This window comes from Molothrus aeneus, chromosome 14 (assembly GCF_037042795.1).
Source record: "Molothrus aeneus isolate 106 chromosome 14, BPBGC_Maene_1.0, whole genome shotgun sequence".
Lineage (NCBI taxonomy): Eukaryota > Metazoa > Chordata > Aves > Passeriformes > Icteridae > Molothrus > Molothrus aeneus.
In genome coordinates, this window is record NC_089659.1 from 8,330,831 (window position 1) to 8,475,009 (window position 144,179).

Sequence of the window (144,179 nt, forward strand, 5' to 3'; positions counted from 1 at the left end):
CCCTTAACTAGCATGTTTCTCCTCACTTTATTGTTGGTACAGAGCCAGTGGAAACAGGCCATGATAGATACAAATATTGTTGCCTTGGTGTAAACGTCCAGTTTTAGTTAATAAAAAAGAGACTTTTTTATTTTTTAGTTATAAAGAAATTTTGCTTCTGGATTCAGTTACTCTTGCAAATTCTGCACTATTTTACAAACAAGCAAGCAGTTGACTCCTGGAGTGTTGCTGCTGTCCCGTGCCTACCGCAGGCTGCACTCCTGCCCAGATTATTGACTCATGAACTCTGCCCACTGTTATTGCTACAAAGCCTTGTTCTTGCATGTGACACACAAGTTCACAAACAATACATTTCTACACTCTCTATCTTGGTTGTCATCTTATCACCTGTGAACTCCCTACAAATATTTAAAAAACAAGCCAGGACAGTTGTGTTGACTCAACGGTGTCAGCAAATGCTCAGAAGGGGAGTCTCTCTCATTCAAGATCCTGCCAAAGGGTCAAAATCTTGCCTTTTCTGGCAAGCCAGAAGAATAGCTCTGCTAGATGCTTTAGAATTTAGAGAAATTTATAAATTCTTGGCACTGTTACTTGCTTCTGCTTGCAGGAAGGCTCTAACACCCTTAACCCCTTCAAATTAAACCCTCAATGGATGGGATCACAGACAAAATAAAGCCACTTACCAAAACCTCTATCTTTCCTTTTTACAATTCTAAATATCTAAGTCTAACATCTAAATGCAATTTCATCTTAATATTTTCAGGCATCAATTGTTACATATGCACAAACATTCCAATTTGTACAGACAGACCATAACCAATTATTTTAGCATTCTATAGGTTCAACATCAAGCCCAAAAACATTTCCATCCAGCTATGGAAATACTGAGTGCACCAATTTTTGCATAAGACTTTAGACAAACAAGTTCAGACTTCATATAAGCAAACATCCATAGGTGTAAGAAGTTTTAGAAGATACTTGTGAAAAATACAGTTCTTATCTGAGATTTTACAGGGAAGGTTTTCCTACTGTATTGGAATCAAAAGTTAGTCTTTGTCACCTATTTTTCAGTTTTGAATGAATTTATATCTGACTTTCAGCAAAGCAGGTTTAGACATCACCAGCTTTCAGTGCTTTGAGATCCTAACCAGTTGGAGCTTGTCAAACTTTTGGAAATATTTCCTGTAACATCAATCAAGAAATAATTTCACAAATATCATCCCACAAAAAGCACACGCTATCATATTTCTGTGAAGGCACCAAAGCTCAGAGATAAGGCAGGTGACAAACTGACAGAAACATCCCGTTTTAAGATACAAAACTTTTAATGCAACATAAATATAAATTTCTAAGTAATTCCTGTCTCTGTCAAGTGATCTTACTTTCCACAAAGCTGCTCTAGATTTACTGTGCAGCTAAGATTGAGTCTCACAAGGAAGTTAGTCATCCTGTAAGTAACTTCTTTGCAATGAAAGTACAACTTTCCCTCCCTTTTTGCTCTAAAAGTGTAAGACAGAAATCTGTTTGCAATGCTTGCAGATAGAAAACAAGCATACAGGAGCACAGGACTCCACCCTGGCTTCCCAGTTCAGGCTGCACCCACTCCCAGCAGCTCTAGTGGAGGACTGTAGACACAAGCAGAAAACTTAAATAACTCTGTGAGTAGTATTTATATTTATAATTAGATTAAAAAGTATCAAGCATGTTTACCTAAGAAATGTAATAGTTGTTTACAAGAACTTTGAGAATTATTGCAATTAAACGCATCTTTTAGCTCGCCCATGCAAATACGAGCAGCCTTACGCAGTTGTCTTTGTTTTCTGTACTTACTCATTACTCCAGCCACCAATTATTTTAAAAATATCATAACATGATGTTGTTGCAGAATATTATCTGATATTCATTTGAAAACTAATCTCTGTCAGCTCTCTCATGAAATAGAGTAAGACTTTCTATGAAAAATCCCACCCAAAGTAACATTTCTTCTACTCTATAGCAAGTTCCTTTACCCCCAAAATTTGGAAACGCATCAAAACCCCTCTAAAAATACCTCGTTTCTTTTTCCACACAAGAGGCAAAGATAGTTTAAGTGATTTAAGTGTGAATATAATCCAACAACTCATTATCAACATTACACAATCTTTCCAGAAAACACCAAAGTCGTCAGGAAATGATCCCTAATTGCAGATCTATTTGTCAGACTATTCCCCAAAGATATTATGAAACACTGTTCTGTTTTTTCAGTCTTCAGATTCATGATAGATAATGATAATGATATTAATATAATAAGATAATGATAATGATAATAATAACACTAACTTCATTAATGACATTTAAATATTATTCCCAAAGCAGGCAAACTACTTTGCAGACCTTGTAGCCATTATAGTATTTTTGGCTTCCAATCTAAAGAGAAGTGCAACAGTGGTTCATAAATGGGGTAATTTCCAGGGCCAGCAGCTTTCTGGATCCCAGAGTTGAGAGTCTCCTGTAACTAAAAGCCAAATTCCTGCCCAGCGAGTGCTTTTCAGCCCCAGACCCCCAGCAGGGCCAGGGGTCTCATGGCCCCAGCAACAGGGAATTCACTCTGACAAGGACTGAAAAGGTGATTTCAAGACAGAAACTGTAATGAAACAGCAGAGGATGTGTTTCTCAGCTGAGTAGAAACACAAGATTTCTGGATAAAGATAAAAGGGTTTTGAATTAATCGATAGCAGCAAAATAAACAGGAATGGAGCAAAGGATTTTATAGTGAGAATTTCCATGTATATTTTATTTTCCCAAGTTTCAAAAATTAACTTTCCCTTTTATCTTCAGCAATGTCAATGTTAAATTAATCTATTTTTTTTGCGTGTGAAAGGTTGATAGCTACATCAATGACAGAGTGAACAATCAACAGAAATTAAATCTTATGGATTCCAAAGCAGCTTTGGAAAAACAAGAAAAAACTCAAATTCAACCTCATAAAAACAACTATAATTTTGGGACCACAATGTGGTTCTAAAAGTGTGTATCCACAAAGGTGAATTTTACATAATACCCTAACTGTCAGATTTGGAGGAAATTTTGATTCAGAAAGAATGCAATTTCAAAAATGCAATAATTATACTCTCCTTGCAAAGGTCTGTATTTGTTGTATTTTATGATCTTATGGACTAACAGGCTTTAAATAATTTTTTTATTTATTCTGTACAAATGCCAGCAGATTTTTATCAGTGCTACCGTTACTGTCCTTTTATCTTCCCATCTCAGTTTTCTACAGTTCCTTATTTTCAGCTCATTTGAAGCGCCCTTTATGAGGTTTATATTTGTATTGTAGATGTGATACAATTAACATTTACTTATTTTAAAAATTTTTATCAATTTTCCTCTATTTTTTTTACAAGTAAAAAGTCTATGAGCAACAAAGAGATCAGCAGACAGAGAAACTGTAACGAGGACCATGTTGTGCTACTTATGCTGAAGACAAAATGGAAGGTATCAATCATTAATAACACTTTATGTATATTTACATTATTTTAATATGGCATCCCATTATTGTATTTTATTTTATTATTTTATACTGTATTACATTATTTTAATACTGTCAAACTTTGCACATTTCCTATTGTTGTTATGGGAATACAGCTGAAAATTCAAGAAAAAAGCTTTCCTAACTGTAATGCCACACAGTGTGGATCCTAATTTAACCTAACCAGTGAATGACTCTGGGATGCAATTCCAGCTCAGAAATGTTTCCTTCCCACCAGAGCAGGGACTGACTCAGCAATAACCACCAAACCCAAGCACAGACATCCTTTCTCATAATATGATGAATTTTTATTACACATCTTCCATTCAAGTACAGACTGGGCCCAAATCTGCTTCATTTCTGAGATAATACATGATCCTTCCTCAAGCAAAAAAGCATTTAAACAAACATCCTTTCTTAACATTAATGAACATGTTACCTCTTGCTAATTTTGTGACTCAAAACAAGACATTGCTCATATCTGAAGGTTTGTTAGATTTATGTGCCTTTCCCACTATTGCAGCAATTGCAGCCTGTATGAAATGAGACAATAAATGAGACTATTATTATAAAAATCTTTTTCAATACCTATATATAAATTAATTACAGAGATGTGGCAGTATATGTGGAAGAAATCAAATTATTACCTCAAGCCCTATATAATATAGTCAGTGCTACCACTGATTATCTATTGATGAAATCTGTTAATTTAGATATCTATAATTTATAAGTTGTATATGAATGCTCTTTTCTGTTCTGAAATACTTGCTCCCCAGTGAAGGTGCCTTGTGCATGGGTATTGGGCATTACTACACAGACCCACTGGCAAAACTGAACTCCTGTTACACTGAGGCAAAGCAGCTCAGGAAAACAAAGTCACACAGCACTTACCCATTTCAGAAGAGATTCTGGCTCCACTTGTACTAATATTTACCCTTAAGATAGCAGCATAAAGATAAGAGGGCCAGTAATTTGTAACACAAAGAGAATTGCCAAATAACATGGGATTAATGTTGCTGTTTAGTTTAGTTATTTATTTATTTGATCTTAGAATGTGAAGGAATAATTAAGAGTGGCTAAAATATGTTTGGAACAGGCAACCTTTAAATATCTCCCTTGCCTCTTCCTACATACTCTAATGCCACCAATTCCCATGTTATTCTTTCAGTTCCATTCTTTCTATTAGGCAAATGACTGCTCCCACTCTCTTTGTGTGGCACTCCTAATTGGTAAGAAAGTATTTTTGCCTTCCTTCTTTCATCCATATTTTCCCTTAACTTCTTGGGCTCCACTTTGATATTCTTCTGGAGATTTAGAATTACCCTGTGTATCAGTGACCCTTTGCTGTAAAATGGGGTTAACAAAGTCACTTTGACAGGACCAGAAGTAATGTTTGTTTTGAAACTGAGTGCTCTGTTTAAATCTATTTATTTCTGAACTAAGTCAAGGCACTTTGAGCTGTTATGATGACTCAGAGCAACGTTGCAAAGCCTCAGTTCTACAAAGAGATTAGTCACTTTGTTTTTTTGCACTGAGCTGCTCTGAGTCAGCTGTAAATTGTTGCACATCGAGTACCTGGGTACAGCTTCAAATGGTGCAGGTAACTTCAGTGCAAATTCCTGAAAGAAAAACAGTCTCTGTATCTGAGCAAATGATTGACTAGGTCACCCTTCTCCAGTATATGACTGGGTTTGACAATGAAAGAAATTAGAACTGTGTGAACATTGATTTACATTTTTTCATTACAAGGAGAAATTTCAGGGTTAGCAGGCTGAGTTTATTAAGCTCTGAGTATAGTGAACAATCAGTCGAGCTGTGCTCTTAATTCATTATGTCAGAGATAAAAAATCTAGACATCAAAAGGTTTACTTTGTTTTTTGTCTTGATCTATAAATGTAAACTTTAAACTTAATAAATACACTAACTGAAACTGTCTCTCTAGACAGCAATACTAATGCTTTTTGGAGAAAAAACCCACAAGAGACAGCATAGAAGAAACTGTGACATTTCTCTGAACCACTCACCTCTATTAATGCTTTCACATGGGTCCAAAGAGAAGAATGTAAAAACAAGCTAAACTGAGCAATTGGTATTTCCTTATGCATTGACAAGGGCATAATTTGTCCCTTTAGTAAATGGTTCAGGTAAAGTCCTCGGAAAATTTTACTAGAAAAGTATCGATTCTTAACACTGAAATAACCTATTTCAATACACACTATCCTATTTATTATAGATTCTCCTTCTTCATCAACCAAGAAATTAAAAAAATGCTATTTACTGCCAGGCTTCACAAAGAATGACTGTTGTTCCCAAAGTAGGAATTCTCAGTGTTTGATTCCCAGTTGGCTACAAGAATCATTAACCTCTTTAGACATCAAGAACAACAGACCTTTGCATTGCTAGCTGATCTGATATTAACAAATGAGCACTTTAATCTCAATTTTATTTACAGATAAATCACTTCTCATCTGCTAAATCTGCTGCCTGAATCTGTTAGAAGTCATTGCAGAGCTTAATTAGCTGATTGGCTGATTATTTGATTGTGCTAACCTTAATTCTTAAATTTAACTGACAAAAAGTGTATTTTTGTTGGTTTCCATGTGAGTGCAACTTGTTTGCTTAAAAAAATGCATAAGAACTCAGATTTGTCTAATCATATTGGTGATTATTGCCAAGTCTGCTGGGAATCAAACTTGAATGGTCCTTTGCAAGTCATGTATGCATTGCTGATATCTTCTCTCACTGTGACAGATTTGCTTCCTATAGAATGAAAAGTGAGTGCCCAAGGAACAAGCACTAGTTTCAGAGCTGACAAGTGAGCAAAATATCCCACCTGCCTACACATGAGCAGATAAAATATACTCTGGGCATCTGATGGTCACAGAGTTCTGCATGGAAGTAGAAAGGCATTCCTGCATTCTGTGCCACCCTTCCTCAAAGCTTTGCTAAGGGCACTAAATTAATGAGCCAACCTCGAAGAGAAATTATTTCCTTCCATGAGCAAGTGGAGAAGTGGGGAGAATTTGGGTCAGAAGCAAACACAATCGTCATTCTGCTCCCTTCTGTGTCAGCGCAGGGAACTGGCTGGACATGAAGGAAGGAACGTGCTCCATCTGGCAGGGTCTGATGGCACACTCCCCACTTGTGCAATGCTACATACAGCTCAGGGGAAATATGATTCAGAGGATGCCTCTGAGTCACAACTTCTCACTGAGCTGCTCCGAACGGGCATGGCCACGTTTTGTCCCATCCTGGAACAGATCCGCCTCACCCTGTGTTCCCAAGTGTGTCAGGCAAGCACTGACTTCGTGAGGGGCACCAAAGCACTGAGCACTAATTCCCTTTGCAATAATTAAACCAGACTCATATATACTAACGAAAAGGCAACCACTCTCTGCTAATGATGTCAAACAGCAAAGCAGTGCATTTGGTATGTGTTGTCCGAGATGTCTGTGGTTTCATGCTGCACATGTAAAATCATTCCTTACAGAAAGATGAAGGTATTTTCACCGCTCCTCTGGGAAGCGGAAATTACGGGTTCTCTGGAGCTCACGGCATTCCCACAGTCAGGGGCACTCCCTGAAGCTCGCTCCGGGAGCGCCAGGAGGGGCGCGCCGTCCGTCCGTCTGTCCGTCCCCCCGCGGGTCCGGAGGCGCTCCCGGCCGCCGCCCGGCACCCTCCAAAGGACGGGTACAAAGCCACATCCTCGGCACCTTCCAGAAGGGCAAACATGGGGGCATTTCCTGGCAGCTGCTCACAGAAGCCACCCGTGTAGCCCCTAGGCCCAGCTACCCAAGCCTACCAAAGTATACAACCCATTGCATGTCACCAACACCACACTGCCTCTGCCAGAAACCAAACCCATTCCATCCCCCACCGCTGGGTACCATATGTTTAAGAATTATCATTAAAATACACATTCATCACAAACTTCGCTTCCATCAACCAAAAGAATTCCCTGCACCAAAATCAAAATAACATCAACACCAACAAAAGTTACAGACAATACTTTCCTCATTCCTTCACCACAATTACAACTACCAAAATGCTCCACAATCATTCTGCTCTTCCCTTTCTATCATTGTTCATCCGTGTTTTGTCTGTTACCTTTTCCTCTGTCCTTATCTCAAATTCCTCATGTCCCTGTTTGGGCACCAAAAGGCCTTTCTTTTTTTGGTGGGGGAAGATGAAATTAATCCTGGTGCTGCTACAGATTGCTACTAGTACTATAAACCCTGGTGCCACAGTCTATCAGGCCAGGCTTTAGTGGCAGTGAGCAGCACAGTGCCCTCCCTGGCAGTCACGTCTCCAGAACTGGCTCAGTTCCAGTCAGAGCAGCGATCCTCACCTTTGCCTATGGCACCTGCAGAGGCATTGCCTGGAATTCTGACTCCATCACCAACCAGCAAACAGTGGGCAATCAGCACCTAGCAACAGACTCACTTCTCCAAGTCATGTCAGTCTTTCTCTGCACACAGTCCCAGATTTTCTTACTCAAGCAACGAGGATAGATTCTAGGATTCATCAAACTTGTGCAAAAAGCTGAAAGTTCTCATTTATAAACTATCTAGAGGGCATTTACTTCTGCTAATAATTTTTCAAAATCAAAGAATTAAAGACATACTAGCTAATTGATACAAAACACCTTTTGTTAGATAGGATGTACTGCAAAGAAGGTAATAGGAAAGGTTCGTTCATTTGCACTCAGTCTGGAAACAAAAGATTTTGATTTACAATAACAGAATACCATGAATAGCTGAAAACTGATATTAATGATACCATTTTCATTTCCAGTTATATAAATGGGTATCTTTAGTTTCTGTTCCACTCTGCTATTCTTCAAAGACAATCTGGGAAATTAGTGAGTAAGAGTCTGGTTGCTTTAGTAGTTTCCCTGTCTCAATGACCTGGACATATGGCCAAACTGTGTATAGCAAAAGGGCACATTTATGTTTCTTTCACTAGCAGAGTTGCATAATATCCCACATAATCCTAAACCTGTACATCCCAAACAGCAACTATCCATCAATAGGAAAACAAACAGGCAGAATAATCTTACTATTCATTCATGACCCAGTGAGAAAACGTTGTGCAAATGTGAGTGTATGCCTTTGAAAAACAGCATTCTGTGGCTCTTTTCACTGCGTGGTGACACCATCCCCAATTATACAAAACAGTAAAGAAACCAAGGGTCTGAGTATTTCTGTAGACAATGATGTGATAGGATTAGATAGATGGTGAAAGGAGTATAATGGAACAAATAAACAACCAAATCCTCATTATCAGAGAGCTGCTGAGCACCCACAGCTCCCTCTAACTTAAACTGGGAACTCTTTAATAGGTCTGCCTTTAATCTTTGTGCCTGAAAACCTTAAATTCAAATCTGTACATTTTCATAAGTGAGCATCATCACAATTGCTGTGAAGGTTCCAGAATCTTATTTCAGCACAGCAAAAAAGACCTGGATGAGAGAAATAAGACCCCATGTAGCTCATGCTGGGCAATGCACGTGTAGAGGACTCTTAGAGCACTTAGAATCCACTCTGTGTAGAGTGGATTCTACACAGCTGTAGGGATGAAGGAAGCCCTCAGGCTGGCTTTAGAATAATTTTATAAAACCCTTGATACCAAAATGTGTAAGGTTCTTTGTCATGAACAGATTTTATCTTTAAAACACTCTTTTGAGAAAGAGAGGAATTCTTATTTCCATTAAATGACCAAGGGATTGAAACAAGGTAGAAGGAGAGATTTGCTCATGGAAGTAGGGCAAGCCTGCTGCAAACTGAAGTGACAACTTAGAACTCCCTAGCTGTACCTTAAACACAGGGTGTTACTCTCCTCTGGATCTTGGTTAAGAAATGGTACAATAGTTTCATTTTCTTATTCCACTGACATACAGGGGAGAGGGACACTTCCCCATCTGCAGAATGACCCATGCTAACTGGTAATTTAAAACCACTGTTCTCTTTGATTTTGTGAGCTAACTTTGCCTTTTGTAAAAATCCCTGTATGACCTGCTGTGAGAGCAGAACTGCTAAGAACTTAATGAGAGCAGGCTACTCTGGAGATGGAAGGTTAAAATGAGGGAAGAATTTGGGCCATAAATACACATTATGAACAATTACATTAATTTATTTTGCACAAATGCATAGAAATATATGATTAATGAAAATGTAACACATACAATTAAAAACTGTGAATCTTACCTTTCACTTAACATCCTTTGGTTGCTAAATACTTCTGGGATATTTTTATTCTAAATTTCTACAGAGGTAATTTCTCCAGTTCCTTTTCTTTTATGAACATGTCATAAGCATGACTGAGCCAGGATTGTGTTTTACTACTCAACAAATCTGATTTCCTTTCTGTTTTTTATTGGGTAATTACTCCTGTAGATGTAACTGAGGATGGGCATAAGACAGGCTGTTGTAACTAGAATATATGAGCAATAAATCATGCAACATCACATCCAAACCCATTTACTTCTTATATCTTAACTAAATTAATAATATCACTCTTTGTGGAATTTCAGAGATCCCTGCAGGAACCCATTTCTTGTTCCTCAGTACTTCAGCCACAGATGACATATTTGGCCCTCCATTTGGGTCAACAATATGACTACCAGTAGCTTAATTGCTTTCTATTACACACATTATAGCCACTTACACTGGAAACTGTAATGAAAGAAATGGTTTCAAATTTCTGGCCTTTGACAGTGCCTGCTTCATGCAGACAGTTGGTAGGGTAGAAAGAGCAAATACATGAAACACAAAGCAAACATACCTGCAGCTCTAAGAACTACAGGTTCTTCGTGTCTGGTGAAGATCAAGAGACGAGTGGAGGGGATCTTGATTTCTCTTCCTCTGAAAGACAATGCACCCACAGCTAAGGAAACATTTCATACACAGGCTATGTTGGTTTCTGTAAACAAAAGTGAAGACTATAAAGGTGATTCTATATAAAAAGTGGCGCACTGACTTTACAAAGTGAACTATGGCCATGTGCCAGACAAGTAGCCAGAGAAACGGTAAGAAAGAAACCTACAGAAGTTTGTGAAAGTTACAATCATTTGTGACAAAAAAGATAGTAAAATTAGATCCAATCCCATAGACAATTATCTCAGTAATGGAAGGGTATAATACACTAACAGGTATACTTAAATGTTTTATATAAGCTGCAAAAACAAAAAAATCATTACTACAGGAAACCAGTAATTTTGATTCCACAACTGCACAAAAGACTCTAAACAATATTTATTCAAAGAGAGAGAAAACAAATAGTTGTTCTTTCTACTAATGAAAGTTGAGAAGGAGTATGCAAATTATAGATTAGCTTGTACTTTCAGTAAGTATTTTCTAGTAGTCACATAGGAAAACATGAACAAATTAAGTTTTCAGGAATGCTAAGCACTCCTTTAAAGCCAGAGAGAACCTTGTGGAAGAATCCATTTTAAATAATTCTGTTTCTGCAGGTCCCTCCGGGTCTGATCACAAGTGTCCACCACCCCAAAATTCTGCATGACTTAATTATGCATAGGTGGCTTTCTCAACTCCCTAGCAAAAGCACTGGAAGTGCAATGTAAGAACAAAGGACTTTAAAAGAGACCAGAAAACAGTGATATGTTTCTTCTTACAGGGACAGATTATTCATAGTTACTGTCAAGCAAGCCCAGAGGTTGATGACTAAAAAAAAAATAAACAAAAAAAAAGAACCCAAGCCCTTTCTTTCAAAAGTTTTCCTTTCTTCTTCCCATGTATATCCTTCAGCAACCAGCCCAACTAAGCACGCAATGAACAAAGTTCACCTTGATCTATACATTTAAAACCACTTTAAATTTTAATGTAAAAGTACAGAATGAAACTCAAACAATTAAGGAAATCTCAGCCTCACCCAACTGATGGACCAGGTAGAAAAGAATGAAAAATAAAAGGAATTAATCTTCAGAAACCAGTTCAATTCTACCAAGGGCTATTAACAATATAATGCAATATAATTGTACAGTTAATTCATGACACCATTAACTAATGGAGAGTTTAGTTGTGTATTTTTGTGCCAACATGTCTGAATGGCTTTAAAAACTATATTTAATCTCAGTATTCTAGTTAATTATTCTTGTTTTGGGAATAAATATATTTCTGCAGTTACAATCTATTTACTGCACTGCCATAACACTTAGGACTGCTAATCATGTACAGGAATATGCTATGTTAGATGATGTAAAAACATAAACCAAAAGAGTGCAGCTTCAACACTGTGAGCAGCCAGTGAATAGAGAATTATGAAAAAAAATGAGACATAAGCAATCAATGTGGCAAGTACAAGGCTTGGCATGTCAGCTTTCAAATTGAGTTACTGGACTTCAAAAAATATCTTTTCCCACACCTGAGAGGCAGAATGAAAGAAAACATAGGGCTATTTATCCCAAAACAAAACAAGTTGGTGATGGAAGCTGGTGTCAGGAATTGTTGAGAGTTGTCATCTCATAATGAATCATAGGGGAGGGAGTCCAAGAATGACCTTGAAAGCAAATCAAGACCGAAAGTAAAGAGATGTGTGGTCAAAATTACTGGCTAGGGAAATTATCTTTGCTGTTGTATTACAGGAAAAGGATTATTTTTACACTTGACATGACTGGTAGACAAATACCAGTCTCCTAACTCAAATAAAACGTACCTTTGGCAGGGAGTGAGAAGGCACCAGGAACAGCATCCGTGGCCAACACCCTGCCCTGCCCTGCAGTTTACGCACCCCACACCACAGCACAGGAACATGGCTCGGGTTCAGGGCTGTCACTGACCCGCCGTGTGCTCTGCCCACAACCTGGACAGTGTCCCCTGTGAGGACATCGGCGAGCGGGCAAAAGGAGGAATGAAGTACCAGGGGAAGAAAGTGTTGGGGAAGTGGGGAGAGAACTGGAAATGAGAGAGAACTCCCCGCCCTCCAACATTGACTCTGAAACGGTGGGGCAGGTGTACGTGTAATAACATCCAGCGCTGTATTTAATAAATGCAATTCACGTAAAGGGAGCGGAGATTTTGACACAGAAATGCCCATTAACCGTGAAACAGAATGATTTTGCTCTTCACTCTTCGTATTTTGACCTAAACCCTAGGAATTATGTCAGTGGCCTGCTCGGATCCCACAGGCAATGATTGCCCAGCGGTCACAGGAGTAACGCGGATTGTCACCACACTGCGACTGGCGGCGGGCAATCCCGCACCCGAGACAAGGGTGACACAGCACAGAAGGGATTCGAAAATAAACAACCCACTGCACGTCACCAACACCTCGCTGCCTCTGCCAGCGCAGGAAGCGGGGCATGAGGGGGCTGTGAGGGTTCTGAGGGTGCTGTGGGGGCTTGTGAGGATCCTGAGGAGGCTATGAGAGAATCTGTGAGGGCTTTGAGGGGGGCTATGAGAGTCTGTGAGGGTTTTGAGGGGCTGTGTGGGGGCTATAACAGAGTCTGTGGGTATTGTGAGTGGCTTTTAGAGGCTGAGAAGATCTGTGGGGTCCGTGAGGGCGAGTGAGGCAGAACCCCGGGGTCGGACATGGCGCCCTGAGGGGGAGTCACGCGCAGACCCTCACGCCCCCCGCCTTCGCACCGGCCGCTCGCGCTGGCGAGTTGTTTACTTCCTCTGCGGCGCGCGCTCCGTCCCCACCCCCCCCGCGCGCCCTCCCCCCCGGCCAATGGCAGCCGCCGCCAGCTCCGCGCGCTAGGGGCGGGCCCCGCCCCGAAGGAACCGGGCGAACGCAACGTCAGCCGGTAGTGTTCGTCAGCCGGGGCTTTGCGCTGATTAGGCAAACTGCCTGCCCATCTTCTCAGTGCCCCTCCTCCCCCCTTACTCTGGCCGCCGAATACACAGCTCCCCCGCCTTGCCTCCCCCGTCTGTGTGTGTGAGGCGCGGATTGGCTGTCGGACCGACCGCTCAACACTACTGCCAATCACGGTCGGCCCCGCCTCCTTCCCCAGCACAGGAAACACCCCTGCAGATCGCGGCCAGCCCGGGGCGGCCGCCGCCTCCCATTGGTCCGCCGTGTTGTCCGTCTTTCGTAGCCCCGCCTCTCCGGACAGGGCGCAGCGAAGCCCGCCTCTCCTCCTTGCGCCGCCCGCTGATTGGCTCGCTGCCGAAGGACTGCAGTTTCCTATTGGCTCGCCCACTGCCACTCTGGCGCGCGGCCCGGTCGGCTCGCCGCTGCCCCCTCGCCCCGCGCGCCGGGCGCCCCGCCCGCCGCCGCCCCGCCCTCCGCGGAGTCACGTGATGTTTTCGCCGCGGTGCCGCCGCCGCCGCCCGTGAGTGCGAGTGGCCGGAGCGACCGGGGGGAGCGCGGACCGGGCTGGGGGCGCAGGAGGCACCGCCCGCTTCCCATGCACGGGGCGCTTCTCCGGTGAGCGCGGATTCCCGCTGCCCGCCCTGTGCCGCGTCCCCGGCGGCACCGGACCCTGCGTGGCCCCTAAGATGGCGAGCGGGATGAATGGCCCGGCCGGCGGCGGCGGCGGCAGCAGCGAGGAGGAGCCGGGCGCCCGGCACACGGGAGGCGGAGCCGCGCCCCAGCAGGAGCCCGGCGTGCTCGGCGCGGCGGCGGGCGAGGGGGAGCCGGCGGCGGGCGAGGGCGGGCGCTGCCCGTCCCCTCAGCCGCACCACCTGCTGCTGCTGCTGCGGCGCTCGCCCAGCGCTTCGCTGTGCCCGGCGCCCGAGGCCGCCCCCGCGCCCGGCCGGGCCGTTCCCTCGGCGGGCCGCGGCGGGCAGCCCCCCCCGGCGGGCCGCGGCGCCGGTGAGGACGTGAGGAAATGCGGGTACCTGCGGAAGCAGAAGCACGGGCACAAGCGTTACTTCGTCCTGCGGGCCGAGAGCCACCTGGCCCCCGCCCGGCTGGAGTACTATGACAGCGAGAAGAAGTTCAAGAGCAGCCTCCGGGCGGCGGGGGCCGGCGGGGCGGCCGCGCTGTGCTGCCCCCCGCCCAAGCGGGTCATCCCCCTGTACCAGTGCTTCACCGTGAGCCGCCGCGCCGACGCTAAGCACAAGCACATCATCGCCCTGTACACCAAGGACGAGTACTTCGCCATGCTGGCCGAGAACGAAGCCGAGCAGGAGGCCTGGTACCAAGCCATCAGCGAGCTCATGAATCAGAGCAAGAGGGGCTTCCTGGAGCAGGAGGACCATGCCGATCAGCAGGTGGATGAGGATGATGAGCACTACGGGGCCACCCTGAGGCCTGGCACCGTGTTCAAGGAGGTGTGGCAGGTCAACGTGAAGCCCAAAGGCTTGGGACAAACGAAAAACCTCACTGGAGTGTACAGGTTGTGCCTCTCCAGCAAGGCCATCCACCTTGTCAAGCTGAACTCGGAGGTGCCCTCTGTTCACTTGCAGCTTATGAACATTCGCCGCTGCGGACACTCAGAGAATTTCTTCTTCATTGAAGTGGGCAGATCTGCCTCTATTGGGCCTGGAGAGCTCTGGATGCAAGTGGATGATTCGGTTGTTGCCCAAAATATGCACGAGACTTTTCTGGATACCATGAAAGCTCTAAAGGCCTTTGCAGAGTTTAGGCCCCGAAGCAAGAGCCAGTCTTCTGGTGGTGGCAGCGGTACCAATCCCATATCCTTCATCACCACCAGAAGGCACTTGGGCAACCTACCCCCCAGCCAGACAGGCTTGCAGAGAAGATCTAGAACTGAGAGCGTTGCTGGAGGCACTCCTCCTACCACCAAAAGCAACAACTCCTATCGCTTCAGAACCTCCAGTGAAGGAGAGGGAACCATGACTAGACCTTTTAGGTCAGTGACTGGGAGTCTGATACACCTGAATACTGCAAGGATGAATTTGGGCCGGCAAGAAGGGAGTGGAAGGTACGTGAGAGCCGCTTTCAGCTCATCTTACCACACCAGGTCTGCTTCGCTGCCTGTTTCTCATTTTCCCTCTACCACAAGTCCCATCAGTGTTTCTTCCAGCAGTGGCCATGGTTCTGCTTCGGACATGCTGACCAGGCCTTCTAGCTCATCTGTTTGTGGTTCCCCAAGTGATGGGGGATTCATCTCTTCCGATGAGTATGGCTCCAGCCCTGGAGATTTCAGGTACTTTAGGGTGAGGAGTAATACACCAGATTCCCTGGGAAACACACCACCTATCAGAGAGGAGAACTGTCTGAGTGAGTACATGTCCATGAATAAGCAACAGGGAGATGATGGCTCAAGAGATGATTATATGGAGGCTGAAAAATGCTTCAGGAAAAGAGCTTACTCTCTAACAAAGCCAACTTCTGTGGCAGTGCAGCAGAAGACAACGCAAACTACAGCTTTGTTGGATGAAGATTCTGCAGGAAATCATGGACGTTTACTTTACTCTGAAACACCAAAATTCAAAGATAACCATGAATTGGAGTACAGTGACACTAACCTTGATTCCATGTGTAACCAAAGCAGGAGTAAAGCCAGGGATGATGGGTACATGCCAATGATGCCAGGAGTCGCATCTTCTCTATCCAGCACCAGCGATTATTTGCCAATGACTCCTAAAAGCATGTCTGTTCCAAAACAGATTAACAATTCCTGGTCACCATCTCAGGTCGACTCCCGAGGCTATATGATGATGTTTCCAAAGGGCAGCTCTTCACCTGTACGGAGTCCTTTAACTGGATTTGCTTCTAAAGGAAGTAATGAGAAGATTGTAAACAACGAGTATATGGATATGTCACCTGGCAATTCAGTTCCAAAGCACCCCGGTGATTCAAATTATATTCATACCACTTCTGTTTCCAAAGGTTTTAGTTCATATTTTTCTTTGCCCCGAAGCTTTAAGGCATTATCAGGACAAAATGGTGACCACAGTGAATATGTTCCAATGTCTTCACCTGGAAAACTCTTGTACGGTGCACCAGAAAACGTAAAGGGGGTCAGCAGTGAGACTCTGGCTAATGGCATCTCTAAATTGCCGACGTTGAAGGGTTCGGATGAAGGGCTTGGGCAGAGCAGGGCTGCCAGGCCCACACGACTGCCCCTCGGTACGAGAGGGAGTAACACCATCCCCAGGATGTACGATCGCACAGTTCCACCCGAGCCAGCCAGTCCGGGTGAATACATCAATATTGATTTTAATGAGAAGGCGAGTAACACGCCCTATTCCTTATCTGCAGAAGGATCTCCATCATCTCTAGGCTCCAGCAGTGACCACAGGCAGTCACCGCTCTCTGATTACATGAGTGTTGACTTGGATGTGCAGTCACCAAAAGCAGCGAAGGAGCTGTCGAACTCTCTAACAGATATTTCAATTTATGCAAGTTCCAGTATTCCTAGAAACCAACCAAACCCTGACTATGCCAGGCTTTCATTTGGTGCTGCATGTGTTAGCACGGCAAGTAACAGGACTGATGACTACACTGAGATGACGTTCAACATGGCAGCCACACCACCAAGGCCATTTGCCACTGAATCTGATAGTGCTGGAAAGATGGACAGTCCTTCTTCCATCGTTAATAGACTCTGCATTGTGGATCGATATGCTGGTAGCAGTAGCTTCTCTGTCCCTAGCTCTGACCCTCCTATAGGACCGAAAGTGATTCGAGCTGACCCTCAAGGCAGGAGGAGACACAGTTCTGAAACATTCTCTTCTGCTGGGACTGTGACCACCTCATCCTCTTTCTTTACTGACAGTAGCAAAAGACACAGCTCTGCCTCATTTGACAACGTTTGGTTGAAACCGGATGAAAACATTTCTGATGGTCAGGAAAACAAAATGTCCAGGGATACCTCAACTGGATTTCAGAATGGCTTAAACTACATTGCTCTGAATTTACGTGATGACCCTCTAAGCTGTGAGGCGAATACTACAGCGCCAGCCTGCCATCTCCAAAATGGTACTTCAGGTTTGGACAGTGGAGCTTATGTAAGCATAGATTTCAGCAGATCAGATGGGCTGAAGTGTAATGCGAGAAAAGGTTTGTAACTTCAAAAGCACTTCCCTTTCATGCTTGCTTAACCATAGGAATTAGATTGTCTGCTTAGTGCTGTCTTCAGAGTGGGGTAAATGCTTTTTATAATCTCCCGTGTTATTCTAGTACAACCAGTTTTGTTGTAGTGCAGCATCTGAACCGCTGAACAGCAGTGAAAGGGGATGTGGCCTAAAGCATTTATGTGCCTCTTCCAGGCAGTCAGAGGTGCTATCAAACTGTCGTCTGCCTTTTTTTTCCCTTTAATTAATTTTGCTAGCATAAGCATTAATGGTATTTCATGTTGTGAATTCTTGTCCTGAGGTTAGACTAGCTCTTTTCTTCACTTCTGTTTTGCTATTTCCCTTCTTAGAACTAGATGACTCTTCATTTTTTTTCCTGAACTGAAATTTTTGTTATTTAAAAGCTCAATATGGCTAATTTTGGTTTAGACCCCTAAATTTGAGGCTTAAATATATTTCTTAATGTAGTTGAAATCTATATTACAGCTTTTTTTTATGTTCAAATCTGCTCAGATTTATTTAGCTGAATCTTATGTAAACAGAACTCAGTTTTTTTTCCTTGAAGGTTTGATGGCTGCTTGTGAGCTTTGGTCCCCACAGCATCTTTGTGTCCTCTGGAGAAGCCTGAGGACTTGGCTGACCAGTGTGGAGGGGGGCTCAGGCAGCTCATGGCCTTCCCATTCACCACCTAGGGCTCAGCTGAGCTGTCACCTTTCCCTGGGATGTGCCTCTTGTGTAGCAGGTGAGGGATGCCTGTGGTTGAGGAAGAGCAGGCTCTGAGCAGTCTTCCAGCTCTGAGACCTGCTCGGGGAGGCTGCTGCCTTTCAGGTTGCCAGTGTCTGACCCAGCGGTAAGGTAATGCAGTTTGAAGCGTGCATAAACATAAAGGCGTTGCAGGTGGGGAGGAAGAGTATGGGGAAGAGGAGGGACACTCCTGTTGATGTGATAAGCTCTCCTGGCGGGAGCAAAGCCAGTAATGAGTGGTGTCAGTGCATGTCCCCCGGCTGAGGGCCGTGTGTGTGTGAGTGCTGTGCTGGAAGCCTGGAGGAACAGTCATTGCTTTGGTGCCAGTGACCCACTGAACTCCTTACAGTCATTCACTCTCTGGTAGAAAACCATTTTTGTTGGAAATGATGTTTTCCTCTCTTTGCAAATGTACATATAGTCAGTAGTTGTTGGATACCAAGAGGAAATATTTAATCATGGTTGGACATTGATACTTGTCTACTCTGTCCACAGATAAAGCAGTAAGGGGGCAGGCTGCTGCTGACTTTTATATTTTCAATATTTTTAGTTACAATCTTGAACACTGGAAGGATTTTTTTTTCTAGTTTTGCTTTAAAATTAAGTTTCTAAAGGTAGAAGGTGTTGCAGGAGCTTAAAATTGTGTAGCTTTTACTAGTGGAAAGTAGAAGCCTGACTCAGCTCGCATGCCATTCAGAGTCTGGCAGCACTGCTTGGGGCTGCTCAGAAATGTGTGGTTTGCCTTAGTGGTTTTTTTTCCTCTGCTTTGTTTTGTTGGTTGGAATCAAATTTAGAAGACGTTGAAAGTTGCCAATCCAAGAAGTGCTTTCTTCCAAAGTCAGTCTTTGAGCACTTCAAAGATTTGTCTGCTAAATCTGCAGTCAGAAGCACACTGATTGCTGCAGCTAATTTGTTTGTTTTTTCATGTTTTTTTTTTAAAGTACCTCCAAAACCAGCAGAATTTTAAACTTGTTCTTATTCCCCTTATATGACTGAAATCTGTGTTATAAAGTAAATTTTTTTTACATAATTAGGATGAAAAAAGAACAAATATATTTTCCTTTCAGCTGTATTGTAAATATTACATTGAAAAATATTTTACAAGAGATACTGTGTTTAGAAATTGTGTTTATGATAAGCATTTTGCTTACCATTGCTGCAGCAAAGTATCTACAACCCTGTGCTTGGGGTTTTTTCCTTCCCTATTACAAGTTGCAGAGGAGTGAGAGGCATAACAGCTGCTGGCTTTTGTTGGGAATTGAAGTTTTCTGGAAATGAAATGCATTAAAAGGAAGCAGAAACAGCTCTGTGCAAAAAACCATGGGCTTTGCCAGGAAATCAAGCATCTTTATAGTCCTAATGAGAAACACAAAATTATACAAGGCCTAATAGTTTTCTGTGAAAGCAGTATAAAGTATTTCTGGTATATAGCAGGAGGGTAGATGGGGTGTGGACACTTATCACTTGTAGGGGCTCATGAAGGGGTGAACAGATTTTGGAATAGTCCAGGCTAAAAGCAGCTTGTCAGACTTGAATTTAGCGCTGTAAATTGGTGGTATGTCTGTTTCTCAGGAATGACTTAAAACTCTTGATTATAAGGATAGCTGTTTATTTTCACATATGAAATCATGTCTGAGCTATAGCAAGCACAATTTTAGAACTCTGTATTCTTTAAACAGCTTATTGGTTTCTATGGTAATAAAGCTTTTATTTTAATATTTAAGAAGTTTTCTGTAATCCAGAAAAAACATTTTCACATTCCAATAAGTAGTGAAAATAAAGCTTCAGTCTTAAACCTTTTGTCTCCTGAAGAGGTGTAGTGTGCCTTTAGGTAATTTATATTTTTAATACTTTTGGAGACTTAGCAGAACTGCGTGCTGTCTTTCTTACTGCATCTCATTTTTTCAGTCTCTCTGCCTGAAAAAGTGCTCTGTGGCTAAATCCATTCTTAAGGAAAATATTTAGCAGATGTATTTACCCTTAACTTCCTAGAAAGGAGCTATCCCCTCGGTATTCCATTCTGACAGGTAGAGAACTTCATCTCTTCTCCCTGAACCACAGTTTTATCGGAAGGAAAACACTTCCCAGCTTTGGATTGTTTGCTTTTTGTTTTTGTTTGCTTAAGTGGCATATTGTGTTCTGTGACTCAGCTGTGTTCTCCAAACTGCCGAGGGTGGTGGAGTGATTTCCAATGCATCGCTGCTCCCTCATTGTAATTCCCAAACTACTTATGGTTCAGGTTCACTGATGTGAATCAAACATTTTGTTTTCCCCTTCTCCATTCATGACATGTATGGAGGAGGGGGAGAGCACAAATGTGGAATGGTAACTAGGCCTGACTTGTTATTAAACTTTTTTTTAGGGGTTTAGGCAAAGCTGAGCTCAGGTTTTATGTTGATAACGATAATAAGAATATAAGATACTGATTTTCAATGCTTGCAGTTTAAGGAGGTCATTAGCAAAACAATTTCATCATGAAATTGTTACACAATATTGAAGCAAGTGGTTTGCAGTTTTGATTACATGAATCTGAGTCATGACATTTTGTGCTAGGAGTACAGAACACTAAAGCTACTTCAAACAGGGCTTAGCTAATGTATACCTTGTTATTGAACCTTGTAGAAACTAAGCAGGATAATGAGAATGGGCAGTAATAAAATGCATAATGAGTCCTGTATAATTCAAGTTTCTTCAGTCTTAATTAGAAATATTATACCTTCAAAGATACCCTGGACTCAAAAACCAGCTGTTTAGAGTAAATGTAATGTTCAGCTTAATAGCAGCTCAGCTATTTTACACCCACTCTTCAATCTTATCTGCTACTCTGTGGTACTTACCTGATATTCTAGCACTATACTATTATATAAGATGTTCTGTGAAGTGCAGGATTATAACATAATTGTTCCTCACCTTTTTAATCTCTCCTGTTCCAGACTGGGTGAGAGTGCTGTGTATACTTGGGAAGCTGAGAGGAAGGAAAACTACAACAGCTGTAAAGCAAAACTTAGGTTTTAAATTGTCCAAATCCTTTCTGGTAACTTGCATATTTCAAATGCAAAATCTTGAAGAATATAAGGAACAGTATATACTTTAAGAAATTCAGAAGCTGAAAGTTTTAGCTATTACTAATATAGTAAATTACAGTTTATGGGATATGAAGCAAATAACCACTCCTTTTGGGTTTCTAAGTAGTGGTTTTAAAGTTTGTTTCAAACTGAGGCTCTTCTCTATTGGCAGAATACTTAAGGCAGGGGCCCATTTAAAAATAATTTGAAGAACTCTACTGCAGCACATCCAAATGCTGCTGTGTATCCTACATCTTTGAAGTAGTGCTGGGATAATAATTCTTAAAAAAACCCAAACAGCTCAAACCATTTTAATCTTGCTGTAACAGATGCCACTTTAATAATATTGGGTAACTTGCAGCTATGCTTAAAAATACCCAGGGTAATTTCTTCTTGAGTAGTATGTGAGCTGCTGAAGGCAGAACAGATTTTTGCCATGTGGCGTGGGAGTGAGTTAATTATGACATATTTGACCAAGAATCAGTTCAGTTTTACTGTACTTTGGTGAGAAAGTCTGAGACAAGAATGTTCCCCTGCCATTGAAAGAGAACGCTTACTTGGAGTTAGTGTTGAAATACTTCTGAAAATACTTCAGCTTTCCAGACTTCAAATCCAGCAGCTGATTTGGAAATCTAAAACCTTTCCCTTGTAGCTGTGTAGTAGGTGAAAGCATTGGCTGCAGGATGCAGGGAGGTCTGGGAGTGTAATCCACCATGGGTTTAGCATGCTTTTTGTGGCTGTTTTTGGGTTTGTTTTGTTTTTTATTTTAAAGTCTTCTGTTGAAATCTTAAATGCATTATTTCCCTTTTACTCTTCCCTCTACAGCTTCACATTTTCCCCTCCTCCCTTGATGTCTGAGGGCCCCTTGTTCCCCTGTTGCTGGGGCAGCAGGTTGGAGCTGCAGAGGGTGGGCAGCGCTGTTTGGTCTTTCCAGAGGCTGTATTCCAGCATGTGATTACTGGGCTGGTTTGTCACTAGGTATTTCTTTGGGGTTTTTGTATGTCCAGTGGTATGTTAGCAGTAGGTAGAGTTTGGGTTTGCTTTTCTCTGCATATGGTCTTTTTTTAATGAAAGGATCTTTAATACATTTTCGTCATTTTGATTGCTCGGGGGAGGATTTATACCTTGAGGTTTTGGGTGGTACTAAAAAGAGCTTATAGTGCTGTGTTGTACCTTGGTGTGTGTGTGCTCTGTTTGTGGGTCTGTGGTGCTCCCAAAACCATGCTGAATTCTGTTGATTGCGCTAACAAGTTTGTTTTTCTGAGCTGAAGAAGGAAACAAACTCCAGAGTTCTATTTTAGGTACTGTTGTGATCAAATGTGGCATTCTTCAGCTCTAAGGAAAATGGAGTGATAAAACTGGAAGGCAGGTGTGAGAGAGTCAAACTCTTTGGAGCCTGAGGATGTACTGTTACTGCTGTTTTCTCTTAAAAATGGCCTATTGTTTTACAACACTACCTTAAATGGTGTGCAATGACTAGGCTGGAGAACTGTTTGATGGTCCACCCTGAAAATTTGCTCTTTAACTTTTTTCAGTTCATGTTCTAAATATTCTCAACAATCCTATGAGAATACAAGTTGCACTGTTGTCTTGCAGGTTTAGGCAGTGACAAGGGAAAAATGGAGAAGTGTGTTCCACTTTTAATCAAGCTCTGCAACTCTGTGAAGGTCACTCAAGCTTAGGGATGGGTTATGATTTACTTGAGAGGCAGAGCTGTGATCAGGAAGGGATTTCTGACATACTTGAGGGCAGTGGGAAGACAAAGGTAAATGAGCCTGACTCATCAAAGGCATTTCAGAGATCTTGCTGAGTATCTTATCTAAATGATCTTGAACATATATAAGTGTTAGGATTTGTGGAGATTTTGCTTCAGGTGTAGCATTACCCCAGGAGCAACAGGGTTAGTAGACTTAGCAAGAATTTTCTGCCCTCTTCAAGTCATGAGCTGTATCTTAAGGGCCAGAGGTTGCTTATTTCCAGACATTATTTTTCTGTTGATTTAGATCTATGGTTGGATGCAAACCATTGAGACTGCACCTGTGTGTATACATGTGTTTTCTGTGCCAGTAACTCGTGAGTTGTGTGAGGTCTAATCTTTTTTATTCTTCCAAGAAGAGTGGGTTTTTGAAAGCAGTGGCTTATACTGAAATTATTATAGTTAAGATTTGGCTGTAATTCCAAGGTAAAGATACAACTTATTGTGACTCAAGAAAACTGAAAGCTTTAATAAATTACTACTAAAGGTAAATAGGGGTTGTATTCACTGCATGGCATATGTATGTTATGAACTTCTATAAATACCAAACTGGATTATTATTTAGGGCATAAATAGATAAGAATAGTACTTCGTTTTTGCTAGGGTATGAAAGGCTGATAAATATGCTGCCTACTTGGAGGAAGGTTCCCCTTTTGGTAGAAAAGAATTTTGCAGAAAGACTGAGAATATCAAAACGCCTTTTTTTTCCTTCTGAAAATTGTAGGAAGTAATATCAAAAGGGCTGCAAAAAACCCTATTGAAATTGGTTTCTGAATTTATTGAGGCACTGTTGAGGGATACTCTCCTTCCACAGGGAATAGTGTGATTCTGTTCCTGTACTCATGCTGACCCAGTTGGGTTTATTGTTTAGGTTCTTGCTGACCAGATGAATTAACCATGTAACTTTTTTTCCTGCTGGATAGCCTGAACCTGAATTATTTTTGGGAACTATTGCAACTAGTGCTTTTTGTTAGCCAGATCTCTCAGGCTAGCGGGAGCTTGGGAAGTTCTTAGTGCCAGTGAAGCAGATGTTGTATCATTGATAAGTATGTCCTGATTGCATACTAGCCCAGGCAGAGCTTTTCCTGTGAGCTGTGGATAGGTAATTTGTATGAAACCCCTGTTGAAGCTATTGACAGGCACTGGCATTTCTGTTTGCTCTATGGAATTATTTTGAATCTTAAGTTAAACTGTTAGAACAATTTGTAAGCTCTTTGCTTTTCCGGTGGTACATTGCTCCGTAACAACATTTGGTTTTTGTTTGAAATTTCGTGTGAAATGCTTTGGGAGGCTTTTTTTGTCTATATTTCACTGTGTGATGTTTTTTTGGGGTGGGTGGGATTTGTATTTAAGTGTTTGTAGAACAAGATGTTTTTAAATTGCAGATTGTGGTGAACAGGAAATCAGTTAGAAATGAGCTGAAAAAATGAACAGATTTGATCTTGAGGTCATTCAGACATTATTACAACAGTCTGTTAATGAAAGCATGTAGCTCCAGACAGGATCTCTCCAGACAGGATCTCTACTTGTGGAACCTGAACAGGTAGACAGGAGAGAGGTCCCCATATGGTGCCACAAATGTAAATGTGTTGGTCCCTCTCCTAAGGAGCTTACAATTTAAAGATGAAACTAAAGAGATGGATGAAACCTAATGTGCTGGGGTGGAGAGGAAGATAGAGATCAAGGCTGCTGCCATTGGCAGAGTCCAGATAAGAGTGTGGAGCGATAAAAGGCTGCTGAGAGTGGTTGTAGGAGAGGAAGCTGGTGTAGGCACTTGGAAGGGTATGCACATGGCAGGGAGCAAGGGAAGGTAGTGTTGTAATGGTTTAAATGACTTGAAAAGGATGAGGTGAATGTCAGAACACTGGCCAGGATATTAATCTTGGTAAGAGGAATGTGGGCCAACATGTATCTCTGAGTTAGGAACACGTCCCAGGAACTTCTCCCTTTTAGATGTGGAATGTGATTTTTTTCCCCCCCCTGTTTTTATTTATTTTTCCTTTCTGTAAGTTTTCCTGCAGACCTGTGGCTGGTAGATTTGGTGTGAGCAGGTATGCATACCAGAACTCAGGATCACCCAGTGCAGCATCCCTTGGCAGTTCATGTGGTGTCTGGGGGGGGAATGGGGCCTCTGTTCTTGGTGAGACTTTGCTCCAGAAGCAGCCAGGCTGGTGGAACTGCCTTGCCATTACTACTGGCTTGTTCTTGGGGTGTTTTTAGGTGGCATCTCTGAGTTTCAGGCAGTCTTCTAGCATTGGAGGGAAGGCACAGTGGGGCTTGGAAGATAGTCACCTTTAGGATTTATAACCAATGTCCCAGAGCCCATCTCTAGGTGGGGAGGTCTGCATGGGACCTGCTCATTGCTGCTGGGTGCTGTCAGCTGCAGGAATGATTCCTGTGGAGGCTGGAGTGCAGCACATCACTTTCACTGGAGAAAGTGACTTTATTTCTGTATCTGTAGATCAGGTTGAACCAACACTGCAGTGGTTTTGGGTAAATCTGGAAGTGGTGGCAGCATCGAGGCTTGATTCACTGTTGAGGGTATGAGTGATTGAAATATTAATATTGACATGTTCCATAAGGCAGACCCTAAACAAGAATTGGACACTGTTGATTAAACGTTGTCTGTGTTTAGAGTCAGTTTAACTGTGTCCTTGTCAGCTCCCAAACTGCTCCTGGAAGCTGGAAGTGCAATCCTTGGCTCTTGGGCATGTCCTGAGGTTTGAGAAGATGTTGCTTCACATATGCAGTCCAATCTGAACCTTTCTTTTCCTCTCCTGTGTGAGCCAGGCTTTGGGGTGTCCTAATATTAATGGAGAGTCAATGATGTAAAAATTAGGAAATGTAAAAAATTGATGCATGCCACTGCTATGTGTGATAGCAGAGAGTGACTGATAGCAAAGATCTATTTATTTTTCTATGCAGGCACACGTGAGCCTGCACAGGTGTGTAACTGTGTAGGTATTTGGCTGTGTAGTAACTTTGCCTTTGACAATCATTTATGGCACTAGAGGTGAAAGAAAAAGGTGGTGCTGAATGCTTGCAGGTGTTGAGGTCTAAAGTGGTTGAGAAGAGGGAAGGAATGAATTACAACAGGTGAAACTCATGTAGAAAGGAAGTTTTGGGAAAGGTGGTTTGGAAGGTGGGGAGCTGTTCCATTAGTCATGAGTGACCCTGCCCTTTCTCTTGGTTGTGTTCCTAAGAACAGTTTGGCTCACTCAAGCCCCAGACCTGTGCCTGCAAGCAGACACTACCCAGCAGAGGAAGAGCAGGGCAGGTGTGTATAATACCTCCCACAAACACACACCCAAGCCTCTGATTTTTTTTTCTTTCTTTTTTTTTTTTTTTTCCCCAGCTTGGGGGATTTCTTGAGCCCAATGTAGTTTGTCTGTTTTATAATTCAAGTCTGTTTTATAATTCTTTAATCCAAGTACTTTTCCAATCTCTCTCTGATCCTGTGTAAACTCCTTTTATCCAATCCCCCAATCCATCAGGACATGCTGCCTGCAGTCCTCTGTGCATTTTGGACCCTGCTCTAAACCAGCTTAGTTTGGCAGCCCCTGGTTTGTGCAGAGGAAGAGATAACAAATCTTATCTTTTTTCTCCAGGCCACTTAGGATTGTGTAGATGCTGTGCCCTCCTGTGCCTTAGGCTTGTTCAGAGTGTTGTACCACATGCACTGTGGACCTGTGCTGTAATCTGAGTTTTTAAAATTTCCTGTTATGTTCTTTGCAGGCTGAAGGGTCTTGTTACCAGTCTATGCCTCACTGGGAAGTTGTGTCACACCTTGCAGGAGTTTTCTCTGCACTACTGAAAGTTCCCAAGTATTCCAAGTCCTTTCTGGATGCAGGAGGCAGGGCTGTATGCACAGAGGTGTTTGCTGTGGCTGGTTTCTCTCCTGTTTGTTTCCAGACAGTTCATAATGCCCACTTTGCAGCAAGAGCACAGACAGGAAATATTCCTCTCTATTGGCACTCAGGGCTCCTGACCTTTGTCATGGGAGCAGAGGGAATTGCAGCAGGTGGTATTCTCAGAAGCCACACAAACAACTTTGTTTTTTTTGGCTAAAATTTACCCATATTTTCTGTGGTTCAGGTCAGGTGCAGTAACTCACACACTTGCTAGCAATTTGAGTTGGTATTAGACCTCTGCCAAAACTGCAGGCAAGTTGACTAATTCTAGGAATAGTATCAGCAGCAGAGATGACATTAGAGAGTGTGCATACAGCCTTCCTAGAAACAACCCTGCTGTTTATTCCAACAGGAAAAGAAGCCACTGTTGCAAGAGATAAGACATTTCTGCTAAGTGAGTAGAAATTATCTGAAAGCATGGGAGAGGTTTTTAGCTTGTAAAATTGCTGAGCACTAATAGTAGCAAACCTGTGTTTTGAATGAACAGTTCTGGGATATTGGTACCAATTGCTGTGTTTAAATATTTTACCCAGTGAAAAGTGGGTCATGCAATAAAGTGGTTTTCTTTAACCAAATTTTGCACTTTTTTTTGCTTGTGGAAAGTCAGTAAAATTATAGGTTCAACATAAATTAGTTAGCTGATTTTGAGCATCATTAGTCTGTTGTTGGCTGAAGAAAGTACATGGAATATGTGCTTGGTGGTCAGCAGGTAGTTGAAGACCTTGCCAGATCAGGCTGTCTCTGTGTCAGGGCCTTGTTTGGGTCACACAGGCACCATAACTCACGTGTGAGGGATGCAGCAAGTGGGTCAGGTTTTGATTTGTATTTGTAGACTTGGTGTCTGCCAGGTGCAAATTAAGACATCTGGCTTTTCTCAAGTAACTCTGCTTGCCTCTAGCAAGGTATAAAACTATGCCATTCAAATAAGAATTCCAAGAAATAGGACAATGGCATGGGATAGTATCTGTGTATTTGGTGAAATTCGGAGCAAAAGAAAAATTTTCACTGATTTGGGAAGAAAGTATTTGGGCAAATGAGCCCTCCCTGGCCTGCCTGCCATGGGGAAGGCTCCATGTGGAACTCGCTGCTGTGCTCCTGCCCCAGCCTGGCTGCTGAACAAAATGCTTTTGGATGCCACGTTGTGTCCTGAGGTTGTGCTGGGTTTAGTGCTTTCCTGAACAACAGGCATATTGTGTGGCTGTGTGCACAAAAAGTCTAGGGCTGCTCTGCTGCTTTTGATCTGCATAAATCAGATTAATTCTGATTTCCCCCTAACCTGAAGTTCAGGAAATGGAGAACTTCAGCAGTGTTCTCCAGAAAGCATTAAGCTGTCTTAGTCTTTGATATGGAGATTTTAATAATTTAATTATCTTAAATTAATATCTTCTGTAAGCAAAGCTTTTATCCTTTTAGGAATCAATTGCAGAATTATGTCTGTAAAAGCCTTTCCTGTAAAAACAGGTATTATTTAGGATGGATTTCTTTGAGAGAATTAGGGTATGTCTCCTGTGTTCTCAGAACCTCTCAGTATGTTTCAAAGTGTCCTGACTTGTATGGCCTTGATAATTCAGACAGAGGAAATGAAGTGTAAATTCCTTATATTCTCATCTCATACATTTTCAAGTGGAACACACTGGGTTTGCATCTAATGAATTACAGCTGATTTATATCTCTGCCCCATATTTTTATAAAACTATGTGATTTTTGCATAGAAAACTTGCAGAATGCTTTCTCAGTGTGTTCCTTAATTTTAAATAAAATGTCTTTCAGCAATGCTGCCATCCTACTTTAAATATTTGCCCCTTAGTTCTCTTCTGCCTTGTGATCTTTTTCCTCTGATTGTTCATCAGCAAAATTCAGACAGCTGCTTGATCCCATCTTAAACTGATGAATTGAAATGGAATTGTGTGGAATTTTCCAAACTTTGCTTCTGTATTTCGGGAGATGAACTTTGAAAATGTTTGGATGCTGTCTAGACTCGTTTTCCATATTAAACATTGATAAGAAGTTGAATTTGTAGTATTGTCAATAGTCTGAAGCAGTAGAGGTCAATTTTGAATAAAGGCTGAAGCTTTTGTGCAAAATCTATTAATAGAGCTGAAGTTTGGATCGGAAAGCCCAGTGTAGGGTGCAATGCAATGAGAACTACTTAGAGTAGTATATTTCTGGGCTGCTTTGAAAGGTTTTTGCAGAGGTTTTTTTGCTGCTTGTTTGTTGTCATGATCAGTTATCAGATTTTCTTTTTTTTTTTTTTTAGAGTGTGTAGATTTTCTTAGAAGAGCTTGTGACAGTCCAGGAACAGCTGTGTGTTTACACTGCAAGTGAAAGTTCTGTCTGATCTGGCCACCGAGCTTTACTTGGTGCATTTGTGTTTGAGAACTTCAGGGGAATGCTGGGTTACTCTGTGAGAATGTACCTCTTGTCTCTGCAAGTTCACATCTCATAATTTGTTTATCTTATAGAAGAGTTTCTTCATCCCTTTTCCTGTCAGCTTCCTTTACTGTTCAGTCAGTGCTGAGTTAAATCCATTCGTATGGGATCTGGTATGAAGTGTTAATCTGGTTTTTATTGTTGATCAGCAATTCTCATAGCTGTACTATTAACATAGGAAATTGATGTCTAAGGAATCTTAGATTATGAGACTGAAATAAGATTATTCAGCTTCACAGAAGCACTGCTGTTTTCTTCAAGCACTGCATGGCCTCATTAGGTTTCCTTCACCAACTGGTTAATGAAAAAATGGAAGCAGTTCAGGTGTGGGAGAGAAGAACCATCAAGAAGCTTCATGTGCAAGTTCTTTTGCAAACTCTGAAAATAAGGCCACTTGACCCAGCCCAGCTCCAGGGATGGGGGTCTGGGAATCCTGCCAGGGCTCTGCTCTGTGACTGCACAGCTGCCTTGGGCTGCAGACCCCACTCACCCCTGGCTGCAGCCTCCACTGCTGTGACAGGGGATTTCTGGGATGCTGGAGGTTCCTGCTGGGTGACCTGTGGGCCTTTGGCTGCAGCACAAATGGACTCCTGAGGTGGCCCTTGGGAATGGTGGTGACTGCAGCACTTTGTGGGAGGGATCTTGCAAGACTTTGGTCTCCTCTTAGATTTCAGATGAAATACTTTTCTTTTATGTGGTCAAGTTTCACAAGTTGCTCTTAGCCTTTTCTGTCCGAGAAAAGATGTATGATAAATGTGATATATATGATATGTGTCCATATATACATATACAAATATATGTGTGTGTGTATATATATATATATCTGCTTGATACTTTCATACTGAAAAAGTGCTGATGACTCAGGACACCAGCTAGCTGTACTGCTCCAACTGCAATATTGCAATTTCCAGCTTTAATAAGGGGATTAGAGAAGTGGTGACAACCAATAGCTCCATGTATGGAAGACTCAAGGGTTTATGGAATGACATCAGCTTGTAAGTGATTATGTGAAACTCACTTATGTTTATTTACAGTTCACACAATTCTGTTTTACCTTAAAAATGGAGAAGAAACATGTTGAAGTGTAGTTTATAAATCATGGAGGCAGGAAATTAATGAGCTCTTGTTTAGGATGTGCAGAGTTTTGGGAAGGGGAGATGCTGCAGGGAGGTCTGAGGCTTTCTTCTGGTTTCTGATAAATGAATCTGTGCTGTTTGAGGTCCTGCCCAGAGTTACCTGATGCTCTTGCTTTGGTTGCCATGCTGCTGCAGTATATCAGGCTGCTTCAGAGAATTAAACTTAGGACTTAAGCAGGCTTGGGGTTTTTTTTTGCTCTTAAGCCCTTCCCCTCCTTAAATGTAATTTGGCATTAGTTTATGAAAATTTTCAAAACATTTTATGTGTAAATACTGAGTTCTGCCATATGGGATTGTCTGAATCAAGCAACTGGGCCTTTGCTCTTCAAAATGTTTTGGGGATGTGTTTGGAGAGATTAGAATAACTTGTCAAACAGCTTTCAGGTGCGTCTTGTGTGTAAGGCGTGGAGGAAAAATGTCCTGACAAAAGCAGAGACAGTTTTTGAAGTTCCTTTTATGTGAGCTTACAGGTCCACAGCAAGGAAAGGGTGGGGGGTAGCTGGTAAAGTTAATTTTTATTGAGTATAAGTTTAATATAGAAGCTTTAACTGTTTTAATGTTTGACTTGCATGCATCACTGAGGTGTGATTCATTGCAAGCTGTGGTGCATATTTTCATTCTTTGGTCTTACAACAAAACAATATTTTTCTGAAGAGGAAAATTATTTCAGAAATAATAGCTTCAGTTGGCTTTTGTGAAAACAAAGCCATTGCTGACCACATCATACTCTGTGAGTACCAAGCAATAGCTTTTTGTAGTGAACTTATGATGTCTGTGAAATAACACAAATAGAGATTCTCAAGTTGTGGGTCTATCTTGGCTGTTTCTTCCTTTAATTGAGAAAAACTAAGTTGCTGTATTTTTGAAATCACTGAAATATTGGAAAAATGAAACACAGCAGCCTGGACCTTGGTGAGGGTTGTGTGGGATTAAAAGGGATTTCTCCTGAAGTGGAAGGACCCCTCTTTACTTCCACACTGCTGCCAGCCCTGCCATTGCCTTTGCCCCTCTGTCTCTGAAGCCACAGGCAGCTCTTGCTGAGTGCTGGGATGGGGCAGGGCTGCTCAGCTGAGCTTTGGTCTTTTTTTCTATTTTTTAGCTTTCTTATTTGTTTTAGCTGGACAGAAGTCAGAATTTCTTTAGCACAGGGTGGAGTTTGCGTGTGCATACCTCATGATTGGTTTGTAAGTAACCATACAGGTTTGCAGTATTACACATAATGCTTGTTCTTTACATGGTCATCTTTTCTTTGGCATATCCCTGGAGTAGAGGCAAGGAAGACCTATGAGATCTTCAGCAGTGAGATGTAGCTGATATCCTTGTGACCACCAGAAGAGCATGGGCAGGATTAAGCCCCGAAACCTCCTCCTCTGTTCTAAGGGTCTGTGCTGCCATTGCTGTGCTGTGTAATGAAGTGTTCCCATATTGCAGCTCAGGCTCCCAGAACCAGGAGAGAGCTGGCACTGTGTGGCTTTGAGGGAAAAAGTAGCTGACATTTTCTGTATGTGTTGTTTTCTTGAGCCTAAACCTCTTGCACTCATTGTTTCTCAATGACGGCAACTAGCTGTTTCCTTCTTCACTGTATTGCAAGGAAACATCCTGCAGGTATGTACCTCAAACCCTGCAGAGAAGGTGGGCACAGACACCTGCCTGGCAGAGGACAGTGCCCTCAGTCTTGGCTGAGAGGACAGAAATGGTGGAAGAGGACAGTCTGTTTCAGCTGGGAGAGTGTGATTCACTGGCTGGCTTGGCAGTAGCCCTCCAGACTGAAAATTGGTGCTCACGTTGGCTCGGCTGGGGGCGAAAGGGGTTTTGTAGAGAGCTGGAAAGTGACTTTTTATATGTTCCTCCTTTGTGTTCATGCAACTGCAGAAGGCATTTGCATGCCCTTCATCACTTTGTCTTCCATGTCAGGAAACTCCTGAGTTGCTCTCACCTTGGCATGTGCATGGTTAATTGCAGGGCTGATGTTCTGCTTTGAGGGCAGGCTCCCTCCTGTTTTCATTTGTGCCTCGTGGCCCATCTGTACCTTCCTGCAATACAAGAGTATATTTTCTGCCCCTCATTTTAGCAAGTGCTTGGATTTCTGCCTTTTCCAGTCAGTTTGGAGCCCCTGAAGAAGGGAGCTGGCTGTAGCTGTGTGCTTTTGTACTCGGGTGTGTTGCCTTTCAGTGAGACTTCCTTCAAAAAGGGACGAGTGTGCTGTGAGGTGTTTCTAATGAGAACTAAATAAAGCTTTTTCCTGAAAAGCTGAGGACAGGGCACGCAGCTGTCAGGACTTGCTGCTCCTTGCTTGGAGCAGGCAGTGCAGGAGTGTTGGTGTTGCAGCTGTGCCCTGCTGGCAGTGTTGGCTGCAGGGTCGCTCACACCTGGTGAGCTCTGCTGGGGCTCTCTGTGCTGCACCTCGGCAGGGCAGCAGGGACAGTGCAGGGGGAGCTCTGAGCCTTGGGCTGTCCCAGCACGGGCTGGCTGCTGCCCCAGTTCCTGTCCCATGTACACGTGTCACTGTGGCTGCAGTGGCTCTTCAGTGCTTGTTTCAGGCTCCATCGTTCTGCCTTCCCTCAGGATCTCTGGGGGGTTGGCAGCTGGGAGTGTCCCCTCCCTCTGCGAAGGAGCTCTCACTCCTGCAGTGGATAAGCTCCATGTGTTCTCCTCCCTAGAAAACATTCTTTTCTGATATAACTTACATCTGAAATGTCACTGACTTTTTTTTTCCCCCCCTCCTTTCTAGACTGATTGCATTGCCATGGAAACCATTGTTGGAAGAGAAGACTTTTCTGCTGGTAACTCCAGAAACTGTGTGGTGCTTTTGGAAGCAAAGCTCAGCTCCAGCCGGCTACTTTCATTTCCACCAGCACGGACATAGACACACATCCTTCTCATTAGTTTTTTTCATAGACATCGGCTCTCTACAATTGAATTAATTTGAATTGACGTTTTTTCATAGCTGTGCTTTGGTGATGGAATTTGGTCTTTCATGTCATATCTATTTGGGAGGCAGTGTGAATGCTAATAGGAGATCCCTGTATGTCCCTTTCTTCTTCCTGCCTCTGTTGTTAATTTTTAAAAAAAATTTATATTCTGAGAAGTCAAAGCTGGTTTCTGATTGTCTGTTTAACATGGGTTTTACTTCTCTGGTACATTAACAAGTGGTTAGCTTAAAACATGTATTGCTTAGAAATACTTTGGCAGTTCAGGATTTTTCCAGGTGACTGGGCAGAAGGAGGGAGGGAGAGGTGCACATTAGCTTGAGGGGTGAACCCATGGGACTGGATGGGTCTGAGAAAATGAGACCTCTTCTGCCTTTTTTTTCTTTTTTTTTAAGGTTTTGCTTTTATGGTACAAGAGGTATTTCTTGAGCATAGGCTAGAGGCTTTTCAGTCAAGTGTCTGTCAGAGCTTAAACGGAAATTTTTTTTTGCTCAGAATTTTGGTATGTACAAAGTAGGATTAATGGGCTGGTTGTCTTGTAGATTGTTTTTGTTCTTGTTTATAAATATGAATTGTGTAAAATGAGGTTTTTGTTCATGGATTCGAATGGAGAACTGCGGAGTCGTATCCAATGTTTGTGACTTCTGCATTAGACTTATCAGCTGTAGCTTTTTAAAGGGAAACCACCCTAATTGATCTTACTTTCAACCAAAGTCCCACTTTTAATTTGGGACTATTTTTGTTCTTTTTTTCTGGCATAATAGGGAAATAAAGTAAAATGTTGGCTCATCGATTGTCTTTATCCCACTGACAGAAATGTGAACAATGACTATTTGACATTTTTTAAAATAAGCCCTGATTTTTCTACAATTTAAGTGCTTCACTCTTGTACTGAATTTTTTTTGGTTGAAATGAGTTTAGCTTTTTAACACTGCTACGAACTTAAAAGAGCATGACACTCGTCATTGGTACATGCAATGGATTATAAAAGGCACTGACGATTGCTAAAGGGTTTCAAAGTGGTACACAAATCCTCATGCTGTACTGCACCACACAGCTGAGAATCCTCCACATGTATATTGTACAACGGATGGGCCAGGCTGCCTCACCTCCAACAGACAACCTTCACATTGCTGGTACAGTTTGTGTAACAAATCAGACACTGTCAGCTTGGATTGTTCAGTGACGTGTACCAGATCTACTTCTGAGTAGTAATGAAATGTACATGTCACTAAAATATGAGGTGATTGTTTTGGGGTTTTTTTAGGAAACATGGTACCAATCAGTTTACACAGTGTCTAGTGACAGGAAAAACTGTTGCTACAGGGTTTAAAAGCACAGACCTGTTTTTGATTCTGGAAGAGAAGTTTCAGTTGGTACAATTACTTGCTGCTAAACATACAGGAATTAAAAACACGACCACTTTTACAGACCATGATACTGTCTTGCCATATAGCTGTTGGTTGGTCTCATAAATGAATAATGCAATACGTACACAGCTTTTTATAAAGCTTTACATCTTTTCTAAGAAATCAAAATTTGGTGAAGATAGTTCTAAACATTTAATGTGAAAGGAAAAGGTTGTTTTGAAGAAATTTGTTACATACTTATTTCATATTAGAGTCCCTGAGGCTGCCATTGTACAATATACAGCACTGATTTAATACATGCTGAATAAATAAGTAAATGGGTAACCTCAAGTATAGTGGTACAAATACTAATAGGTACGGCATAATAAATATGCAATCTTTTTGAATCTCTTAGTTTACAGCAACTAATTTATTCAGTATTGTGCTGGAAGAACATTTTCAGATGATGTAAAACATATCACTATATATACTACCTTCCAGCTACCCGTTTATGCTGCTGTATAGTATGAAAATACCAATGATAGAACAATGTTTGTCCTGTAAATTTAATTTGATATTGGACAGTTATTGTCTGTACAAACTAAAACATATATGGTTGAAACTGTTCATTATATTTGCTATTTCTGCTCCACAGATCTGTTTTAAAGTTGGGCTGATTGATCTGGCTTTGTCTTCCATTGTAAATATTGTTCTGTTGTTTTCTTTGTAAAACACATCGCGTTTGCGGTTTTGGGAGACTGGCTTGAAGCTCTGTATAGTGTTTATATTTATCTGACTTGGCTTTCCATAGAGCTACTTGCAGTAAATACGTGTTCATGTAGCTCCGTGTCTGTGTTTTATTTTTAAACAAACTTCTGGGTTTTTCTGTCAGACCTCGTGCTGCAGCTGCTTCTCCTGAAAGTGGTTTTGTCACTCTGGATCCCTGAGGATTTGGAGAGGTTTTAGCACTGGTTCAAGGTAGTGATTCCCTATCTCTCCAGTTTTCTTTGCCTTTTCACTCTAGTTTAGAATTTAAGATACAGAAAAACACCCAGAATTTTCTTTGCCATGGATTCATATTGCCTGTAAACAGTTATGCTTTGGAGTGAAAACAACAACAACAAAATATATATATAAAATCAGTGACCAATACATTTTCTGCTTTAAATGTAGAAGGCATGAACAAAAAATTGCCACAAACTTTGTCCATGATTGGATAGGGAAATCTCATGATCAAAAAGTACTAGTCCTCAAAGAAATTTTCAGCAATTCATTATCAAATAGGGGGCCTGACTTCGGGGCAGGAGGCAACAGGTGTGTTTTGGTATTGTATCTTTTGCAATGACATTTTGGTTTTAAAGATACGCTAAATAGGTCTCAGTATGCGAAACCCAAACACAAACAGATAATCTCATCACTTCAAGTAGTGCACCTACCTGTAAAAACAACTGAAGTCAGAAAATACCAACAAAAGGTAGTGCCTTCAGATTCCTTACTGACATGAAGGATCTGGCAAATAATGTTCTATAGCAAGAGGCTTTTATCCATAGATGGGAATGTATATCATCTCCATAGATGTGGGTGATTACTGTGAAATATGTTGGATGAGACCTTTCTTTAAAATTCCCCAAATTCTTGCCCTGTTAATCAGAATAGTACATTGAAACAACTCCCTGGAAGGGTCAGCTTTGCTGTAAGAATAGGGTTTTCCTCAAATAAACCAGTCTTTTCCTTTGGGCCCCTTTGCATAGTGTGGAGCCTGTATTGGGAAGGAAAAGGGAATAGTGCTGCTCAACTACAGCAAAAAGATCCCTACCAGCAGTGCGAACAGTGACAGTTGTCCAAACTCTGTCCAGACTGTTGTGACAGTGTCACAGTAAGTGCTGCAAACTACCTCTGACTGATTGGAGTTGAAATGGGCCAACTGCCTGAGTGTTGTGGTGGTTTTTTATGTGGGGAGACACAATTTTACACTGATTTTTCAAGCCCTTTTGCGTGCCTGAGCTCTCTTGCATCTGAAGGGACCTTGTTAGAGGTACCAGGTATCAATACAATCTGTATTGCATTGTTTTTTATCCCTGCATCCTCTTTTGGCTATAATAATAGTGATTCCTCAAATACATATATATTTATATATATAACTTAGAAGTTTCTCCCCTCCTTTGTCCATGCAGAGCATGTCTTGGGGAGAGCAGGGGCTCTGAGCTTGTTTTGCATGTCTGGAAGATAGAAACTTCTCCCTCTCATCCCCTTTTGCTAAAGAAACACACCAAGCTTTGGTTACTTTGGTTTCCTTCTGAATTAATTTCCAACTTTTTAAAGCAGCATTAAGTTTACAGCCTGAGTGAGTGTGAGGCAAGAGCTCAGCAGGCTCCAAAGCTGCTGTTGGCAGAGCAGCCTCAGCCCCCATCCCATCCTACAGGCAGGGCAGAGCCCTTTGTAGGGACAGCAGGTGTCTGCTACTGCCCAGTTACTGCCACCTTGGCTGAGGCTATCCTCAGGCACTGCTCACCTGTCTGCTGCAAAGGGGTAGAGTTAATAATCTTTTTTCCCAAAGCTTGGGAGTTCTAGATCCTTACCCTACATTTTAAATGTAGAACACTTACTGCTCCCCTGAGCTAATCACTGCCTCTGTGTCCCATTAGCAAGTGTCCTGCTTTTTTTCCACTGGACTAACCTGGAAAGACAAAATTATTCCACTCTCTTGTGGTGCAGTTTTCAGCTTGTGCTTCTAGTGGAAGTAGCCATGGCAGCAGAAGTATTGTGTGTCAGCAGAGCTGGGTAAAACTTTTCTGGGAAGGACCTGCTGAAAACACATAATGCTGCTACAGTCCTGAATCTGGCACAACAGCCCTCCCTCAGGTGTGTCCCAAGGATGGCACAGCAGCACAGTTCAGGCAGCAGGCTGACTACAGAAGTACTGCAGCTGGGTATCAAAGGATAGAGAAAATATTTGCAGACGATCAGATTTTAGAACTTGAGCATTTGTTGGTTGCAAAACCACTATGTTGTTTTTTTCAAGTTGTAGAATTACTTTTTAAAACAGATCCTTCCTGCACCCTCTGTTGGAAATGGTCACTAGAGAGGAACTGATTTACACAGCAGAGGACAAAATGCTGCAGAGCTTCTGCAGCACAACACTTGTGTGTGACATCTAGTTCAGGGTACAGAAGTGCTGCTGCACTGCCCTGTGTGCCCATTGAGGTTGAGGTAGTCCTCAGACTGCAAAAGTGTTGAAGAAGTTTAAATCCCACCCTAGAAATGAATATGATGTTGAAGGAAGCTTTTTCCTCTTTGTAATAGGATTTCTAGAGGGACAGAAAAGTCTCTGCCTTAAGCAGGAGGTGTATTTTTTTTAACACTGGAACAGTGTAAATCCAGCCTAGGCACAAGATTACTAAATCCTGGTTTTAGGATTAAAACCAGTATTCCTTTAGAAAAATTTTTCACTCATCATTCTGGTTGCAATTTACAGTTCCCCACCTGCAGTACAAGAACTGGGCCTGTGTAGTGGGCAAGGAAAGGTGAGGACCCCCACCCCCCTCCTGCCGAGCTTTCCTGCAGTGCTCCCTCCTCCAGGCAGGGCCAGCCCCAGCAGTGCTGCTGTCACAGCTGCTGCCAAAGCCACACGGTGCCCTCGAGTGGCTGCAGCATGTCCCCAACAGCTCAGACCTGCCAGCTGCCTGCTGAGATTAACTAAAATAGCCCAAATCTATGGGATTAGTTATGAGAATAAAAACTTGCAAAAACATACCAGATATCAGGAAAAGAGCCTTAACTGGAGCTGAAGTGGTGTCCAGAGCTGTGCTGTGTTTAGGTGGTGTTGAAAACTGTTTTAAGGATCCAATGGCCAAAGCACTGATTTCCTTTTTTAATAATGAAGCTGCAAACACAAACTTTTACCTGTAGTTTAATGTTTATATAGTGATGGATAGCACCTAGAGGCCCCAACCAACATTTGAGCCCCCTCAATGTCTCTGCCCCAAGGAGCTTACAGTCTAAGCATCGAGAAGCAGAAGAGAATAATAACTGTGTTCTCTTTTATAGATCAGTAACTCCCATCCAACACAGGGCAAGTGATTTACCTGCTCTAAGGCACAGAAGGTGTGCTGAGGATTAACCCAACATCTCTTGAATCTCTGCTGCAGATCTCAAAATAAAAGATGTTCCTTCATGTCTAGACCACTTACTTTGGTCACCCCTTTGGAATTCTGTGCCTGAAGCTCTTTAAGGTTCAGGATTCCTGTCCAGGTCAAGGTCAGAGCTGCAGGGACAGAAGAGAAAACAGAGCTGTCACAAGCACAGCTGCTTTACATACTTTACTTTTCTCTGGTCATCGCACAGCTTTGGGCCCTGAAGCTGCCACAAAACCAGCAGGTCTGGGTGCTCTGTACCTTAGTCTGGAATAGGATCTCCTCTCTTGGTTTTACCTGCTGCAAGAGAAGCCCAGATCTTACAAAGAAGCACCAGTTATGCACTGCTTTACTAAACATGGTCCACTCTATTCCATGTCCCCACATCTGAACACTTTGTATTGGTAAACACTAGATGTGGTGTTGGTAGGGAGGGCTGGAAAAGCCCTTTCCTTTGAGAGCTCCTTGGCCTTAGCAACCACTTTTCTGCTGTTTTAGGACTAGGGACTGGCTGCTATGTTCATTTTAGACTTCTGCAGAGCCAGCAAGATAAGGGCTTGTGTTTACATGAAGAGACTTACTATTTTATTTCAGCTTTGGTAACAAGTTCCTGACTTGGAGGTAGCAGCAGGTTCAGTTTATTACTACGTGCATCAGCAAACCAAACTAAACTGAGCTGAAAGATACACATTGCTGAATTCCCACTCTCTACCAAGAGATATAACTGCAGCTAATGGAAAAAAGACAAAGCTATTATTATTTTGCACTTTAAACTAAAGAACTTCAGTTTCATACTCAGTTGAAAGCTTTAGAAATCAGCACCAATCTCATTGTATATCACTGCCACCTGCTTAGTCACCAGTCCTATGTCTTTTGTCAAATGTGTCAAACAAGGAGATGTCAGATGCTCCAGGGACAACTGGAAGGTAAGAACAGCCATTAGCAGATAAATTACTTAACAGCATTCAATAAACAAATACACATCACCTGTAGAGAGCTGTATGTTAATTCACAAGTTAGGTTGTATTGATAGTCGAGGTGGCAATATACAATGAAAATCTGAAGGTATTGTCACTTGACAGAGTCCTGCATTGTCAGGGAGCTGTTTATACGTACGGGTAAATGAAACGCTCTGACCATAGAAGCTGAACAGTCATGCATACAAAAGTGATCACTTTTCAGCTATTGCACAAGTAGTGACACTCTTTAGACATACATAGGAGGATTCTTACAAACTGACATCAGAAAGACTGCATGCACCATCTTTCAAGGCCTTATGTGAACTATACATACACAGGAGTTGCTGTATACTGTGAATACATTGTGGATGTGTATAAATTCACATAAGATTAAAAGATAAATTTGTAAATAGGAAGATTTCCACCAGCTTATGCTTTATTTTATTCAGAAGGTTTCTTAGTGTGTATACTATTTTGGATAAAACATATGACACCACTTCAGAGGTGAAGTTTCATGTAAGCATCACCCTAAATGCTTTGGTAACTGGATATTCCCAAAGGACAGGTTTGGTTAAACCAAACTGATTACTAAAATGTGAATGTGACTTGTATTCTTAAAAGAAGGATATAGAATATGGCTAATAATTTCACATATTTTCACAAGATAAAAAAACCCCTTTTCAAGTGGATTGGGTTTTCTAAGCACAAATAAAACCACTGCTAGTATGGTGTACAACATTTAAAACCCTGATCAAAATTACTTCAGAATAATTGTGCATTCCCCAAATATATTAGATTGGCAACTGAGGAAGGAAATGAAAAATTAAATGAATAAATTGGCATAAGAGGGGTAAATTCTCTCTGTACCACAAGTTTCATAATAAAATACTGTCTTATCCTTTAATTTTAGACATAAGGATTTTTATATCAGTCTGGTTTGTTTCTAGATGACTGAAAGTTTAGATTAAAAAGGTGTTTACACAATATACACATTTCATTACTTACAAAGAGAAATAAGCTTAAAATTTCATATTAAAAATACAGTAGGGTTAGTAGCACCATGAAAAATGTTTTTCAAAACTGCAGTCTTGTTATTTTAAACATACTCAGTGCGTCGTGTTCTTCTCAATTCTCTTGGTTGATCAAAAAGGTGCCATTTTGGTACAGGGAGAGAAATGAAAAAATTAATCTTCTGATCCTTTGTGAACCTCAAGTGTTCTTTTCTGTTTCCAAGAGGTCAATTCTTTCATCTTAGTCTTGTTGTCAAATACATACTGAACAACCCTTAGTTTGGCACATGAGTGAGGTACACTTGAATTTGCATGGTTAAAACAGTTTGGATTTGTTTTTTCTTTTCTTTCTGCACAGTAGCACCATTGTTGCAGCTGGAAGACAGTGCATCTTAGGAATTTTCAACTGTTTTATAAAACATTCTCCAAGATGTTACGTCTTCTTCATGCAAACTTGACAACGACTAATCCGCGTCCTCAAGTCTCCAGCTTTCAGTGTCTCAGACTGAGGTTTGCTGACAGACACACACAAAGGAAAGGTTGCATTAGCTTTTTCTTTGTTTACAGTTCAGCATCCACTGAATTCACTGATTCATTTAAAACTAAAGTATGTGAGCAGGGAATGAATTCTGAATTAGAGATTTTTTTCTAAGAGGGCTCATTCTGTCTGTTGCCAGCAGCAGGTGACAGATGCTCAGTTGTGTCAGTGTCCCCAAGGTATGATAAGCACCTGTTTCAGTCTGGCAGATGATGGAGCACAAACACAGCCCAAGGGGAAGGTGAATTGTGTACATTTGAGACTGTATCTGGGTCTGTTTCTGGCCTTTAGTGGAAGGGTACTTTAACAACACACCCAAAGTACTGCTACAGTCAGAGCTGCATTTAAGTGGTAGCTTTACCAAATAATTTATTTTTATTTTGATTTTGAAAGGGTAACAAGATGGGAGATTAATGCAATTAATGTAATATGTGTGCACACAAATCAAATGCTTAAAAGCTTCTTTAAAAAATAGAATGAAGAAGAAAGTTGTTTTAATGGGAGGGACAAAACATTAAAGGCAAATCTCAAGGTTGCATGGCAGTTACCAATAGGAAGTTTTCACTGGTCAATTACTAATAATCAGCTACCCAGAGAACTGAAGAGTGATGAATTATCATGTCAAGTACCCTGACTGTAGGTGTTACACAAAGCCAACGTAGGGGCCACTACTGCTCAAAGCATAGTGCCAGCCCTGTGCCACAAAGTTACACTTGTCAATTAGGTGGCAGTGGGAATATTAAGAGTTTTTTCATCAGCACACAAACAGGGCAGTAGCTATTTATTCTATGAAAGGACATGTTTCTTCAGTTAAGAAATGATTTGCTACTCAACTTGAAAGGGATAAAGTTGGAGCTGAGAGACTCCAGCTGACTGCAGAGTAGCTGAGAACACAACGGCCACTGGCTTCCTTGCAGCCAAAATATCATCCTGTTTCCTTCTGCAAAGTGTGGAAGAAAATGCTAACCATGGAGGGTAGGAAACCTTCTTAATGTAAGATTTTTAAAAACAAGTCATATGAACCTCTGCCTCAAAAGATTTAAGAGGTGATCTTGCCCTTCACTCCGATCCCTTGTATATCTGTGAATCAACTTTCAAAATATTTGGATTTATTGAAAGGTTTAGCAAGAAAAAAAATCAAAATTGTTCTTTTGGGCTCCAAATATAGTAAACACAGTAGGACTACTTTCAGAGGAGGTACTACAACAAAATGTGAATGAGAGCTGACACAAAAAGAATCTGGCTCCTTGCAAAACAGAATGTGCCCTAGCAAGTTTTCACATAATATTAAAGGCTTACCAAAGAAACACTTGAAAAACTGGTTGTGAGGGGGAAAACAAGCTAAGTAATTTCCCTATATCCCTATAAACAAATACCTTTTGATCTTTGGAATAAATTCAGTTTCAAAAGCATTCATTCTGGAATAAAGCTATAGACAAGAAACAGGTTTTCTTACCTGAACATTTCTGACACCTCTACAGTTGCCAGCCAGAAGCTGTAGGAATTGGCATAGTAATTACAGGTGCCCCGGCCATGGCATTCGATGAACGGCGCTGAGCGGAACTCTTCCAAACAGGAGCCAGGAGATGCCAAGGCCTGCCCAGAGCCCTCTGCTCCAGCACTCGTGTGCTAGGGGAGGGAAGGAGGACACAAACAACGATCTTAGGTGTTAAAAACTGAATAGCACAGCAGTCAGCTACTGTTCATTCTTGGCAGAGATATTGTGGTGTCAGACACCTCCATAAACGCCAGTGACACCGAGATCTGTGTACTGTCAGTCCTGGCGACCTTGGTTAGGGGCTGAAGGTAAAATGCCAACCCTTGCAGTTCTTATCAGTGTCCTAAAGCAGCTGAGGACACAGGTGGGCAGGCAGTAGCTGCTTCTGGAGTAGGATGCAGTTCTTACCATCATGAAAGAGTAACCGATCCAGAGGGAGTCCCAGCCTGGAGGACATGAAGGGATCTGAATGGTCTGGCTGTGGACAGCTATCACCATAGCAGGAGCTTCACACACAACACACCTGGACACACAGGAATGCCAGAGAAACACGTGATGTTAAAATATAATAGGAGGATGTTTTATTAAGAATTCTTACACTGAAAAAGGGAACAAAACTCACCTATTAACCCAGACTTCCATTTCTCACATATTTTGTAACTGCAATAAGAGTAGTTTGGAGCTCAAATCTGTCTGTATTTTCACTACATTGGGTAAAATACTGAAGCAGTCCCTGAAACAAAAACTGGAAGCTCAAAGTCCCCGGGTGAGTGCCTTAATCCTAAAGCCAATGGCTTCCAAGTTCTCTTTCCTCTCCACAGTGATCTCACACTACTGACTACAGAGATTGCTTGTTTGAGAAAAGCTGTACAGCCTCTTATCACTGCTGCAGGGAGATGAACCTCTGCAGACAATGAATACTTTAAAAACCCCTATTTTTCTAGTCTCTCCCACAACAAACCATGACAGATTTATCTGTTAATTCCCAAACTGCATGTTGGAAACACACGGGTAAGATGTTCTATTTCTCAGACACTAAAGCAGAGCTGCTGGCCCGCTGTGCCTCACCGGCTGATGAAGGGCTGGATGCTCGGCCCAGTCAGTGGCTCCATGCTCATCGGCATCGACTCGGGGGTTGACAGCCAGTAGGAATAGTCATTCCTTGATGCAAAGTTACAAACATTGTTGATGTTGCAGAACATGAAGGGCATGGTGCTGAAACGTCTAAGACAGCTCCCAGCAGTACCTACAGAGTAAGACAGAAGACAGCAAAGTTTTCACTTCATTGCTTTTTATAGCAACTCTTTGAGAGCAGTACTTGTGGATCCTTCCTCTCCCTCCTGTGAGTGCACAGCAAGGGCCATCAGATTGTCATAGGGGTAAAAAAACTTCACTTCATTTTGGTTTACATTCCTTCGTCCTAAATTACAATGTGCATCCTCTGGAGATAGCAGATTTTAGCATGCAATCCCCATCCTCCTCTAGAAATCTCCAAGACTGCTCTGTCTTCAGAGAACCCAAGCACTTGAAGAAGCAGCTACAACATGTTTCTTCTTAAGGAGAGAGTATACAGAATATCTCACCCAAATCCTGGCCATGTGCTCTCTCATTTCCTTGCACATATAGAAGAGAGAATCCATCATATATTCTTGCTGTTCCCTGTGGACATAGTGGTGTATCCCTGGTCTGGCTGTGCCGAGTTATAAGGAATCCATGAGCAACAGAAGCTGTTCCAGGAGGGCCAGGTGGGCCTTGTAAACCATCAGGACCAGGAGGTCCTTGTACTCCTCGTGAACCTGTTCACAGGAGAGAAACAACACACCATTGTGTTAACACCATTGCTTGCTCTTTTAGGACCAACACATCTCTGGAAGGTTGTTGGTCTCATGATTGAGTGCTTCTGTTTTAGGGCACCTAGTATTTCCTAACACTGTCTTCCTGGATTTTTTTTTTCATTTCAGCTTGGTTGAATCAGGGAGATTGCCATAGGTGGTTGTAACAGTGCAACTTCTCTGTTTTGTAGGGGTATTGTGCAGCTAAATACTCTCAGGGTTATCAGGCATTATAATAACTGCAGAAAACACGGCAGCCACTGGAATGACTTCAGTCAGCTCCCCACTTCCAAAACATATCTGTGTGTGCAGCCTAAGATAATGTTGAAATAGAGATCAAGATCACAAAATAAATCACAGAGCCAGAAACAGGGGCAAGTCTTACTCCAGGCCATGCTGTGGAAACACCTGAGCCAAAGCTCATAAAAATGAAAAAGCTGCTGCCAATTTTGGAATAGGTTACTAAAAGTGGAAATAAGCTAGAACAGCCTTGAATGTGAGCAAACATGAGTCAAATAACTGAGAAATGTATAAGAAAAGGCTGTTCTTGAACAGCAATATCAGGAAATATAAGTACAGATATTTAGACTGTGTTATTCTGCAGTCATTATTTACATTTTTTTACTAAAATAATGCTAACAGATTTCATAGAGCTGCTCAGACAAAAAGGAAAAATATCTATTACCTTTAGAAAATTTTACCAGTGCCTTGTCTGATTTCTCAAATCCTAGTTCAGTAGTTCTAAGCAATACCTAAATGGTAATCCAATGTCTGACTTTAGTGAAACTCTTTTATGAAGCCTATTTTTCCCCATTCATAATTTACATGCAAAATAAGCAATATTTTACTAATCTCTCTCTTCAGTTTCTTACAATCTTCATTATCTCGTCTGCATCACCTGTGCTGGAAAGGGGATACCATTAAGCTTGAGGTAAAGCATTTGACAAGGTTTTTCAGCAATGACCAGCAATGTGTTGGTGCCAAGAATATTCCCAATCAAAGAATGTTCAGGTGTTTGTAATATTTTTGCATTAAGAAAATCCTAAAAGTATGATTTTATCATTATTCCCATGAAGCAAAGATGTTACTTCCCAGTATTAGCCTCCATTCAGAAATGGGCATCTCTTTATCTATGTGAGTCCTCATAGCATCAGTGCCCTACCTGGTTGGCCTGGAAGACCTCTCTCTCCTTTTCGTCCTGCTGGACCATCAAAACCAGGAAGTCCATCTCTCCCTGGGTCACCAGGAAGACCAATTGGACCTAGAACACACAAAAGCATAACTGAAATAAAAGCTCTTGAAATCTCACTACAGAAATCTTCAAGTTGTCAGTGACTCGTCTGTTGCTTCTTTCTGACACAAGGGAAGAACAGCCCAGATGTCCATGGTGGGGTCCTGTGTTTATCTGTTAACCTGCATTTCTCTCTTGGCCCTTGCTGAGCTCAGTAACTCGTCTCTGCAGCCTGTGCCATGTCACTGGCACTGCCACCTGCACTCAGATACATTTCTGGCCATGTCCTCTGCAGCCACCTTGGATCATACCTGGCAATCCCTGTGGCCCTGGCAATCCAGGTGGCCCTTTGGAGCCAGGCTGTCCTGGAGGACCTGGGGAACCAGGATCACCTTTGACAACAATGCTTCGTCCAATGGTACCTGGTAAACCTGGTGGACCTGAGAAAAGGAAGATTGGTATTAGATAACCAAGGTGGATGTCAGCATTAGAAACAGTTTATTTCAAAATCAGCAGCCAAGAGCTCCATCACTGCAAGAAAGAATAAGTGTGTGTATGCATAGGACAAAAAAGTACTCTTGGTGACCCCCCTCAGTGGAGTAAATCCATACAGACGGGATACAGAGTATAAAACATATTAGAATTACTTGTAGGGGCTAAAAAGTACAGGTTGGAATTATGCTGAACATCTTGCTCACTTGACTTTGTCTGCTGGCTGAAACCAACTCATCTGTGTAACAAATTCTATGACAGGGAGCCAAAGTGACAGTGCCACTACCCAAGACTCTTACCTGGTGGGCCCGGCAGTCCCTGGCTGCCTGTGAGGCCAGCGGGTCCTGCAGGTCCAGTGGGACCCTTCATACCTGAAACATCAAATTCACACAGTTACCCAGTGAAAGAACATGCTGTTCTACAAAGTCTGCTGCAGGAATGGCCTAAACAGGCTGTTACTGTGTCTGGAGGTTTTGCTCAGAATGCTGGTTAAATACCTGGGAATAGCCAGTGAAATACCTGGGAATCCTGGAACGCCTGGAACCCCGGGGTCACCCTTCATTCCATTCAGACCTGGACGACCAGGATCCCCCTGAAGAAAAGAGCCTCACGTTATTCCCTCACGTCAGCAGCTGCAGAGAACCAGGATGGAACAGGTGGCTGGGGACAACAAAGCCCACTGGGGGCTGGCAGTGAGAGAGGGAACACGAGGCTGCATGGACAGCTCCGGCTCCCATGGGAATACAGCAGGGACATCCTGCCTAGATACTGGGGGATAGCTGAGGAAAAGATCCTCTGCCTTGCTACAAGACAGGGTGTTAGCTACCACATTTTGGCTTTTATTATGTTAAACTGCATGTTCCCCACAAATATATTCCATTTTTATTTGATTTAAAAATTAACTAGGTGAAAACTCCATTTCTTGTCCTACCTGGCGTCCAGGTGGTCCTTGATCTCCCTTTGGACCAGTCAGGCCAGGTGGACCAGGTGGACCTGGGTTCCCTTTTTCCCCTTTAAGTCCTCCACTGCCTGGTGGCCCTCGTGGACCTTCTGGGCCTGGTGGACCTTAACATTGCAGAACAAATATGCACACATCAGTATATATCATTAATTTTCCCCAAGTTTGTGCCTTCAGTGTTTAAAAAAAAAAATAATATTTTGGCTTAATTTCCCAGCTTTGTTTCAGTGCTAAATTCAGGGTAAACTAAAAGGAAAACAAGTAAGAGGAATTATTTGCACTACCCAACTCAGGAACCAAGGCCCCTTATCTAGCTGATGAAGCAGGTCTTTCCAGAAGGCAGTGCAGCTCACCTGCATTAGCAGCTTACTGGTGACCAGACCAGTGCCTTTACCAGGAGCCAAGAAACCCAAAATTAGATGGTACAAATATCCTCTCTGCTGACCTGCATTACATTCACCATGTCTTAAGTGCTTCTTAACAGCCTGAATTCCTTTTGTCAGGTAGTATCAACACTAGCACAGTGCAGTGTAAACACTGTAGTGCTGCTTTCTTGTTAGCATTTGACATACCTATTAAGGAGCACTCGTGTGCTGTCTCCTGACTGCTGGGCAGCAGGAAGCTTGTCATTCTGCCTTGCCTACATAACGTGAGCTGCAGAAACTTCCTTATGTTGAATGACTCTCTCTGCAACTAATTTTTTTAATCTTTAGTAGACTTACACTGTGTAAATCTAATTGAGAAACTGGGCTGGTCTTTAAATATTTTGCCTTTGTTACAGCCAGATTAATCCAAAACAAAGCAGTGGGTATAAAAGAAACTTTGACATCTGGAGAACTCAAAGATGAGACCTCCACCTTTGTCCCACCATCTAAGTGGAAGGTAACCGGTATAATTTTTGTGGCAAAATAAACCATAAGCAAGTGCAGAACAGCTAATAACATTTTACAAGTTAGAGCTCATAATTGGATTAACAAAAGGATTTTTTTGCAGGACAGTGCTATGACATTCTCTCCTGTAGTACAAAACTAACACTTATCAGTGGATTTTCAGTCCTTCTCAACTTTGAATCTCCTTTGATATCCTCATAGTCTATACCCAATGGATAAATTTGATGATTTGTGTTTCTGCATGCAAATTTGAGTATAGAATTCCTTCGCTTTTAAAATCAATAGCAGTTTTGTACCAGATTTCACACATATCCTGTAGCAGTTTCAGCTACAGAAAACATCCCATCATGCGAGGATTTTTTGTCTTTATTTTGGTCTTTCATACTGGTCTGGTACTGTACACATGCAAAATAATACCAGGTTACCATCTGGGGCATGCTAATCAAACACACACGGTCTGCAGAGTAACCACAGCCCTTAAAAAGACAATCACAGAGTTACAGGAAAACATCTGTTTCTCTTACATCAAGTGCAATGCAGTAAAACAAATTGCCCGAGTTAAGAGTCTAACCTGGAGGCCCTGGAAGGATCAGAGTTCACCAAAGCCCAATGATCGATGTTAGAAGGGTCAGACATCACAGTACAAAACAAGATTACTAGTTAGAAATAGTACAGATGACAGCATATACACTACACACAATCCATTTCACCAACATATTTTGTATTTACAGTATAATCCACATGCATGCATAAAACCACACATGAATACACAAACAGGTATTTTCAGATACTAGCTATTCTGGTGACTAGGCTCTACTGAAACTAATTTGACACTTCATTTAACAGCAAACTTAAAGCTTCACTAGAGAACATATTATTGCTTTAACATTACAGCTAAGGCCTATAAATGGTTAGTCCTGCTCACAACAGGGTTTGGACTATGCAACCATTTCACTGACAATACTCTCAGGGCCTGGAGCTTGGCAAATAGGAAAATTGTGAATTATAGCTCACTCTTGTGCAAAATTCTGCTTTGGGCAGAGGGAAGTGTGACTAACAGAAGGATTTATCACTACTAATCAGGTATGAGCCTCAACTATCTGTGAATACAATTCCAGGACTGAAAAGTAGGCTTATTCCTCTTTGAAACTGTAAGCAGGATTGACATGGATCAACAGGGCTGCAAATGCTGTGAGCAAAAACACAGCAGAACTTGCAAATTTAGAATTTGTTGTCTTTACTGTTGGCATTATTTTGTCTTGATAAAAATATTTCAAGATGCTAATTTACCTGCTCAAGGTTATATGGAGAATGGCACGTGAGAACATCCTTAGAAAAATGATTTAAATGTCCTCTCTCAAAAGATAAGCTGGCTGTCCCTACAATGCTCCTAAGTTAATATATATTATTTTAGCTCCTGTGCCACTTGCATATTTCATGTCAGTGAAATGATTTAAATATATCAACATATCACCATGCAATTTGCAGCTAAAAACTACAATAAATACACAAGTTTACCTCACAGCACTATTTCTTACATATTTGGTAAATTATTTTAATACTAACTGTAATACATTTGTTAAAAATAATGACATGGACATTTCATTGTTACTGTTAAGTACTTATAAACTATATTTCACTGATAGGTCAGTTTTGCTATGATTTATAAATCAGTCCTACACATGTTCATCACCGAATTCTGGCTGATCACAGCCACAGGGTGGAACAAGACTTGATGCAATTGCTCAGTTCCTCTCAGCACCCCATGATGGCAGCTGTCTTTGAAAGTGTGGTTACTGCTTGAGTGACCACAGTTAAATTAAAAGGTAAAGCCACATTTCCTTTTTTTGACATGGCTGCACAAAGATAGGATTTAAACATCAGGGGCTACCAAATTTGCTACCTTGTGGTGCTTAGTACAGCAGGCTGAAAACTAAAATTTATTCCTTTCTTAAATTTTCATGACAGTTCTTTGCTGCCTGAAAGTCATCATAGCAAAACCTAAAGACATCATTATTATTAAATAGATATACCAAGTCATTTTCAGTCTAGACACAGATGGTAAAATCTTCCCAAGTGCCAGTTTGTGCTCCATGTTGATACACTAAGGTTACAATAAATGTCTCAGCAATGTTCTCACCAATTCTATCCCACTGCCCTAGTGCCAGGGAGGACATGGCTGTGAGCTTTATTTTCATTAAATACTTGTGGAAGGAAGAACTTTCTTCCTTTCCTCTAAATGGGCTAATGAAGTGAAACAATGGAAATAAGGATTTCTCTGCACTGCAAACTTAAAAGACTCTAAGTTGGGAATCTAAAGCATCATTGTTAGTCTATATAAATTTTCCTACAGATACTGTTGGTATAAAAGAAGCATCTGATTTATTTAAGTCACTTGAGAGTGTCCAAAATCAACAGTAGCAGGTGCTACAAAAATTACTACTGTCACTTGCCCAAGCTGCAACACACAATTATGCAGCAAGTCATGGGAGGACGGTGCAATGTGCTTCTTAAAAAAAAAAGCTGAAAATCAGAATATATTGTTTCCAACTGCACTGAAGAAAAAAAAAGCTAAAAACAAGTTTCACAGCTGGGGACACTATAAAAGCCTTGCAAATCTAGACTCACATGGTCTTCCACCATGGGCAGAGCAACTGTATCCTTCCAAAGTCAGTCCCACAACAACATGGAAGAGAGGGCTGAAAGCCAACTCTGAGCATTCTTTTCCCACCACAAATTAAAAGCTATGTCTGAAACATGACTCTGCATATCTACATTTAGACACTACAAAAGTAATACATTCATTTTCATGCAAAGTTATTATTTTGGAGTTATGGGGCTAACCTGAGGGACCTGGGAGTAGGGGGTCAGAATTCACCAAGATCATCATTAGAACAAGGGGAAAAACATCAAAATTGTTAGAAATATCAACAAACTAACATATTCAACTAAACCTTTCTTTTTAGATTTAGCTCAATATTCCTTTACATACAATGTGCAAAACACCAAACTATTATTATTCATAGCAAGGAAAACAGACATGTGGAGTAACAGCAGTGTTCTGTTGCCCTGGAAATTGGCATAATTTCATAATGAATTATTAAATCTATGCCAACACCATCTATCAATGTTTATTTTAGGAGTAACTCAACTGGAGTCAGAGAGCTACATCATGTTTGACTTCATCTCTTTTACTAATCTTAGAATATACCCAGAAGTCAACAACAAACAGTACACGCAAACAGCTTCTGGTTTTATTTCTGTCCCTGGAAGGGGTAATTTGACAGCCACACAGCTGCTTTTATGAGTAACTGCCTTATGTTGAAATGTTACAAAATCAGCATTCCAACAATAGACTCTGTTATCATTAGAAACAAAAGGCTGGAGTGCTGATTGTACCAGAACTGCAATAATAGTTTGGTTTATCCACATTAGTTCACACATAACTGAGCAAAACAAATGCTTCACTTTATACATTGCATGCAACAAAAATGGAAGTAAGAGAAAGAAAGAGAAAAAGAGAGAGAACATGGCTGAGCAGAACCTCACTGGTTGTTTCCCCTTCTGATAAACCTGCACAAAATGAGTCCCACCATTGCTCCACCTTCCCAGCTGATCAGAATCAGTAAACACTTGATTTAGGCAGGGAAGTGTGAACAGATGAGCAGCTCCATAAAGCCCCAGTGCTACAGCAGAGCAGAGATCTCAATTGGTACTTCTATTATACCTCAGAGGTTGCTTAGCCTGGTGTACTTTTAAAGACTTCTTTAAAGTTTGGAGATCTCCTCTGTGTAAGAAACTTTTAAAAATTAAAGCCTATACTGTTATGGACCAGTCACTGTCCTGGGCCAAAATTTTAATTGCTGCACTACCCTGTATACAGAAGAATTAACAGAAAGTCCAAAGCAAACTGGGGGCTACAAACATGCTGCAGGGATGACCCAGTGCCTGGTTAGAGCCCCTGGGGTGCAGCAGGGAACAGTCAGTTCCTCTAGGAAAAGGGGGGGAAGGCGTGCACTCCACATTCTACCAACCAAATAGGAAACCAGGGAGGCATTGGGACTGGCTGGGGATTATTAACCCATAGGGTGGTTGTTCCACATCAGTCACACACAAAGCAGGTTTAGGATGAAACACAATGGAAGTATTTTTACTGGCACTAAAAGAAAACCTCATTGTACTGGCAAACAGCACCCCAGTTCTAAGGTGTTATAGATTAAAACCAATGTTTATAATGACTCATTTTTTAAATAGACAGTTAGGGTATATATGAGTTCATAGCCTACTCTGCAAAAGAAAAAACTCATATTGCTATTGATAATAACATATGATTCAATTCCAGCTCTAGGGAAAATATTTTGATAAAATTCCATTCAAAGAGACATTATTCAGTGTGACTGCCTCCTCTTGTGTCAGAAGCAAGCATGAGGAAAATGGGAACCTTTAAATCTTTTCAAGTGTATACTGCAATGCTAAACTCTCCCTTGATACGCAAAAATCAACAATATCTGTGTTGCAGCTATTTTACAAATGTACTATCTCAAAACTAACTTTCCTCTGAAAAGTCTTTTATTTAAAGAATAACTTGAGGGCAATGAACAAAAATATTACTGCACCATTAATCTGCAAAGGAAGAAAATCCCTGTCATCAACCAATGGCTTGGTTTGAAAGCAGTCTCCTTTAGGGAGAATATCAAGCCTGTTATGTGAGATGAATCTTAGATGTAGCAAAGTACTTCTGGATTAAAGATCCAGAAATAAGCTTGAGCTGGAGCAGTGGCAGGTTCATTTAAATTAGATTTCTTCAAGAGCAGTATCTAAATGCAAATAAACGTTCTATAACACAAAACAGAAATCAGTTTCTAACACAGGCCAGGTAGTTGCTCAGCCATGTTAACTCAGTGTAGTGTTTTCTCATTCCCAGAATTAGTTGGTGCAGGAATAAGATGCAAACATGGAATGGAAAGATGAACACGGCACGATGGAGCGCGGAGTCCACGGGAGCCACGATGGAGCAATGACTTGTGTTACATGGCCCGGAGATGAGGAGCAGTGTCCAATCTGACCATGCTGGGATGCTAGTGGGAATTTGATTTTCATGACTCAGAATGATGGGGCTTGTTACGTTTGGTGTTTGTGCGCGGTGACGTTTGCTGATGGTGTGACACTGGCAAGGCCTCAGACGTTCAGAGGCCGGATCGTGCTTGTGAGGGATTATTGGGGCAGCATGCGGAGAACCTCCCGCGGGGAAACGCCTTTGATTTTTGCTGCCAGGCATCCGAAATTTAGAGAAACTAAAGCTAGTTTATTTATAGGTACTGGGGTTTTTTGGCAACAAAATTCTCTAGTTGCCCACACACCTATGCCATGAGGCTTGATCTTATCCATCCAAACAAATGGAGCCAATTTAAAGGCTGATGACCCACCAGCAAAATATCAAAGTACTGGCAGATGTTCACAGGTATGGATCATGCTCTTACCTGGCCTTCCTGGAACACCTGGTGGGCCAGGGCTACCTTTAGGACCTTCCAGAGGCGGCCCTGGTATTCCTGGTGGACCTGGTGGACCCTGCAGACCAGGGAATCCCTGGAAACCTGGTTCTCCCTTCGGGCCTGGAAGTCCAGGGGGTCCCGGTGGGCCAGGTAACCCCAGTTCTCCTTTTTGTCCTGTAAAAAGTCATCTTTGTGAATACTGTTACAAATTTATATAAAGCCCAAAAGCCAACTTGCAAAGCTATTTCTCTGTCTTGCAGAAGGCACAAGTCTGGCCACAACTCCCCTTATTTGCAGAGTGAGACAGGGTAAAATTGTCTAACATTCAGAAAAGAGCGAGGGCTAATAATCCTTGCAGGAGAAAGTGCTATAGATTATAACATGTTAAAAAGTCTTCCTAAGTCAATGATGCTGTAATTCATAAACATCTTTGGAGACTGTAAGCCTACAAATAAGGGTTTCTATGAAGAAACCTGTCAGTATTAAGACTCCATCCTTTTCTTGAGATGTTGCTGAAAATTAAGACATACTTGCAAAATTTTCAAATAAGCCTGGAGAATTTAGGAGCTTTAATACTACCAGAGAAGAGCAATGTATAAAATACCTATACTTGCAAAGCAGCTTCATTTGTCATCTGTTGTATGAATGCTTTATTTACTGACACCAATCAGCAAAGTTCCACACAATGCAATAGGCTATTGCTCTGTGTGCATTTATTCTGGCTGCATAACTGCTAATTTACAAAATACAGTGGTCAGTAATAAAATGTCTTTATTGCTGTGGTTAATTTAAAACAGTCTGCTGAGGAAAAAAAATTACTTGTAGCTATAGCATTCATTTGTTACAGAAAAAACAACATACCTTTCTTGGTTTTGGTGTGTAAATATATTTTACATTGAACCTTTTTAACAAAGGGCAACAGAAAAACTTTACCTGACAATCCTGGGAGTCCTGGGGGTCCTGGACGCCCAAAACCCGGTAGACCTGAAAAAAAAAGATTTAGACAAAAATTAATATTTAGCTTTCAGGTCTCCAGGGATGGGAATATAAGGCTTAGAACAATGAAAGTGCAGTTCATCTAAGTAAGTGATTCCTTGAGATGACTTGGATTCTCATTCACTCACCAGTCCTCCCCAAAGTTGGAGGGTTTGCTATTGAATGCATCTGTAACCCTCATAACCATTTCCATCCCCTTGCAATCCACATTCTTTCAGATTTTGGGAGTTACTATGTTTGCATTTTTAGAGCATCCCTTTAGAGCAGGGATTACACTGTTTATCCACTGTGTAACTGAGCTGAAGCAATACAGCTGCCATGGGATACAGGAACAGGGGCTGGTGTTAAAGGCAGGTAATGAAATCCAGGAGAGCTGGCTGAATTCTTGTCCTGTGCTTCCCTGGCAGCTTGCCAGCACCCTTTGTGAGCCACCCAGCAGCCAGGAACCACTGGAACAGTTTTGAATGTGTAAGGGCAGTTACAGGAAAGAAAGAATAGAGCAAGCAGGACATGTCAATGCAGAGTGAAGAGGAGGAAAGAAACAGGAAGGACACCTAACCTGGTTCACCCTTCTGACCCGCTGGTCCAGGGATACCATCTCGACCAGGCTGTCCCTTTTCCCCTGAAGGACCAGGAGGGCCAGGACGACCAATATCACCTAAAACAGGGATGGAACACATCAGCACAGTCTTGCCTAAACTGCAGTAAAGAAAACCAGCATCCTCTTCACCACTATCTGAATCTAAAGGTGTGGTAATGCAATACAAGATTTACAAGGGTGCAATCTTAAAATTAAACGTTTCTCTCTCTCCCCTGACAATTTAGAAAAGCCTTTTAGGGCCTGTGATTTTTCAAGCAGTCACTGTTTGCTAAAAATATAATGCTTCTCTTTAGAATAAATTAGGATTTTGCTCCTATAAAAACAAGTTAGACCACTGTAATACATAACATAAATAAAGCTGGTAAGTACAGAAACAGTTAACTTCTTCTTTCAATAGCTAATGAATTGACAGCAAATACAAGTCCTCAAAATAAAGTTAAAATTTGTTTCTTTGCTGTATAATTTCAGTGAATTAAGTGTGTGCAATGGTTTTTGAGCACCCATGTACATATACATTTCCCTGATGCTAAGGATAAGAAAGGAAGTGCCTTGATGTGTTATGTTTTTCAAGAAGCAGCTGATGTCTGCTGCACTGTCCATGCTCACCTACTGGCCCAGGTGGTCCAGGCAGGCCAGGATTACCTGGAGGGCCCTCAATACCTTTTGGTCCTGGAATTCCTGGTGTTCCTGAAAGTACATTTCAATCAAATAATGAACAAAACTGACTTTTCAGCAGATCTTGAAATGCTACAATCTGAGATGCCCTGAGTTACAAATGAGCTAATCCTACCAAGATGCTGTATTTATGCTCATTTTGCAGATTTACAGCTGGTAAGGAGATGAATTAGAAAGCAAAAAATGCACAGAAACAAAACATACTGGTACAACTGCCCTTACTGCTACTCTCAAGCCTCCTCTTAACTGGTGAGTGCTCATGGCCAAGGACACAGCAACTCAACAGTTACCATTTTAAAGACAGATGTTTCTGCTTGACAACAAATTGAAAGCATTATGAACTGGGATTGAATAGTCCTTCCCCAGTCCTCTTTTCCCTGCCTGAAAAAGTAAAAATGGTCTTAGGGTTTACACTGGATTCTCACCCCTACATCATGAGCTGAGTGGGAGGCAGGAGAAACACCTGATTCTGTTGCAGTGTCTGCTTTGAACAGCACCTGAGCCTGACCAAGGCAGTGTCTCAATACACCTTGTGGCTGTTCAGTCTTTTAGGCATGACATGAAACAGAGGGTAAAAACTGTCAGGTTCATGGTCAGGTTTTGTTTTCTGCTAAGCTTCCTGTTGCCATGACCACAGTTGTAAATTCTCTAATTTTCTACATCAAAGCATCTCAAGCATATTTGTAAAACAGCCTTTAGTGCTGTAAATGCAGCCAAGGTAAAGACTTTGTTTCTTTAAATTTTGAATGAAAAAACTGACATACACTTCTGAACAACTACTTGTTGTTGTTAATGTTTTTTAAAGAACAAAGTGCAAAACCTAATTTAATGATATTTCAGAGATTTCTCTTTAGAACACATTTTTTTGGACAATAAATGATAGGAAAAAACAGCTAAGTCTTCCAGGATGGCACTTTTTTATTGATTCATGAAGAAAAAAAAATAGATAGTTTTTTTTGACCCCAATATTTGTGTATTAGAGGAGGTAAGAGTGAGTGCTATGGAGAATATTAACTGATACAGCTGCTCCATCCCCTCAGAGCAGAGGAACAATTCCAGAAAACACTCATAAGAGGCATTCCCACACTTTTGCAGTGACAATTCCAACAGCACAAAGCTTAGAAGCAGCAGACTGCCAGAAACTCTGAGAAGCTGGAGTCTCCTCCAGTTACTCACTGTGTTTAGCTGTTCATACCAATATTAGCAAGAGGGGAAATGAAAAAAAAAAAAAAACTGTTGAGGATTACCTGGGAATCCAGGAAGGCCTGGTTCTCCTTTTGCACCTGGACTGCCTGGAAATCCAGGCAAACCAGGATTTCCAGCTATACCTTTTGCACCTGGACTACCTGGGTATCCAGGCAAGCCAAGATCTCCCTAGAAAACATTAAGCAGAAATACAAACCCAGATTTCTTAAGATAGGAAAGCCCTTATTGTATGTTCCCCATCCTACCATCACATCCAGGTCACAAGTATACTGTGCACACCTCTCCTCATGTCCAGTTAATGTGAATCATCTCAACACAAAATGAAGCAAAAACAACAATAGTTTTCAACAGTCTTCTCCTATAATTTTGTGTACAGTATCATAGTTTTTCCTCAGAACTGGCCTATGTTAAAGAAAAAAGTACTTTACTTTCTTCCAAAAGAATCAAAGATTTTTTCCCCATGATAATGCAGACTATAAGACATTCTGAAGATACTTTTGTCACTTTTTTTGTGGGTGGCAGAAAGGATGATAAAAGTAAATCTTAATTAAAATACTTTATACAGACTTTACATAGACTTTAAAATTTTAAGCAGAAGTAACCATGCTATATTATTAGTAATTTGGTCTTAAATGCATGTCTGAAATTTTTAGGAATTAACTACATAATTAGACAGGGGGACAATGATATTAATTGTATAAATCCCTAGCAACTACACAAGTGTCACAGTGAAGACTGGGCCACTAAGTAACTCCAACTGGAAAAGTCTGGTAAACAACCTTCTGCTTTAACCTGATTAAGTTATATATAAATATTTTCACCTTTAAAATTAGGAATTTTTATCTCACCTGAAAAGTCAACCCTGCTTGTTTCTAATATATTTATATACATATTTACAGTTATACTTATATATATATGAGGGGGAAAAAATCAACACAAAATTTAATTTCCTCATGTAATTTTCAATTGAAGGATTTTGTAACGGTACCTTTGGTCCAGGGGGACCAGGAATACCAATGCCTGAAAGACCAGGGTCACCTTTCTCCCCTTTCAGTCCGGGAAATCCTGCAGGCCCAGGCTGTCCTGGATGTCCTGCCAGTCCTTGGATGCCTTTAAGCCCAGGGGGACCTGTCCAAAAGATAAAATGAAATTAAAAAAAACCAGAAAACTTCTGCAGTAATTTACAGAAATCATTCAAAGTACAGCAACTCAACTAGAAAGGCCTAACAATTTGACTGGCTGGCCTTGAATACCTAATGTTTTTTTATTTTTAAAACCAAACTAAAACAATTACCTAAAAATCTCCATTATGTATGTAGGGCTTTATGCAATCCTCATCTTTATTGCTATTATTACATGCTAGACACAAGCAGAGTCATCTTTGGGGTATATAAAAGGAGAACACTGGCCCAAATGAAGTAAATTTCAAGCACAGAAACTAACCTGGAAGGCCCATCTCTCCCATAGCTCCTTTTAATCCTGGAGGTCCTGTTGGTCCTGGCTGCCCAGGAAGCCCCATGTCTCCCTTGATGCCTAGGAAAGGTGTGATTGAGTTAATTAATAGCAATAATTACAGGTTTCTGATATCCATGCATTCTCATATGAACATGATTATCATCTGATTACAAGCAATGGATTTGGAGTTGCTTTAGGCCTCATACTGCTCCTACTTGCTTTTCCACACTTATTTGTAGTAAAATATTCAACACCTTAATTTTGTTGCAAGCCAAGGTTTGATCAAGACCACTGCTGATTTGTTTTGAAACAAGTCTAATGAAATAGGTCAAATCTCAGTCCAGGATTCAGTCACCATCTGAAAGGATTCAGCACTGGTGTGACATGGTCTCTCATGAGCTCCTCTGCAGAACAAACACATCACCTCCTTATGTGCAACAAGTATTCCACAGCTTCTTTTACAGAATTAAATGCAACCTACAATGCCCAAACTAGTCTGAGTCCTGGATGTTAACAATATTCCCTAAGCCCAACAAAATATTTAGAGCAAGGCCTACATTAGACACAGCAAGTAAGGACTCAAGATCTCAGATAAATTGTTATAGCTGTAGGGAGAAGTGGTGCAAAACAGAATTAGTTTTCTTGGTCTTTGCAATGCTTAAAAGCAAATATTTGACACCCAGACAGCCTTTGCAATACATCCATTAGGCCATTTTCAAAATACAATGCTTAGCAATATATGAAATAAACATATGAGATGAAAGTCCTGCTGGCAGGTTCTGCAGTCACGTTGCTTGCTCAGGCAGCAAGTACTTTTGCAGTCATCCTGAAAGACACCTTAATCTTCAATGGGATCAGTTTAAACCTGCTCTTGAATCTGTTTGAAGGAAAGGGCTTCAAACACAAAGCATGTGTTTGGATAATGACTTTAAATGTCCCAAAACTGTGCTGCAGTTTTAAGTGCAAATCTCTAAGGTTAGTTTAGATATAAAGTGGATTAACATCCCAACTCCATGATAAAAACAAATGCAAATCTTTATTCATCAAAGCTGCCCAGCTGAGGCCTTGTTTACTGACCTGGCAATCCTGGCACACCTGGTGGGCCACTAAGTCCTGGTGGGCCTGGGTCACCTGGGAGACCTTGATAACCTTTCTGGCCTGATAAACCAGGAATGCCTCAAGGGAAAAATACACATTTTATTATTATGACTAGCACTACTACTGTATGTTTTCTTTTACCTTAAGAGATCAGATGTAGCCATGGATGAATAAAAAAACCAAATAGGGATTTTTCTTCAGTAAATCCCCAACTTAGCAACAAAAAGTATCACAGAACACAAAGTATTTGTTCTGGAAAATTTAAAATTACTACAGAACAGGAACAATATAGTAAGTAGAGAAAAAAGTAACTTCATGACTAATGCTAATATACTTCACTCAAGGGCTATCTTCTGGATGAGGAGACTCTAGTCTAACCTTTGCATTAACTTAGATTATTTATATACAAGTTAAAATTACATTGCTACACCAAAATCACTTTGGGACTAATATATTATAAAATTTAATGCAAGTTTTTTTAGCATATTTTTACAAATTCTATGTGGCTGTTATCCCATAAGAACTTTGTGTTGCCTTGCTGACATAGTTAAACCTGCCTTCCACGGCAAAAGAAAAATGGTGTCTTTGGAGCCTATCTTGGCTTGTGAGAAATTAATACAATAGGTAAATTAGCAAAATAATGGCTAGGACAACATTAGGGAAAAGCATTCTGGCTCTCTCTAGGGTAGAATATTTTTTACTCTTCTCAAGACTAAATTAAGAGTTCAAAGGAGACATCAGAACTCTTGGTTGGGAAGGAGAGAGAAGCCAGCAAGAATGAGAGAACACAGACTTGAAAAAGACTTCCAGGCTGCCAACTTCCCAAGCAGAAACACACACAGAGATGACATTCAGCTCATAGGTGGTACAGAGAGACACCCAAAGGGAGAATACAGAGAAGATGAGCTGAGCAATTTCATCCTATGTGGCAAAGACCAAAGGGCCTTTGAGACAGCAGGAATGCAGCCAGGACAGCAGCTATGAAAACTCTCATCTCTTTAGGAATAACTCCTAGAAGAGTGAATTGTAATCCTGCTGAAAGCACCTCAGCGCTATTACAAAACTGCCATGTGCCAAATAATAGTAACAGCTAATGAGCAAGGACACTGCAAACTAACCATAAAAAGGAACTTGGTCACAAAATCCCTTTTAAAAAAGCCTAAACACAAGACCCTTAAACCACATTTATATTCCAAATTTTTTTTTTCTGTAAGAATGAATGCATAGTAATGGATTCAGTCACAGCTCACTAGTATGTGTAGAGGACAAAGCACCTCCCCACACCCACATGCAAAGTTCCTTACCTGGAACACCCGGCTCGCCTTTTTCTCCTTTTGCTCCCAGCTGTTTGGGATCAAGTGTTCCTGGTGGACCTGGCAGACCTGCTTCACCTTTGATGCCTTTCTGCCCCACTGGTCCAGGAGGTCCTGGTGGACCAGGTAATCCACTATTACCTACAGAAGGTACAGCCAACAAAAGGAAAAAATAATCCTTAAAGGTAGGCTAATGTATTTGTCATGCTTTGTCTTACACAGGTATTCCGTGATTTATTCATGAGTTGGAATTCACCCAATGATCAGGCAGTTCATGGAAGGTGCTCCACAGCACCTTTAGCCCTGGAACAAAGCTGAGGGAATGGAGTGCACAGGGGTGTCTGCCAGCTCTGGGCAGCAGAGGAAGCAGCTGTGCCTGTCTGAGCCATGCTGTGCTACCAGCACAACAGCTATGGCACCTTTGGACTCAGAGCCTCCTTGTTCTGGAGAGGTGAACTGGGTTTTCCTCTACCAAACTCTTTCAAAATTCATCTCCAACAAGGGGGCTGGGAAAATGCAGAGAGAAGAGACTCTCTGATACCTATATAGCTAATTCTTGATGACTCCATAACCCTAAGCTACTGATTTTCTTCTTCCTGCTGTTTTAAGTAGGCTTCAAAACACACTGCAGAAATATTGCCCTACTTCAATGCTAGCAATCCAAAGGAAATGTTTCTAAAATAGCTAACAATTCATGACATCAACTAAATAGTGATTGAATGCTATGGCTTAGAAATGCAAAGCAATACTGAACATCAGCACTGTCACAAGACAATAACTTAGGCAGGTCCCAGAAATTAAAACCTAGACGTTAGTATTACAAAACCTCTTTCAACACAGAAGAGGGAAAACAGCATTCTGTTTCCCTTTCAGGGGTGAATAAAACAAACATTACCTTTCAAGCCAGGCAGACCATTTCTTCCAGGAGTTCCTGGAGGCCCTGGAGGACCAGGAGCTCCCATGACACCCATCTCACCTTTGGCACCTAAAAGCATTGAACCAACCACACTGTCATTCTGAACAGAGACTCAAAACCTAACAGGTACCTTAAATTTGCTTCCCTGGATGTCTATGGTATTTATTAACCAGCACATGCCTGTTTTAAAGGAATTACAAGCACTCATTTATTGTATAAATTAATATCAGATAAAATGACACTTGGAAATTGTGGCAATTTTTCCAGTTAGGTCCTGAGAAGAAAATTTGCACTGCTCTGCTACGGTAGAAAGCACGTTTATATCTCCAAGAGGTCTAGTTCTCTGGTTTGAAACACAAATACTAGTTGGAACGAACTTGACTTGAGTGAAAGGCAAGAGGACAATTAAGTATACAGTACTTGCAGAATCTTTTGTATTGCTCCCTCTATCCAAGAGATTATCGAAATTCATTTTTAGCATTTCTATTTCAAAGGCCAAAACAGACTAGTTTAACTGAATAGTCTAACACTTAGAATAAGGAAATTAATACTTAAAACTAAGTAGCATTTATTATGATTTTCTTTAAACAAATTTTATTCTTAATTATAGCAGTGACTAGGAAAAAAAATCACAAAATAAATTAGACAAGTATCATAACAATGATGATCAAAGCCATATCTGAAAGTTATGAAAAAGAATAATGTATGAAATATTTACATCAAGTTACAGGGAAGAGTGAAAAGGTAACAAGGATTTTAATGCAACAAATCTTGTTACAATTATTTTTTTTGAAGTATGAGGTGTAATGGTCACATATATCCAACTTTAAATAGGTAGGATAAACACCTAAGCACATTAAGCTGGCATGGCCAAGCATAAAGAGCTTACCACCTGTAACTGCAGTTTGGTCTTTCTCCACAGGTAAAATACATGAACTTACCTGGAAATCCAGGTATTCCATCCCTGCCAGGGGGCCCAGGTGAACCCTGAGGCCCTGGTAATCCAGGGGGTCCTGGATATCCTGGAGCTCCTTGGTCACCTGGAGGACCAGGAATATCGAAGCCTGGAGGACCTGGATCCCCCTTCTCCCCTGGAATGCCTTGCAGTCCTAGATAATGTGGTTAAGACAAAACCTTTTAGCAAAAAGTCAGGAAGGGCTGAGATCTGTGTGTCTGTAGGAATAGTTTTAGTTGCAATCCATTCCTAGCACTGCTGAAAACCCTGCAATTCTTCTAAAACCAATTATTTTTTAATGGCTTCCAAGTGTTAGAAGGCCATATTCTCCTGAAAAGAAACATGACTAAAATTTTACTAAGATGCAGCAAATGCAATTCAAATCTCAAAAGGAAAACAACTCTCTTCAACATTTTAAGTCTGATTATTAAAAGAAAAAGCCAAATTTATTAGACTAGTTTGTATTTTAAAATTAGGTATTCACATTCACATATGTCCATGTATTACTCAATTTTCCTACGTTCTAAGATAACATCAGCTGAATATTTTTGAAGTTTAGGAAAATTCTGCACTGCATTGTATTTTCCCTAAATGAAAAATAATAATTGTCAAAATTTGCTTAAGATTGTTCAATGCTAATGACCCTGAGCTCCAGGCACTGAAGGAAGCAGGTGGCTCATTTCCCTCCAGTGCACAGAGTCAGTGAAGATGCTCACTCTGGAAATGAAGGTGACCAAAAAGGAGAATTCATAAATCTCAAGTTAAGAAAAGGCTTTGGTAAAGAAACCACAGTACCTGGGGGACCTGAGGTTCAAAAGCCAACGAGTTAGAGCTCATCAGGAAGTTGAGACAGGTAGCAGTAAGCAGTTGTAATAGTCATTAAGTTAGGAAACAAAATAAAGCACATATAGATTAGAACAAAGACAAAAAAAAAAATCTATCTAAAGTTACTGAAAACAGATCTAAATACAAAGAATTCAATGCTAATGTAGCTAAGAGAAACTGCAAGGAAACTTGGAGATGTTTTTCAAAGTGCATCCATCCCTGTATGCAGAAGCCACAGATATTTTCAAATATTGATGGTACATTTAAAAAAAAATTTCCCCTCTCTCCTTGTCTGTATTCTTTACAAAAGTGGGGAACAAGCTTTTTCTGATATGTTTCTTACAAAACTCTCATTTCTAGAGACTGGCTTGGACCCCTTCTGAACACCAGAGTACCCCCTTATCAATCAGCTTCTCATTGATTGGCCCCACATTCTGTTAAATCCCTCCAAATATGGATTTTCAAAAGATGTTCCTTCCTTATTACACAAAAAAACTTTCAATGTTTTCGCCCATTCTTTTAGTTCTATTATGAAAGCACACATTGTTACACCACAGATGGTACACTGCATGCTGCATGCCCTGGCATAGCCTGAGATAATTGACACCACCAGGCCAAAACCTCATCAATAACTCCAAGGCAGCAGAATTCCAACTCTGTAATGGTGACCCCACTCTCAGCTGCAGGAACAAGTTTAGAAGTGATGTCATCATGTGTTCTGTGCACATTGAAAAGGCAGATTGAATTTTCTTGATAGCATAAGCTATAAACTTGTATTTATTTAATTCTAAGTGTGTTCCCCTCTGGCAGCAGCTTATCACTGCTTTAAACCCTGGTGTCAGGCGCCTGGAGTGGCTATTTTGCACAGAAAAAACCACAGTACCAGATGATGGACAGGGAATACACTGCTCTGTGTTCAAGGGCTTTCTATCAGCAAGTAGAAAAAAACCCAACATAATATATAGGACAAACTCCATACCTAGAATGGTAAAGATATTTTTTCAAATAGAAATTAATTCCAATCTAACTTCTGGTCTCAAAAATGTAACCACATCATAATTAGAACAACACAGACAATACATTAAATTCTAAAGTAATTTGTTACATATTCAAAAAAGGAAAAATGTCGAGCTATTGCTAACTACTTGAATAAATGGTGGTGCAGAGAAAGCAAATTCTGAATAGGGACTTCCTTCCAAGAATTTTCTAAATTACCTGAGAAACAGTCCCAGAAACTTTACCCTAATGCTGCATAAAGGATCAGAATCAAAACAGCCTAGTAAAACACACGATGGATGGAAGAGAATGTAAGGCATTCTGCACAGAACAGAGACAGAGCAGTGCCAAGGGAAACAAGGATTTCTCAAGCAGGACCTTCCAGCAAGCATCAGAGTCCCATGCTGTTAATAGCCACACTGATTAGTCTGTACAGACATGAAGAGTGAAAATAGAGGCATTTCAAATCCATCAGCTCTAGTAATCATTGTGCATTTGTCAACATTGGTATCTTGCAGAATAAATTGGTGGACACATGAAATCAAACTCTGGCTAGCACCAGAGAGATGTTACAGGAAAAGAACATGCATTGGATGAAACATCCAAACCCACACTGATCCATCCCCCATCACCCCAAAATCAGGTCCTTCTGTTTCAGTTTAGCCTCCAGTGCAGCTCAGGACCCTACAGTCAGCACAGCCAGCCAGGCACAGCACCCACTGCTGCCCCAGGGAATCCCTGTGTGCCTTGTCCCAACCCCTCCTGTGCCCTGCTCCCAGCACTGGGCACACCCCAGGCTGGCTGGTGCCATGACCACATGCTCCTTGCCCCACTCAGGAAGAACAGATTGAAACCTGACCCACACTGTGCATGCAAGCACAATTCAAACTCCATGGGTCTGTTTACTCAAGTGCTTGCCCACCTTCAAGTTCAGCACTTTGCTGAATCTCAGCTCACGGTTCATAAAGATCTGAATGTGACCAACCAACCCATGATCCATGGTCTTAGAGCTGGCCATGGCTTTGTCAGCATGCATTGCAAACAATGACAGGCCCAGTGCCAACACACAAACATGTTCAAATAGTGCAGCTCACAGACATGCAACACAAACATTTTACAGGCATGGCAGAATTAAATATTTAATTTAATACTGGAACTGGATGTCTTTGGAAGGTCTTTGGTGCAAGGCATGCTGAGGACCACAGGAAGTGTTTTTACTGTGGTGACTGCCACATATTTGCAATATCAAGAGTTGGTGCACAGCAAGCCCATTCACTGAATGAAAGGAAAAGGAATTTCTCTGAACAAACTTTATTAATAGAATGATGTACATGCACACACATGTACCCTTCTGTGTAGAGATGGAACAAGTTCATATCTTCATCAATCACCAGCCATTTTAGACAAAAGGCAACCAAACTCCCTTCAGAGACAAACTTAATTATCACTGTCTGTGAGTTGGACCTTCAGCCTCTTGTGTCCCTGCTTGTATATGCCAGAAATAACCTATGGGAACCATTTGTGTAAGTTTTACCTGGGGGGCCCACAGGACCTGGAGGTCCTGGAGATCCAGGAGGACCTTGACCACCAATGCCAGGGATGCCTGGTGGGCCTGGAAGTCCTGGTGGTCCACTTGGTCCAGGGTCACCTAAAAGAACACTCTTGATTAGACAAATACTGAACTAATTTCAGAGACATTTGCTTTCAGAGCAGAGTCCCTGCACATTGTACTTGAAATCTCATCCTTGCAAGCAAACAAACATTGATCTAACAGAGAAAAAACCACACACTCCAGAGGCTATTTCCCAAGACCAGAGATTTGTCCTCACTCAACATGGACCACATGAAGTTTGTGTTTCTAGGCTACACACACATATATTGCACCATCATCCACATCAAACTCAAAAGATGCTCCCCAGCAAACCAGGCATGCTGGGCAGGTCAGTACAGACCATGGTCAAGAGAAGAGGTAAATGAATTGCTAACTGTGCATGTGGAAGCACAGTGCATCTAAATGACAATTATTCTATTGATAAAGTTTTACCCCCATAAAAACATTATTTGTCTTTAGAATACAGAGTTTCAGGTACTGACCCACAGATTGGGATTTACTCCCTTAGCTGCCTTTTGAAAACACAATCTTCCATTTACACAGGTGTGTCTGCTTTGGAAAAATTGATTTAGAAGTAATGGCTCTAAAGTCAGCACTGCTTGTATTTAACTGCCACATGCCTCCCAGCACAGCTACATTTTAAAAAGTTCAATAGGGGAACAAAACAGGGGAGAGTTCTCAGTACCTTTGGGCCCTGGGGTTCCATCAAAGCCTGCCCGGCCTGGCAGACCAGGGTTTCCTGGGAAGCCAGGATCACCTTTAGGTCCTTGAACTCCTTTTATGCCTGGGGGTCCTGGGGGCCCAGGTGGTCCTGGAACTCCAAATCCACGCTCTCCCTATAACAAATAAATTAAAAAAAAAATAAAAGGGGATTTTCTAAGTTTAGCCTCTCCTAAAAATGTTAAAAGTAACAAATTAAAAATGGCCACCATCTTAGAGTTCAATTTCTATTTTTCTACCCTCACTCAAACTGTCAAGTAAAATATTTTACTTCCCCAACATCAAAAGCTGAGAACAATATGTGAAATCCTCCTCATCATCTTCCCAGTGACACAGAAAAACCTCTAAGGGAAGTTTTATAGTAAACACAAACCTTTTCTCCTGGGAAACCAGGTGGTCCAGGAGGTCCATCCAGCCCAGGGCGACCTGGAGTTCCTGGAGCTCCGGGTGGGCCTGGAGTCCCTGGGAAACCTACACATGACAGGAAGATTAGGAAACAGAAAGGACACCAGAGAGCATTAGAACAAGTTCTCTAGACATGCCTAATGCCCATGAAAAGAGATTCTGTGCTAGCCCAAGCACTGAAGGGGTACCCATTCAGCTGAGAGAACTTCTGAGCATTCAGTCTTTGCCACAAAGGGTCTCTGGGACTCTCAGAGGGGACACTCCCTATGCTGTGAGCTTTTACAAAAATCACAAGCAGTTCACATTAGAAACATTAACATCCTGAGGCAGCATTTGGAGATCATTTATTGATTCAAGCTCATTTCCCAAAGTTTTACCAAAGTGTTATTGGTTTACTGAAAAAGGTAAACTACTGAGAAGGAGCAGGACACTGAACGGAGTAATAGGAGTTCAGCGTTTTTTTCTCCTGGTATTTCTGAAACTATTATAAAGTTGTATTGCTTTAGGACAAACATTTTTTAAAGGATGCTAGAGACAGAAATACACTCCCTAGTAAAAAGTCCCCTCTTCCAGCCAGTACAACACAGTAACAGGACAGTAGACATACCCTTTGGGCCTGGTGGACCTGGAAGTCCAATGCCAGGAATACCTGGCTCTCCCTTTGCACCTGGGATGCCAGGTAAACCACGCTGACCTGGCTGACCAGGATCTCCTGGAAAAAGAAGAACATCAACACAGTTATCCAGAATCAGAATAAAAAGCTCTTGGAATCTCCTGGGTATCTAAACTGCTGCTTTACCTGGAAGACCTGGATCACCAATTCTTCCTGGAGGACCAGGGGGACCAGGAACTCCTGGTTCTGTAATAGTCTGGCCAGGGTCACCTTTTGGACCTACAACCAAAAAGCAGAAATATACATCACTCAGTAGGAGTTGTTTTTCTGTTTTTCTTTAAGCAAAAATAATGCCAGACCCATCCCAAGCATACAGAGAACTCAGATATGAGCAATACTTTATTCAATAGGCTCTCTAGTCCCAAACCTCAAAGCACTTAGAGGCTCAGAAGCCCTGTTCAATGTTCAGACAGTTTTTCTGAACTGTTATTTTTTAATAGCTTCATCCTAGGAACCATCATGTGAATAGTATTTGCATAGCTGACACCAGCACAACTTGATTAGGATCTGTGTAGTTGACAAGAAAGTAACAAAAGCAAAGTTGTTCAAAGCAACCCCTTTTTTTCCCCCAACCTGTTTTAACTGCAGTATAGCCAAGCATACAAAGGTAGCTACAGTGCATTTCCACTGCAGTCAGTGGGGAAGGAGAAGCTTCCATGGAGGTCAGAGCAGAAGGTGAGGCACATGCCTAAAGTGACATGGCACAGATGCTGCCCTCCCTCTGGGTCTGTGAGGACACTCAGTAAGGGAGAACACAAATAACAAGTCATACAAAGCCTCTAGGAAAAGTTTAAAAGCAGCATTATGTTCTGAGAAGGGGCAAAGTTTGGCTTTGCAGCCCTTGCTCAACAGCACACAGAGACCAACTCACCTGGGACACCAGGAGGCCCTGGACGGCCAGATACACCTTGGATGCCCTTTTCACCAGGTGAGCCTTGTGGACCAAAACCAGGAGGTCCAGGAAGCCCTTTTTCTCCAGGAAGACCTGGTATTCCTGGGTCACCTGGAATACCCATTTCTCCTTTGAATGCAACACTGCCCTGGAAATAGAGCATGACGGAAAAGATAATGTATTTGCTATCAAAAGAGTAAAGTGTTTCATTGTTTCTGCTTTGAAACTCTCTGGCAGTGTCCATCCTTCCAGCTCTCATTAGCTGCCTACATCTTGCTAACATGGTAGAGAGCAGGCCTAAACCTAGCTACTTAGTTCCCTCAGTACATAGGTGAAATGTAGACAAGGCAGAAGGGACTCCCTGACACTGCCCAAGAGGAGCCTCAGCTTCTTTCTAGAGCACTGGTAGATTCAGGAGATACCTCATGTATCACCACTAGATTGGCATTTACTGGAGAGAACTCCTGCCTTATCACATGCAGACAAAGTGCATTTGTGCCAGTTCTCTTATCTGCACTATGTCAAATGCATGCAGGACTTCCCAAAACATCCATCCAGTCAAAGACAGCCTCAAATGGCACTCACAGGTTCCCCCTTAGGGCCAGGCAAACCTGGCAGTCCATCTCGTCCAGGAGTGCCATCTATGCCAGGCAGACCTGGAGGTCCCGGGAAGCCAGGGTCTCCTTTGTCACCTTTCAGTCTTGGAGAAGTCAGGACATCCCCTGGGTCTCCTTTAGGACCAGGTCTACCAGGAGCACCTGGGGTGCCTGGGAAGCCCTGAGGGAGAAAAAAAAACAAAAAGAAAGAAAAAAAAGAAGGTATTTCAGTTTTTCTTTCACTCCCTGAGTATGGAACAATGTATGACTCATGCATTCAGGATAGCTATGGACCAACAAATACATATTAGACAATAAATTAAATCTATTGTTTACAGATCTACCTATCATGCAAGACAAATGAGACACTATTTTCCCCACCAGAACATAACACCACCACTTACTGGTGGCCCTACAAGGCCAGTTAATCCAGGAAGCCCCTTTTCACCTTTTGGTCCAGGAAAACCAGGAGAACCTGAGTAGTGCAGAAAAACATAAAAGAAAAATATAAATCTCGAGAGGCTGCAATATCAAACCTTATGTTTCATTGATAATAGCCAAGTTGTTTTAAAACCAGACAAAATTTACTCTGGGTTGTTTTTTTTTGAGAGTTTAATTTTATTTGAGCAGAAACATATTTGCAACTCTAAGCTGAACCAGTAGTGTCAAAAACCACCATGCTTTTCAAAAGCTCCAGCTCCTCCATTATTCTAGGGATAGCAGTAGTAGAAGCCGATTTTTCTCTCTCAGTTAAATCTACAGCAAACCCTAAACCTTCAAAATGCAGAATGCTTGCAAGGCTGTCTTTGAAGAGAGAAATATTTCTCAAAGACTAGATTTTCAAAGAATAGTGTTTGTTTTACACATGCCCATCTTGTTTCTTTCCAGCTGTGCAAAACACAACATGCACCAACTCTGCACTGGAGCTGACAAATGCACGTTTGAACTTGTACTCGATATACAGATATATTGTGACCATTGTACCCAGCCAACCCTGATAAAAAGTGACTTAATGGAACATATTAAGCAATCCAGTGAAGACTCCAGCCCTACCTGGACTACCCGGAGGTCCTGGTGGTCCCCTCTCCCCAGGAGGACCAGTTACTCCAGTTCCTATGCAGTTGAAGCACGTGTCTCCTCGGTCACCTAAAAAGATTTGCATTGAAAAAATGTACTTGAGCATCAGGTTTTAGAAAATATTAAAAGAATTCAGTAAAACAGCAACTGTTTTCTTGCTACTGATCTATAATACCAGGTCCAAAGTGACTACTTTAAATAATTATTGCTTAAAATTAGAAGCCTCCCCCTGCCCCCAAGTTAAACTAAAGCTTTTTGGTGGCGAGGAGTCAGAAAACCAATATCACCTATCAGCTACAATTAGAATGTATTTATGACAGTGCAAAAGAATTAAAACAAAAGTTTTCAGAAATAGAAAATAAAACCATGGACTTTTTTTCTTCTCAGCAAAAGTGTCCCCTTTTAAAGTAGGTACTTGACACTTCTAACTACAACTATAAACCATATGAATCAAAATCCTAAACTTAAACTCCAAGAATGCAAAATAAATATTGGGAATGTTTCATTGATTTGAAAATAGACTGAAAGCATTTAATGAGGAAAAAAAGATTTGTTTCAAGAAGCTTAGGAATTTCCTTCACATACAGACATATGTGACATTCATCAGTGAAATATTTGAGCATTTCATTTAGGTTAATTAGTTAATCTTTACAATCTCCATGACAAAAAATATTTTTCTTTCAAGTGAGTACAAAATTAAGTGAGATGTCTAAAGTAATTTATGAAGTCCATGGTTGGGCTAGGAAAAGATTCTCACTTACCCATATCAGCATCCTCATTGCAAGGTTGTCTTTTTGGAAACAAGGATATATATTAAATATAACTTTCTTTTGCTTAGCAAACAAACAAACTCACTGCAGACTGATCAGCTCAAATTAGGAGTCTTGTAGCTAATTTATAACTTTAATGCTGCTTTCCATAAAAATGTCAAATTTATTAATGAATAATATTAATGAATTTTCAAACAGACTTGGCCAGCGCTGTTACAAAGCACACGATTTCTATCTGCCTGGGAGATACTCATAAACCTCAGGTTCCACTTTACTTTATTCAAGATCATTATTGGTTACACCCTCAGTCACTCAGACTCCTGTGCTTTAATGTTAGGTGTTAAGGAGTATCCTACACTCAAAGCAAACAGCTTTTTTACACAGAGACATAAAACATCTGCACTCAACCCTACTGGGAAGGGGCACCATTAATCATTATTTAATGCAGGCTTTACATTTTTTTACCAAGCTTCAAAAAAAAGGAGAAAAATAGAAAATATAGCCATGACACTGCACCTTTTTGGCCTCGCTCCCCTGTAAAACCTTGTTGTCCCGGAATTCCTGGAGGACCTGGTGGCCCTTGCTCACATAACCCTTCACCTAAGGAAAATCAGGAGAGGTTTTATTATCTATTTGTGTTAGACTGACAGCAGCACCAAATAGATGTATTCAGTACAAAAATGTATTTGTGTGGAGATTCTAATACACCCACCATAATCACAGACCAAACATTTTGGAAATTCAGACAGGATTGCTGGTGAAAACCCACACATGTAATTCAATCTCAAAAAGAAATAGTGATATTACACAGCAATCTTCAATTCTTTGCAACCTCAGCCATCTCCCACTGCTTCCCACAGCCTACACACTTCCATCTCTACACTTCATTCTGATGTTCAGCCTCATATCATAAAAACATGCCTATGAATCAGCATCAGAGCAAGGGCATTTCAGATGCCAATGCCATCTAGACACTAAATTCCTCCCTGAACCATGTTAGCCCCTCTCCACTACCGCTTTCCAGTTTTTATATTCCATCTGCCATTCCCTACTCTCCTTATACCAAAAAAAGAGCTAAATGCTTTCATCCAAAGTTAATTCCACTCCAAAGCTAATTTCACACGGTCTACACAGTAGAATATTTATGAAATGGAACTGGAATTCTGTGAAAAGTCACACCTTTGACTCTTCTGCTATCACAGCTCTTAGTAGGGAACAAATTCTGTACCTGTTCTTAAGCCTAAGGTTCTCCTACAGATGTCTTGATTTGCAACGGGAGCAACTTGGAGAACCTACAGCAATAGAATCTCATGGACTTCAGCTGCTGATAAACATCTCTGGAGGTGGAATTAAAATACCCAAACAAACCACAGAAATCCAAACATAAACAAATGTCAAAGCTGTTTAGTCTCTTCTACTTGGTGTTTATGTGATCATCACTTACCAGGAGCAACAGATGGTGCAGGTGGCCCTGGGGGACCTGGTGGTCCTGGCGGTCCTCGTGGTCCCTCTACTCCTGGTTGCCCAGGAATAGAAACTCCAGGCAAGCCTGGATCTCCCTTCTGTCCTCTCTCACCAGGTAAGCCAGGTGGGCCAGGAGGTCCAACAGTAGTGATCCCTAAGACAGAAAGGACTTAGTTCCTTCCTAGCTTAATGGTTTACATCACATTTTTGTAAGGATGACAATGATACATATTCCACATTTTTGGAAATGTTTGTTTGAAAAACTGACCTGAGACTCAACAACTAAGTTTATGATTAGAAAAAAACCCCACAAAACAAACAAAAAACAGGACTAGTGAAAGAATTATTGATGAGAAAAAAACCCCATATATAAGCTGTATCATTAGAAACATTATATTCCTCTCTGTGCATGTATAATGCACATACAGGTGTCGCTGCTCACCAAATACCCAATCACACTTTTGAGCATACAACTCCATTTAAAGCTTGCCCTCCTACCTGGAGATCCTGGCAAGCCAGGCGGGCCTGGCCTGCCAGAGAATCCACGCTCCCCTTTGGCTCCTGGAAGTCCTGGCAATCCTTTGCTACCTTTTGGTCCCACTGTTGCATCAATGCCTGGCCTCGGAACGACCTGTAAATGTTACATGCTCATGTGAAGCTAATTGCCAAGAAAAGAGTCATGGAATTGTAAAGAGACGTGAGGGAGGGAAAGTTCAACATACTTTGAACCTTATGCCAATGACAGGATGCTTTCCCCACTCCACTGAATTACCAAGGAAAATTCCAGTAAAGAGCATTCCCCAATAGGAAGCTGTTTGCCTGCCAAGCCAACATAGTTACAACAGGCTTCAGTGAGGCTGACTCAGTCCTGTTGGTCTGAGGTTATAGTCTAGCCTGTGTTTGTGACCCAGCAAATCCCAGAGCACAGAAGTGATCTTGAAAGAAGGAAACCATTGTTTCTGTTAGTGTATGTATGAAAAATTTTCTGGTGCTCTGGGTGTTGTACCCAGAGATAGACTCTCAGTCAGCCAAGAACTACAACGAAACAACACTGTCAACCAAATGCAGAAAAAATAAAGGATCAGCAACTTACAATTCCAGGAGGACCGGGGGGACCCATGTCACCTTTTTCACCCTACCAATGAAATTAAGAGCATTTTTGATACTGTGCAGCACTACATAAACAAGTTATTGCAAATATTCCTCAACACTGTAATAGCAACGGCAATGCAATTACTACTCAGGCAGAAATTAACTCAGTGATGGCAAATTTTCCATCTATTACAGCAATATTGACAAAAATCCTGGCATACCTTTTCACCATCTCTTCCTGGAGCACCATTTATTCCAGGCCCACCAGGTAAACCCTTCAAGAAAAGGGAAATACAATCACACTCAGATCTTCTCCATATCAAAAGAAAAGCTTATAAAGAGTTTGTTTGGATTAAAAACATATGAATTACTCACATCCCTACCAGGCTGACCAGGTTCTCCATCTTTGCCAGGCTTTCCCTTCAAAGACAAATATGCATTGAAATAAAATGCTTCAATAGTAAAGAATTCTTATGGAAATTATGTTACTTGTTTCCCATTTTTCAATAAACCAAACTCTATCCAGAATGCAGTCCTTGGAACAACACAAAGACATCAACCATAACCAATGAAGTTACCTAAACTTAGGTTTCCATTTTGAAAACCAGAGCACAAAACCATAAAACCATGACAGTCTCAGAGAGACGCTGGGTGAATACAACACAAAATGATCTCCAGTTAACTACTGCTGATTCATTGTGCTTACCACTCCTTTTATTTTAGCAATAGAGAAGTTCTTTAGTTGGAAAACAGATCCTAAATCCCTAAATAGTTGAACACTTTATTTAATTAGTAAATTAGTATAATGTGACCAGTGAAACTAAATAAAACCGTTTGACTTTTAACTCTCCTTTAAATCACCATGATTTTCTCATTAATATCAATGAAAATATAAGATGAAGTTCTGCTCAAAGAAGTGACTTCTAAAAGGCATAGTCTTGCTGAATGGATTTGTCATTGCTGCAATAAAAGCAGGGAAAGCTCCACTTTATTCCAGATGATTCACTGGGGAGACAAATGGCACTTTATTGTCAGAGTCACAAAAGCCATGTCTGGGGGCACCTGCTGGAACAGAACTAGAGCAGGTGATTGAGCTTTTCCTAGTGAACCTTCCTCAGTGCCAAGATCAGCTCAGTCATGAAGAAAATGATAATAAGACCTCACAGATTTAGTGAATCAGAATATAATGTGATTTGTGAAGTTTGTTTTCACTAGTGACAAGTTCTAACTCTCAAAACTGAGGTTTTAAGATTTCCTGTGAATGTGCAGAACTATCTATTTGAATATCTAGACTGACATTTTTATGTGTATGTCTGAAATGGCTTTGAGCCTCACAGAATCATATGGAGCCCTAAAATGCAACTTTAAAGTAACTTAATAGCAAAATTGCACTTCAAGTATGCAACATGCCCAGATTCAGAGTAATAAAACCAAACAAAAATATTGGTAAACAAGGTTTTGGCAAAAGGCATCTGACATATCCCCTCAGGACTTTTATCCTTTCAGATCTTTGCAAATTTATGTGGTTCCCATTTACTTTTGCAGAGAGAAGCAACAATTCAAAGCCTCAAAATATAATGAGACTTTTGGTTTGGTAAATCTGCTTTTTGTGTTCTTTAAAAGAGACAAATCAAAGCCCTTCTGTAAATCTCAGCAACTATGAAGGATTTTATCTGCAGTACCAAACATTTTTTTCCACTGTATTTATTTCCTATAGAAATTGGAAAACCTACTACTAGCATGTTTCTAAAGTGTTTCTATATTGTCCAATTAACCAGAGCAGAACTTGTGCCTCGATTTTCAAAGGCACTTTGTTGATGAAACAATGCATGCAGAAGCTGTGGAAGTGAAGATATTGAATGTTTTGAGCTGGTTACAGCCTCTCTTTTCTTTGCTGGTCCAGCCCATGTTATTTTTATCCTATTTCTTAGCACTTCTGTGATCTTCAGCTTTTCTGAGCTGTGATATCCACGTACATTTAAATTCCAGGATTGATTTGAGTCTGATCAGGAACAAAGCAACTCTTGCTATCCCTAGAAAAAGCTATCCTAACTTGTGCCCTCCCCAGATAGCACATAAATTGAGGCAGTCTCTTGGGAAGTGACAAACTGACTACTTTTGGTCTTAACAGTACTCAGAGGCTTGGTTTTGTGACTCACCTCATAAGCAAACCCACCAAGAATGAGTTTACATGGACCAGCTTTTATATATATCTATATCTATCTATATATCTATATATATATCTATACACACACACACACACCAATCTCATGCTGCTTGGCAACCCAGTACAGAGCAAACTGAATGAAGACCCTTTCTAAAAAGAAACAAAACTGCTGATTCAGACAAGCAGTCCAGCAACTTTGAAGGTTTTCACATGTTATCCAGATAACATAATTTAAACTATTTTCTCCTGCCCCCTAAACTAAGATCTACACACAGATAATTCTATCAGAAAGCACAGAGAGCCACAGCTAGAAGCACTGTCATGACCCCTGTGCGTCATCTGCGAGTTGCCAGGTTACAAAGAGAATAAAAAGTCATCTCTTACCCATAAGCTGATGGCCCCACCTGAATTTAACATTTGCTTAATTGTCAAAGATAACACTGAATGGAAAGATAAACGTTTGGTTAAACAGACTACTTACTCTTTTGCCTGGTTCTCCTTGCTCACCTTTTTCACCTTTCACACCACCGGGAAGACCCTGGACACACAAATGTCATCTTAAACTGAGCCCACAAGCCAGAGTAGAATGAAGTTACAGTTCTGATACTGATGCAACAAAATAGAACTAAGAGTTCTACTCACAGGAGGGCCTGGAGGCCCAGGAAGTCCTGGTGGGCCTGGATCACCTGGAATACCCTGTCAAGCATGGGTAGAGAAAAAGAGGATTAAAGCTTCCATCACTCCCAAGCAGCTCAGTTGACTTTTTTCTTAAATAGAATATTTTTGCTGTCATACAGATTCCAAGTTATAAAGGATCATATTTATTCTTTTTTGTGTGGAATTTCAAGTGAATCTATAAATTTTATTAAGAGTTTCCTGTTTATTTAGATGATTCACTCCATTAAAAACACAGCTGCTCTTGCATGCACTGCAGCAGCTGCCTTGGTGGCCTGCAGGTGCTATCCAATAGTAAAGAGAAGAAAGGAAAAAAGGAAGAAAGAACAAACAAATGCCAAATCCTGCTGAAATTATAGGAGCAACAGTCATTAGATGACTGGTAATTGCTGAAATTGAGAGGCCATCAGGATCAAAGTGTGTTTGTCAGAAAAGTATCACAGGATCATTGTGTTAACAAGTTCTCATTTCTATTTTATCTTATTACACCTTTTCACCATTAACCTAAAGAAAAGTTACAGGCTCCTGAATCCTCAAAAAGTTTCTGAGCATTTTCCATTATTTTCTTGGAGCCATCCCAGACTCGAGCCCATCTACACACTTGATTTTAGTCCGAGATCATAGGTGAAGGCACATACCAGAACTCCACATGCATTTCACAAAAAAGTCACTGCAGTGTTGACACTTTTTATTGATTGTGGATTACCAAGCATAAATTTTGCTGAAATAAACACCAATTTGCGAACTTGGAAATCATTACAGATGTTGGTCAAAGGCAGCACACTCAAAATGTTTATAATTCTTAGTGCTTTAAAAGGAAGGTAGGCAGAATGCTTTCACTTGTGCATTTACATAAATTAGTGCCAGTATAATTAGTCCTTCAGGGGTCCCTAATGACAGAAGCAAATTACTCTGACCCCAATAAAATCAGATTAATTTTTGCTTCAACAGTGTGGTCAAAATGTTACTTTATGTTTTCTGAGAATTATAAAGACACACAATGCTGCTCTTCACTTTCTGTCCTATCACCCAGTTACAGACAAAACCAGAGACCTTCCTAGGATGACTGTGCACTGCAAGTGTACAGCAGCACATAGTTCTAGTTCATGCCTAAGTGGTGCTTAATGCTCTTCTGAAAGGAAAAGTAACAAATGGTTTTGATCAAGATGAAGGGCAGAACTGCCCTACACCCTGCTCATGTAAAATACTGCTGTGTCCCAAAGCTTTCTTCTCTGACACATTTCCCAAGATAAGAAGATGGAAAGGAAGAAACTGACCCAAACACCAATGGAAGAAACTAATAAAGTTCAGTTACTACAGTGACATTTGCAAAATGGTCAGAGCACAAAAATGATCACTCAACACTTTCCTCAAAGTATCTACCTCAACTCTTCTATTGCCCTTCTATTGGGTGGTATTTGAGAACATCACGAAAACGTGACATCCAGGCACCCATGATCCTGCTGGTTTTGCTCAGACTGTCTATGGCACCCAGAATTAAACAGTACTGCAGAATGTTCCCCAGTGAAAAAGAAAGACAAAAAAGTGTAATAATTTTAAAAATGCTAACTCTCCCAATGATCTTCTGGCATTTATGGGTAGAGAGGGATCCATACAAATCAAACCAGTATTTTGAGCTTACTTGCAACAATATGATTGATATTTACTTTTGAGATGCCAGAAACAGGGAAAGCACTTTATTCAGACCAGGAATAAAGATCTTGGGGAACCATTAACAAAAAAAGAAGAAATTGAATTAAAATTTTTGAAAGACTTCTTCACAATGGATGACACAGCTGGTTAATTAGTGGGAATCTGAATCCCCAGACTGCTTTGAAAATTGCAATTCTGGGTGTTCCAAAGAATGGGAGTATTTTAATCGCTTTTAATGTTACTGTGAACTGCTTTTAGAGAGTTTCTTTAGAATTGTTATTTTACTAAGAGAAGTAAAAACTAATGTGACTGGCATGATTTCTATTAAAGAAAAAGTACTCAGGCCTGGAATATTCAGTACTCTGAGGAAAAAAAAAATAGAACCTCTGCAATAAGCAGAATGTGAACATATATGAACCAAACCAGCAGAGGCTGCAGCTTGATCACATGCTCACCACAGATGGGTGTAGTGTCCCACTCACCTGATCTCCTTTCTGAAACTCAATGTCATTTGGTCTTTTCTGTTCTCCAATTTGTCCTGGTGGCCCTGGAGGTCCCTGAAGACCTTGTTCACCCTAATGTGTAGGAAGATGCAGCTTATAAGGCAATATAAGCAAAAATGGCAAGCATAAGTATTTTGAAAGTAATAAGTAAAAATATCATTATGATCACCTACTCACTTTTTCACCTTTGGGTCCTTGGAAATTCAAACCCATATTACCCTGCAAAAAGTATAACTCATCAGCCCTTAGAAGTCACAAACAGAAAGAGAAAGAAAACAGTCCATCAATATGAGAAAGACAATACCTTGGGTCCTGGCAGCCCTGGTGGACCAGGAGGTCCCTATTGAAAAAGGAAACAAAAAAACAAGTCACTTAGAAGCACTTTAGAAACCCCTGTAGAAAAAAAAGCCCCAACAATGTTGTAGCTTTGATTCCTGTGAATTATCTCCATGCTGACAAGGGACCTTGTCTGCCTTTGAAAACTCATGCTATTCAACATCAAAAATATGTAAGAAACTTTCCTTAGGTGAGACCATAAAATGAAATTGAACAGTCAGGTATTAAAACATCATAACCTAAATAAGCTAAATCTTGTCTCATGTTTCACATTAAGAAGCCTGCACAACGATTCAGCACAACTTTAAGCAAAGAGATGTCTGGGAACAGGCTGTTTCAGAAGTCTGTTATTTAAAGGTGCACAGTAACAGCTCCAGGCTGAACTGAATGCATGCTTGCTGCTGTCCTCATACCACGTCCTGACTACCATGATCTCTGCAGTTCACTGATTGCCTCTGAGAACCTGAAATGAAGTAGTAACTGTCCCAGTTAAGGCTTTATAAGCAACAGGTTAAAGAAACTTACTGTCAAACCTGGGGGCCCTGGAGGGCCAACTGGACCTGGTATTCCCACGGAGCCAGGGGGACCCTGTTGAAGAAGGGGAGGAGGCCATGAGAGGCACCTTTTTATTAAAAAAAAACCCAGTGAGAGCTTTAAGCTCAGATAACCCCAACAACTGGCATCCCATACATGTCAAATCAACATAGCTGACAACTAACCTACCAAGCTGTCCTTGGGGAAAGGCCTAAAGGAGTGTACATCAGGTTAGGAGAGTTCTGCTCTTAACATCAATGATCTCTTTGGCTCGGATAAGGGAATGCTTTTTGGTTTGTTTTGAACTACTTTTGCACTCTTTCTCTTCATGCACTGAGAGAGAACAACAAAACACTTTGTATTTGTGATTCCTCCCAGCCAGAAAGAGACAATAGGGAAGCACAGATCAGAGGAGCAGAAATGCTAACAGGCTCAGTCTGGTCACAGAATAGCGTGGGGCTTGCCTCTCTGTCCCAGGAAATGGGAGCCTGGCTCCTGCCCAGCTCAGACCGATAGACTCATTTTCGGCTCCCCTTGTTCTTCCACTAAAGCAATGAATGGCTCAGTGGGGAAGCACAGGGCCTGGAGTCACTAGCTGTTTTCACAGAGCACTTTGGGAGAGCAGAAACACTGCTCAGGAGGTGCAACATGAGGAGAACAGCTGAGGCATTACCCTCTCCTTCCCACCATCCAAAACAGCAGCTACAGCCAGAAAACCAGATGGGACCGACTCAGGGTAAAGAAGGGAAGGGAACTCCAGAACTGATAAAAAGAATGTCTAGTAAGGGGGAGGAGGCAGGGAAAGCAGAGAAGCAAATCAGTAACTGAGTACTACTGTCTGCTGGATACCACCTTCCTGACCAGGGGACCTTTCTGGCTTCTGTGGATCACCCTATTAAGAGCAATGTGGAATCAAACACTTTCCCTCAAGCCATAAATCAGAGGTACATTAAATGTGAGCCCCGCACCTCCAAGAAAACATACGAATCCCCAAGCATCAAGTTGCCAATTTTCCTGTAATAAGACTACTTTTCATGTTATCTTTTTGGCAGAACACAGCTAATAATACTTTATGCAACTTACAGGTATCCCTGGAAGACCTGGAAACCCTGGGTCACCTTTCTGTCCTGGCAGCAAGGATGTAATTATTTCACCTGCTTCACCCTAGAAAAAAATACAGTTGACTTTAATTAACAACACATTTTACAATTCCTTAGGAGCCACATAGTGGCTCCTAAGACTCTAAGCTATGCTACACCCTAGCACTAAACTTTCATACAAGCACTAGACTCTCCAAGAATAGCTCTGCTTAGGAGAGATGAGGATTCTAAATAGCTAAACTAACAACTATTAAAAGATTTAATTTGTACAAAGATAGCAGCATTGCTTTAAATTCCCAAAGATTAGGGGATTGAAACACAAATTCTTCACAAAAGAAACATTCCAGCTTCATGCGAAAGCAGTGGAAAGGACACAACAGAAAAAAAGGCTCATTCAGCTTTTTCCAATGTCCCAGCTCATGAGATTAGTGCTGAGTGTGCTGTTACAGCAATTATGCTTTGTGGTCCATACTGAAGTAGTTTCTTATTGATTTCAGGGAATATCTTTGTTTTGAAAGTATATGTTCTGATGAGATTGTCCTTTAATATCTTGAAAACAACTGGGAAAAGGAGCTAAGAAAGACAATTCGGCTTTATAGTCCAAATTTTCCAGTACCGGTGTTATGCTGTCCTCTCAGGAGTTGAATTCTGTGTAACAGTGTAATTCTGTGGGTCAAGTTTCCTCCTAAATAGATCTCAAGCATGGGCCAAAACTGATGCTTTGGCCCATGCTTGATTGGTCAAAGGTACAACAAAACTCTTAAAAAATAAAAGGTTCAACATCAGATCAAGAGACTCTAAATTAGGAGAAAATGCCACCTATGTAACATGTAGAATACAAAAAGACATTTTCAAAAGAACAAAAGATGTTGTACTATTCTTGTCACTGGGTATTTTAGGTCACTATTGTTTAGTCTTTAGGAGTGTTTTGAGTATGCACAGGCAGACTTATGGTGCATTTGGGTGTTTGTAGGCATTTTGTTAACTTGATGTCTCAACACTGACCCTTCACAGTCCCAAGGAAACAGCTTCAGGAAACACTCTGCTACTTCTCAAGCTACTGACCCAAAGCCACTGCAGAATTTCCAGTTAGCTGTACTGGATTGGCCTGGAAACACCAAGAATGTCACTCCAGGTTCCAGTGGCTGCACACAGTCTTGCATGAAACAAGCAGGTTACTCATGGCAGATCCCACTGCACACCCATGTCTGGTAAGTACTGGATGTGAGAGTACAGCACACTCACCTTCATACCTGGAAGCCCAGGGGGTCCCTTTGTTTAAAAGAAACAAAACAAAAATAAAAATTAAGATCAATAGAAATAAATCAATGGTATGCTGTTTGCAAACCACTAATCAGATCTACACCATGAGGCAAACATTAAAGACAGAAACTTATAACAATATATGGAAAAGGGGAAAATAAATTTTTAATGAACTTCAGAATCAAATGGAGAAATTAGAGAACTCTCATAGAGAATGTTGAGCATTAGAAGGATTATATTTCCCTTTCTTAGCAATTTGTTTCTATATTGCCTCCTATTATCCATCCTGTCTACTACATCTGTTTGTACTTTGGTTCTGACAGTCACTTTGCTGTATCCTTGTGCTTTATACATAAAACACCCTACCCTGTATTTTTTGCTGACCTATTAATCACCAGTAAGACTCTTCAGATATACAAGATCTTCCTTCTCTAACACATATGCATGTATTTGTATTCTTCTGCAGGTGGTAAAGCATCTCAGCATGTGAGAATTCAAAGGGGTTTTTAAGCTTTACCACAGCATGCAGCAGAAAAACTCACTTTCATTGGACATTTAAAATGCTCTGATTAAATATTAAAAATAAAATTTTATCTATTAAAAGAAAAACAGCAAAAATAGGCTGATATTTATATTCTTTTTCACAGTAGAAGTCTTTCAGTGGATTACAAGATTGGGAAATCTTTTACTTACAGGAGGCCCTTGTAAACCAGGAAAACCTGGACTGCCTGGGAATCCACGCTCTCCCTTAGGGATCAAGAAAATTATTAGCCAACACCAAACCACAACATAACAAAACCAGATAAACAAATTTTGATTCAAAAGTCTAGTTTGTTAGCTTATGACTCCAGAATAGAAAATTGTATTGGAAACAAGACAGAATAATCACTTAGTTAATTCACACAACAAATTTCCACAGTCAGGTGTTTCTGCATACTTCCAGGCAAAGCACTACATTACAGAGATGGAAAACTCACAGAATGCTACAGAAAATCAACTTCTCCTCTGGGAAAATCCCAACATGGAGCTAAGCAGCACATCAGAATGAAATTTCTCCCTCCAACACAGACACTGAATCAGTATTTTCAATATAATATTAAAAATTAATAATTAATAATTAAAAAGTCACTGTTAAGTAATGAGTTTTTCTTGGTAGCAGGAGTCAATTACAATGATGAGACACAGCATCTGAGGTAATTATCAGACATCTCTCAGCTGCAACTTATATGAGTAAGGATTAGAACACAGAGTTTGACTGCAATGGCTGCAGAGCACACAGTGTGGTGTCTTGGTGCTGGCAATTTCTGGTAAAGCTTGTGCTTTAAGTACCAGACCATGACCCCTTCTCTCAATGAATTATCTTGGAATTACCTTCACAACTCAGTAACAGCAAGTTCTGTTGCACACAACAGACTAAACCCATTGGGTACAGCCAGGAGAACAAGAGCTTTTTACTATATTATGGTTGCATTAAGATTTTTTTAAGGAATACCACCTTTGTTCCATTGCATCCTGGTATACCCTGAGGTCCTGGTGGCCCATCTTGTCCTGGCAATCCCTTTAAAGTAGAAAAGGGAAAGAAGAGTTAAGAGTGCAGGATGCTCTTCTGGGCTTGAAAGACAAAAGGGAACAGATTTGTATCTACAGAGCCCATTGCTACTCACAGGAAGTCCTGGTGTTCCTGGAAAGCCGGGAAGCCCTGGCGGTCCCTAGAAGGAAATGAACCATGTGTTGGAAATACCACAGTATGAATGGGTGTGCAAAAGGATTTACCAAGATTTCACCAAATATAATTTATTTGTGCAGATGTAAGTAAAGACAGACAAACACCTTAATTGCCTGTAAAGAAAAAAAGAAAATCATGCTGACATGGCATTCAAAGTACTTACCAATCTTTCAGGGAAATAGCCACAAAAACATAGAAAAGACAATGCAGAACTACTAAAGTAATAGGTTATAGATACAAAGAGAAAATAAATAAACACTCATGGTGTGAAAAATGGATGCAGCCCAATGAAGTCAGATATATCAATTATTACCAGGTGTCTGAGGTGTCTGACAGAAAAAGCAAAGGCACAAAATCTAAAGGACTTCCAGACAAGTCCACCTCTCCTGTATGGACCACAGACATACTGCCTCTACTTCAGAATACACTGAAACAAAAGTACTGGCACTTGCTTAGGTCCTGTATTGCAAAATAAATCAAATGAGTATTGGGGCTGCTCTCCCGAAACAGTTCGTGAAATACAAACAATATGTAAGATAGTATTGTTCATGCAATCTTGTATTAATTATAAAAAGCAGTAAAATCTCTTCTGGTAGGTAGATTACTTTTCAGATTTAAGTCAATTTTTTTTCTTGTCAGTCACCACTTCTGTTAGGACCCACCCAATGCCTGTCAGTCTATCCATTATTCAAATATATCACCCTAAAACTGCATCCATACTTACTCTGATTCCTTTGGGTCCAATAGGCCCTGGAAGACCATCGTCACCCTAAAAAACAACAACAGAAAGAAACAAGATCCCACACTCAAGCTGCAGTTTGTGTTTCTAACAAATTAATCAGTAAGCCTTAACTTTCCCCTACATGTCCACAGTAAGTGCGCTAAAAGTTATAGTACTTGTTATTTCCTGAGTTAAAGGGCTCAAAGTTATTTTAATTTCAAGTATTTGTTCCAGCTGACTAACCATGCCTTAGAGGAAAGTTTTCCTGAAGGCCACCGTGCTGTCAGGTCCCTGACATGTGAGGGTCAGCCCTGCCATGGAGCATCCTCCAGCGGCCCCTTGTGGGCAGAGCAGGGCAGCCAGATTCAACACGGGTCAGACTGTACCAGTGTTACTTAGCACTACAGTCACCACAGAATCACAATGCAGAACTTTGCATCAAAATCTTAAGAAAATGCGTTTATGGAATAAAAGTGTAGCAAAAGTTTCTAGTCCAAGACCTCTGTGCTGTTTCACTCTTGGTATATCCAATTAATCTTTTTCAGCGTAGACTTCCTCTATTTTTTTCTTATCACTTGCCTATTTTTTCCTTTGCTTCTTTTTTATGTACTTCTTTTAGGTTTATACTGTGAGCATTTATAAAATAAATGGCAGATCTTGGCTATCCTCATGTATGTTAAAGGTAAGTATACTCAGAGGAATTTTACTGCTGAATTACACATCTGAGTTAAGGATGCAATTCAGTAGTAAATAGAAGTAAATGGAACCCCTCCAGGGAAAGCCAGGAGCATTCCTCAGCTCTCTGCACATGAGTTCAATCAGGCCCTCATTCGAATCACCCCACCCAAACCCAGCCCAGGAATCCCATCCCAGGAATGCCACCAGGTGCAAACAACAGTTTACCTACATGGTGGGAGCCCTCAGGGCAGCTGAGAGCAAAACTCTGCTCTTATCAGTAAACTCAGCCAAGCCAGGCTCTCCTTAGTGCAAGGACTAACAAAGCTGCATCACAGCACCTGCCAAACCTGTTCTCTGACCCTCATGGGCAGCACCAAGTGAAAGGCAGTGCTGGCAAGCACCTGTGCAGGTGAAGAACTGCATAGGAAACTCAGAGCAATCTTTTTCCACTGGCTGACTATTCAAACTAATCAACCAAAAAACCTGTTGTATCTCAACAGCTGAAGATTTTACCTATTAAACCAATGATAATCAGGAGTTCTGGAATCACTTAGGATCAGCACTTCAGTTAAGCTAACACTGCCCAGCACCTTCATACTATTCAAGTGAATTGGGTCTTACCTTTGAGCCTCTTGGACCAGGTGGTCCTTCTGGTCCTGGAAATCCAGGCAAACCTGGCTGTCCTTCCAAGCCTGGGAATCCTCTTTCACCCTACAAAAAGAATAGGTGGTGGTAGAGGTGAAATATTACCAGGAAAAAAAAAAAAAAAAGAAAATTTAGAACACATGCTATCTTTCTGCTTTTCTGTAGAAAGTCATCACACTGACAAACTAACAGTGACTAAACATCTCACCTGCTTAACTAAAGAAATTCCTGAACAGGGGCAGATTTACCTTTAATTACAGCACTCAAACTGATTTCATAGATTTAGAAGTTTTCATAGGGCATTCTCCCCTGCAAACCCAATACAAGTACTTCTGCATGCTGTAGAGTTGGTCTGCTGCCTCATCTGAAAAGCAACAATCTGGAGGAGTGTTACTACCTCAGGCCAGGATATGAAAGGGTTAGTGTGTCCCTGAAGGAGAGAAAATGAGGAATTCAGGAGTGCCAGATAAAGAAAACATTAGGCAAAACCAGATTTTGGAGCAAGCTCTGGCATGAACTGTGTTTGCACACTGAGAAAAACACACCAGTGTAGTACAAGAGGCATGTCAGATGTGTGAGGGTAAACCAGGCTAGAATGCCTCCTAATCTCAACCTGGTCACTCTTCTTCACGCTTTTGTTACAGCAAGTAGCACCTACAAATGGTTTCTAGAAGAGACTTTCAGCAAGGGGTTGGCCTTGTGTGTGGTCTGAGGCTAAAGAACTGTTCTCTAAAATGCACCTATGCCAAGGTCTCCACTCCAAACAGCCATGGAATGGGGAAGCCAAGGCCTTTAAAGAAAGGGAAACATCAAGTCAAACAGCTAAGAGGAATAGAAGAGGCAACAACAGATGCTAGTGAACTGTAGTATTGAAACTGAAATGAGTATTTTCCAAGCCCACTTTGAAAGTGAGCAGCAAAAATGAGAGCCTTGCATGAGGAAACTGTTGCCAGGGCAACTCGTGTGGAGTTTGCCAGCAAATTACCCCCAAAAGCAAACAGATTATTTGAAAGACTATGATTGGGGGCAGCTGAGGGAGTACATCAGACACATCCTAAGGGAACTTGCATCAAAGTTAAAGTAATTACAGTGGAAATAGCTGCACTATAATCCCTATTTTTGATTTAAAAATTGGTTAAAGAAATGTGAGCAAATTTTGTGGGAAGAGAAACTATGCTGATCCAGTTCTCTTTGAGGGTTTTTTTAAACTGTCTTCTACTTAAACAGCCTATAGATGATTCCATAAGTAATAACCATTTTCAGATGTTGCTTCTGCCTCCAGATTTTTCCTACTGCCCACACCATACTGATTTTTATGAAGATTTGGATGCTACAAATTTGGCAGGAAAAAACTGCCTGCTCACTGCAGGAGCATACTGAAATGGAAAAGAAACTTAACAAGTCTTCCACAAAAAGTCAGTGCCAAAAAAGACATTATATTGTTGGGGATAGAATACGATTGAAGTCCCCGGTTAGTGTGTAATGAATTTTCTTATAAATTCAAAAAGCTCACTAGCCAGTTCTGCTTACACAGAAAGAACAGAGGAAGGTCTGATACTTCTTGTTTCAGACAGGAAACTACTAAACTAAAACATATATAGCAGAAGTTTAGGTCAACTCAGATCTCCTCTTCCAATCCTGAAAATACAGGATTGTTTCTATAGCAAAATAAAGTTGCCCCAGCAATAAACCATCATTTGCTTGGGGAATGGGCAAGGAGTCAGATTCTGATCTTAACTGCCCTCAATCAGCTACACCAATATGGCAAAACCGTCAGCTCACAAGCTTGAACACGATTGCTGCTTGGGGCATAGAAAAAAAAATATAGTTGGGAAACACCCTAAAATTTTGCTTTGCTGCAGCAAGATATAGCCAATTAAACAGGGATACAGAAAAGTTTGGCAGAATTCCATGTACTCTAATAATAGGACACAAACAGGGATAGATGCAGTTTTAAAGCATGGACAAGTAATTCACATTTCAAGAATTTGTTCTCCAAAATCCCATATTTATAAATAGACAGTATGGGGAGAGAAACCAGAATAATTAATTATATTGATGTGAAATACACATGGCAAAAAAAAAAAGTTAAAAACTGGAGCAAAAAAAACCCCAAAAAACCAGAAAAGCAGTAGTTGAAGAGCCCATTTTAATGTCTGAACACATTCAAGAGCATGGCTGTAACATTTGATAAGAGTGGCACATGCTTGCTCTTCCTGCCCTTGCTACAAAAATAGTGAACTTTAAAAAGCGTGCAAAGCCACTTAACTCTGGGTGGCTGCTTAAAACTAAATTAATGCACAAATGTCCATAGTAAGATTAAGATGCAAAGCATGGAAGAAGTGATGCCACAGCCACCCATATTGTTCTCCACCTTTATAAATAACAGGGTGAAAGTAATGGCTGCCTCACATTGCAATGCTAGCCAACAAATTCCTCCTCAACTTCAAGAGCACTAATACAACACAGTTAAAAATATAGTATTTAATCAAGACAAACAGAGAAATCCACTCTGACTGGAGTTGCATTCTTCAAAACATATCACTCTTGGTTCAGATGTCACTACAGAAAGAAGCAGTATTGGATTTGGAAACAGATCAAATGTATAAGTAAGTGATACACGATGAGGGATCCAGCTAATCATTTTAGGACAACCCTTGACATCTTGTAGTAGTACAAGAATTTAGGAAGATTCAAACAACAATTCAAAACCTAAGCAAACCAAAGCAAAGAATTTATAAGATAAAGCACTAAAGAATTTCAATGACAGATCTTGGGGCTCCCCAGAGCTGAACTGCTGAATCCAGCAATGCATCAAATACTGAGAGCCTTGTAATTAAACAAACAATGAGGTGTGTACATGTATGCTCCAACAAGTTCCACTAGCAACACATCATACCTAGGAAATGTGGGCTTTGTTTTTCATCCTTCCTTTACACAAGGTACATGATGGTCTGCAAGCTTCAGAGGGACTGTTTAAAAACCCTCTGACATGCTTCAGGATTATGCTGTGTTTACCTTGGCTGAAGTGGAAATGAATCACAGTTCCTCAATTTCATATCCATTCTAAGGACAGATTGCATTAGATCCACATTAACCAGACAACAGCTACTTACTCAGTAAATTCACCAAAAAAAGCTGTGACAAGTGCCAAAAAAAAAAGCCAACTTAGAATTACAGAAAGGTTCTCCAAAGTTGTACTTGCAATAACCGCACTGGGCATAGAAATCTGATCTTTAAGTGACTTCAAACTGAACCTAGAATAACTTGTGACTAGTTAGGATACATTTGTTTTGGGCACTGCATCTGAGATCCTCTAGGAACATTAACCAGGTTCATATTTGGCCAACTAAATTTAACTTGGAAATCTTGCCATCAAAGGAATACCATTCTTCACTAGGTATGTAAATAGGGAAGGTACTCAATGAACTAAAAGCAAGTAAATGCCAAGGAATGACCTCATCTGTCTGGAGCTATCTGGATGGCAGGTGTGGCATTGAGCATTACCTTGAATTTTGGACAGTTGCCTTGTTTAACCTGAGCCAATAGTAAAACTCTGCACCAGCACATTATAGTGCCAGTGTTTTGAATTACTTTTGTTCATTTAAAGGTTACATTTGTTTATGCAAGTCAAAAACCACCCTTGAAATGTGTCAGAAATTAATCTAGAGCACTGAAACCCTCCTAGAACCTTGCTAAGATAGGGTGAGTAATTTGATAAGACATGCTTCTCAAACTCTGTTATCAGTTCACATCTTTAAGACAACTCCATTGTATCTCAAGCAAACTGTTTACAAGGCTAAGAGTGGGAGCATTTTGAGCAGCCTCTGCCCCTTGCAGTGATCACATCCCATTCACTCCCTGTGACAACAGCAGCTACATGGGAACTATTTAAACACAATTTACTCCCAACCAGGCTCCCCCACACTGGAGAAAGAACCAAGTACTTGCTGGTTCACAGTACTGAGCTGGTTATGTACAGTGCATTGTACCTAAAAGAAATGCTGGGCATCTGCTGTTTCCTCAAAGAAAAAAATGATAAAACAGTAAGAAATAATGTGGACAAACTTGAAGTACTGTACAGATATACTGAGAAGAGGCAGTGAGACTGGAAGTCAAAGCTGCGAGGAAGAAGGAAAACTCCAATATGTCAACATGCATCTCTTGGCCTGAGGATGCCATCTGCCATCTGGGCAGACCAAACCAGCTTGCTGCACCTGAATGAGGCACACAGAGCTGCTTCTTGCAGTGGGTATGGTTTTTACTCTGCTTGATCCAAGAAAACATATTTAGCCTTTAACAAGCTGCTTACTTGGGTGGCAGCTAAATGTGTTGGGAAAGCTGTATCTGAATTTTGTCACTGCCATGGTGCAGCTCATATCTAGACAGTGACAGCAATAATCATCTTTGCATACAGCTGTACAGATTAAGAGGTGAAAAGCAGTACAAGTTCAGAACACACTAGTGAGCATCAACTACTTATGAACTGACAGTGCAAGAAAAGAGAGAAAACAACCCACACTCACTCCATTTTACAATCCCACTGAAGCATTACTAGCATAGCCATTATGCTACATTCCACACCTTAGCCTGTCAACACTAGCTAGTCAGTATAGGCAGGCCTTGGCTGTAAATAGGAATTCTTTCTATTTTACTAGAATTTGTCTCTTCTGCCTTTTTTTTTTGTTTTTTTTTTTTCCAAATAGTCAGATAGATGGAAAAAATTCTGTGCATTAATTCCCCATTCTTGAGAAAATAATGATATAAAAATCTTACACTGTGAGATGGACCAATCAGTCTGACTCAATACCTGACTGTTGATACAGCTCTGCTCTTTGGTGCATGCCCACACCACCATCAAAGAAAAACAATATGAGCAAGAAGCAAAGACCTATCACCCATAAGCTTCAGTTATCTGAAGCTGGCACATGGTTCGGTGGTTTGTGTGCTGGTCTGACAGTTAAAAAAAATAGAAAGAAGAATATTTACCTTTTCACCTTTTACTCCACTGCAATCACATTTGGATAAAGATGTACATCCATGGCAAGCCTTGAAAACATAAGGGGAAAAATTTGTTTTTAATTGGCATAAGACCAGATGAAATATTTAATATTATCACAAAAAAGTTTAAAAGGTTGTCTAAAAAGTAAACCTACAAAGTTTGTCCTCCAGCCATTCTACAAGTGCTCAAAGCAGACACATTTAATTGGAAGTTTGATCACCTTTAATAATACCTATGTTTGTTTGTAAGTATTTTACAGCTCATTTTAGACTTCCAAACTTATGCTTAAGCAGTACAATGCAACACCTATAGCCAAAAGCACCAGCACTTTATAAAACAGGCTCTTCAGCAGATCTCCAGCTGAGGAGAGCCCAGTTATGCTTCCCACCAGTAGATGTCAGGTTTTGCACAAGAGTTTAAACCAAGCTTGAAGGTTATGAGCACATCTGTGATAGTTATTAGATAAATACTTACTATGTGATTAATTCTTCCCCCCATAGCTCAGTTACTGAGAAAACACATTGAAAAACCTCTAGATGTCATGTAGCTGCATTCCCACACCAGTGCAAAGCTTGACAAACCAGCTACAACAGTCTCTAGCATAAAGTGAGAGTCAGGTGGCTGAGTGACAGTTGGATTTCAAGGGATTCAAAGGAGAGGGATATACAAGTTTGGTTCACAGAGAAGATCCAAGTTAAATAACCTTCCCATACCACATTTGCTTAGATTGTATTCTTCCATCCCCATTTTAACATGGGATATTCATTAGAGCCCTGCATTGATCTCAGATTAACAAATGTGTTTACACAAGTGAGATTTCTAGAATAAATGCTTTTTTTGGTAGCATATTTCTACCTAATACCTGTTTCAGACCTCTTCATAGTTAAAAGTATGAGCCATATTAGAAGATACACTAGCTGAAACACTTCAGGGTTCAACTTATTCTGAGAACAGGTGCAGTATTGTATTAAAAACACAGAGCTTATGCTTTAAAAGTTTGAAAAGCTGAGCATTTGGGGTCCTCCCCTTCAGTAATTGACAGAAAACATTATGTACAAAGTTTCAATCAAGCAAGAAACCAGTCGGTATGTCAAATCTGAAATACACCCACACTTGAATTCTAGCCCTCATTACCACAGAAGCATTTAAAGACATGACCCATCCCCTACCTGGCATTAGGAATGTCCTGGCTCTTAGCCTAAACATACTACCAAGGATCAGACTGAAAATACAGAAGTAACTTAATTCACTTGGAGTTACAAAATCCCAGGATCAACTAAAGCATCCTGCAGCAAAAGGCAGAGCTTTGAGATTTAAGGCCAGCAGTGGTGCTACATGACATGACCAGGGTGTCTCTCCTGATCTTCCACGTGGCTTTTGTCACCAGTTTCTTGATGTTATGTATATGAAAACTCAATTCTTCATTAACAGGGCTTATTGAGCCATTTCCTAGAATGAAATGGAATCTTTCTAGCCCAGCTTTCATATATCAGGCTGGACAAGCAATGTGGCCTGACCTCATGGCTGTCCCTGTTTGGAACAGGGTGTTTGGCTAGATGTCCTTCTGATGCCCCCTTCAATCCCAGTTATCCTATGAATTTAGTATCTGATCTCTTTCACTTTTAAAAATGGGTTTTAAAAAAGCAAGTTCCTTGTGAACCAGTTTTAGGATTAATCTCTCTAACAAAGCTTTGTTTAAAAGGGATTAACCTTAGTTACATGCAGTATTCCCTTCCCTCACAGTACAAACCTTGCTCACTGTGCTGCAGCACTGATTCTGTGTTACAGGGATGGAACAGTGAAAGCAACATGGAAAACCTCTGCTGCCTCCAAGAGGTGGGGGAAAATAATAAACTTACCAAAACCCACCAAAAACTGTGGTACAACACACAGGTTAAAACATTCAGAAAAAGCATGATCAAGATCCTGCACAAAGAGAAGGATTTATTCAGCCTATGGAACAGAAGAGACTCATTTAGTCTTCCTTACAGCTTCCACAAAATGTTTCTAAGAGGAATTTTTTTAGTTCTCAGGTACAAGGGAACTGTTGGGGTGAAGAGGAAGAAAGGGAAGTTGGGAGGGAAAAAGATGGTGTGAGACTACGTGGCCCTTCACAAAACAAAGTTAGAGGTGCACAATGTTGTGAAGGTGAGTTTTCAGACAATTAAGCTCAGGAGTCTCTGCCCTCTATAACTGCATGCAGAAAGCTGCTTTGTCAGTGCTTAGACATCTTTAACAGTGATTCAGCACCAAGACCACATGAAATAGATCTGATTAATAAAAAAACGGAAATATTTTGGTATGGAAGGAATCACTCAAAGCAGGGCAGCTTAGGCAGGGTGTGCAGGTCCTTGTTCAGTTGCACATTGAATAACTACAGTAGTGGAGATCCCACAGCCTCTTATGTTGCAACTTGTATCCATTAAAAGTTTCATATATGAAAGTTTCTAAAAAATGTCCTTCTCTCCCTTATCTTGTTTGCACCAAAATGCTTTAATTTAATCAATGTAGGGGCTCTTTTTAAACCTGTGACTGTCTTCCAAAGCAATTTATATATTCAGACCAGATTTCTTATGTTTTGAGTAACTTCTTAACCTACATAATTAGCCTGTCTTGGAGAGTCAGGAGTACTCACTGAATGCTTTTTGACAAGTGGTTTTGGATATCCAGTTCAGAGGCATTACTTGCAGGAAGGAAACATGGTCTTTCTCAGACAGCAGTGAAGGCAAGCTAAAGTTCTGTAACCAGAAAACTCTTCAAATACCCACTGTAATCAAATGGTAGTAAATTTTTGGCATAAATCCTGGGAAGATCTATTCACCCACAAGCTTATCAAGAAGTACTCCCTCCCCCAGCAGAGTCACTTATCTTCCTGTACAAAAGCTGTAATTGGCAGACTGTGCTTCTCATTTGCATTAACATATCTGCACCAAATTAAGGTATTCTTAATTAAACAGTCTGAACCAAAAAAAAAGCCCTCAGAATCTACATTATCTCAAGATCAATTCATGCCACTTAGAGATCTTATTGTTGTACAGCTTAAAAAAATCCCAAAGTAAAACATGATGGCACAGAGGAAAAAAAAACCTTAATGACCTACTCTGACTGAAAGCTTTCTTCTTGTTTAGACTTTTCAGTAATCTCAAGGCCATTTTTTTTAACTTGGCAAAGCAGGCACAAAAATTGCACTACAGGAGATTGTATACTGCATTAACAAGTTAGTACAAGTTTGAAAACCACTCAGCAGCCAGAGGCTAGAGATTTTTGATGTTATAGAATCAGTTGTGTATCTCACATGAATGCCAAGGAAATCTAGGCTTCACACTATGCATAGGAATACTTGGAATTTCTTCTGCACACGAACAGTAAGTTATCTACACTTCAATCACACAAAGAAAATGGATGCAGTGACATTCCAAATGCAGAAAAATCTACATTAAAAGCAAGATTTAGATGGTTACCATCAGTACTTTACCCTAAGAAACCAGTTAACCATCACTAGTTCTGAAAATTGACCTTCTAGGTTTCCAGATATGGAAAACTGAATGGCTCCAAACCTCAGGGGAACTCCAAGTTACACTTGGCACATGATGCAGTTGGAAAACCAAGCAAGACTCTTACTTTGTATTATTACCTGGCAGCCAGAAGCCTTCAGTAGCAGTTCAGTTCCTGGCTCTGGCCAGTAGGACACATTGTCTTAGGTGACAGAAGATAATAAAAAATACTTGATATAATAGCAAGCTGTATCTTGAGCACAAGGTCACAATCTCCATATCAATCAAAATCTTTTTGTTTTCAACTACACCAAGATGAATAAGGAATCAAAGCAGCTTTTAAGAACTTGAGACAAACTGCTTGGATTTGCTCCTTACTGTGCTCCTGTTGCCTCCCTGCTCACATACCTGTAGAAATGAAGGCACTATCACTGCTTATTTCCTATGCTCTGACACAACCAAAGGCTCTAATTAATCTATTCAAGTTTAGCTAATCCTTTCACTGGATTTTCCTGACAGCTTCTACCCATTGAATCTGTGTGTGGAGAGCAAGTTCTTTTCATTAGTATATAAAAGGAGGGATGGTATTGGTTTACTGGTCAAAGGATAATTCTTCCACAACAAGCTTGGTCTTTTGTGTCTTACATGGACTGAGGAAAACTGCTTTATGCCACCAACAGAATACAGTTTTGTTTGTTTGTTGTTTTTCAGTTTGAAGAAAAAAAGTACACATTCCCACTCCTGGTTTGTTACAGTCAGCTCAGTGAAATGAATAGCCTAAGTCATCCTCAAAATGTGTTGTGGTTAAAAGCCTGCCTTATGCATTGGGTACATTCCACTCCTTTCTCATCAGGCCCAAAGACCTTGGTTACAAGGCAATTTCAGCATATGCCATTCCCACCCCACCTCCCAGCTGCCACTCACAACAGTATTGGACAAAATGTTTGTAAAAACTCCCAGGAAGATGAATGCTGCTGCTGAAAGAACAGTAACTTGGGACTTTGCAAAAACTGAAGTGAAAAAGAAGTGATTTACCACTACATACACACAGCTGCAGGGAAACCTAACAGCTAATAGTGTGCACATAGGGAGGGGCTTAAGGGAGCACCCAAACCCCTACACTAGAGCTCTTAATAATGTATTAGCATTAAAACATACTGGAGTTTAAGAGTAATTTAGTACTCTTCCCATAAGCATGATTAAAGAAGGAAGCCAATCATTTCCAAACCTTGACACTTAAAAATTACCAATCAAGAGAAGGTGAGGCTTACAGAAGCACAGTAGGTGACTCAATGAGAGTTCTGACATGGCCCAAGTTGTTTACAAATGGATTCTCAATTCAGGTATCAGACAACTGGATAAGAAAAAGGAAAGATAAATAGCTCAAACAATTTATTTATCCTGACAATCTCCTTATGTATAATTTTATCATAAATGGAGAGTTTCCTGTTTGACAACTCCTCTCATTTCTAGGGGAGCAGAGTGACATTACTGAATGCAGCCATGCAGTTTGTACTAACAGACTGCATGCTTTTCTTGAAAGCTCCATTCTGATAGCAGCAGGAGGTCAGAAAAGAATCAAAAACCTGATTGTGGACAGCTGCTGATTTTAAATACTGGTGTCACCTGCAACACATTAAGACCCCCTCAGACTTAAATGATGAAGCTTCAGTGAGGTTTAACTTGCACACACTAACTTCATAAACAGATGTTGTCCTGAAGGGAACCAGACAGTTATTTGACACAACATTGTCAGCTGTCTCACCAGGTAAGGATTGTTCTCTCTAGTTGGAAAAAGATGCACAGAAATCATTGAAATAAATTCTGTCCAACTAAAGATGGCCAGAATTTTAAAACAAATTGAAAACTGCAACAGACACTGATGACAGGAACTTGACTGAACTGTAGAACAATGTGATAGAGGAGCAGAGAGCAAGGAGTAAAGACTAGACAAAAAATGTTAATACACACTCATGTCACACTGTGTCGCAATTGCCGTATTTGTATTTTCCCATACTTTTTCCTAATGACTTCCTTAGGATTTATTTGCTACATATAATGAAGCTATTTGATTGTTTGGTTTTACTAAGCCTTCCATTCTCTAGAATAGTCACAGGAAGAACCATCCATAAAACCCATTCAAAAGCAATTAATCTCTGAGGGCTTCCATACAGCACAGTCTCTCTCCCCTAACAGCTCTTGAACCTGAGACCTGAAAAACTCAGGTTTTTCACAGATAAAAGTAACAGAAGCACTTCTGCAAGGCCAATGTGGTTATGAGTCCTTCCAGTACCTGCAGCAGGTCTGACTGCACAGCCACACAGGCAAGGAATTGCTGTGATCCAAAGACACAGTCTCAACTTGAGAATGGACACACAGTAACTTTTTATTTGCCTTTCCTTCCAAGCATTTTTAAAAGCTGGTAGAGCACTTGCTCCTGTTAGTTTTAGATTATCAGGCACCTCAGGTCTCTCCCTTCTGTATTTACAAGCAACATGTGACCAGATACTCTTCTTAGCAAGTCAATCAGGTAATGAAGTTACCATAGTACTAAACAGCTGAATGAAACATGGAGTTTTGCATTCAGATAGAATCACACCAAACCACAAAGCAGTGTCAAAAGAACTGCAGGTACATCAAATCCTTCAAGTTCTAGCACAGCATGCATCAGCCACACAAGGTTTTTACTGCCAAAGAGAAGGGCAAGAGGGGTTAGAAACAATGGAAGTGTTAATTAATCCATAGTTTTGAAGTCTTCTAGTCCAGAAAACAATGAAATAGGACTTCCCAATTCACCAAGTCTGACTCTAGACCACATATTTGGTAAAATAAACTTGTATCTTGGAATTCCTACAGCATCTAAATTAACTCAAATACAACTTTACTGCTGAAAAGCAGTTTAACAGTGTTTTGTAGCTCATGAAAGCTCACTGTGGAAATTGAAGGTTTTCAAGCTGCTCTTGTTCATGATTTAGGGGTGGCAGAAGAGAATTTTCACAGTAGGGATGCAATTACCTGTTAGACATCTGTGAAAGATACTCCTAGAATAAAGCTTATACACAGTGAACAAATGCTTAATGCTACTAACATCACCCTCTGCATTCAAATATGACAGCTTACCAGTTGTCAGCATCAGTTCAGCTTCAGGAAAAAAAGGAGCATAAATACTCAATAATTCTATCAATTGTAAAGAATGACTCTTGTTAGAAATTCACTCTGATCAAAATCAGCAAATTCAACATACAGCAAAGCATCAGTTACAAATGCCTTTGCTCTAGCAGGATGGCTTAAGTAATCTTCCTGCTGTAACCACACAAAAAATTATTCATACCTTTATTTATAATGCAAATAAATTCAGCCTTTCAGTTCCAAACAAAGATTTATTTTGGTGGTGGTCCTGAAGAGCATCTTCATATTCATTAGCTTGCCAAGATCTGTGTAACAAAACACCTGTGCAGTTTTCTAGCTAAGGATTTACTACTCATCCAAGTCAAAGATTTCACCATTTATCTTCAGCAAGTTGATTTTCCCTTCACTTGCCTGGACAGAAATATAACCAAAAAAAATAAAAAAGGTTTGTGGGGATTTGACAAGCAGAGTTAAAGCAGCTATTGTGAGTTCTAATTACGATTTCACATCCATGCTCTTTAGGCTTAAGCAGGAGCACAAATTTGCAGATAATTTATTACTCATATATCTGTGTGAAGTCAGCTATGGCAGCAAAGCCATCACAGGTCTCTCATCCAAATGGCTGTCCTTTTCTCACTTAGGTGGTGTATTTATGAGCAGTAATATTGCTAAAGCAGAATCTGAATTAGAAGCCTTTTACATGTCCTTCTAAGGAATTGTTTCTCTCAATCTACCCAAAGATGTGAAAAGAATAAATATCATGGTCTAAAATCTAAAAGTCAAAGTACATTTGCAAAAGTTCTTGGCCATTTTTTTTAAACTAAGGGAACTTCTGGCATGTAATTTCATCTGTTGCACCTTGAGGCACAATCTTTCTTTGAAATCTGTACAATATAAGACCTGTTCAGACTGGCAGAGGAAACTTTTTAGTTGTAGTAGCTACAGTTCTGGCCACAGTGAATGAGAACACAAAAGGCAGGTTAAAAACCATTCTCAACCATCTGATGGATACACAACCCTTCTTTTTCCTCTGAAGGGGTAGCACTATGTGCTTGGCATAACTACCTTCAGAATATGCAAAAAATCAAAGCAAGTTTGTGTTAAAAATATTATAAGAAATGGACAGGAGCTCTTACCTAAAGGGGATTGAACTTTTCTGCCTGTACCTTGTGCTAAAGCAATATGGAATTTATTGCTTTAAACAGAACTAATTATGGTTCTTTAACATATAGTTTTTTCATAAAGAGTATCTTTCACAGAAGCTTCCAGTTAAAATAATGGCAATACTTGCAGCAACAGATCTTCCCACAGACCAGTCTAACTACAGGCAACTTTTGGAGTCAAGGACTCTTTAATGAATGAACACCCCACAACTTAAACAACTTTGATTAATCCCCAAACTGCAACTATTCACCCATTCAGAATGGGAGGTATCACAACCTGACAAGTTCTCTGTATCTGACTCCTGAACCAGAAGAGAGGACAGAAAGTAGAAGAGCCCAGCTGGGCATCCAACTCTCCCAAAATCCCAGACTTTACTCCCTTTCTCAATACTTGGTTTTAAGAGGCCTAAGGCTGACAACTCTTCAGGACAGGAAGAAACATTAGGCACAAACTTTAACTACAGAGTTTAAGGAATAGTTAGCCCTTACAACTCACAGTAGTTCACTCCTACTTTCCACACAGCCTTCCATCTTCAAAAATGCTTGTTGCCCTCTGCTTTAAGGGGCACTGCCAGCCTTGCACTCAAGTGTAGGTGAGGAAAAGGACAGGGACAGTTCTCACTACTTCTGAAAACCCAGAGGTTTCTGCAGTCTATTAGTTTTACAACACTTAAAACAAAATACACTGCACCCTTGAGAATGGGCTTCAGTGCAGTGTATTTTACTGGGTGAGACACACAGAAAGTAAAATAATCAGATCAAGTTCTGCTGCCCTTCTTGCAGGCATTTCAAAGCTACAGTAGAAGAGACCTGAGAAGCCAAGTACTTCTAGTCTAATGAACACAGATTTCCAAACATCTCTACATCAGGCTATTTGAATTGGTAAAAATTTTCTTTAACAGCAACTTAGAAGTACTATCTTTATGCTGCCATCCAGAGGCAGCATCTTACAAAGCATCTAAGTTTAGATCTGGCAAGTACACCTCCTGGTAAACAGTGCAAGCTAAGAGCACTAAACCAGAATGTAAACTACCAGGTGGCCTTCTCAGCCCACTCCATCTCCACATTAATGAACTGCCAGTGCCAAACACCACATTCATTTCCTTCAGCAAGCACTGCAGCTGCATGAACTTCTAAATACACAGCATATCTAGAGAAACATCCTGAACAAAGTAACTCTGGTTGGCTTTGCAGTTTGGGAATGCATAAATTTCATACCACCTCTGTAGGCAGTCTAAACCTCCCTACTGCTCATTTCAGTTCTAAATGCTGAACTCTGAGTGCAAGCCATCTTCTAACTTTTATACAGACCATAAGTGAACCCCTAAACAAGTACTTAGCAAATTAGAGGAATGGTTAGTTTTAAGCATGCCTCCATCTTTACCTGCACAGCTACACATCTCTGCAACTCACACCATCCCTGAGACACCCACCCACATGGAGCACCTGGCAGTCAGTCAGTGGCAGGATACAGTAAGCCACTTGACTTTTCAGGAAATCTCAGTTTTACTTTTATTTTACACACAAGTCTCTAATCACCAGCCTCTTGGGGCTTCCTGATTTTTTCCAGCTGCAAATAAGAAGTGCCATATGGTACTCATTACAGGTTAAGATTTAGTAGTCATTTAGGACCTTTCCCTTGTGACAGGTGTTAGATGTTGCCACTTTCTATAACCATGTCCAAATGTAACACAAACCTAGACCAAACGGTCAGTCGGGCTTCTGAGTCTCAGATATGCTTGCAAGCCAAGTATTACACACTCACAGCACCAGTCATGCTGGCATTGTTTTTACTCCTTTCCCAGTTAAAGAAATGGAATTAAAACACACAGACATTCCCTGGAAAATGTCCTGTTCCTCACCCTCGTCCATATAACATGCAATAGAAGAAGCTTCAATTCCAGAGTCCTGTTACTAGATAGAGGTCAGACATCTGTCACTGACAACTGCACTTTCAAGTGTCAAGAATATGAAGGAGACCACACAAGAACAGAAACCCACTTCTTCCTTGGAGAAAGGAAAGGCAAAATTGAATAGCATTTCAGATTAATCCAACTCCATCCTGGTCTATTTTGAAACTACTGAGACCACTAAATTAATACCAAAGATTAAGCAAATATACATGCTAAAAAGAATAGAGGCTGTGCAGAGTGATATTGCACTGAGATGTTATCTGAAGAAGTCCACACCCTCTTAACTGCCAGAACAAGACCTAACTCACTTTAAGGTTTGGTGGGTGTCTGGGGGATTTTTTTTATTTGTGGTGGAGGCAATTATCAGCTCTATTCTCCTTCAGTTCTTGGACCAAGTATCATAGCTTCAAGGTTCTCCTAGTTTGAGCTGTTTTATCATTTGTTTATGCCCGTGGCAGCAGCACACTCTGTGTGTGCACTTTAACACCTAAAGGGAGCACTACAGGCAGCACTCTCTCTGTGGTGCTCAATGATAACAAGGAGCTACTCTCCAGCCTCAGGTAATCAAAGCTGAAAAAGTAAGTGGCATTGAAGAGGGCCTAGTTAAACAAGGAAGCAATGGAGACCAAACAATTCTCCTAACCCTGTAAGTCAGAGGCACTTGTAAAAGAACGGAACATCAGGATGTGATGAGATGGGAGACCCCTTTATCCACATGGGTTCAGAAATCCCTAAAGCTGATCGAAGTTGAATATTTAGTGAGAGGTCTCAGATGCCTGTTCAGGAAGTCACATGTTGAACTTGAGCAGATATGGAGTACCCTCAGTGTCAGCCTCTCAGGTTCATTCACTTAAGCACTGGTTATGTGCTACAGCAGTAGCTCAGGGCTCCTTAGAGCACCTGCCACTTCAAGTGAGGAACTTCTGTGCAAAATACACCTCCCTATGAAAGAGTGACCTTATAGAGAATGGAGAATCACAACAGTAATTTCTCAGACTATCTTCCAGGAAAAAAAAAAAAAACAACCCAAAAGGGGGCCAGAATGTATTTTATTGCTTTTAAAATGCTGTAAGACAGCCCCAGGCTAGTGCTAGTAGAACATTCTATCTAGCACATGCAGATCTTGGAATTTGATACTCAACTTTGATTAGAAGAAAAAGATTCCATTCCCTTACACCAGAGAAATTACATCTAGAGGCTATAAATTACATTATCCTAAAGAATCATTACATTTAGATTGCACTGATCATTGCTAAACAGAAAGCAAGTCTCAGGAATTAAGTCACACTTTTCAGAGACTTGCTACATTTAAAAATTTGAACCCATGCAAGGAAGTAGCTGAAAGGGCCATAGATTAGATCTTTAAATAGAATATTAAAAACGCAACTAAATTTTAAAAGTATTACCATTGTGTCAATTACAGGACAGGCAAAAGAAATGTGATCAGTGCTAGAGAAGGGGGGTACAGAGGGACAGGAAAGACACTTTATAGTTTTTGTTTCAAAGGGAAACAAAAGGGGAGGGAGGAAATCTTCAATAGCAGCACTGAGCTGCTTCTTACTTGAATACTTGTAAATTTACATTATTGCTTTTGTCAGCAATTGATTTTGTTCCCAGTCACATTCTGGAGGTACCCCAGTGGCAAGTTGATAACATGCAACCTAAAGTACCTCTTTGCAGTGATTCTCTGACAGGGTCCAAGGATGTCAGTGAGCTATCTTCCTTACAACATCACACTAAAATACCGTCAGTTTAAAAAAGTGTGGGGGTGGGGGCAGGTAGGCAAGGAGAGAGCACACATAGTTCCAACACCCCAGCAGAGTAATTAAACTGAGGAGACCCATTCATAAGAAATAGCCCTTAAGTATTATTAAAACTTGAGATGCAGTACAGTTCAGTCTGAAGCTTGGCAAGAGTAAGAAACAGCCCCTGGCATTTGTACTCATTCCAAAACAAAGCCACATTCTCTAAGGGAAAGTATTCCCTCAGGCACCCCATTTTTAGGGAGTATACCAACTTCCACAAGTGCTATTTGGAGCCAAACATATGCAAAGAAAATAATCTGCTTCAAGTTTGTGATAGATGTTCTGCATCCTGCAGGAATCAGTAAGTTAACTGCAAATATTGAATTAGGAGCTTTCCCATCAAGTTTTAACATTATTCCTACAGCAAGCAAGGTTTGGAACAGAAGACAGTGTTTCAGTGTCTAAGTTCCACTATTACTCCTTAACTGGACAGGAAAGAATATAGCAAAAGGTTCCAGGGCCAAGACAAGCACATGGAGAGCTCATTCAGCAATTAGCATCACGAGCAAAACACACTCAGGGAAATAAATTTTATTGCCAATCAAAAGTCAGTAGGGTAATAAGAAATTAAAAAAAACCAACCTTCCAACACCTTGCTCCTGCCTTGCTTCTTCCCAGGCTTAACTTCACTCTCAATTTCTCCACTCTTATTCCCCACCCCATCCCAGCAGCACAGGAGGATCGGGAATGAGGGTTCTGGTCAGTTCACTACACACTGTCTCTTCATTATCAGTTTCTAATGATGTTTCCTTCAGAAAATTCATCTTTACACTTTAAATATGAAGTCATTTTCTACCAAAATGATCAGCATACTCAGTCACAGAGTGAGCTGAGTTGGAAGGCACTCTCAAGAATCACAAAGTCCAGCTCCTGGCCACGCTTAGCGCCATCCCCAAGAGTCACACCATGTGCCCTTTTCTTGCTTACTCTTTCTGCTATCAAGACAAAAATAGTTACTGAAAAGCTTACACTACAATTTAGAACAATACATCTCAGATTCATCTGCTTACTCTGTTAAACATATCTGCTTAGTCCAACTGTTTAAAAAGACGGGGGGGAAAAAAGTAATACTATTTCTATTACTATTTCTATAACAGAATGTGCTCTTCCTCCACAATTACTTTTACAGCATATCAGCAATCTAAGGTTCTTTAAAGAGAGGCCTGTTTCATTACTCTGATTTTTGGGTACAGGATACCCATGTCCTGAAAATACACATTTCCTGAGCATGACTAGACCTGTCAACAAGCATTTTCTCATCCAAGCATAAAGACACTGTCTAGGTTCACATAGGATACAAACATTCATACATTAGACAGAGATGTTTTAACACTTTATTACTATGACTGCTTTAAGAATATGAAAGAGTCTAGAACAGAAAAGTGACTTTCTGCTTACACAGGAGTGTCATCCATTCTATTGCCAAGAGGTTTCCATTAGCATTCTGGCTCAGAAACTAAATGGAATTATGTATATACTCTTCCTTCAATCAAAATTACAAAAACCATTTCCACCCAGACAAATACCAACTTCTGCATGGATGTTTTCACTGGGGAGACTCTGGGCACAGCCTTCTACAGCAAATTCCATGGCACTACCTTCCTTATTAAAAAAGGCACCAAATGAATATTGGAAGTTAAAGTACCAAAACAAAACATACAAGCTTTGCAACTTACAGAATCATAGAATAAACTTGGTTGGAAAAGACCTTTAAGATCATCTAGTTCAACCCATGACCTTACCTAGCACCTCATCATCAAGTAAAGCACAGCACTGAGTGCTACATCCAGTCTTTTTTTAAACACATCCAGGGACAGTGACTCTACTACCTCCCTGGGCAGACAATTCCCTTGCCCAATCACTCTTTTAGTATAGAATTTCTAACCTAAACTTCCCTTGATGCAGCTTAAGGCTGTGTCCTCTTGTTCTGTCAGTTGCTGCCTGGAGAAAGAGACCGAGCCCCACCTGGCTACAGCCACCCTTCAGGAAGTTGTAGAGTGATAAGGTCACCCCAGGTCTCCTTTTTTCCAGGCTAACTTCTCATTCTCCCTAAATTTTCTCCTTATTATTTTAAATATTTTTAAATTTTTAAGTCATTAAATAAGTAATGGTTTTGCAGAAATCTCAAGGTTTTTTCCTCATGTCTCTTGACAGAGTGAATTGATGAAAAGAGACGGCAAAGTCAAACATAAATTCTCATTTCTCAGTGCAGAAGCTTCTTTTTCCTTCTGAATAGCTTTGCCCTTTAAGGCTGAATATACAAGAGAAGTGTTCTAACTAATTCAGAACAAATATTTTCTATTATGAAGCCAATTCCTATTGTCTGAATGACAGCTAGAAATTACCTTTCAGAAACAATGGCTTCTGCTGTCTTTCTGCGTGACAGGTTGGTTCTAAGTAAATTGACTCAAAAAACCCCACTGCCTCATATAAAGGATTATTTAAAAAAGATTTTAAAACTGAGTTCATAAGCTCCTTCACCCAAACATTGTTTTCAGTGGCATTTCTTGTCAGGACATCACAATTTCTGGGAGCTGGAGGCTTGTCTAGCCTTGCCTCAAGTCATGTTAGTTTCATTGCTTTAAGTAAAGCGATTTAATTGTGGGTTTTAATAATTGCTACTTTAATTCAAGGTGTAGAAAGAATGCAGTTCATGGTTCAGGGTGGTCATTTTCTTCTTTCTATCAGATTCCTGGGGCATTTAAGTGCATAAAGAGAAAGGTTTGCTTTTGAAGAACTGATGCTGTATTTAACAAACACAGACTAATGCTAGATAGAAACATATTTACGACTCATGAAATAAAAACTTTCTTAAGGAAGGAAGCCTTCATAGCTAACATGGTGAATTAGAACAAAATCAGCTATAACTGTGGAATTAATGGCTGCCTAAGCCTGACAGCTTTATGCACTTAATAACTAATGCTTGCTATTCTTTCACACAGAATGCAGGAGTTGGAGTGGATAGGAACCAGAATAGATAGAAATGAAACGAACTATTCTGAATATACTGTAAATTTTTGATATGTGCAGAATACTGGAGAAATACAGGTAAGTCCAGTATATATAATCACTCCTTAGTTCCCCTAACTACTTTTAAATAGTCCAAGGATTCCAAGTCACAAGTTTTGCATCACGTTGCTTATACCATAATACAAATTGAGCTACTACTTCAAATTAAGACTCATCAGTCATATCTTTCTAGATTAAGACAGAAAAGTAGAAAACTCCTACTATAAGAAAAGCATGAAGGAGTGGGTAACAGGAAAATAAGACTGCTAGTCTACAGCACTGCAGGCAAGCAAAAAAGTCACAGCACTCATTGATAACTGATTATTCCAGATATCCAGCTAATGACTTGAAACAGCATTCAAAACACACCACAATTACAAGGGCTCAGTATAATTTCTCTCGTACAATTGTTGTAGTTTACTTCACTTTAGCATTACAGTTGCCAGATAAAGCCAAAATTTTATGCTTTGCATAATAAAATTCTATGGTTTTGTCCAACCCAGTAACCATACAGAAAGACAGTCAAACTGGAAAATAAGCCAGAAAGGAACATGTGCACAGTTCTGTTTAATTTTCTATACAAAACCATAAAGATATTGTGACTTCTGTCACTTACAGCAGTCGTTCCTAAAACAAGCTGAGCTGAAGAATCTTTATGAAGCTTCATCTTTCCAGTGAATGGCTCTGAATCTCTGAAATGAAGCCATTCCACTGCAGCTCTGGATATTTGCCATGGCTCTCAGGTGAGTCTGTGCAGCAAACAGCACCAAATGGACCTTCCAAACCTCTGTTTCTTCCACCAGAGCCAATGAGGTGATCTTATCTATCAGAAATATGTCTCCAAATACAACAGCAGGACTGACAACTACTGCAGTAGATAAAGATGTCAGCAGATAAAGTCATGGTTTCATACCAGTGAACCACATCAACGGCAACCAAGGATTTCCTCTGTGCTCAGTGTTCCTCCTGGAGAAGGGGTGTCTGCCACATCCACAGACCTCAGCAGCAACCAAAGGTTGTGTAAGTCTGGTTCCTAAAAGCATCTAAATACTCTAGGAAGCAGTACAGCATAAATATCTTTCTCTAAATTAATGGTGTGGTTTAAAATTAAGATTCCCCTCGCTTACAACTAAAGCCACTCCTAGAATAAACATGCTTTTCAACATGTTTAATGCATTTCAGCAAAGAATCCTGACAGACACAGACCCTGGCAAAAAGACTTACTAATCTGTGTTCAGGCAGGGAAGTGAATAAACCTTGGCTTATGTTGAGGAAAGAGGGAAAAGCAGGATTTCAGCAGAGCTGCAGCAGCAAAGCTTATCTAGTATGCACTGGCATCATGTTAGACTAGAGCAGGACAGCTCTGCAGGTCTAGCCATACCTCAATAAAATGAATCCTGCTGAAGATGATAAACTAAAACAGCAGTGTGTTGCACACATATGCCTTTTACACTGCTAGGAGAGAAAAGAGATTGAAATTCAACTCTGACATTTTAATTCTCTGTAGAGATTAGGTAAAAGAAACAAAATACAGATCAGAGACTAAACTATTTCCCTTGCCCTCGAAAGGGAGGGGACAAAGAAATCCAACAACAGAGCTGCAATAACCAAGAGCCTTCAAGTGAGCTGAAATCCATAGCTTTAAAGCCTCTTTCTTTCCAACTCCTAAAACACACTCCTCAAATAAAAAAAAAATCCCAAACCAAAACCCCTAAAAATCATCTATACTGCCACTACAATTTGTCTTCTGTTCCATTATAACAGAATAATACACATACAAACACACAGTTCATAAGACACCTCCACAAAAATGGAAGACAAAATTAAAATTCTGAATGCAAGATGCTGACACCTTAAGAGATTATTTTTTAACTAGTAGAAACTAAATTTAAAAAACCCCATTTAATCTGATACCTCGCAATCCACAATTTAACTTAATGAATTATGATTAACTTTTAATTACTGGATATGAAAACTGTCTTAACAGAAAGCACACCTAGGAGCACAACTGTACTTCCATGTAATTTTAGACTTTTAGGATAATTCAGGCTGGAAGGAGCCTTGGGGTTATTTAGTCCACTGTCCTACTCAAACATGTAAAAAGAGAGGCAGGGTTTCATAACTAGGAATTACACAATATCAGTCTTTTTGAAGCAGACTAAAGATATGTCTACTAATACATTAGTTTCAGCATCATGCCTTCTGAAAGAAGGGAGAGTAAAGGATTAACAGGCTTAAGCTACAATGTAAAACTTGTAATACAGCTTTGCAATTATCTAATTGCCCTTCATTCATCTCTCTTAAAATTAAGATCACATCCTGCAGTCTTTGCTTCTTGTAGTGCCTCACAACAAGTTGTCCAAGAAAGACTTAAGCTCTGCAAGACTCAGTCAATTGCAAAGCAATTTTTTAAAAATAAGCAATAGATTTATATGTATAACTGGGACTCTTTTCATCTCAGCTATGTTTATTCTGAGGACAATTTCACATTACATTGAAGCTGAAGCTTTTCCTCCCCACATTTAGCAATTACATACCCAGGATGCTCAGCACATTGCCTTTTTTTCAGACACAGCACTGTACCAATGACATTAAATGAGGTTTAATTGCATTGCAAACCTTTTAGAGGAGGTAGAGAACACTGCTTAGTGATCCTTACAACTGCATCAGCACTCTATATTTTGAGCAAGCTTTATTTCAGGTACTCTTGAGAATAGATGGTTTACAGCACTAAGAAGTCTGCAGTCAACACCAGACTGCCAAACACTGCATTGAGCAGGAACTTTAAAGCACTCCAGGGGTTTTTAATGTTACTGAGTCCACAGGGCCTTATGAAACAGACAAGCAAGAAGTGTCTTAGCTCAAAACAATTGTCTGGTACTATCAGCACTGCCAGAGGCTACTGTCCCTCCAGTGCATTTGTGCAATCCCATTCCTAGAACACACACCTGAGCTTTGCCTGGCTACCTTGCTCTGGGATGATCAGGAGGGTTGGCACAGCTGATACAAATGGAAAATGAAGCTTTTTAATCTCAGTGAATGAAAGCTAAAAATGCACAATGCATCTTCACTGCATGTGCAAAACACATTCCTCCCTGGACTTTGCTCCACTGAAAATATGCACATTAGATTTGCTGGGATGCCCTTCATCATTTCAGTAGTTTTGTGATACAGAAAAGTTTGCACATGTTCCAGTAAACCCAACAACAGCTAATTGCATCACAGTAAGCATCACTGCTTATTCATAGCTAGAAAAAAATCACGACATAAATTTACATTTGCTACTAAATAAATTAACTAACTTTGTCCTAGGAAAATCTCCTTTTCTACTTTAAGAAAGGTAACTAATAATTGGTTCCAGTGCATAGATTATTCATTCATCACCAGGAAAATGAAAGCCTAGGAAGTTCCACTGAAATATCACTCTATTTCCATCATGTGGAAAAACTGAAAAAATACATAATGATTTTGTAAAAGACTCTGTTATGGTCTAAATTGTTCTTACATTCTGCTTCATTCAGGATTCCTTGGATTTGTTAGCATTTTAGTACATGTTGGAACTGAACTCGAGACATAACTTTTCCTATATATCTTCAACTAAAAGCCATGAAAATTCAAAATCAAAACACGAGACAAATGATAAGTTGCAAGCAGAAGGCCTTGAGCCTTGATGTTATGAAACCCATCTTGTGCATGACTAATCAAGACACATCTACAGAATTTCAGGATTAAATACCTTCTGAATCCTAAGAGCCAGCTTCCACTGCTTTTACAGACTCAGCTTTTGTAACTAGAAAGAGCCACTGCCAGTTATGAAATGGAAAATAATAACAACCACCACCACTATCATGATAAAATAGTTAGAACAAACAAGAAACACAGATCACCATCAAATTAACCATATTGGTCATGTAAAAAAAAGAACTCTCAAATAAACTTAGAGAATTTTCACAAATAATACATTACTTCCTTAAACACAAATTATATCCATCTTGCCAGCCTGCCTTACCATACTTGACCAACTCTTTTCAACCCTACACTTTCAAACTGGAATTATAATGGAAGGCAAAGGAAAAAGACATTGCAGACACTACTCAATTTTTACTAAATTTTGGGCTGACAAAGTCTATTTACACTTTAAAAATCTAGGCCTTGGCTATGAGAGAAATTTTTCCAATACAAGCCAATAGTCAGTCACTAACTTCTAGTGAGTTTCATAGAGAGAACAACTGATGAACCTAGTCTATCTATGCTCTTTAATTAAACACATTTCCCAGGCACAGCTTGCAATCACTTTTCAATGCAAGTGTAAACCTGCCAGGAGAAGAAAAAAAATTCTGCTTCTAAAAGATTGGCTTATATACATGCATGTAGATTTATATTAAAACTAGCAAGGCAATTAAACAATAATTGAAATTGTCCATTAGAATAAGCTCTCATACCCTCTGCTGAAAGCATACATAAGCACTTTTAAAAAATATTCTAACTTCATTAATTGATGAAACCATCTTCCATTTCATTCATTCTCCCATTCAAAAGTAAAACCATTTTTAAACTCCCAGTTACTTTTTCACTGTTCAGCAGTAGTTACGCACTACACTCTACATCAACAATGAGTCTGCACAAGAGTGCATAGCATGATCCATATGCTGCCCACCAAGTGTAGACTATGGGCTGTGAAAACTCAGCAATAAAATCTGAACAATGAAATCCATCCCCCCTTCAGTATGAAACATCCCTTTGGATTTTTTTAATAAGTCACAGGGATTTCTCTGTGATGGGCACACAGGCAGACGACTCTTAACTATATTCTGGTAACTGATCACATAGCAATACACATCATTACAACAATCTGGAGCAAAGAGGATTTTTTAATTGGAAATGTGAATTATGATGTTGAATAACAATTTCAGATATTATTTGAATAAGCGCACCAGAATTACTTGAAATCATTTGACCAAATTCACCCTTTTGGGGAGATGATTCTGACACAAGATCCCAAAAGAAAATTCACAGAAGAGACTGTGTGTATAAATTGCTGATACCCATTAACAAGGACCAGCAACATTAAGTGTTATCACAGGAAATTCAAAAACATCAGAACACCAAAGTACTGAGAAACCATATTACAAAGGACCAGTGGGATTTATGGAGTTTGGAACAGAGGCATCTCTCTCTTTCCCCCACCCCCACTTAGCCCTTGGGTCTTCAGTTAATCTTATCTCACTGCAAATCCTAAAAGAGAGGCTAAAGCACAAGGGGGTGTTAAGAACCAGAAATTTTACCACTGGTTTTGCTCCCTTCTTCATTTCTCCCATGGCAGGGGACTCCCCACACGGTCACCACAGCCCCTTCCCACAACCCACAGATTCACAGTAATTGCACACACAGAACTCTGCTTGGATGCAGAAAGAAAAGGGCCAAATTTATGCACACAAATCTCCCTATCTTCAAGCCCTACCTGCTAAAACAGTGAAGTCCTGTAGGTGGGAGTGCCTGGGTCCTTCTTTGGGGTGGGGGTAATGGCAGGCAGGCTGGGCTGAGGCCTTACTGAGCAGAGCAGCAGGACCAGTGCCACAGACAATGTGGAGCCGAGCAGCTCCGTATCAGTGAGCACTGCTGGCACACCAGGATCACTTACACTTGGGTTCCCACCTGGGCACAGCAAGGAGGGGTGGAAGAGGAAGGAAGTATATTATGGCTAGTCTTTGTAGACCTTTCATCTGCCCTCTGAAAAAGCAAAGTTTCACTGTAAAGGAATGCACTTCAAAGGAGAGTTCAAGACAAATAAGATTTTGCCAGCACTAACTAGAGAATAGTTGTGGGGGGAGTAGCAGAATTATACTCTGCACCTATTACCATAATGTATTATGACTTTTCAACTAGAAAGGAGTCCTAAACAGAAATCTGGATTTTTTTTTTCCACTTTCCAATTCAACGTAAAAAAAAGTTAAGAAATACACATGGATCGTAAAATTCTGAAATTGACGCAGGTTAAAGTGGGAGCCTCTTTAGATCATTTCACCACTTTTTAACAGCTAAAAGTCTTAATCAGATAGCCTGAAACCTGAAGCCAGCGATCACCTCTCCCACCTCTCAGTCCCAAGGCCCTGCCACTGCAGGGAAGCCGGCACAGCATCCCTTTTCCAAGCACAGAGACCCAAAGGCTCCTCCAGGCCGCCTCCCGTGTGCTCTGTACCACACCGCACACATTTACCACCTCCGCTAGCACTTCCACTTGAGATTTAAGAAAGCAGAAATACAACCCTCGGGAAAACCAAGTCCCAGTGTGAGGCACAGTGCTCCGACAAACCATGCCCACATGGCTCCATCTCCGTGTCACATCCAAGTTACTCACGGCTGCAGGTGATGGCTCAGCGGCAAGAGCTCAGACACGTCTCACGGAGTTCTTTGGGGGGAAAAAGGCAGGGGGGGAAATCTTTCCTCCTTTGTCCTGGAGGAACAGCAGGTTCACAGCCCACACTGAGCTTACCCGGGCTTCCCCCGCCTCACACTCCCTCCCTCCCCGGAGCCGCCGGCGACCCCAGACGTGCGGGCGGCCCGCGAGGAGCGGTCCGGTCCGACGGGGCAGCACCGCGGGGCTCTGCCCGGCAAGAGCGGCCCGGGAGCCCCAACACCCGCGGGCAGCCGGAGAGACCCTCCCGCGGCCCAGCCTCACCGACCCCCGCCCAGAGCTACCGAGCTCCTGTCAGGGCCATGCCGCCTTCAGCCACCCCAGCCCCAAAGGGGCTCAACGCTCCCCCCAAGGCTCCACACCGCGGCCGCGCCCGGCAGGGACCGCGGCTCCTGAGGAGAACAAGGAGGGCGCCCCGCACTCACCGCCGCCGAAGCCTCCTGCGGCCCCCAGCACCCCAGCAGCAGCAGCACCAGGCAGCCGGCGGCCAGGCAGCAGCTCCGCCGCCGCGGCTCCATCCCGCCCGCTCAGGAGCTCCGGGGCCGGCCCTGAGGCGCGGGCATAGCCCGGCGGGGCAGCGCGGCTCCTGCAGGCGGCTCGCACCGGCCGCCCCGACGCCAGCGCCCGCCCCTCTGCCGCACTCGCCCGCTTCTCCTGGCTCAAGTCCTCCCGGGACTACAGTATTCCTCCGCTCCGGGGGCGGGCGGTGTGGGGCACGCTGCTACCGCCCCTCTCCGAGGAGGGCACAATCCCCACACCCTTCCCTCGGGCGCCGCGGTTTTGTCGGCTCGAAGAGCAGGCGCCGCCTCTCCCCGCCCCGCACCTCCACCGGGCGGGCAGCTGGACCCCGAACTATTTTCTGCAGCGGAAGTTGCAGGGGTGGGTGGGTGAAGGGGAAGTTGTTGCCAGTGCCGAGTCGCCCCTCTGGAGGGGCGGGCGGCGGGCGCGGGGCTCGCCCGGCTCAGTCTCGGCTCATCCGGCCCCGCTCAGGTGCGACGCCTCGGCGGGGACTGCGCAAACTTCCTGCTTGGGCACGCTGTGAGTGCCTGCAGGGGCTGCGCCGCTCCGGGAAGCGAGCAGTGACCGATCCGAGCGGGCACTGCCGGCGCTCGGCGCCCCCGGTGCTCCGCCGTGTGGGGAAGGAGCCCGTGAAGCGGCCGCACCGTGCCCTGCCCGCCCTGAGTGACGGCGGGCCCTCCTCTTCCTCCGGCGGGTGCCCGGCTGCGCCGTGCCGGTCCCCGCGGGCTGCCCGGGCCATGGGGCGCACAGGGTGAGTGCCAGCCGCGGCCGCCCCTCCCCGCCTCGCCCCCGGCCCGCCGTGACTGTGTCCCTTTGCCTCCCGCAGGGCGCTGCTGCTGCTGCTGCTCTGGCTGGGCGCGGAGCTGGCGAGTGCGGTAAGTGTGTGCAGGTCCCGGCAGCAAAGGTGCTCGCTGGAGGTGAACGTGTCTGGTCGAACCTGTCGGGGTTTGGGCATCCTTCGGCCGGAAAAAAGACGCATTCCCACTGCCCTCTAAAAGATGCGCGGGTTGTTTTTTAATTGCCGTACACCTTTACTTCAGAGTTCCTTTGTGCCTTTCGCCTGCTTTACTTTGACTAGCCTCTGAAATGTTCACTGGGTGGAAGAGCCTCCGTATGCGGTGTAACAGCTTTTAGTGTCTGATAGCGTGATCAGTGTCTCTCTTTGAAACTGACTGCCTTGAGTTCTTTTTTAGCATCTTCTCAAACCTTGCTGTGAAAGCCGACCCTCTGGGTCCTTATTCACAAGGGATCCAATCCAAAACACGTCATAACTAAGTGAAAGAGATGTGAGAAATTAAAGGATTGAACTTTTAAGTGTTGTATCAACGTTCATGACTATGGATTAGTAAATGTCTTTTAAATTCTAAGTTGGTATACAGAAACAATGACTTTATGATCTATCTGACAACTTTATGATGTAAACATGGATTTTCTCTTGCTGTTCCTAATTAATGTTTAAACAGACTAGTAGTGGACTACAGATTTTTTTAATGTTCATCATTTTCTTTTTTGGTGATGCAATAGATTTTCGGCAACTGGAATCTGCAATTGTTAGCCCCCTTAAATAGTGAATAAATCCGTAGCCTAAATTAAGTGTCCAACTGATGTACAGTCAGCAGTTCAAAAACACCTCTTTGTTATATTGTAATGTAAATTAAGATTGGACAATAATGTTTGTGGTGTGGATTTTACAGTGCAAATACAATATTGAATGAATGTTAGTATAATATGTTTTAAGCATGTTTATTTTGATTCAACTTCAGACAGATTTCTAACAAAACCACTTGAAACATGGGTTCTTGATTTGGTAGCCAATGTTTTTCTACTGCTTTTGCTACTCTTGATTAAAATTTTAAGGATCTATAACTTTTCTGTGCAACTGAGAAGAAATCTTTTGAAAAGGCTTTAATAGCAGAGGGGTTTGTACTTTTTATAAATAGGAAAGGCTTGATTATGTTTTGTATTTTTCATAATGAATTGCAGTAGTAGAATTTCATCATCCTGATCAGGTGGTGGTTACAAGCTCTAATCTACTCAAAGATTAAAAGATTAGAGAGTTTTATTCAGCAAAACCAAGAACTGTTCTACCAGAAGTTCTTACTGCAGTGGAATCTAGGTAAAAATGATTTTTATAAAGCAAGTACTTTAAAGGCAAATGTTGAAACTATTTTAAGACAAATGATCTGCATTTTGCAATAATTTAGATAAATTTATGTGATATGGCAGTGAAATTATTGCTGATTGATTCAGACATAGCTAACAGCAGATTTTCAATTGTTTGCTCATATTTTGCTCCATACCTGTTGAAAAACATCTCTTAAGCAGTCAGATTCTTGTTAGTTTTTTAACATCTTTCACTGCCCATAAAGGGACTCTTGTCAATTATGGCAATCACAATAATTAAAATTAATATCTACATGATATTTCTAAGTCTTCCTGAGAGTTTTCTTCAGGGCTAGAAAACAATGATAATCTTAGTTGCTGTGTAATCAGTCTAAATATATGAAGAAGAATCAGAAATAGGTCCATAAAATACTTAGTACTTTATATGTGTAAGTAGATAATGGATTTAATTACTTCTATTAAAATGCTGTCAAACATGGCCAGCAGGACAGAGTAAAACTATGTTTTTGTCAAATTCAGATACAGCAGTAGGTTAATAACTGACTTTCTGGTATTACTGACTTAAAAACACATCCAAACACCTTCCAGTATGAAGTAAGCTGTCAATAAAAAGTACTGGTGATTGAACTTGCACTAAACAGAGCTTTTTTAGGAATACTAGGATCTCTGAAACACTTCTTATTAGATCTCAGGTGTATAATTTGAAGTGCTGGAGCATAGTGAAGTATGATGTCAGTAAAAGGAGGTTTAAGCTTTAGCTTAAGGAGTAACAACTTCTAGAAGACTCTTCACAGAGACTGCCAACTTGATGCTGGAGATCACGTAATTTATAAATTTGTCCATGTTTTTTTCTTTTAAAAAATCTCATTTCAATAACTTACCTGTTGTAAAAGAAACATCACTAAAATGTTGTTCCAAGTTCTTGAGCACTCTTCAGGAATGGCACTGTGGACGTGACCAGTGGCTGGCATCAGGCCAGCATCTTGTATCAAAGCTGGCTTTGATTCAGAGGTCTCAGTTATGAGGTGTGGTCGTCTCTCTTTCTGTAAGAATAAGATTTTAATATGTATTTGAATTAATATCTCAGTTAATAATTATTTTTCTCAGGTATAAATTATGATATATTTTGAATGGCAGTACAAAATTGTCTTGTAACATAATCTCTGTTTTCTTGAAGCAAATGTTGAAAGCATGGATGACTTGATGTTACACATGGGGTTACTTGGCAGAGAGGTTGTTACCCTGGAGACCAGTTGCTGAGAGTGACCTGAGAGTTTCCCTCAACAGCTTTCACCCTGGAGTCCCTCCAGAAGCTGTGCTTCATTCATGATTTCAGTCTTTTATTATCAATAATTTTCTTTGATAACGAACCAGGAGCATCAGTGCAAGATGCTGTGCAAACACAAAACAACAACATAGTGCTGTCTTCAAGATGTTCATTGCACTAAGACAAATGACAAAAGCTTGTCCAAAGGTAGGGAGATAACACAAAATATTGGAACAGTGCAAGAGAGGCAGGGATTTGCCTTGGCTAATCACTGTCCTCCCCTGAGGCTGTTGTAGGCTACAGTGCAAAGCAGAGTTTTTAGGAGAGGGACTTACAAGAGCATAATTGGAGTTTTGCTGATGTTTCTGGGATGTCATAAATGTGAGGTGGAGCATGTGCTGAAAATGGTCACTAAACTGAGAGACAGCCTCTTGTAATGAAATTTGAGATTCATGTCCCTTCACAAAGCTCTCAGCTGAGCTGCAGTCCTGTGCAGCCTGTCTGTGCCCCCTTGAGAGCATCCTGGCATACAGGTGGGATGGTAACTCCTCATTTATTCACTTTCTGATGTTGAGGAAGTTGAGCACACCTGGAATACATCCTAGTTTTGATGTAAAGAACTACTTTCAGTGCTTACTGTAAGGACTTATTGTCAGACATGTTCTGTTGGAGCAACTGAGCTTTCAGATGGAGTTCAGTAGGGTTTCTTCTCTGAGTGGACTTCATGTACTGTTGCAACTCTTTCAAATCAGGGTGGAGTTTTTTTGTTGTTTTGTGGTCTTTTTATTTGGTTTTGTTTCTTTCTTTTTGGTTTTTTAGCTAATAAATGTGCAGATTAACTAGAGCCACTTCCTTTTCCTAGCACTTGGTATCTTGTTCAGCAGAACGTCCTCAGTATCCAAGTAAGGCAAACAAAAACTGTGTGTAAAACCAGTTCTGAGAAGTCTGCTCTATTTTGAGTAACTGAAGCTCTGCTAGTTTATGACAAGCTAGCCCAAGTGATCTTATTTATCTATGTCTTAATATATCCCAGGTTTTCTGTGTGTTTTCTATTGTTTTTATATCTATGATACAAGTGGTTCATAGTGTCTTTTCCTTTAGTATGTACTGGACCAGCTTAATTGAGCTCAACTCCTTGTTTTCAATGGCCAAAAATAAATTTTGTTCCAGAGCCTCTGACAGAGGAGAAAAATTATCTGTGTAATTATGGATATTTAAAACCAGAGTTGCAGCTCTAAGTGTAACTCTTTCCAATTCAGTTTCTGTAAATATGATGTTATCCATTAAAAGGTTTTTATAAAGTTTTGAGCTTTCCTTTGCCATTTCAATCAGTATTTATAAGTATGCAACCCTTCTGTAACTTGACTTTTACAGCTGTATTTTTATGTAGCCATAAACTTTATTGGGAAAAAACCTAGTGTCTACAGTAAAGTCACTTTTATAAGGAAGGAGTCTACAGAAATCAAGAAATAATATAAATCTCAGGATTTGTTTACCAGACAAGGCAGCCTCTAATCTGTAAGAATGCATGGCTGTGGAGGCACTTGTTTGTGAAGATTCAGTACTGCATTGAGAATGGTCCTTCTGCAAAGGTCAAGTTTGAATAATGATAGGTCTATGGTAAAATAATAAGAATTCTCCTCTGGTTCTGTAGCAAAATAAGGAGAATTAATAAGAAAAGAAACTGATTGTTGATCAAAGGGCTGATTTTCTAGCTCTTGCTAAGACATTGCGTTTTAGGGGAATTTTTCATTTAAAGCTGAATATACTTTTCCATTTGAACAAATAATTGCTTATTTGCTGAATATTTCCTATATGCTGAAGACAATTGAGCAAGTGGGATTTTATTTGGCACTCAGATGTTGTGTCAGGTTACAGCAGCTATGAAATGAAATAATGCATGTGACTGCATTCTGAAGAGCTTTTGTGATATCATTATCCTTTTAAGGTTGTGGCTGCTTTTTGTATAGGTGTGAGGCACTGTGTGACCTGAAGAAGCATTTTATTTCCATTTTATTTCCTCTTGTGGACAATCATTGGCACCAGCCCCTGTGTTCCCTTGACTTAAGAACTGCTATTGTTATGCTGGTGTCCCTAAAGGAGGTAGAGCTCTCATGCTGGGGCTTCTCCTCTCTTTGTCCATCTTTGCTGTAGAGAATCTCTTTATTAGTAGGGTTTGGAAATGCCTGCATCTCAGCTTAAATGTTATAGTGATGACTGAGGAATAAAAACGAGAATTTTTTAAAGCTTTCATTGATAGATTATTTTCAAGCTGTCTAAAATTCAAGTCTCAAAATAAGGACTATTATTGTGGAAAAAAAATAGAATGAAACCTTCTCAGTTGTTAGCTGTGAAAGGGATTGCTCTAGCAAGGTCAGTCTGTGTTTCAAAAGGGATTAGAAGGAGGCTGAATTGCTTGTTAGAGGGTACCTGCAAAATGCAGTCTTGATAGTGGCTGCAGTGTTGGCTATTATTGGAGGAGGATCAGTGGGAAAGGAGATCAGGACCTGACATTAGGAACTTAATTTCTTTAGGTGGTTGGGGCTTTTTGGTTTTTTTGTTCTTTTTTTCCTAGATACCCACATAACCCAAAAAGGCTCTCACTCTCCTGGAAAAGCTGTAAACCCTGACTGAGCTTTAAATGCTTATTTCCATACGTGTCTGAACAGAAAGAGTATTTAGAGTGGGATCATGCAGTTCTTGTTACCTGTACCCTGCAAAAAAGAAAATTTAGAGGTGTAGGCAATAAATCTGAAAATACATGGGAAAAGCAAATAATTTGTTCCTGTGCTTTTTGCACAAGCTCCCTGCAGTTCAGCGTGTCTTGAGTCTTTCCATATGATTTCCCTTTCCCTTATGGTGTGATTTATATGGAAGTTGTGTTGCTGCACTTTCCAGGAGTTGTGTTTAACTACTTTAGAAAGTTGTTGACAATAATCTACTGCTTATAATCAAATTCATCTTTTCAGAATGGTTTCCTCTTCTCTTAGGTCTGAAGAAACACAAAGAGGAAACATAAATACCAAGTCAAAGGAATGGTTCCATTGATCTGCTTCTTCTCTGGCTTCTTTACCACATTTTTTAACAGTTCTTGCTGGTCAGAGGTGACTTTGCTGGCCTTCTGATGCTGCTCACACCCAAATGGATACAAAGCTGAAGACATCCCTCTGGTCTGTGCTTCCCTTGTTGTTTCTGCAGATTTTAATTAGCTTTGGTTGTGTCAGCCTCTTGGGGCCACTGAGCCAGCACCATCCAATTTGCATAGTCTCTGCTCACTTGGTTACCTTAACACTGAGAGAATCAACTCTGTGAACCAAATTGTTCTGATTTGCTTCAGCCCACCGAGATGTCAATAAGTACTGTATTCTGAGTTTGCCTCGTTCACTCACTGCTCTATTTTCTCCTCTTTGGCTGCAATCTGCTGTACTTTATACAGCCTCCAGCCCTTGCCTCAACGTGCTCATAAGCTGCTCTGCTTTTCTGTGTCTCCTTTGTGCTTTAATAGCCAGGGAGGCTGCCAGGATCACTGCTGTTAATCCTGCAGTGCTTTCTCTGATGCCTCACTCCCAGCAGCAGTGAGGACGTGTCAGTGCCTGTTACCCAGGAATCTCTGTTGCTCAAATCTTTTTGAGAGGTTTGCACCTAATGTTCCTTGCTTTCCCTGTTAGTGTAGGAGCAAACAATTCCATGCTTGGCAAAAGCATCAGGCAAGACCCCTGTATGATGACACAGGTCAGCTGGGCTAATTGGGAGCTAGCTAGAAAAGGCAATATATCAAAGTAAGATATGAAACTAACATTTCGTTTTCTTCACTTTTGCATATTTGTCATTTTTCTATTTCTGTTGAAGAAGAAAGGTTGGAAACAAGGTAGCAACAGCAAAATTAACTGTTTTCTTAGCATATTTTTTTTGGCTGGTAGATAAATCAAAACCTGCAGCTTTCTTGAGGTGAGGATGAAGTGTTTGCACAAAGCTGAAAGCCAACTGCATCAGTTAATTTCTAGCACTGTTTGGAGGAGTTGGTTTTGACCTAAAAATCAGAGGAGAGGAAAATGAAAGTGAAGTTAAGCAAGAAATAGACTTATGAATGCTCCTGTGCTTCTTCAAATCTCCACAAATTAAATGTCATCAACTCTTTTTTGCTAGCAGTATCACTTTAAAGCTCTGAATAGTGACAAGTCAGTGCTTTTCTTTTCCCAACTTTTAAAAATTGCTGAATGTACTTTACGTGCTCACATATTAGACTGTTTTCAAATCAATTTCTTACATTCCTTATCCATTTGTTTGAATCATTAAAGTTATTAATTTTTTATTAAAGTCATGCCCTTGCAAGTAGTAAGGTGTCTCTCTGTGGACATGAAATAATGCTTAAAAGAATTTTTAAACCCAAAAGTTTCCTCAGAAAACTATAAAATTGTAAAAGAAGTGATGAAACTATTACTCTTAGTACTTTAAGTCTGTTTAAGTCTTAGTACTTTAAGTCTGTATGCTGGCAAGTCGTTTTTTTTAGAAATGCACATATAAATGTACTGTAACACATTATTACTGAAACAAAGTTAAATAGATGAAATGACACACTGGATAATGGCTTGACTTTCCTAAAGAGGAGCAGGACCATTTTAAAGTTGTAATAGTTCTCCTTATATAACTTTTGCTGTGAAGTATTGTGCAGATACCACTTGCTCCGTAAAATATATATTTTAAAAACTTTCTTTAAAAGCAACTTGGAATTATTACTACTACTGTAGTAGAAACACATCAAAACAATAGGAAGGTGAATCATTGTATTGTACTTGGATGATTAAAGCTATCCACAAGCAGGGTGTAACTCAACTGGAAGAACATAGCCTGCAGGAACAAAAAGCAAGCTTGGAAAATTAAGAATTTATAGTACTCTTCAGACTTTTCCATAAAAGGAGCCTGTAGGCTTTCAGCTTCAGCCTTGTGAAGTTTTAGACTATTATTGAAGTGTGTGTGAGGGGTTGAAAAGTTGGAACATTATCAGTAAAATCAGTGTATCTCTGTAAATGCCCTCTCCATGAAGTGCAGCACATATGAAGTGTGGATTTGGCTGGAAGGTGAGCTTGGCAGGTCTGGGTTGCACTGCACAGTGTATAGAGCATTTTGCATAGAAAATGCTGAGCCTTTATTACCAGAAATGATAGAAGTGTGCTGAGTCTTGGTCTCGTGGGATGACTGAGGTGATTTCTAGTAAGCCCTGGGTGCCAGAAGTCAGGTGCTTTGTTCCTGGGGTGCTTTGGAAATGTGTATGGTTTTTGCTCTTCTAGGGAAATAAGTGAGACACAAACACATTGCTTGCTATTTAGCAAAAGTTTTCTGTCTCTTTTCATCAGAAACACAGGTTTTTAACAGCTGTCTCTTCTTGTAAACTTTGTGATCATTTTTACAAAGGAAGAGTAGTGCATTTTAACATATAAAGTAGTTTTGGCTTTAGCTAAAACAGCCTATGAAATTTCTTTCTACATACGGTGCTTGGCTTTTTGCTGTGACTTGAAAAGGTGTATGATGTAAGAAAATATGTGGAGAAAATATGCTAATATGGTGATGAAAAGAAGCTTTCAAACCACTTCTTTAACAGATGTGTTCTTGTCACCAAAGTAAATGTCAGATCTTCAGCCCACTTTTACCACAAATAGTAGAGAGAATTTCCTTGAATACCACAGAGGTTTTAAAGTTAAATGAGTTGGTGACCATAAACGGAATAGTTAATGGTCTCTTCAGTGTAGTGATTATATGGTTTGCTCTGCGGTACTTTTAACAACCTTAATCTCTGTGAATGTATAATCTTGTTAGGATTAAACCAGAATCTGCCTAGATAATTAGAGTGAGCTCCAGCCTGTGGTTTGACCTGTATCTCTTAGTGGAGCAATTTCCATGTGAATGTGTTGGCCCTGGGGCGTGTGGAGTGCTGGGAGCCTTCAGCAGAGGCTCAGGAGCTCCCATCCCTGAAGTGTTCTGTGGAAAATCACACGAGAGGTTTTGCAGTCTGCCCTTCTGGGACTGTACCAAGCCGGGGCTGGAGCAGAACATCTTCTCATGTGGCACAGCTCGTTTTCCATGGAAGGTAAAATGTGTTTACAGACCCTCCACTGTGCAGAGTTGCAGGATAGGTTGAATCCTGAAACGAGCATTCCTGTTCATTACAGCAACATTTGATGTGTTTCGACCTTTGTCTTGGGTTTAGTTATTAAATTAATCTCACACTGTTTCCTTATGCAATGCAAAGAACCAAGTTGCAGCTTTTGCTTTAATCACTGATTGGGTTGCTGTGTTGTCTTTCACCCCTGGGCGATTTTCAGGTGTCCTTGCATTGGGCCAGGCTGAGTACTGGTGTTACTGTCCTGGGTGTGAAGAACACTTTGCCTCAAGTCATGCATCGAGTTTTGCTTCTTTGAACTGTTGCATCGAGTGCTTTGTATGCCCTAAGGCTCCTCTCTAAATGAGGGACTTGTACCATCTGCCTTTGGAGATCTTGAAAGCTTGAACCTCTAGCCAATAAGGCACAAAACAGTAAAAAGTAATTATGGCTACATAAAGACTCACCATTCAATTGCACTTTCTTCTGTGGGCAAGCGTGACACTGTGAAGTTTCCAAAGAATCTGCTTGATTTTTATCTTTCAGGTTAGTGCTATCCAGCCAAGTTCTACAAGTCTTTCAGAGAGGAGGGGCAAGGTTTAAAATCCAGCTAGTGAGTCTTAGTTACAGTCAGTCAGTGGTATAGTAGAATTAATTAATATCTATATGGGATCTCCAGTGTTGCTATAACTTTTCAATTCTATTTAAGGATGCTTTATGAATCACAAACCAAAGTGTTTACCAAGTATTTTGGATAGAAGTAAATGAAAGCTATGAAAAGGCAACGTGAAGGGATTTTTTGGTTGTTCAGTTGAAGTTTTTATTTTTTACTAAGTTACTGTCCACATTTGGAGTGATTGTTTTACAGTTTTCTCTGCACAGAAGACTGTCAACCTAGACATCTTTGTGCAGTGATATTGGCTACAGATTTTATTTGGATTATATGATAACATTGAACTTACCAGAGATAAACTTTCCTCACATGGTTCTGTGTTTTCTATATATAATAATAACTATTCTTTGTGAATAACCAGACAAAATACTTCAAGCATCTGTTTCATCACATGTGTTCTTTTAATTTCCATTAAAGAAATTCCATTGAGAAAGTTACTTCCCTCCCCTTCATTCTGGTGTTATGAACTCACTCAGAGGAGGGCAGAGGGGTACCAGGTTTCAGGCCTAAATTCCTTTGCCAGAGGAATGTGCAGTGAGGCACAGGTACAGACTAGCTCCATGACATACTTGTTTAGAGGGGCCTTTCTGCAGCCCAGCAGCTCACAGATCTCAGATTTACAGCACTTCCTTATCTGCTTTTGTTTTAAAAAGTGAAAAGCAGGATTAGTCTTTGTGAAGAATGTTGTTCTTTAATTTTTCAGAGGGTGGATACTTTTCTAGATAGGCAGTAGAAGTGCTTTGTAAGACCCTTAAAGGCTGTGGATGTGGTTGTGAGAAAGGTGAAGTCGATTGCAAAGCACTTACACTGCTGTGTACTCAGTTGTACTCTGGCTGCTGTGTTCAATTGAGGTCACTGTGAATTTAGTCAGCAGCTTACGTAGTGTGTCACTGGGGGCCTCACCTTCTTTTGGAATTTTATTTGGTGTCTGGCATGAGTAATCCTGATTTTCCTTATACATCGAATGTCCGTGACGTCTTCAACCTGCATATTTAGATGTTACCTCACACTGTATCAAAGTAGCACCAGTGTCAACTTGTATCTCCAAAAAGTTGCACAGAAGTGCTGAACTGCTTCCATTAAGTTAATCATAAAACTACTATGGGAAAGGAATTCAAATTCTGCTTGGAACCATATTATCTCTGTAAGATGAAACCACCACAATTCATTCAATTGCCTGACAGAGTTGTGAAATTTACTGTGCTTGCTGAGTTTATAACCACTGCAGCCTCTGCACTTGATAAGCCTGAAATCTCTTAATTCCTGTGTGATGTTATCAAGAAACTGTAGCAGGATATTGACTTTTATCAGATATTTTATGGTTAGGGCAGGAAGCTAGCATTTTGTAGATAAAACATGAGGACTTAAAGAAGATTGTGACATAAAGAATCCTAGATTCTATTATCAGTTTAGCTTGTTGAATGGCTTTGTGTAACTTTCTTACATGCTTCATACCATGTTTGTAGCTATCTGTAAAATAATCATACAGCTTCAGCGGTTTGAATGCCTGTTTATCAAAAATTGCATGTATTTCTTCCTTTTTCAAGGCAATGTGCTGGAGGGAGCTGCTCCCAGAGGGGAAGGTATAAGGCAGATAACTGTTGGTAACACTCAAACAAATTTAGTGGGGAGTTGAATGAGCATTTATCTGTGTTTTCCTCAAGTTCCTAAAGTGGTTCAAGTATTTTTCTTTCTTGAGTTTCATAACTAATCTACTAGCTCTTCTAATATATATTAATAGAAAATTATGATAATAATATACAAAATATATATTTTGTAAAAACTGATCTGAATGCAGGTTTGAATTTCAGTTTTAATTTCACAAAACTGAGGAGTTTACCTAAATCTTGTTCTTTTCTTTACATGTATTCCACTCAGGTGCCATGAGGCTGGCTAGAAATTAGTATTACTTTAAAAATTAGACTGTGCCAAACAAATAGCATCTGTGTAAAGAAGCAGAACAAAGTGCGACAGGGTTGGGTTTAAGAGCACCAAGGATTTAGTGTCTTAACTCTACTAGCTTTAGAAAGCTCTTGTTTTAACAGTAGCACATGCTATTTTTTGAATATATAAAATAAAATATCAGTTTCTATCCCTAAAGCTAATTTGAGGAAACCAGAAGAAAACAAAATTCTCTTTAAAGTATCAGGGTTTCTTTCACAGCTTTTAGGTCAGGTGCTTGCCTGTAGGGACCTGTCATGTAACATCTGGATGTTTGACTTAAGCACTGTTGAGGAAATCAGAAGAGGAAATCAGGAGATGGTTTTCCTGAGACTGGATTATCTCAGATCTCTCACCTGTGTGGTTTGCTGCATCTTTGTAGGAAGTAATTGGCACCTGGACCTGTTTGATTAGGATATCTGACAAGCTGGATGGAGATCTGTTTAGAAAGGTCAGAGTTGGACAGCAGGAAAGAGAAATATAAATCATACTTTCTAGCCTGCAGAATCTGCTGTTTTGGTTATATCATATTTGATGCACACTGGACACAGTTAAGTGTTCAGAACAAAGTTCAGTTTTTAACAGACAGTAATTGCTTGAACCTTTTCTAAATAATGTTTTTAATTGCTGTGCCTTTGGATGAGCTGGAGTGGGAGGAGAAAAGCTGTTAAATGGAGTGAGAAACTCCAGCAGAGAAGCCTGCCAGGTGTCAGGAATCTTGTTTGCTGTTGGCATTTCCTAGCAGAGGCTGTGCCTGGCCTGGAGTGGGTGCACGTGTGTGGAGGGAGGATGGAGGGCACTGGGAGGCCTCTGCTGTGTCCTTTTGGCAGTTCTGTGTGGGATTTGGTGCAAGCAGGGAATACTTCTGTAGCTGGGTTAAATACCAATAAGTTGGACAACTTCTATCTTAATACAAGATAACTTATCTAACTAAATAAATTGGGTAAATCTTAATTCATTCTTTATTTCCCATTTGTGCCACTCTGCACGCCTGTGTGCTTTAAAAGTAATCAAATGAAGCGTGTTCTTTCTTTCAGTTACTCTTTCCATGCTGTTTTTATCAAAGGTCTTAGCTGAAATTAATTCAGTGAAAAAACTAATTTGAAACCTTTGCCAGGTCATACATTTGGCTGAAACTTGATATTAATTAATTTAGTCTTGTTTCCAAAGTACCTGTGGTATATGAGCTGCCATTGTTAGGACACCTTGGCAAAATCTGAAATGAAATATTTTCTTTTGAGCTCACTGCTTGTAGATAAATGAACACTCATGTAACCTTTTGTTTGGTTTTCTATAGAATTTAATTTACAAACTTTGCTGGAAAATAACCTTTTGCCCTTATTAATGTATTCCGGCCCACAAAGGAGTCTGCGGGGTGTCAGGGTGTACAATGTGCAGCCCCTGCTCTGCAGTGGGAAGTTGCTGTTTGTCTCTCATGGGGGGAGGTTAGGAACTTCATGTTTGGATCAGTTCACAGCTGAGTTTTTAGCTCTGATATTATTTCTCCCACGGCAAGTGTAGGCCTTGTGCCTGTCACAGCAGGTTTGTCTGTGAGATGAATGTGGGAGTATAGAGAGCTGTGAATTGTTTTTCTTGTGGTTAGAGGAAGGAAATCTAGCACTTATCAGAAGTCCAGAGCATGCAATCTTATTCAGATTTTACTTTTCAAAAATACCCTTTAGATAGTACTTATATCAGCTTTGTTAAAAATCTGAGATTTAAGTATCTCCATGGAATGCATTTTTCTCTGAAACTCACAACTTTGTGAACTTTCTTGCAAATTTATCTAGGCTTGTAATGCTCCCACCTGTGAACTCAGGTCACCACATCTGACCCTAGTGTGTTCTCATACATGAAAAATCAGACTTGAAATACAATCCCTACTTCAAAAGATTTGCAACCTGCCAGATACATGTGAAACCTAAAGAAATCCTGGGAAAATATTGCTCAGCAAGGGGCAGTCTCATCACACCAACTGTCGAATTGCACTGCTACTGTTTAAGAAACTGTGTACACACAGCTTCCTCTGGTATTCTAGTTAAGGATGGCAGCTTCTCTGTCTGTAAAAACCTGGAGAATACCTGAGCTAAATGTTGTTCAGGGTATAGAAGTGGAGTTTCAAGACTGATTTTAATTTAAAATCACTTACTGCAGTAGGAAGGTGTTGGTAATCATCTGGCTGTGAAAAGTCTTGGAAACAATTGTTGTTGCTCCCAAAACTGTTCTTTCTCAGTCTTGTGGCAGGATGGTGAGCTCAGAGCACAGCTGTGCTTTATGCTGCTGCTGTGTAAATAGGGACCATAAAAAAGGAACCTTTCTGCAAAAGGATCTTATTGTTAAGCTGATTGTTGATGTGATAGCTCAGATCATAAATCTTTTGAGTCAATGATCCAAAAGAATCATTCTCTTCTTTTCCTTGCAACAACAGAAACATTAGTCTTCTTGAAAACATCAAATTATTTCATTTACTGAGGGAAAATCTGCCCCAGCCAGACAAGACATCTCGTTTTTCACTCTGAGAACATTGCACCCTCCTCTTATAAATAGAGAAATTAATCAGGGTTGTAATCTTTGGGTCAGACTAACATTAGAGTATCCAAAGTTATTATACTTGATTCAAGTAAAAATCCGTGTGGGTGTATGTTTATATACACTTATTGCTTAGTTTTGACCTCCTGGGAATCTCAAAGAACAGTAACAGCAGGTGGAAAGAGTTTTTGGGGTGAATTTGACATCATATCCAGATTAGTTATTCAGTACCTCTCACTGACAGTTTTGATCTCTAGAGGAAGCTTAAAGGAGAAGAAGATATTTAGCCAATCTAGTTTTGGAGCTAATTTATCCATTTAACTGAGGCATGACTTGGAGCATAACCATTAATAACCTGAGTCCTTTTATGACCAAAGGAGGATGGTAAGAGGGGTAATTCTGTGAGTACCAAGGTCAGATGACTGACTGACCTAATGAATGTCAGTGCTCACCTCTGACACAAAGATTGTTTTTCATAGTGTGCACACTTGTAAACTGGCATGTGGGTGCACATGAGAGATCTGCAGGGGGATGGGACACAGCACAGCTGGGCACCTTTTCTTTCCTTGCAGTGATACTCCAGCAACTCTAAAGGATTTAATCCATGTAAACTATTTCTGTAGGTCCCACTGCAGGGTGGGGAGCCTGTCCACATTCTGTCACTCTGGAAAATGGGGCTTCAGGGTAGTTATGTTGGTAACAAAACCTAACATAGCCATTATCAGACAACAGATAAAACAGATGAAACAAGTGTTTTGTCATTGTGGAGTGCAGTGTATTCCTGTAGTGTTAGTGGTTTGTTTTGCAGCATACCAATAAATATTACACAGCACTTGTGGGGTGCTAGAAGAATATATGATTTTCTCTGAAACTGTGAGGGATTTTTTTAGGAAAGCTGAATAAATTTATTTGTCTTGGAATATGACCAGAATTCAATGTCTAATAACTCCAATATCTGTAGCTTCCTAATGGTCACCAGGTGCTAGGACCTCTGGCTTTTATCTCATCTGAAAGAAAGTCCAAGTCATCAGAGCCCCTGATAGCTCAGGATGGTCTGAGATAGAAATGCTTCCTGCTAATTCCCAGCCCTGTCTGCTCTATCACTTCTGCTTCTGGTGAAGTTTCTTATGACAACACAGTTGTGCTGAGGTTGGGATTTGTGAGATGGGGTTAGGTGCAAAAGGTTGCAACTTTCCTGTGAGATACACACATTCCTTCATGTCAAGGCAAAGGTTATGGTCACTATTGTCATAACAAAGTCAAAATACATCTAAACACATTTCTCTAAGATATTTTAACAGTATTGCATCTCTCCCTCAAGAGTAACTTAATAGTCAGTCTTCAAAATACGTATTTGTGATCAGTCATGGAGTAGTTTTTGGGCCAGAATTAGTTAGAAAACAGCTTGCTGCTTATAATTTCAAGGAGGGATTTCATAACTAGTAAGCCTTTTCTTTTGCCCTTTTTTCCCTCTTTTTCTTTTCTAACCATTAAGAAAGCAGTTAAATATTAGATCATGTGCAAGAAATTAAGTATTTAATGAAGTTTTCTTCAGAAGGCTTCTTTCTGGGATGTTTTGCAAATCTCTGTATTTGTGGGACTTGTAAGGAAAATATAAAAGCAAAAATGTTCCTTCTTCAGTCTAAATGAAGGTGTCATGCTCTTGTGTCACGATATTCAACAACAGTTTGTGAAATTTTTCTCCTGGCTTGTAGTCAGTGAAGGATATCGAGGCTTTAATTATTACTAAATGCAGGAATTTCCCTCACCTCTTAGGTTCAGTCGTGACTGTATTACATTACATGGTAAGAAGAGGATAAACCAATGCTGTTTGTGAATGGGAAAATATATTGTATTTCTTTATTACAGTAATTTGACAGAAGGAGAATCATACAGCATTGTTTTTGATTTCTGCATTTGTTTAGCTATCTAGATACATGTAAAATACATAACCAGGCATGTTTCAGATGCATGAAATAATTTTATTGTATTATATTTATTAATGTTGTGCTGGCTATGAGCAATTACCATTGTTTATAAAGAAAACAGATCTTTTCTTCTGAGCTTTGTTTCTGGTATGTTGTGTGGCCAGAAACTTAAGCCTTGCAGCCCCTGAAATTTTGGACACAAGCTAGTGTTCAAAATGAGACTGAAGAGCAACCGTAGTTCCCTCACTGAGCCTCCAAACAGCTGGCTCTTATTTTAAGCCACTACAATTACCTATAAATACAGAAACTTAGCACATATCTTCCAGGTGAATAAGAAGGAACTTTCTTTTTGACTACTGTTTGAAAGGCCAGCTTAAATTCCATATGCTGTGCTGTGCATCTTTGTTAATGGAGCTTGGAGGGTTGCCAAGGGCAGTTTGTTGTCTCTCTCCTTTTTAGTGGTGAGTGGGACTAGAAAAAAAGTAATGATACTGTGGGACAGTAATGAGCCTGTGAGGAGTCATCCTACCACCTGCTGCAAGGCAGGATATTGAACTCCAGCTCCTGCACAACGTGAGTGCAGTGAATGGTTCATGGAAACTCACACCAGAAGTGGAAAGTGGGACCTTTCAGTCCTGTGCTCCTCTTTTGACAAACCTTAGGAAATGTTTTCTGATCCTGCATCTCTTAACTACTGGCCAGCTTCTGTTTCTTTTTTAAAGAATTATCAAAGTTCAGCAATAGTTGCAAACTAGAGCAGCAAGGTTTGTAGCAGTCCTACTTAGAGGGGAAAATGGGGAGCAGCAGAGAGTCATCTCTTAGGGAGATGCATCTGCTTATCCTAGAAGAAGAATGACAGAAAATGAACTTGACTGCAGATCTGAAGATCAAAAGAAATCAGTGTCCTGGGGCATGCAGTGAAAACTGTGCAGCGCTTTTGGCAGCTGAGAGTGAGGTGGGTGAATTTGGGAGTTAGGCTAACTGGAGAGATGCAATAGCTGTTTATGGGAATGGAAAAGCTATTTTATTTATTTTTATTACAAGTGCCAATACAGTATTTCAGCAAGAACTTTAATCCTTAAAGCCTTGCAAATGAGTTTCATATAACTCAGCATTTGTAGAAGTGCTGTGAGCAGATTCAATTATCTTTTTTTTTTCTTTCCCATCTCTTTTCCCTCCCTCCAGCTAAATTCCAACCTACGTCTGCCCTTCCACTGAAAGCTTAAAACCTTTTTCCTTCTGTGTGACCTTTGCCCTCCCTTTTAAGCAAGTGCAGGAGCAGGGGTCAGAAGTCTTGTCCATCTCCTCCCAGCAGCAAAGAGCTCTTCCTGAACATGGGAAAAATCCAATGAGAAAATCAGGATTCACATTCAGGCCAGTCCAGCATATGTTAAAACCTTGACACTTGGATGTTATCAAAATATTATTGCCACTATTGAGCTCCTTTTGGTCCTGTACAATCTTTCTTTTCTTCTTAAAATTTAGGTGGGTACTTCTGCTCTTATTTTTGGAATCAAAGTACTAAAAGCAGAGAGTGATTTGAGCACTTTCATTTTTAATAGGTCCATTAAGAAGACAGTACTGTTGCTGTCAAAATACAATTATTCACACAGCTCTTATATGTCTAATCTGACATGAAAATGTCTTAGACAATGTAGGCTACCTTTGCACTCCAAGGAATCCGACATGATCAAGACCTACATGTTTCTTTTCCCAAACTATGTGCAATTTATATTTCCTTTTAGTTTGAATGATTTATTTCCTTTTCATTCTGACCTTTACAGAGGGATGTGAAAAATGGGAACTGCATCTTTTGAAAAATACCTCTGAATACAAAATAATTGAAGCTGATAGTTTTATATTCAATTAGATCTTATGAATGCAGTTCAACATATATAAGCTATAGGTTGATGGTCAAAGTTGCACAGAATAACTAAAGAAATGTTAGTCAAAGTTCTGGTTTAAGCCACATGAGGAATGAGTACAGGTTTTAACATTTTAGATATTAGGTATGTGAAAAATGGAACATTCTTTGTGTTCTGGCTCTTGCTTTTTCTGTATGTAGCATCCTAACAGTTTTCCTGAGTATGGAACAGGGAGGGGTGGTTTGCAGTGCCCAAGCTGTGAGGTGGCTCCCTCCTGGTCTATTTTGGCATTTTGCTGACCTGTACTGATGCCAGACTCATATGTTTGCTATGTTATTTAGATCTCTTAAGAGATAAATTTGTCTCTGCTCATAGTTACTAAATTTAAAGGGGCTTATGTATAGCAGCTCTGGGGAGTTGCTCAGATAAATAATTCTGAGAGATTGTTTGGCCTTGTGTAGATTTAAATGACCCATTACATCATGGTGACATGTTTTGTAATGAGTAGAACTGTGGTCTTGTACAAAAAAAGGTAACCATTCTTATTTGCTCTGTGCTGTCAGTACTGTAATGTAACAAGATATGCAAGGATACACTAAATAGATTTCTATATTCTGCTCTGAATATGTGAGTGTCAAACAACTCAAAACAAACATGAGGCTGAATTAGGAAAATGAGCCACATGTGTTCTTGGTTGTGTTGACTTGAGTCCCTGCTTGGCATCAGTTATGAACTTGGATCCAAGACTTCATGCAAATATATATATCTGGGTCAGAGACAGGAATAAGGAGGCCAGCTGAGCTGTGTCACCCTTGCCTTCCCTGATTCTCTTGACATTTTGGAAAAGTACTTTCTAAGAACAACCTGAGTATTGGGAGGAACATATAATGTTCAGACAAGATTGTGTGCAAGTGTTTGGCTGTAAGATTCTAGAGCTCTCCTAGTGAAATCAAGGTTAATGTGTATGTGGTGAGTACCTCTAAATACATTGACTTATGACAGGCATTGATACTTGGTGTTGTTATTGACAAATTTTGCTCCCTATATTTTATTTCATGTGTAAAGAATAATGTTCAGAAAGAATGTTCAAAGGACCATGAATTCTTCAAGAGTGCTAGGGAAGTGGAATCTTGTTTATATTACCTAGTAGGCTAGCAGTGTTTATGAGCGTGATTACAAGAGATACTGTTTTCAAAAGAACTGTATTTAAAAAGTTTCAAGGGCTTTTTTTGTTTGGTTTTTTTTTGGGGGGGGCATTTTTTTGGTGTTAAAAAGATCTAAAATCAACACATTTCAACTGGTGGTATGCAGTCTTTCAATCATGGTCAAAGATACCTGAGCATTTCCCTATATTCTTGTGCTTCTACCTTCAACTTCTTGATTTTGTCTGCTGCATTCAAGGTGGGTAGAAGTCACAGAACATCCAGTTGTTCCTATAGTCCATTGAGCTGAGTGGGGAGATGTTATGATTTAAGAGGCCCTGGAGTCTTCAGGTAAACAGTCTTCACTGTTTAAAATGTCAGAGTTTGTAAAACTCTCCTGGAGCAGTCTTCTTTAAACATGCTGTTTAAATTCCAAACTGAAGAAACAAAGAGCAATTCTAACAGATATCCCTGACAGAATTCTGTTTACTTTGCTCTAACAATGACACCATATATTTGTTTAGAGACAGAAAATATATATGTACAAATGAAGGCAGAATTGGCCTAATCAAAATGTGGGTGGGAGGAAAGTGAATAACCTTGTTCTGTGAATGAATGTAAATTTCTGTAGTGTGGTCTCTTTAGATATGTTCTCAGATGTGTTCTCGTCATTGTTTACATCTCATCTGTTCCTGTTTTCTAAAAGCACTATTTTGCTTCACATTGCTGACATAAAAGAAGTCTTTGAAGATGGTCTACTGTAAGAGAAACAACCTTGTGTCATAGTGCAAGTGCCAAGCTGGAATTAAAAAAATCAGAGTTTTGGTTGTGGGAGCAGTGTGTTAGTAATTTTGCTAATGTCCCTCTGTATTTCACTCTGCAGCTGTCAGTGGGAATAGTGATAAAGGTGATGAAAAGCTGTTGGCTAACACTGATGAAGTATATAGTATTTCCAGCATACTTTAAGCTCTGAGTATTAGCAGATGCTGTGTATGAAAAAACATTTTGCCAGGAAACGAAGTTTTAAACATTTAACTGTGCTTGACACTGATGTTGTCCTTAATGATGTTGTCCTTATTGCTGCATTTGCATGTTGATTTCACACTGACAGCTCTGATTTCTGTAATATCATTTCAGCCATTCTGAAATCAACCATTAGAAACAGTATTTGCAGTATTTGGAGAGGAAAAGCATCCAGCTAAGATATTTGTGCAGTAGGTAGAGCTTTTAATGCAGTCTAAGGATCTGGACAGTGCTAAAATTTGTCTTCTACAAGATAAAACAGTACAGCATAATTGCAAAACCGTGGAGAGATGTAGTTTTGGTGATGCTTCAGCAAATCATATGCTAGCCTTCAGGTGACAGTGCACTGAAGTGTCAGGCTAAGTCGTAAAGAAACTGAGCTGTCACGTGTTGTGTGTTCCTTTATCCCAGCTGGAGCTGGACTGAGTCAGGTAGGTCCTCTTAAGGTTGTAACCATTGAAATCAAGAGCTTCATCCTTTATGATACTGAGCTTGTTCAATCATTCATATGTTCTCATACAAACAAGGAGTAAAACTTCATTCAATTTATTTTAAAGTGTCAGCTGAACCTGGCAGTTGAGCCAGTTTTCAATGCATCTCACTGTCCACTTGTCTAACCTTGCTTTATTAGTTTCTCTATGAGGATCTTGAGGCACTCTTGAGCACCTCACTAAGGTCAGGGTAAGCAACAATAACTCCTCTCCTCTCATCCATCAAGCCTGACATCTCATCCTAAAAGGCCATCAGAATAATTAGGCATCATTTTCTCTTTACAAATCTGTGCTGACTGTTTCTGATTATGTTCTTGTCCTCCATGTGTTTGGAATAGGTTTTCAGACGAATTTGCTCCATTGACTTCACAGGGACTGAGAGGAGGCTGAGTGCCTTTTAGTTCCCCAGATCCTCCTTCATGCCTTTCTTGAAGACAGGAGTGAGATTTGCATCTTCCAGACCTTAGGAACATCTGGTCACTGTGACTTCTCAGATATAATCAAGAGTAGCCATGCAATATCAGCTGGCTCCCTCAGTACTTATGGGCACACTTTTAGGTTTTATGAACCTGTGTATGCCCAGTTTGTTTAAATGTCCTATATCCAGCAAGCTTAAGTCTTACAGACTGCAACCAGAATCTAAAAGACCCAGATCCATAAGCAGGTTAAGATTCAGTAGAGTGCTAAAATGTTGGCTTTGCAAATGTAGTTGCGAAATGAAGGAACATTACTATTGTGATTTAGTTTATAAAAGGATATAATGTGACCTTAAAACATCTGCTTATAAAGAGAGGGTGTTAAGCAGGACTATAGGCCAGATCACTTTGTTCTTAAAATGACATTTTTGGAACTTTCATTACAAGGACTGGCTGTTCCTTGCTTTGTGAGAGGCCCCTACAAAAGTGTACTGACATGTGAAATTCCTCTCTCATACTGCTGCCTCTCTGGGCTGCTGTCCTTCTGCCATATGGTCAGTCAGAAGGATTATTTGCTTATAGGTTTGACAATAACAGGAAAGCTATTTCAAATGGTGAAAGTTTACTAGTGGTGTACAAATGCGTTTAGTCTTGGCTTAGCTTCCAACAGCTGAGGCAAGGAAGTTTATCAATCTCAATATAATTATTTACTGCCTTATAATGATGACTCTGATGGCCTAGTAGCTAATGCATTGCTGGGAAATATGTTCCTCTATCATATGTAGTCTTTATATTAAAATTCTGTGCGGGAAAGAGCAGCATAAGCAGTCCTGTTGTTCCAGTCTTGTAACAGCACCAGCAGTCCCTCCAGAGGACAGTTAATTTTGTGGGACCATAGACTGGAGTGCATGGATGCAGTGATTGCTGCCCTGGAGCTCCTTCCTTGGCATGTTTGTCCAGACATCTCATGTGTCAGGTACACCCACTGCTCCCTTCCCTGCTTGGCTTTTGCTATGGATTGAAATGAAATGGGAAGTCTCTCACAGTATGGGTAGAAAGTAACCCTGAACAGGGTCTAAACCTCCCAATATTGAGAGCTGAGAAGCTGTGGCTCTTTCCTGTGCTTTGGCAGGAGATGACTGTGAGGAAATTCCAAATGTTGGGAAGCAGCAGTGTAACAAGTGCAAGAGATGGCAAATTATTTTAGTTTCTTGATCATTAATAAGAGGTAAAAAGGAAGCATGGAACTGAGCATGTAAACTACTTCTTTCCAGTACTAGACTGTATTTGTGGAGTTCTGTCTTTAAAATCCATAGATTCTCTCTTGGTCCTGGTAAACATGAAGGTACCCTGAAAATGACATTTAAATCTTGTTCATGGCTGGCTCTTATGTATAACTTTAAAATGTGTGCTGTATGGAAAATGTTTTGGTAGTTTTATATCTATAGTTTTGTGTATATATATATATAAACTACAATTTCTGGTGCATGCAGAGGTGCTTTGCCTAAATATCAACTTAGGGTTGGGCACACAGTTCAAAATACTCCCTTGAGACACAGCCAGTACTCAGTCACCAGATAAAATGGCATTTGAATTTGCTTGAGAAGGACATTTTGGTAACAAGCTCAATCTCGCCTCTGTTGGAGTCTGTCAGAAGTTTCCATTGACCCCTCTGAATGCAGGATTCACAAGTGCTTGCAAGTCTTTAGTGAGGTCAGATTCTTTGCCCTTCATGCCAGTGCACCCAGCAAAGAAAAAGACTAATCCCATGAGGATCTGAGCCCATCAAAGTGAGAGAAGTAAATACAATTGAATACTTAAATTCAAACCTTGTATCCCCTATCTTCTATGAAGTGCAGTTTTACATTGCACTTAATCCTATCTAAGTGTGGGCTACCCTGTGTCCTGATTGTGGTTTCCTGCCTCCCTTTTGCTGGATCAGTTGGTTAGATGGTGAGGCAGATCAGTTTATTGTTCTGACAGAAAAGTATCCTCTGCTGTTCTTCTGACCCTTCACAGACTCACAGTTTGCTGCCTCTGAAGATGTGGGAATGGGGAGCAACAAGACAGGGAGAGGAATCTTTGAGAGTGGAAATGAGACTTGGGGCAGCAGCCTGCAGTCCAGAGGAATTAATGTGAAACAAGGATGATTGTATGAGTAAACCTTGCCAAATGAAACTCCAAGTGGCCTAATCAAGTATCAAAAACACACTCAAACTTTTACTGACTGGGCAGAGTGAAGAAACTAAGTCAGCTAGAATAGTGTCAGTAAAAACACTGTGAATGTTGTCAAATTGTAACCTTGCAGCTCTGGGAGTCACATCTGTTGAGAGCTGATGAGTAAAATCATCTTGTAAAAAGCAAAATTATTTAATCTGAAGTTACCTAAATAACTCAGTCTTACTGGACAGTTCAAAGTATAAACTCTTTCCACTCCTGCATTTTCAGAAATTCTGGGGAACACGAAACACTAAAATTCAAGTTATCCCTTGTCCAGATCTCAACTGTGTTGCTGCCTAGTTTAACCCTTCAAAGGGCCATGCAATGGGTGTCTTGAAATACTCTTCTAAATTGCAATGCATGTAAATATTACTAACCCTGTTCTGATGCTAGGGCAGAGGTGGCTTTGGGAAATGCAGTGCAGGTCTGTAAGTATTCTGTCCGTTTAGATGGAGAGGTTTTCATTTTTCATGCTAAATTTGATGTTTTTTCTAAAATTCTATCCAAATTTTCTTCTTTAGGATATACTATTATCCTCTAGGCCATTATTTTTTTTTCTGATGTTGTAGGATCAGAATTCTTCAGTGCGTCATGTTGCAACTCTGTATCCCTGAACAAAGCAGCAGGGCTGCAAGGATGTTGGCTTTCATTGTGATCTGCTGTGCTGCTTTTTGGGGCAGGGTTGGTCAAGGGGAATTCAACAGAGTTTTGGTAATAGGCTCCAAAATCAAATGAACTTGTGCAAGGCAAATTTACAGCGTGCCTTTTTTCCTTAAGAAAAATCTCAGTGGCAAACAATCTGAAAGGACCCAACATCTCAATAAGACACGGTCCCTCCCCTCTGCTCCCTGTCCTGAAAGGGCCCTTTGTTCCCAGGTTTCAAGGTGGGCTCATTGACTTTCATGTTACCATGGAGCCAGCGTGTCTTTCTGCCTGAATTATGTTTGCTGGTAATCTCCACAGCTTTTTCAGCAAATTAACACAGGTGATTTGTGAGTGGACTTGGTTGGACTAAAGGCCAGCAAAGAACCTGTTTGAGTAACCAGATGAATAAATAAAAGGTAAAAATAAAGTTCTGGGGTAAGCCTTGGTTGAAAGAGGAAGGGCGCAGCTAACCAGAAATGCTGTTGACTTCTAGTTTCTATTATGTGTAACACAGGAAGGCTGGTATTGGATTTGAATGCTGGAAAGCTTAAATACATGTAAATCAAGTAAAGGTCTGTTAAAATTTAGACTTTAAAATTGACAGCAGTACCTAGTATGGAGTTACTGAGATGAAGAAGGAAGAGGTACTTTCATGGCAATTAATGGTCCACACAGTTAAAGGCTAGATGATTCTGATTTGTTCAATAGAACCTATACATACATTTACTATTTTTTCTCAATACATATAAGCCAGTTGTCTAATAATACAGCTGCATTTAACAATTTAGATGGAATAGTTTTTCTCCCAAAAATTCTGATTCAGTGAATTTGAGGAATTTGATGAAATGGACCAATTTTGTTGACCTTCTGTACAGGAATGAAACATTTTCATAAAATTAAGCTGCTTTGAGTCTAGTCCTGTTGTGGAAGTTTCATGCTTAGGTATTCCAAGGAAGATTGGATAATTTCCTAGAAGATACATATGTGATTTTTCATCAATACTGTGTGTTAGACATATTTTCTGTTGGTTCTGAGAGAGTCCTTGATTTGCTGAATGTGCTGTCCTCTCATTGAATCTCAGAGTGCTCAACACTTGGTAGGGCAGGTCCCTGCCAATAAGAGCAGTTCCTTTTGCCTGGCATTTCCTTGTGAGTGATAGCACTTGGAAATATCTGAGTCTGTTATTTTAAGAACATCTGTTGTTTCGTGTCACAAACCATGGTATTTTTCAACAGGAGCCAGTGTAAAAGTCAGAATCCAGTTTACCAATTAAGGAAAAAAAGGAGTAGTCTTTTCTTAATACAGTACAATTTGAACTAAATAGCGTGCAAGTGAAAGTACAATAAACCAGGCTGTACAAAAACACACAGGAGAAATGAATATCCAGTATAGAGAAAAATTGTTTGTTCTTCCATTCGACTTTTTACTTATATTTGTGATGTTATTATTATGCATGTGGCCAAAAAATAAAAAAAAACTGCTTAAGTTGGCAAAGTCCTTGAAAAAAGTTGTTTGAAATAGCGTGGGTGTTTTTTTCTCAGGAGGGACAGCTGTGCTTAGCTAGCATGTTGCTCAGTGAGACCGTAAATTTTAGCACTAATCTTCATTTCATAAATTGTTGGGTTTGCTGTTCTGAGTGATAATGTTCAAGGTTGGATATTAAGTTACTAAGAATTTTCTAGTAGTGTGTTTTCTACATTGCATGTACAGCAACTTTTAATCTCTTGGGTAGGTGCTGTGTGTGTAGTGTAGGTCATCCCTTATCACACTATTCCTGACAGCTAAGAAATAAATGAACTCAAAGCCCAGTTTAGGGCACTTTGAAAGCTTCAGATGAGTTATTTGGTGGTATGGTTTCAACTATTACATATTCCATTCTGAGCAGTAATTCCTTTTTTGTTTCTTTTTTTTTTTTTTTTCCTTTTTCATTTTGGGTGGGGTTTTTTAGTAAAACTCACTTTGAATATGGTGGCAGCTGGTTCTTAAGTGAAAAGCTTTACCCTCTGAGTCTTCCATGTCTGAGAAATTCTAACTGCACAACAGTGGAGTCAATCCTGAGGGACTGCTTGAGGGGATTTATACAAACAGGTCATAAGATGTTGATTTCAATGAAATTTTGTGATTTTTAACTCCACTGTGGTGGTTTCTCTGTTTAGGTGACATCTGTCCATTATTATCTCTAGTGGGTTTCTGGGAAGACAGAGTAAGGTAATGCCCTAAGCAGAATGGATGTACTCTTATAGGACAACTTTATTATTTTACAAACTAACTTCTGTAAACATACTTGCTTGGACTTCCAGAATTAAATAAGTGTTTATTTAATGTTTTGTCCATTTTTTATGTTCATTGGTTAAGACTTCATTTTAGTTGCTTTTATTTCCTAAATTGCTTTTTGTCATCTCCCACATGAGAAGTCCAGGCAGTATGGCTTTGTGTTGGACAGGGGTAAAAGGGGATTAGAGGGTTAAAAATTTTAACAAGTCACTATTTAAAACAGTTGCTTGCAAGGGCACACACACCTATTGATAAAGATCTATGCCTTTGGCATGAAAGAGTTCTGAAGATTATATAAAGTAGGCATTTCAGTTCTAAATTGCATCAGACTCCACAATCTAATTTTGTAGATAGTTTTAGTCTTTTTGATGACAGATTTTCCTTTGCATGGTTTAATAAAAACTGAAAAAAATATTCCTTCAAATTTCATGTCATGTTCTGTGACAAACTGGACATTTGTAGGCTGATGTTGAATATGCTCAGTACATGTCTTTTCTTATCTATAAAACAGTCTGAAAACAAAAGCCTTGGTTTCTGTCCCCCAACATATAAAATAATACGTGAAACAAAAAAAAAAATCTAAAAAACGTTTTACTTACATAGAGGAAAAAATGAAACGAAAATCTTAAGTTAATGTTTGCATTATTTTCCACTTGAGGAGTTGTGATAATGATGTCTCCAAAGACATTTTCAGTTTTTTTAGCTGTTGCTAAGAATAGTTTCCTTTTGTCTCAGTTTTTCCTTCCCTTTTCCAGTACTAGCAAACCGAGACACTTGGTTCTGTGCTTTCTAATACATCATTCTAAAGTTCATACTCTGCTTAATAGCCTAGAAATACACCTAAAAAAACCCCAGGATATTTGTAAATAAAATTACACATTTATTCTGCCAGTTCTATGTTTTGTCCTTTTTTGGTTTACTGGGAGAAAGTGTGGCAGCACACTTTGTCTCAGATTTAATCAGTACCTATTCCTCAGCAAACATACTCTTATCCTGTCAAAATACTGCATCAAACTATACCTCCTCTGATCTGTTTAATCTAGATAAATGCTATAAAGTCTTTTTGTCTTTTCCCACTCCAGACAGGTAAGATTATCCATAATGGGGATTGTACATTTTGTCTTGGCAAAAGTTTGCAAGATCCACAGTTGATGAATAGACATCCGCTCTGCTCAGAAGTGTTACTTGAAATTAAATAGGCCTAACAGTAAATTAAATACATAGCTACACAATGGAACTACTTAAATTTCCTTTGATATTTCATAGTTGTTTACCTTAGTTTATATTTTCTCACTTCTCCTTTATCAATGTCACTAAGAAGAGAAGTTATCACGATCTGCCAGGGTCTTCTCCAGCATTTAGAACACCTTAGCCTTTTTTGGTTTCTCAAGTTGCTGCCTAATTTACACATAGCTCAGTTGTGTGCACTGTGCTCTGTAGTGAGTCTGCACTGTGCTTGCTGGGCTGACTGCAGGGGAATCCTTAAGCAAAGCAGTTGTGCCCTGCAGGGAAGGGGTTGACTGGCTGAATTACTACAAGGGGTTGTTTTACCATGAAAGGACAGGGTGCTTGAAAGCCTCAATGAAATGAGACGGGTAGCCCAGAAAACAAATCTGAACCAACAGCTGTAATAGTAAATACAACATCCTGTTGTGCATGTTATGTGCTATATCTACAGATAATAGTGTGATAATTCTCTGGCAATAAAGTAACAGGTTGATTTTGGATTCATCAGATAAACCAGAACCCTCAGAGTCCTGAGTGATCATCTAAAAGTGTGGACTGTGGTGCTGTGTTTGTCCTGTACATGTGTCCAACCAGGTTCAGAGACAGATCCAGGAACCTCTTCCAGGGGCTCTGCCATTGCTACTCTACAGAGCAGAAGTGCAGAAAAGCACACTTTCAATATTCCTTTTTCTTGGTCCCTCCTTTGAATATCCAGGGCCTGGGATGAGCTCCCCTCAGAGCTGTTGTATGAATGTGAAGTAACAGAGGGATTCCTGAGAATGTGCAGGACCTGCATCTTTTAAAGCAACCCAGACATCCTCGGCTGGAGAATTGGGAGCAAGCAGACTTGGCTGTAGCTGTTTATACAGGTTGGGCAGAATTTGGAAAGGGTGTTATTTCTGTTACCTAAAAGTCTTGAATTCCCAGCCTTGTGTCCTCCAGCCCCTTGTTAGCCTTCTCTGCCTGATCTGAAGCTGCTCTGTCTCTTCCTTGCACCCCTTCACCCCTACCATTTGTATCTGCATTTTGGGATTGCTTGCTTTTGTTCACTTCCAACTGATAGACAGGTGTTTTATTTGCTCCCATGGGTTTGAAAAAGCAACTTTCATTTGGAATACTGCTGGGGGTAAAACTTGAAAGGCCCCAAAGAATCTGTTGGTGTAGAATGCTGGGAAATAAATTGGGTTTTTTTTCTGTAGAAAACCTGCCTGGTCTCTGCCTGCCTTTTTTTTTTTCTTTTTCCCATCAGCAGCCAGAGCCTGTAGGCTTTTGGGTTCACGTGCTGCTGAAACCCAAGCTCCTGGACCTCGCTAGGGAACTTGAAAGGTGTGCCCAGATCTTTCTCCAATGTCAAAAACATCAATTTTATTTTATCCTGGAAAGACTAATTTTTCAGGTTTTCTTTTTTCCTAACCTTTGTTCCGTATGGAATGAAAAAAATGTAAGAAATGTAGTATTTCCAGTAGATAAAATTTTTGCCCTCCCTGTCTCTTCCCAGAGATAGTTTGTTTGAAAAATACTTTGCAGGACCACCACTGTGTTTGTAGAGAACATTAAGATAAATGTGTTTATAGATAAGCTGTGTTTAGAAACATATGGTTATTTTCATCAGTATGATAGGAGGGCTCATCAAAGTCACTTCACTCTCTACAACTATAGCTAGAAAAGGGAATTACTTTAGTAAATCCATGCATGGTTAGTTATGTAAGCCTGCTTGCATGATGATATAGTATCTCAAATGCATACTCTTGGTTTTTTAAAAAAATTTACAATTTTCTACCTATTGCTTACTCTTTGTAATTCTGATATTTTTATAGCGTCGAAAAATTCTTAATTGCCAACTGATTTATCCTCTGTTAGGGACTAAATGGGCAGCCTTTGGACTTCAAAGGGCATTTAGACTGCATTTGCTGCTTGGATGGGCCTTTTATGCAACTTTTCTTTTGCAGAGTTGTAGGGCTACAGGCAAAACATGTCTGAATTTTACTCTTATTACTTTTAATTTGTTTGCTTTGTTGAAGGTGCACACAGATGTACATGCAATTTTAAGGATGTACTATATACATCATTAATTATTTTTCATTTTAACATAGAGGAACTGATTTATCATTGGCATTTGTGCTAGCACAAGATGTTTGTAAATGGTGCTGATGTCCTGGTGGTATTCTACATTTCTCACAAAGGATAAATGACCAATCAAGAGAGCAAAATTGTTAACAGCCAAGGGTAGACAGTTGTGTGCTGCTGGGACATGTTGAGACTTGATAAGTCACTCTCCCTGAAGATAGAAATAGTACACTAGAAATAGCATAGAGGATAGAGGAGCAGCTCCAAAGATACTTACTTTTTAAAAAAACCAACATTTTTTTCTTAATTATGCTTACTAGTATGGTGCCCAAACATTAGTTAACAACAAGGACCCATTGTGCAAGGACACAAACATAGTAGCAGACATCTTTTTTCCCTAAAGGAGAGCAATTTCTCTGTGATTCTACTCTTTGAAGTATTTTGTGGGTGGAGCATGCAGTGCCTCCCTGGTTTCTTTTGTGATTTAATTAACCGAGAACACGCTATGTGCATGGTACTTTCCAAAGCTGATGTAGTAAATCTTTCCTAGAGGACTTAAAACACAGTGGGATGTCTCACTGTGCTATTTGCAGTGGCTTTACTCTGTTCTTGCTTCAGTCAATGACAAAACCTCCAGGGAAATTAGTGAGGATGCATCCACATCCCAAGCCAGCTCTTATTTTCAGGATCACAAAGTGCAAGGGAATAGAATGTCGACAGAGATGGAGGCTAAAGAGTTAATCATGTTAGTACTATAACAGGTAGTCTTCTGACAGCTCCAGGAGATGACTGCATATGTTTTTATTTAGATACTCTATAATTATATAGACATTCAGCTGTTTGGGCCTTTTGGCCCTTCTGTAATGTGTGATGAAGATTGTCTATTTAAAAAATAGGGTGAAAGCTTAGGTGAGAGCAGATAGGTTGCTCAGTTATCTGTGCCACCCCAAAAGGAAGGAGTGACCTTGGTGTAGATATTTTAAGTGACCTGGAAAAGATTGGTAAACTTTATACCCATGGGCCATCATACTTTGCTAAATTTTACTGCTCATGAGAGTGGTTCTTGGCAGATTCCACCATCTGCAGTTGATGTGTGCCATTGATTTTGGAAATTTAATCTGGGGTAAGTATATTGATAATCTGAACAGACAAATACTGAATGTGTGACTGTTAGTTTGGGATACAGGCATAGGTAATTGTTTTTGTGTAAAACAGACATGCCCAGCCCATCTGTGTGTAAATTCCATTATTAATTAATTCCACAATTATTAATGACAACGTCCAGGAGCAATAATCTCTTTCTACAGGAACATTTCTTAATGTAAACTCGGTTCTTAGTCACTCATTTTCATTTTCAAAACTGTAGTCCTCTGGTAATTAAGCATGGGACATCAGAGTTTCTTAATGAGTGGCTTGATAATGTGACCAGGGATTTGAATACAAGGCACTGTGTGAGATTATTTAGTGCAGATTTGGAGTCCCTGCTGCTGTTAGGAGGAGTGCTTGCATTCCCTCCCCAAAATATGGACTTTGTAGAGTAAGAATTATTTGTCAGAGCAATGTGGTGGTTGAACTTGTCCCAGATATTTTTAGCATGTACCATGTTGTGGGATGGGGATGCAGGAGCTTTCCTATGTATGCATTCTGCAAAT

At 40.5% G+C, this 144,179-nt stretch overlaps 2 protein-coding genes across 2 annotated transcripts; one reads left to right on the forward strand and one right to left on the reverse strand.

Annotated features, from left to right (window-relative positions):
- The first annotated feature begins 13,953 nt into the window (after positions 1-13,953).
- Positions 13,954-35,619, forward strand: IRS4 (insulin receptor substrate 4). The gene is made up of 2 exons (XM_066559496.1): positions 13,954-17,443; positions 33,231-35,619. The coding sequence occupies exons 1-2, from the start codon at positions 13,969-13,971 to the stop codon at positions 33,233-33,235; spliced, it is 3,480 nt and encodes a 1,159-aa protein (XP_066415593.1). The 5' UTR covers positions 13,954-13,968; the 3' UTR covers positions 33,236-35,619.
- A 3,053-nt stretch (positions 35,620-38,672) lies between these two features.
- COL4A5 (collagen type IV alpha 5 chain) lies at positions 38,673-112,597 on the reverse strand. The gene is made up of 51 exons (XM_066559402.1): positions 112,505-112,597; positions 91,139-91,198; positions 86,126-86,215; positions 84,830-84,874; positions 84,044-84,088; positions 83,875-83,937; positions 83,073-83,126; positions 82,362-82,388; positions 81,100-81,180; positions 80,008-80,070; positions 79,451-79,486; positions 79,324-79,365; positions 79,126-79,218; positions 76,958-77,011; positions 76,797-76,853; positions 74,524-74,568; positions 74,370-74,423; positions 74,150-74,191; positions 73,555-73,687; positions 73,037-73,210; positions 72,109-72,192; positions 70,799-70,891; positions 70,150-70,220; positions 69,735-69,926; positions 69,129-69,297; positions 68,384-68,476; positions 68,192-68,296; positions 67,553-67,650; positions 67,145-67,295; positions 66,382-66,495; positions 63,013-63,180; positions 62,051-62,140; positions 61,147-61,296; positions 59,822-59,920; positions 58,733-58,822; positions 58,278-58,417; positions 57,331-57,457; positions 56,015-56,095; positions 55,367-55,465; positions 54,745-54,795; positions 53,800-53,985; positions 47,403-47,536; positions 46,991-47,063; positions 46,771-46,842; positions 46,291-46,419; positions 45,911-46,009; positions 44,500-44,712; positions 43,985-44,162; positions 43,325-43,439; positions 42,875-43,047; positions 38,673-41,395 (listed from the first exon to the last, which is right to left on the reverse strand). Exons 1-51 carry the CDS (start codon positions 112,595-112,597, stop codon positions 41,314-41,316), a joined length of 5,070 nt encoding a protein of 1,689 aa, XP_066415499.1. The 3' UTR covers positions 38,673-41,313.
- Between the last annotated feature and the right edge of the window lie 31,582 nt (positions 112,598-144,179).

Bases quoted from the DNA above. Each gene is read 5' to 3' on its own strand.
- IRS4 (XM_066559496.1), top strand. From the start codon at position 13,969: ATGGCGAGCGGGATGAATGGCCCGGCCGGCGGCGGCGGCGGCAGCAGC.
- COL4A5 (XM_066559402.1), bottom strand. From the start codon at position 112,597: ATGGAGCCGCGGCGGCGGAGCTGCTGCCTGGCCGCCGGCTGCCTGGTG. The intron at 74,424-74,523 runs GTGAGTAATTCA...CTTTTCTTGAAG, and splicing joins CTGGTCAGCCTGGTAGGGAT to GGTTTACCTGGTGGGCCTGG. The intron at 67,651-68,191 runs GTATGTCTACTG...TGTCATGTGTAG, and splicing joins AGGTCCACCAGGCCCAAAGG to GTTTCCCAGGGACTCCAGGC.